The sequence below is a fragment of the Xyrauchen texanus genome, chromosome 42 (assembly GCF_025860055.1).
Source record: "Xyrauchen texanus isolate HMW12.3.18 chromosome 42, RBS_HiC_50CHRs, whole genome shotgun sequence".
NCBI classification, from domain to species: domain Eukaryota; kingdom Metazoa; phylum Chordata; class Actinopteri; order Cypriniformes; family Catostomidae; genus Xyrauchen; species Xyrauchen texanus.
This window is the reverse complement of record NC_068317.1, coordinates 23,843,213-23,950,572: the sequence shown is the minus strand read 5'-3', so window position 1 is coordinate 23,950,572 and position 107,360 is coordinate 23,843,213. Positions and strand designations below refer to the sequence as shown.

Below are 107,360 nucleotides of genomic sequence, written 5' to 3'. Positions count from 1 at the left end.
TAATGAACAGATACTGTGAGGTCAAAGGCCAAGAATGCTGACTGCTCACACTATGAGTTTCATATCTAAAGCACAGCAAACACTGGATTCATAATCTACACATTCCTGTAGCTTTTCAACTTTTATTTCAACAGTGGACAGGACATTAACATCACTTTCTGAAGTGTGTCCTGCAGTCATACACTCTAACAATGATTTGTTGGGTTACCTAAAAATGAGCTTGATGTTAAAACTTTATATACATTTGAAGTCAGAAGTTTAAATACATTTAGGTTGAAGTCATTAAAACTAATTTTAACCACTCCACAGATTTAATATTAGCAAACTATAGTTTTGGCAAGTTGTTTAGGACCTCTACTTTATGCATAGCTCGTGTAAATTGTTTACAGACAGATTTTTTTCGCTTTTAATGGACTATATCACAATTCCAGTGGGTCAGAAATTTACATACACTAAGTTAACGGTGCCTTTATGCAGCTTGGAAAATTCCAGAAAATTATGTCAAGCCTTTAGACAAATAGCCAACTAACATCTGATAGGAAGTGTACTGAATTGGAGGTGAACCTATGGATGTATTTTAGGCCTACCTTCAAACTCAGTTCCTCTTGCTTGATATCATGGGAAAATCAAAAGAAATCAGTCAAGAACTCAGAAAAATTTTTTGGACCTCCACAAGTCTCGTTCATCATTGGGAGCAATTTCCAAAGGTCTGAAGGTACCATGTTCATCTGTACAAACTATAGTAGGCAAGTATAAACACCATGGGACCACACAGTCATCATACTTCCTGTGTGATCATGTTGGAAATAAAATGTCTAAAAAATGGTTAAAACAGGACATATACTTGCCCATCACAAACTCCAATGGATGATTTCCCTCTTAAGCATCTAGTTTTGTCATGTTAAGTGCATACTTTTTATTTCAACAGCCCAAATGTAGAACGTTTGATTTTGCCAGCCCAAAGTCCCAGTATTTAAAGGAAAGTCAGTTTCTGTCCACTGCCCACATTTTTAGCAGCCTTAATCCAATCTTCCCTCTTCAATTTTTGAGAGATGTTGAAGGAAAGGAACTTGAAAATCCAGTTTATCACCAACCTTGAGAAGACAAAGGTCAGTGTCACAGACTAAGCGTCCCTTCTTTATCAAGTGTTTCAGCATGCTCCCACATCCCATGGGCTCTTGTGACAAACTGCATCTCCCATCATTGTATGTGTGAATAGTGACTGTCGCAACACATTTCCATCAATGCTGCCTTATGTCTCAAGATGGTCTTATCCCATAGTCCCATGGAGAATCGTGACATGGTTATGAAGTACACAAAAAATGTCCCTTTGCATGCCTGGATTCAGAATAATAGGGCAGAAAAATGCTGAGGCAAATCACCTTTCAAGGCACATCAATGAGAAATGGAAGATGGATATCAGATGAGCAGATTATCTGTAAGGAATAAAACAGAAGTCGATGGGACTTATTATAATTGGCTAAGGGTTTTGACTAGATATCCTGCTAAATATAATTCAACACCAACAGTGGCTTATTCATGGTTATACAGCAGCCAAAAAACAATAACGTTGAAGTGAAGACAGTGAAGGCAAACAAGCCCTGTAAACCATAGGTGTAGATTTAGGCAGGGATGATAGAGACAGGGAGCAGAAAATATTAGGCACGTGTCTAGTATGTGTGTGTTTCTATGACAACATAGGCATGTGTGAGAGAGTTGAGCAAGCTGCTTGTCAAAATGAGTCTGTCTAAGTCAGTGCAAGGACATTTGCATTTTCAGCAACTATTTTTTATATTTTCTGCACACAATGTATAGCATACATTTAGCCAAGTGATGTTTCATTTTGCACATTGGAGAAGAACACTGGGATAGATAGGAAAAGCATGTTTTATCTATAAAATTTGAAAAATAAAATTAGACCTTCATGATCAAAATAGTTCTTAAATCTAATATTTAATGTGGTGGGGCAGAGGAATGGAAAATTTGACTTATTAAATGAGGAAAAATTGTGCCTATAGACATTACTCTTTCTTGCATTGTTACTATCAACATTTTGAATAATGTCCTTCTTGCAATATGTCCCTGCCAATTTTCAAACCAAATCTACACCCTTGCTGTAAACAAACAAATGAACACAGTTTTGAAACAGTCAGTAGACTATATAGGCCTACTGTAGAGCGTTTGGTTTACCTATGTATGGGCTGTGTGTATAGATGCCAATCTACCTGCTATGACTAGCATTTACAAAGTACAGCTCTGTAAAACACACTGATATCAAGAGATGCAATGCCTTTGCTTCATTGGGAAGGCTTAAGCAGTGGCACCTGCAGCTATGTATCTGTACGCACAGTGCATACCATGAGCGTCTGACCTAACAAATATTTATTTATTTTTATTGGGAATATTTCAGTAATTATTGTGCGTATTGCGTATTTAAAATCAGAGCTAGCGCTACCAGATTCGCAAATGAATCATTCTTTTAAGTAATTTGTTTTCCTCCAGTGACTTTAATCAAATAGGTTTGCAAAATTGTATGAATAGATTTGCGATTTAGTCTGATTCGTTCAGACCACATATTCACTAAATTAGAGAGAACAAACAGATCACTGGATGAAGTGAATTTCCTAAAAACCACTTAAAATAAAAGGCATGTTTTTGAGAGGTAACTTTGAGATATTTCATCTAGTTTTGTGCCATGTCATGTGAATGAGAGAGCGTTCACACCTAATGCATTTTTGCATCCACCTGTGCTGTATTTCAATTGTTTTCCTGTGTTAACATGCACTAGATGGATGTTTTTGAGGACTAAACTGCATTTTGCTGTTTTTAGCATCTCTCACTGGCACAGCAGAATGCCTTACTGGGGAACCAGCACCCAACACACAAAACAGCAGTACAGGGCTGCATTTCCCAAAAGCATTGCAAGCTTAATTGATCATAGAGTCTATTGGCGCCAATGGTTTCTACGATCTACTTAGGCTCATGATGTTTTTGGGAAATGCAGCCCTGGTCTTTTCAGCAGTGTTACTTATGATTTGTGTGAAAAGTAATAAAACCAATTGTTGTTTTAGCGCCACTATAGTGTTTAATTCACTAGGAAACTGCCAAGATACGTACAACAAGGCATGTATAATAATTTAGCTAAAATGTAGGTATAGCAATGTGATTCTGTGAAAACAGGTGAGATCCCTGACCAGGCTGTGAGATCAGCAAACCAGCTTAGGATGTTTAATAAAAATAAGAACAGAGGAAAATTTGTATGTACCACCTTATTTGTCTTCCTCACGCTCTCTGGTTTTCCTCTTCCGCTTTTTCATCACACTGGGACTGATCCATTCAACGTGATATGAAATCCATCCCTCCAGTGTGCTATCTCCTGGGAGTCTCCAGTATATTGAATTTCCTCTGAGTGCAGCATGCTGCCCAAGGTCATAATAATGAAGTCTGATTAGATCATATGGGTGGACATGAGTGAGGTGAAGAGGCCTCAGGATCAGAAAGGGATTTGTTTTATATAGTCTTGAATGGCTTCTTCTCTCCCATTAGTCACACACACCCCAAACACATGCACACATGCACACATGACACATGAGCTTCACAGGTGTGCCTTCCTTTGTATTCCATCTAACATATAAACATAGGCTTCCTTGAATTTCTTGAAGAAATTGAAAGGTCAAGAGTCGTGGCTGACACAGAGATTTAGTCATGAGTCTGCGGCTATTATAAAAAATGTCCAATATTCTAGAGCTGTGGCTCTCAACTGGTGGGTCATGACCCAAAAATGGGTCGCAGGTTGGTTCTGAAATGGTCGTGGACAGCAGAGAAAAAACAATGCTTAATGCAGCTATATACACCATATTCATGCATGGTAAGATAGCAAAATAAAGAGGATTAATATTTGTCAGTTAGACAGATGTCAGCATAGACAGTTGATGTTGCATGCCCTCATTTTCAAAAACCATGAATCAGAAATTTGCAATGTTAAAAAATAAAAAATGTAATTACAATCTGACTTTCAGCAAGGATTCAAAGTTTGATTTTGAAGAGTATTTTGGTTTATTGTCATACTAAAATCAATTTTGGTACTATGTTAGGATGCCACTTGATGTCTGATGTGAAGCAAATCTAGTTGAGAACCAATGAAGTTGAGACAACATGAACCACAAATGAATGTTGTCCAGATAAAGAAAATCTGAAACATTACATTACAGAATTTTACTTCTTCAGATCTGTGGAACTAAATGGGAATCAGAAATATTTTTCAGTGTGAAAAAGGCAGAGCTCATGTCTTCGAGATTATGATTTGATTTTTCATATTGAGAATGACATTCCCCAAGATAGTTGTTCTTAACTGGTGTGTCATGACCCCAAAAATTGTTCTGTTCTAAATGAAAATTATAAAATGCAACTAACCATTACCATTGTGCATAGTTAAGGCAACAAAATAAATGGCAAAAAAAAAAAATAAATTAGATGATGCCAAAGGCCAAGCATCCAAAATTATGGTGAAAATTGATCAAGCTAGCCAAATTAAGCACAACATGCTAACATGAGCAGGTTGCATGATATGCCTTTATCCTCAAACAATGTGAATAAAACAAAGTAAAAGAAAATACTATGTCCCATGCCAAATTACATTTAAGTTCACTTGTAACAAAGAAAAAAAATGGTTTGTGCCGACCAGTGTTCAGTGCAGTGAATTATAGGCTGCCGGGAGCATGAAACCATTAAAATTCAAGAAACATTAAGCCACCAAACACTTTTGTTACTGTGTTGGGTCACCATTTGATGTCTAATGTAAAATCTGTGTCCTGAAGCAAAACCAGTTGAGAACCTTTATTCTAAGCCTAAAGCCTGATGTTGATAAAAAACATACTTATCTCTTCCATCCAGACACAGTAAATCACTTTCAGGTGCAAACCTTTAACAACACATGTAGGAGACTGAAGTTGTCAGTTCCCACTTTCCTTGGTGTTCTCCTGGGAATATAGGCCTGGACAGGAGGAGATGTGATTGAAGGAATAATGGTAAAAAGCAGCCTGGGAGGTCATGAGGCTGCAGTTTCCAACATTAATCATGCTCCTCTGAGCTATGGAACAAATACAACTACTGTGGTAGTGCCACTCCACTCCAAATCCACAGTGAACCAATAGCACAATGGCTGACACCTCCACTTTAGCCACTGTTTTACATCCTGTCTGTTTTTATAAAGTGTGAGCATCTTGTAAAGTGTTGTAGATTCAACATGTTGTGTATTCTTCAATGTGAATATACTTACATGTACTGAATGTATGCATGTGGAAAACGGGTTCTGGGATAATGTGTCCCTAGGGAAAGAAATCTGAAAGTAAAATTTTTGGACTCAAATAGGGTCTGACAAATGTCAGGATGACACTTGATATGTTGTTCTCTCGAATCTGTCTTGCAACGGTGCAAGAACTCATGCCTAATCACAATGTTCACAATGAGAATGTGGAAACACTTCTTCATTGTTATTGTGTGTGACAGACAATGTAATTAATCTATGTTTTAATATGTTTCCTTTAAAAAAAAAGGGGGTGGGGGACAAGTAAGCAAGCATTTGAGGAGAAAGTAATCATTGTTCAAAGAGCTATAAGCTCTAACACAATGAGGACAGAAGAATTTAATTATATTATTAACCTGAGGTGATATGAGACCCTTTATTTTTGTTTTGAGAAAAAAGCTTCTTTGTGCAGGGGGTGCCAAATAAGACAAACACTCTTGTAACAATTTCCTGTTTTTCAATAATGAGGAAGCGGTGAGCCAGATGAATTTCTACATTCTCCGTATTTTATTCAATTATTAAAATTTTCAGTGTTGACAAAAAACCACACACTCAAAGAATGTCACGTGTCACTCCTCTCCCTTCTGGCAGTCTGGACTGCCCTTATATCTCTCTCCAGCTCTCACTGCAACACATAACAGGTGTTAGAGATCATTTCCCCCAGGTTACAATCCTTACCAATTTGCTCTCCCGGCCTCGCTCTCCACAACACGCCGCTCGACCACACCCCCCATCTCCACATACCCCCATCACCTGACTCACCTGTCACCTACTCGCCCCCATTTCTATAGAGGAAGTCTGCGACAGCCATCTGCACCCCCGGCCTGTGGACCATCTTGAACTTAAAAGGCTGGAGAACCAGATACCAACAGATGATGCACACGTTGGCATCCTTCATGCGATGGAGCCACTGGAGTGGGGCATGATCCGAACAGAGGGTGAAAGCCTACCCCAACAGATAGTACCGGAGGGTGAGGACCACCCACTTGATGGCTAAACACTCCTTCTCAATTATGCTGTACCTAGTCTCTCTCAGTGAGAGCTTTTGAATAATGTACAGCATGGAGTGCTCCTCCCCCTCCATAATCTGGGACAATACAGCATCCAACCCACTGTCCGATGCGTCCGTCTGCAAGATAAAAGGTAGAGAGAAGGCAGGAGAGTGCAATAATGGCCTGCCCCAAAGTTCATGGAACATGGGAGTTAAGGGGATATGCCAGTATCCCTTCATCAAATCCAGAGTCGACTAAAAGCAAGCCGTGCCTAACCAATGCATCAAATTTAGACAACGCATTGACTTTTCTGTAATCCACATAGAACCAGACCGAGTCGTCACTCTTAGGAACCAGAACCTTCAATTCAATTCTTCCCATACTTCTTTTTTGTGTTTGGGTAATTGGTAGGGATGACTGCATACCACTACCCCTGGGGTCGTTTCATTATGGTGCTCTTTGAGATTCGTGCGACCGAGAAGAGGCGAGAACACGTCGGAGAACAGTCTTTGCAACCTGGCAACCTCCATGACTTGAGACGTACAAGTAATCGGGGTGACTCGATCAGTTGCTTTTACATTCACCTCCGGCCCGAGCTCCTCCCTCTCTGGAACCACCATCACCAAAGTCATGGGAACCATCTCTTCATGGTTTTTGGAGGTTGAGGTGGTAAATCTGATGTGCTAACACCTCTATCCATTCGTTTCACCTCATAATCGATTTCCGCAACTCACTGTGTGACCTCAAAGGGCCCTTGCCACTTGCCGAGTAATTTAGAGCTTGATGTAGGGAGCAATACAAGGAATTTATCTCCCAGTGTAAATTGCCGTAGTTGAGTGCCCCTATTATACAGCCGGGATTAACATTCTTGAGCCTGGAGCCAATTCTCCAGTGTTGGTTGCCCAAGTGTGTTTTGCTCTCAGGTCAAGAACGTATTGAATTTAGTTTTTGCCATTTGAAGGTCCCTCCTCTCAATTTTCCCATAAGAAGTTGAGCATGCCGCGCGGCCAGTAATTCTAATGGAGAAAACCCATTGGATGCTTGTGGGACCACTCAAACTGCAAATATTAGGTGCTCAAACCACTTGTCCCAATTCCGAGCGTCATCATGGTCGGACTTACATATCTTGAGAGTTTCATTAAATCGTTCAATCAAACCGTCTGCTTTGGGGGTGGTAGACACTGACCGATTTAATCCCCAACAATTTGTACAGTTCATGTAGGGTGCGTGACACAAAGATGGATTTCCTTCTGAAGATGCATCTGCAAAACTTCATGCTGAGATGTTGCGCAGAGTTACTGTTTCCAGATTTCACATTGCATAGTCCACCAGAACATCACAAAGCGATGTCCGTATGCTGTCCATTGCACTGGCCCATCGAGGTCCATGCAATTCTTTCGAAGGAGACCTCGATCAACGGAAGGGGCACAAAGGCACTTTTGGGAGGCTGCCCGATTCACCAGCTGATATTCACGGCATGCCGCACACCACCTGCGAACATCCCCATGATTGCCCGGCCAAAAGACACGGGCCATTAGACAGTTCAGTGTTTTTTCCTGCCCTAAGTGACCATCTGGAATAGCATTTCCCGACGGCTCTTCAGTACTAACAATTGGGTTGTATCTTCCTTTGTCTGAGTGTCCTGCATCACTCGATACAACCAATTCTTAATAATCGATATGGATATGAGAATATGTATATGAGAGTGCAATGTCCGGCTGGAGGTGTTGACCATCAATCACTTTCACCTGGTCGAAGGCATGCCTAAGGGTTTCGTCTCACATCTGCTCCAGAGGGAAATCCTCCACAGGGAATCCTCTAAGTGCTGGGAAAGCCGAGACTTCCCCCGCAGAGCTGATGTAGATGGCCCCGACACCACCTCCCCAGCCAGCAAATTGCAAACCACACACAGAGACATTTTGTTGCAGGACCCATCCACAAATATTCCCTAAATAAAGTTGTAAATGCCGGCCAATTCTTACCCAAAGTTAGTGGATGGGAGAGGCGAGGACTAACCACAGCCTCAACACTATGCTTTTGTCCCTGAAATTGAATGATGACCGTCACTAAAGTGTCATTTTGAATATTTCCATACACACACCTTATCTTCACCTGCTGGCTTGTACCCAAAGCCTCTGATTTAACCAAGCCTTGGTGAATGGATGTTTGGTTACAACCTGAATCCACTAAGGTTTGGAATGTATCCCTGTTAATACTCACAGGTATCCTGTATGCTCCAGCTCGATCAGGGGCAGCCTGTGGTACGTTAGGGATCCAGACCAATGTCCCCAACTCCATCATGGGGCACCGGCCCTGGAAGTGCCCAAGTTCCCCGCAGCTCCAGCAGACCGACCCAGACTTCTCATCCACCCCTCGGCAGGAGATTCACCAGCCTGGGTAGTAGAGTGGGGGAACCGGCAGGTTGAAAGGTTCTGGGAAACAATTCCCCATTTCCAGGGAATAGGAGCAGGAAAATAGGAAGAGGAGGGTGAGAGGAGATGGCTTGTCTGCCCCCAGATAAGCGCCAAATGGTCCCAAGCCAGCTGAATTGCCTCTGTCAGCAATGCCAGGTGGTGGCACTGGACCCACTCAGCCATTCTTTTCGGTAACCGGCAGATGGTCTGCTCCAGTACCACAAGGTTGATGACAGCTTTGCCAGTTGCCACCTCCGACAGGCATCACGGAGCTGTTGGGTGAAGGTAAACAGGCAACTGCATTCGTTGTACGGAAGTGTATGGAAGCGCTGCTGGTGTTGTTCAGAGTTAAGGCTGACCCGCTGCAAGATGGCCCACTTTAGGTCTGTGTATTCAATGACTTTAGCGACTGAAACTGTTGGGCCTTGAGCTGGGCTTCCCCAGACAGCAAAGGCAGCAATCGGGCTGCCCACTGGGTGTTACACCAGTCTCACGCTTCAGCTGCCTGCTCGAAGTGCTCGGTGAAGGACTCTGGATCATCTTGCGGCCCCATCTTTGCAAGTGTGATGTGAGGCAGGGCTATGGCTGCAGCCAGAGTCACAGCTCTTTATTGTGCGAGACATTCAAATGGACACAACTGCAGATTTGCAGTTGGTTGAAATGAGGAAAGAACTGTCCTTGACATGAACAGTGCTGCCATGACATGTTTATACTAAGAACAACAGGGCAGTCAGTGATTCTGACATAATGAATACACATTTTTCTTTCTGTCCAGCAGTTGACATCAATATAGGTACCTGCATGTTGGATCAGCCTTATTTTTCATATAGCAGAATTCATACAGTCATGAAAAACATGGAAATACCTGGCATGGAAAACACATAGAAATGAATACTAAAATATTAAGAGTCAATTAAATGTAATGGAAATTTGTATAGTGAACATCATTTTTTCTAGTTATACTCTGGGCTAAAATAGATAGATATTGATCTTGACTCTTGTGAGGAGTGAACAGTGATTTATTATGTCTGATTTGTGAGCAACATTGTTCTTGAATCGAAAATGAATCAAACCGGTTCACAAATTGATTCATTAGCAAATTGGTCTAAATTTGAATAATTTTGAATTGGTCTAGATAATGTTTTTAGAATGATTTTTTCATTATTAATTTTAAAGCTCTTAATCAGTTATCAGTGTTGAGTGTAATCTGATTACAAAATAATTAGTTACTGTAATTGAATTATCTTTATAGTCAAAAAGTACATTACATTTAAATTCTAGATTTCAGATTACAGTTATTGACTTTCAGGAAAGTTAATTACTTTTAAGTGCATTACTTGGACTACACATTTCTTAACGAGTAATAAACTCTTTTAGTTTACTCTTTTAGAGAGTAATTTAAAACGTAGTTAGTTGTCTGATTACTTTTTCGATGGCCTTATCAGTAAAGCAATCTGATTACAATTTACAGAAGTAATTGGCAATTTGTAGTGGACTACTTTTTTGAGTAACTTACCCAACACTGCAATTAGAGTTGCCTGACCTCTTCAGATTACTAGAGCCAAAACAACAAATATATTCTAATCAGCAATCTGTCTAATGACTGGAAAGTTCATGGAAATGTATTGGTTAAAAAATGTGGGAACCCTAATATAGGAAAATCAGTGAATATGACTGTGGCCCATTCCTTTACTCTGAAAAGACACAACACAACATTAATTTGTTATGTCTGATATGACACTGCCATATATCTGGCAAAGCAGATGGTGTGTGTACACTGTGAGAACAATGCACTCTGAGTGTTTTTTAGATGGATCAGATACTGAAACATCTTAGATCAATTTCTCTGTCGTTGAGTAGAACTTTTATCCTAAATGATTTGTAGTAAGTTTTACTTTTTCAGTCAGACAACATTAATAATATACTAAAAATATTTTACAATAATGTGACAGTGGTAGCCAAGGAGAAAATCCAATAATACTCAAATATGATGGTGCTGAGATATCTTCACACTTGCAGTTCAACAGACATAAAGGAGCAACATTCAAAAGCATACATGCATTTTCATTTAAAAAAAAAAAAAAAAAAAAAGCTTAAGTACACAGTTCAATAAATTAATATCTAATTTGCATCAAGAGTGGAGATGTCATACTGATTGTCCAGTCTATAATTGATGTACTGTTCATCAATTTGTCAGTGAGTTGACTTTGACCGCCTTTTCCCTGTAACCGACAAACAACAGATGACAGGCCGGAAGTCATTAATTTCCAATGGAGAGTTTTAGGGAAGTTGCATGAGGTTTCTGGCCGTCTGCAGATGCAGAATCTTTAGTTATGAATGTAGAAGTTAGAAATTTTCATTTATGTTGAAAATATTTCACAAAGGAATTAAATGTGTGATTAAATGTGAATATGTGTTATTTATTTCTGAGTATCCAAAAACATTTTGATTCGAGCCTTCTCCCTTGCAACAAACACAATACATAGCAAGCAAATTGGTCGTTCATGTTGACTGGCAATAGGGGGCGAAATGTGACAGTAAAATGCAAATGTCGGGGATGGTGAAAAGGCAATTGTAGGGGGCTGGTTGGACTGAACATGTATGTTCTTGTGCTAAAAAAAAAGAATGTTGGCCTAGCATTTTCGTACTTGGGTAGAGTATATGCCTGTCTCTGGCCTTCATTGTCTCAACAAACAATTCCTTTCCATTTAATTAGGTTTAGTGTTTGAAATCATTAGATTATGGTCTGTGTACTCCGACAGATAATAAACTCTAAAAGCTTAAAGTAGCCTGCCTTTCATATCTGATGTGACTAAAGAGCAGTCTGGCTTAATGTCTGCCAAGCGATTGTCCATTCCACACAGGTACCTGCAATTGAATGCAAATCTCACTTTTTAAAGGACATTAGAGTCTTTTTCCCAGTCAAGAAGAACAAACTTCTGTTCTGCTGGAATACCTTGCCTTCTTTTCCAAAGCCATTCATCATATTGTCAATTACTGTAGGAGAAAAGAGAAAGTACATACATAAATCACTATTATGAGTAGAGGCGAGAGAGGAAGGCAAGGTGAAGTGACACAGAATCACCAAAGTATGAGCTACAATACATCAACAAGTTCTGTTTTGCTCCAAACCTTTGCAACACGATCCTCTATGATGGAAGGTGTGGTAGAAATAATCTCCATTAAGCAGAACTGAACATGCTTCAAGGAATGTTCCAAGTTAATACAAGTTAAGCTCTATTGATAGCATTGGTTACATGCCGTCAATTACCAAACAAAATAATTTTGCCTCATCTCTCAGTTTCTAAACAAACATGGTTTTAAAAAGCATGTTTACAGTAATGCACTTAGAATGGAAGTCCAGGAGGCAAGGTATCCAACTGGAACAGACATTAAAATACAAAGTTTTAAATGTATACCAACAAGACAGGTCTCGTGTGATAAAATTGCTTACTAACCCTGTCTATGCAAGGTTTCCAATCTTTCAACTCATGTCATGACCATGTAAAGTCATGTAAAGCTAAAACAGTAGTCCAAGGTCTAACAGGAAGATTCACAGCTCCAATAACACATCTTTAATATACAGGAATCTGATATATGACCATAAATGAACATATATCCAAAATTATAGTTAATATGTTTGAGCATATATTATGATATTATGGTAAAATCAGTGAAATAGGATTTTGGCCTGAATGGCCAGTTTGAGCAGTAATAAAATTAATCATCAATTCGGCCTCAGGCAGAGGACCCCCACGCTGAACATACATCCCACCCTTACTGCAGAGCCCCAGTTACATGCCTACTTAGTCACCCCCTCAAGAACACTAATGCCTAATAATGACTTAGTAGGGAGGCAGGGAACAGGATGGACTTTCTGTATTAAGACTGTCCTCAGTGGTAATACAGAAAGTGGAGGTCAGAGAGAGAAAGAGTGTGAAACGTAGATTGGGTCGACTCAGTAGTCATTTTTCATGTTTAAAGGAGCCCCCTCTGTGCATGCTTTTCCAGGACCATAAACTTTGTTTAGTGATGCATCTGTGTTTATTTCCACAGCCCATTACAGGCATCTGTCTCCATTAAAGACCGGGAGGAGAGAAAATCCCCACAGAGAAAGAACAAGACACACAAGTTCGCTTGCGGAGTCAAATGAAGTACACTTTTAAAAAGGCTATAATTCAACTGTACGCAGATGCTTAGCAAAACAGAAGTATACTTTGGGCTTAGTACATTATTTAGTATGTTTATTCATTTGTTTTGCTCTTATTCTCCTTAAGCTGATTGGCACTTCTCTTTGGACATTGCACCCAGAAACTAGAGTTCACAAGTGCCCATGCATTCGAAAACACTTAGCTCTTTGGCCATTGGGGGCGGTGGTTCAAATTTTGGTCCTGCAAGCACAGATTGATTTTACCAGAAGAACATTTGACCTCTGATTATTTTAATAGAGAGCTAATAAAGTTTTCTCTCCTAAACCTATTCAAAATTCTAAACTTTTAGCATTTTTACATAAGGCATCGGTAAGTGTATTTATTAAGTCATTTTCATTGTGGTCCCCACTGACTTAAACCATTTTTATAGTTAGCTAATAATATTTTCTAACCTCAAACCCAACCTCTAGCCCTAAACCTTACCTTTACAAAAATATTTCTGCATTTATAGATTTTCATTATTAACTTCATTTGGAATTATGCTGTTTTCCTCGAGGGGATTGTTGGATCCCACAATGTAGGCAAAACCCCAAATCGACTGCTTTTATATTGAAGATAATTATAATTACTAACCTACTCCTAATTTATCAGGCAATTGCTGACACTGAAGATGTAAGAGGGATGTACGAGGGCAACAAGAATGTGAGGCCCCTCAAACACTAAGACCACCCCCTCAAGCCAAAGTCAGGCAAAGTCATCACAGCACTACCCCGAGCTGTACTCAACCCAAAATGTCATCACACACACACACTTTTTTTTGCCAAGGATCGCCTTCATTGATCTGACGAAGGCTTTTATCTGGTCAACAGGAGCAGACTCTTCAGGCTACTGCAGAAGATTGGCTGTCCTCCACTACTGCTACCCATCATCACCTCATTCCATGAGAACATGCACAGCATGGTCCGCTTTAACGGCGCAACATCAGAGGCCTTCCCAGTTGGCAGTGGAGTCAAGAAAGGTTCTGTCCTTGCGCCAACACTCCTCAGTTTTTCTTCTCCATGCTCCGCGTCAAGGACTACAGCGAGGGAGTCAACATTCACACCAGGGATGACGGCAAGCTGTTCAACATCTCCCATCTTCGCACTAAGACTAAAATCACAGAGGTATTCAATGATGCTACCTTGACATCACACACACGTCAGACCCCTCCCCCCCCCCCACCCCTCCACCATCATCATTGATGAGTTCAATCTGGAAGTTCTTGAGACCTTTACCTACCTCGGATCCACCATCTTCAGATCACTCTCCATTGATACAGAGGTGAATGGCAGGATCACCAAAGCAGCAGCAGCCATGGCCAGACTGAAACATAGAGTCTGGAACAACCCAAATCCAAGCAAAAGATCAAATGTCTACCAGGCCTGCCTGCTCAGTACACTCCTCTACAGCAGCGAGACATGGACCACTTATGTGAGAAATGAAAGGGAACTCAACCACTTCCACCTGAGGTACCTGCGGCACAGTCTGCCCATTCAGTGGCAGGACAAAGTACCCAACTCAGAAGTTCTAGAACGCGCCAGCATGAACAGCTTGTTCACCACTCTCAGCGAAAGGTGCCTTCGATGGCTTGGCCACGTCAGGAGAATGAAACAAGGCAGCATACCTAAGGACCTACTATACAGCGAGCCAATAGACGGCTCAAGACCGACTGGACGCCCACTTCTGTACTACAAAGACATCTGCAAGAAAGACACAAAGCTATCCAACATCAAAACATGGGAAAGTAGCACTCCACTTGGTGCCTTACTGTCATACAGGGAGAACAGAAAGCAGAGGAAGCCAGAAGCAAAAACCTTGCTGCAAAGAGAGCAAGGAGGAAGGAAAAACAATGGCAGCCTCAGCAGGCGTCGCCATCATTCATATGCAGCAAATGCAGCAGAGACTGTCATTCAAGAGTCAGACTTTTCAGCCACTCGCAAAGGTGCAGATAGAACATCACCCAACTGGAAGCTACACCATCATCTCCCAAAGACGGAAGGATGCTTAATACTCCTAAATTATTTTAGTACAATTTTTAGAATATTGAATAACAGAATTGTCTTTATTTATGAGTAATTTATCCATTCACAGATGCCCTAAATGTCCCAAAAGGGAGGTTTTGTTAGAATTAGCACACAGACAGCACAGTGGCTTATATACACATGTTGATCATTTATAATGGAAAATATAGCTTATATGGTGAGTTTTTGTCCATTTATATCAAAGGACGACTGGAACATACACAGGAGCATGCTTTTTCTCAACTCTCAGATTCATACTTCAGGATAGCTTAAGACCCTTTTCACACTTGTGATACACAGAATCACACTTACAAAAACACATTATTATTATTATGACATGAATTTTGAAAAGCCCTGTGGAAAAGGATGAGCAGAGCTGAAAAGGGAAGTACTTTAAATGTCACACCACACAACAAAGTGTACAATGAAGAAAACGTCTCGGGTTACATGTGTAACCCTTGTTCCCTGAAAAAGGCGGAACGAGATGTTGCGCTGCTAAGCGCTACGGGGAACAGCTTTCGCTGTGAGCCGAGCTGAATAATGTGTGGAACACGTCAATGGACATTGACCGGAATTTATAGCCTCGGCTGATGTAATCATTAGATGCACCAGAGGCCAGGCTATAAATGGATACGTCACCAGGTGTCGTCAGATACTTCTTTTTGAAGAGCAGTCCTGGGACGTCCCAGTGCGGCAAAGCAGCGCAACATCTCGCTCCGCCTTTTTCAGGGAACAAGGGTTACACATGTAACCCGAGACGTTCCCTTTACAAAAGGCTTCACTACGATGTTGCGCTGCTAAGCGCTACGGGGAACGCAATACCCACGCCGCCGCACTTGGGGCTGTCCGGACCCCTACGGTTGTGCAGTGTACTCACAAAAACGCGAGAGGTCTCAGACATGAGCTTGAGATGTCGACTCAAGGCCATAAGAGCCCGGAGTAGCATAAACATCTAAACCATTAATTTTTTGATGAATGTGTGAGGAGAGGACCAGTCTGCTGCATCACAAACCTGTTCAGGCATGAGCTGACATGTCGACTCAAGGGCATAAGAGCCCAGAGTAGCAAAGCATCTAACCCACAAAGTTCGATGAATGTGTGGAAAAGAACCCTATCGCAGCACAAACTTGTCATAAAAACTGATGAATGTGAGCGGAGAGGACCAGCCTGCCACATCACAAACTTGTTCAGGCATGAGCTGAGATGTCGACTCAAGGGCATAAGAGCCCAGAGTAGCAAAGCATCTAACCCATAAAGTTCGATGAGTGTGTGCGAAGAGAACCCTATCGCAACACAAACTTGTCATAAAAACTGATGAATGTGAGCGGAGAGGACCAGCCTGCCGCATCACAAAGTTGTTCAGGCATGAGCTGAGATGTCGACTCAAGGGCATAAGAGCCCAGAGTAGCAAAGCATCTAACCCACAAAGTTCGATGAATGTGTGCTGAAGAGAACCCTATCGCAACACAAACTTGTCATAAAAACTGATGAATGTGAGCGGAGAGGACCAGCCTGCCGCATCACAAACTTGTTCAGGCATGAGCTGAGATGTCGACTCAAGGGCATAAGAGCCCAGAGTAGCAAAGCATCTAACCCATAAAGTTCGATGAATGTGTGCGAAGGGAACCCTATCGCAACACAAACTTGTCATAAAAACTGATGAATGTGAGCGGAGAGGACCAGCCTGCCGCATCACAAACTTGTTTAGGCATGGGCTGAGATGTCGACTCAAGGACATAAGAGTTCGGAGTAGCAAAGCATCTAAACCATAAAATGTGATTAGTGTGTGCGGAGAGTGCCAACCTTCTGCACCACAAACTTGTTCGGTGTCAACTCAAGGGCGTAAGAGCCAAGAGTGGCAAGAACATCCAAACTATAAAAGTTTAATGAATGTGCGCGGAGAGGACCAACCTGCCGCACCACAAACTTGCTGAAGAGGGAGACCTCTAGCCAAGGCTTTAGAGGAGGAGAGCCATCTGGAAGAGTGCGCCCTAAAACCTACTGGCGAAGCTTGAACGTGCGCCTCGTAGGCCCGGGCAGTAAGGTCCCTCACCCAAAGTGACAACCCGGTCACGGCTTCAAAGTGAAGAACTGCTGCCCTGAATTTATGCCACTAGCAAATGCTGTGGACATAATTCTGAAGGGCACAGACTGGACAAAGTCTGAGTAGTCTTTAGCTGCTCCGGCATTACAAACGGCAGGGAGCAGAAGGCTTAGAGAATGACTGGCCAAGGGTCGAGAAAGGCACCTTGGGCAGGTAGTCAGGGTGAGGGTGCAAAGAATGCTCTTGGTCCTACCTGGGGCAACTCAAAACAGGCCGGCAAAAGAGACAGAGCCTGTAGGTACCCAAGTCTCCTTAGAGATGTAATTGCCATATGAAGAACCATCTTGAGAGTCAGAAGTCTACCAAACGCTGACTCTAGAGGTTTTAAAAAGGGGGGTCTTACCCTATGAAGAGGTCCTAGCAAGGATACCTCTTAGAGGGCACCCTGCCCACCAAGGCCTGGCAAGCCGAAGTGGGAGCCACATAGAACCTGGCAGTGGCGAGGCAAGTGCCCGCTGACAGTTCTTTCCACAGAAAATCCAGAACTGAAGCAAACTGGCAGTTAGCTGGTTCTGTAATTTGAACTTATTAGAAGGAAACGCATGCAGGAGCATTTGTGCCATGTATGCGCCACCACGATCAGCACCCCGAGGGGGACTGGGTGACTCGGGAGAAGTAGAGGAGACATTGCGCTATCAACAGAGGCGAAGAGGTCCTCTTCTGCCCTGTAAAATCTACCCAGATCAGTTCCAAGGGAGGGAGCCCTAGCACTTGAAATGGTCTCGATAACTTCAGGAGAAAGCCCTGTGAACCTCAGTTGGTACCCTACAGGGGCCAAGCATGAAAGGTTTCACAATTCGGGCCGGGGATGAATATGTCCCCCGAGCCTGAGAAAGAAGGTCCTACCTGTTCGGAATCGCCCAAGGCGAGCCGTCGAGGAGAGATATTAACTCCGAGAACCATATCCTGTTCAGCCAGCGCAGCGCCATTAATAGGAGGCAAGACCCTTGCTGGTGAACATTGCCAAGACTCCCGGGAGCAGAGAAACCGGGGAAAGAAACGCATACAGATGCATTCTGGGTCATGTATGTGTCTTAACGTCCAGACCCAAGGGGGCTGGGTGATTTCAGGGAGAAGTAGAGGAGACATTGCGCTATTCATAGAGGCGAAGAGGTCCTCTTCTGCCCTAAGATCTCACCCAAACTTGTTCCAAGTGGAAAAAGCCCGGCATTTAAAAAGGTCTCGATAACCTCAGGAGAGAGCCCTGTGTCCCTCAGTTGGTACCCTTAGGGGCCAAACATGAAAGATTCCACAATTTGGGGCAGGGATGAAATATTGCCCTGTGCCTGAGACAGAAGATCCTTCCTGTTCGGCATCGCCAAAGGCTTGCTCCGAGAACCAAGCCCTGTTCGGCCAGCGCGGTGCTATCAGTAAGAAGCAAAAACCCTTGCTGGTGAACTCTGGGCAACTACTACCTTAGGGTGGAGTTCTTAACTCCCCCGTTGGTATTTTCTGTCTGGACCGTAAATCTGCTCCCATATATGGGCATCCAGGGATATAACTGACCTGAGTGACAGGAGCTTGCCCTGGGCCCTAAGGAGAACCCAACGTGTCAGAAATACAGCTGACAAGAACGTGGGTCTCCTTGATGATATATGTAAGAGGCTACCGCTGCATTGTCCACCCGCACCAAGACATGGCAGCCTCAGGAGGAGGTATTTCAGGGCCAGAAATACAGCCATCAACCCGAGACAGTGACTGTGACAACCGAGCTGACGACCCTCCTATCCCCTTAAGCTGGACGACCACTTAATGCCGCTACCCCGCCCATTAGGGAGGCGTCTGTCGTTAGCAGCCTGCGACAACAAGACGCACCTAGAGTGGGACCCAAGGCAGAAAACCGGGGTCTGAACCACATAGAAAGGGAACGAAGCCTGAGGCAAGTAACCCTATTTAGCCTAGGGGTTTTGGCCCTTGGAAGAATCCCCTGGCTTTTGGCCACAACAAAAACGGTCTCATGAGCAGAAGGTCCAGAGGGATCACTGTGGACGCATTCGCCCTGAGACCTGAAATCATTGATACTGATAACAGTGCAACCTTGACCTAGCCTGACTTTGCTCAGGGTGATCTAAATGGACTCAATCCTAGCGGGAGACAGTTGTGCCCACATTGAGATTGAACTCCATACGATGCCCCGATAAACAGTGTTCTGAGTGGGAGAGAGGACGCTTTTCTTGGCGTTGAGCCTCAACCCCAGAGAAACAGATGAGCTAAGACGATGTCCATGTGCTGAACTGCCAGTTCCTGGAACTGCGCTAGGATCAGCCAGTCGTCTACATAATTCAGAATGCAGATGCCCCGGAGTCGCAAGGAGCCAGCGCTACATCATGCATTGTGAATGTGCGGGTAAAAATGGCTAGGCTGAATGAAAGAACCTGACCCTGGAAGACTTCGCCCCCAGAAGTGAACCTCAGGAACTTTCCATGTTGTGGCAGAACTTCTAAATGAAGTATAGAAGTGCGTCATAAGATCGATGGTGACCAGCCAAACGAGTTGTAGGGCTTGAGACACAACCGTCTTGACAGGCATCATCTTGGACTTGAACACCCACGGGTAGTTCAAGCTTTAAGATCTAAGCCAGACGCCACCCCTCACCCTCCATGGGTAACGGGAAGTATTTAGTGTAATAACCTAAATCTCTCTCTGGAAGGGGAACACATACCGTGGCCCCTTTAACCAGGAGAATGAGTTTTTGTTTTTACAAAAAAAGAGATCCGGTTTACGGTAGTGAGAACACGCCGTTGAAACACGGAAAAACGGCGAGTGAATTAAATCCTGACGCCCTTATAAGACCCAAAAAAAGACTATATCCGGCAGGAGTTTCCACGCTGCCAGGATCTCTGAGATGGGTATTATATTTTAACACTTCCTGTTGAGGGGTTGTCGGGTGCTTCGCGTCCTGAATAAGATGCAGGAACAGCGAAAACACCCAATTTTGATGGAAGCCTCTGCAACCCGAAACACCAAGAGGTGGCGGGAATGGGGGGCTTCGAGGGGGTACCGGGAGGGGTGAAGTGAAACACGCGCCCCGTCCCGAGGGGAGCTACCCCCTAATCTAGGTGCAAGACTGTCAGGGAAGAAATATATATATATATATATATATATATATATATATATATATATATATATATATATATATATATTTTTTTTTTTTAGGGGTTCTCCATGAGCGAAAAAGCTCTTAATGGAGGTTTATCAAAGAAGGGAAGGAACCCATGAGGCGTTCCCTTTCTTAGACTGGAAGATAAAATCTATCCCCTAATTTGGAGCGTTTGGGGGTCTCTTTTTCGCGTGGCCAGACCAATCTGGCAACCGCACGAGTAACAACATCGAGCAATTCCTCCGTAGATTTTTTATCGCGGACGGAAAGCTCGGAGGCGGGAAGAGAATAGCGATCCACCTCATGATCCGAGAAGCCTCGAGATCTTGTGAAGAAACAGCTGGGTTTGGGGAGAGAGTGAGAGAAAGGGATCAACCCGTCTCTTGCTCCTCAGAGCAGCGTGCTCCCAAACAAACAGCAAAAACTGATGTGTGTAGTCTTCAGCTGTAGAGCGAGAAGAGGGAAACACGCACCGTTTGCGGCTTTCAGTCATTCTCTCTTTTTTAGAAATATATATATATAATATTTTCTAAACAGAAGAGAAAAGAGAACAAAGAACAAAGTTCACTGCACACTGTTTAACTGATTCTAACTCCTAACAGAGGAAAGAAAGTTTTGACAGGGTGTGTGAAACACACAGAAACAGAATCGCTCTGAAAAAAGAGTTTCTGACGACACCTGGTGACGTATCCATTTATAGCCTGGCCTCAGGTGCATCTAATGATTACATCAGCCGAGGCTATAAATTCCGGTCAATGTCCATTGACGTGTTCCACACATTATTCAGCTCGGCTCACAGCGAAAGCTGTTCCCCGTAGCGCTTAGCAGCGCAACATCTTAGTGAAGCCTTTTGTAAAGGGAACAGACATGTTCAACCCCAGTCCCAGCCGAAGAGTTGTGCTTAACTAGAGGTGAAAAAATAAACAAAGACTGAAAATGATGAACATGTACATCACATATTTCAGAAGTTCACCTAATTTATTTTTCTAACTAACAGGTAACTAAGGCTCTTTGATGGGAGTTTTTGTATTGATTAGTCATCAAGGCATTAATTAATTTCCTGTGTGCTTCTCACCAAGGAGGGATGGGGGCACAGAGGTGTCATGACGGTGGGGAGTGTGTTTGGTGAACCACAGTTATCTGTCACTGTGAAAATGAATGTCTACAGCCTCGGTCTTATCTTAAGACGAGCCACCTGTACCCTCAGATTTGTCCTCGCAAACCCCCGCACACACTAACGTCTGACCGACACACATTAAAGTTCAAAGAAATGTCACAAAAAGCCCCCTCTCTCTCTCTAACCCTCAGACCTTTAAGAACTTAAAAAAGTTTACTAAAATATTTTCATATTTCAGAAGACTATTAAATCCATGAAGTGGTTCAATTTTATGACTTTATAAGACATATGCTGCTTATTAGTCCACTATATGCTATTCAGGCATCAACTTCTTTTTAAGTTCAGTTGGATCTTAATGGGTTAAATGCATAATTTATGTAGAAAATGATCATGGCACTCAATCTACAAATGTATACATTGAACAAACATTAAAAAGCCAATGCATATTTTCAACCAGTCTGCCGAAATACACTACATAGGCTGGCTCACATGTGATATATTAAGCCAATCAGCCTGCATGGTGTAAGCTTATTGGTCCTTTTACTTGTAATGGTGTAGACAATCAAATTTGCGGCTCTCTCTTTGTCTAACATTTAAATGGCTAAGTTTTGCATATAAGCCAGTTTCTCTGCAGCGTACTGCAAGAGTTTTTCTCTGAAAATACTTTTTGCTCAGGTGGTTTGCTGGAGCATTACCTCTATCAGCTTGCCCGTTAAGGTGTGCTTTTGGACATGACACATAGACGTGCATCATTAATAAGGTAAGCCTTAGCCAAATCTAGCTGGCACACATCGCTATCGTAGATCATTAGAATAAATACACACATAGCTATCCAAGTCACTAATCTCTGGGCTTTCCTGGCTCAGGTACATATTTTGAGTCAGGCCAAACAGACCCAGTCACACATCGAAATATAGATAATTAGTAGTATGAAATTTGACCTGTGGCCAAGGCACTCTAGCTAGCATACACTCGATACACATGGCTCTTCAGAGCAGCAGCAGTACACAAGTCTTGGCGACAGATGTGCTTAGTTAGGGGGTTGTGTTTTGTGTTATGAGTTTTTTTTGCAGCTTTCCTGCTTTGTTGGGGGACAATTTGTAATGTAACTTGGTGCAGCAGCATGTCATAAATGCTCGATGCAGCATGTTTTGTATAACCGTGCAGCAGCAGCAGCAGGTTCACATGCTAATTTATACACGTGCATGAATGTGTATTTTCTAGCAGTAGCAATTCTCCGTAATTGCTCTGCTGCAGCATAGCAAATCTAGTCTGTCAAGACCAATATCCTATTGCGAAGTCATTTCTGAGTTGTCATGACTGAAATATATTTAACTCAAAATATTTCTTTAAACAGAGAAATAGGTAACTTGTAGCCCAAAAACCCTTGTGTCACTTGGGTTTAACACCTTTGACTTGGGGTAGTCGCCTGAATGTGATGGGGATCGATATGCTCAAGTTCAGGAATGAGTCATGGAACTTTTAGGTCTCTGACACAGATCTTTAATGCTCTAGCATACAGGAGGCAATAGAATTGGGAATACAATCCCCCACCCCAATTGCAGACAGCACTTTCTCCTCTCTAGGTAATACAAAAACATTTATTACAGAGATACACCTTTTAGTTTACCCAACTATGTAATTTTCCTCCAGAGATTCAGTGGATGATGAAAATGCCTGTATATAAAAAAATGTAATAGTGCCAGTTGCCGTGAGATTCCAGGGAAACTAGCTGGACCATGGGAAGCACAGCAGCATAGTTCACAACAGGAGTGTTATCGATCTGACAGCTTTATATGATGTTTCTGTGATAGCGGACTGCAGAATCTGGACAGTGGCAAAAGTAAACAGACACAGATTAGACCTGTGACATCAATTCTTATTTCTAATCTCAGCAGGAACGTGAGTAATCGGTCATTACATGAATGAGGTGGAGCTTTTTTGCTAAGAGTTTAATTAAACTATATTTAAACTAATTAAACTACAAACCGACTGAGCTTCAAGCCTGACATGTCTGGAAGTTGTCGTAGTCTTATCTGAGGACAACAGGCATTTTATCCCACAAAAATCTGATCACAATGTAATAAATATAAACACTTGCTTTGGAATGCCATCATCCTCTACAGTACACATCTGGGTTGTTGCCTTGTTACATTTTGTTACAATATTTTCAATTTACATCATATGTAACCATTATTGTTTACAGTATGTACTGTACCATATGCATTCATTGTGTGTGTATGAGCAATTGCACTTTATCAACATAAAGCAGGATAGACTGCAAGGAAGAGGAACCAAACAATTAATCTGTATACTGGAGGCCAGTCAGAGAGGTCACAGAGGAGGAAGGAATAAGGGATCAGAGGGCGAAAGAGGGAACTGGTGAGTCCAATGACTTCTGAGCCATCAATTCAAGTCAAGTCACTTTTATTTGTATAGCACCTTTCAAAACACACATCGTTTCAAAGCAGCTTTACAGAAGATCAGGCATTAACAGAAGATAAAACTGTAATGTCTATAATGTCTATGAGTCATCATTGTGTAATTATTTAAAATACGATTGTGAATTGTGTTTAAAAATAAGTAATTAAATAATAATTGTATTTATAACCCCAGTGAGCAAGCCGAAGGCAACTGTGGCAAGGTACACAATCAATGTCAATGTCCACCATGTGTTACAATAAACAAAGGCCTAACTACTGTAATGCAATAAACAGGACTGTGACAAATTTGGGAGTCTCTCTCATTTTTAAGTCAATTTGGTTACCATTAAAGTGTCTGCTAAATGACAAAAGTAAATGTAATTTCTCACCCCAATCTGAATAGGTAAACTGTTAGTTCATTCATACTGTACTGTTAGAGTACGGTACAGTATGGTCTAGTAAATGACATTACAGTGTACATTACTGTATTTGTTACACAATTCTTACTGTATCATGTATTGACAACATACACTGTACAGTCCAGCATCATACTGTATCTTAACTGATCACATCTTTTGATTACACATTGGGTTGATGTTGTAGGCATTATGAATATACAGTAATGCCAATTTGGTCAGGCAATGTAAGTGTATTTCCTAATAGAGTTTACAATACTGTAAAAACAATTATTCAACATCTTTTAAAGTTCATTTGAAACATGTCTCTTACATTGTTTGCTAAAGATGAACAGATTGATAAAATGACTAAATTGAAAGAAGAACATTATGTTGTGTTTGGTTGATTAAACCAAATGTTCTCATTACACCTTACAATAATCTTGTGTTCTGAAACATGTACAACCCTGATGAAAGCATGTTAGGAGGTTTTGAAAGAATGATTTGATACAACTATACCTCCCAACACTCATCCGTGTGTTTTTTCATCCCTCCTCCCACTGTTCACCCAATAAAACTCATGATTTCCCTCACACTTTGCTCATGAGAATGTTTTAGACCTCCAGATAGGATTGCCACCCGTCCCGTAAAATACTTGATCGTCCCATATTTAAATATGAAATGATGTGTCCCATATTGAATTGGTATGTTGGGTAGTGTTCACTAAACCTGAAGATTTACCTTTTTTTTTTTTTTTTTTTAAGTATACCTTTCAACTGGATCAATTCTTGGAGTGCAGACTGACGTGAAATCTGTTAAGAGTGCAAGAACTCCTGCACACTAATCCCACATTTTTATGATTTTATCATTTGTCCACCTTTCCCTTTGAATTAATTTTTGCACCAACGAACATTAGTGTAGTGTAGGTCTTCAGCAGTCCCTTTTATTTTAACATCCCTTCTACCATGACACCAAAATGCTTTTTATGCTGTCAGAGTTCCTTAATCAAGTGACTTGTGTAAGCAAATTTATTTTTAAATAAATAATAATAATAAAAAGGATGTTGCTCGTTCTTGATATGAATGTGGTGCTGTGGTGTTTACTGCAATTCAGCAGTTACAAAATGCGTGAAGCACTTGGAATTCAGCAGAGCCAGACTGAACACTAAACATTTTAAAACACAAATCTTATATGCAGTTTGCATTAGTTTGCCGCCCATAATATTAATTAAACTTTGTAACCTGATGTTAGTGAGGAGTCCAGCAAGTTAGGGCCTCTATGACTATTAAGGCCTGGTATCCTTTTGTCTACGATTATTCTCAATGATCCACTGCCTCAAAATTGTATTGTGCGACAAATGTATGGGAATCTACTCTATAATAATTATGCATTTTGGGGATGTGGCTGTTGTAATTAATCAGATCAGGTGAAGCACACAATCTTTTTTCTAACAGGGTGATGTAGATGCCTACTGTTCAGCCTGCCACATGCAGTACCCTAATCTCAAAAGTGAGAGTGACATCTTCACAATGTTAAATCTGGTAAATTGCACCAATATAGCATTTTTACAAATGCAACTTCAACTTTGCACTTGATGTACTGTTAGCATGTAATGTTTAGTTCCATATCTCCAATTTTAGGTGCACTGTGATTCCTGCTCCAATTTTTTTTCTGATTTGAAGTAACAAATTAAAGTTTAAATGGGTTTTACATGGATACTTTTGATATCAAGGCTAATTCATTTATCAAATAAACTTGTTGGAAAATGAAAATAAAGAGCTTGACTTGATTTTGCTAAAGCATCCCTTTTTTAATTACATACTTTCACAAGTTCGCTTGCGCATATAATCTTTTGAGGGATAAAGGGTAAAAGTACTGTGTGTTGATTGCTATCCACAAAATGAGGGGCTCTAGGATGAGGCCCGACTCGAGCTCTAATTTACCCCCCTAATGGACTAATTACTATATGGAAGAAGCTATAGGGCAGGAACTCTTAAAAGATTGAGGTTGGAGATGGGGAGGTGGAGGAATGCCGGAAAGACTGTCACTAGAGTGAGTTAAGCGGCGGCTTACATGCTCTGCAGCCTGCAGGCTGATTGGCAGATTAGATGAACAAGCTCCACCTGAAACTTCATTTAAAAACTCAATTTATAGAGGTAGTAGTCAGTGCATTCTGGTCAGTATCTCAAGCTGACAAGATGTGCTTTCCCTGTGTTTACATCCTTTATTCAAGTGGTAGCCTATTGAATTCTGATAGGTATTTTGAGCCTGACATTTCATTAGATTGATCTGACAGCTTGAACTACTGGTAGGACAACCTGGGCAGGTCAGATTGGCAGAACACCACGACGTCACGTATTTTAGCCGAAATGTATACGTTCCGTATGCAAAACTTCCCATATTAAAGGCATTTTTGTCCCATATTGAAGCGGAAAAGTCAATAGTGCCCATATTGAAAGAGTTAAATAGAATAGAATAAGAGTTAAATAAGCATCCCGTATTCGCATTAAAAAAGTTGATAATGCTAGCATTTGCATACATGCGTATAGTATTGGCCTTAATTCTCACAGAAACATGTTGATATTTTAAGTAAAACATGATTTGGACTATTTATGAGCATTTCAAAAAGCTGAAATCTATCCTCACAATTTTGTTTTTGACATGTTTTACTACATTTTAGAGCAGTGCCTTTCATAACATTTAAGGTTGACGGCTGGACCTCCTGGTGGTCCTAAGCGGCGGATTATACACTTGTGCCAAGAAATGCCCCAGTTTGTGAGGACATTTTCAAAAATTTGGTTATAGCCATACCTGTACAAATGGGTGGGGACATCCACATTTTTTTTTAGCAAATGTATATATCTATCCCCTGGTTTGTAGGTAATGTTGCTATCTTGTTTTAAATATATTTTACTATCTATGTTTACCCCTTGGGTAAACCTGACCTAAAGAAACATTCAGTTATACATCCTCACACCAACACTTCCAGGACTGTGAAGGAGTTAGCTGCAGTCTCTAATTAAGAAACAAAATGGCATCTGCCCAAGTGTGAGAAATCACAAGGATAGCTGTGACACGTGACATCACATAGTCTCACATTCTCACTCTTTTCACACTCACTACACACACACACACACACACACACACACACACACACACACACACACACACACACACACACACACACACACACACACACACACACACACGTAGTGTTTCCATGTTTTATGGGGACTTTCCATAGACATAATGGTTTTTATACTGTACAAACTTTATATTCTATCCCCTAAACCTAACCCTACCCCTAAACCTAACCCTCACAGAAAACTTTCTGCATTTGTACATTTTCAAAAAACATATTTTAATATGATTTATAAGCTGTTTTCCTCACGGGGACTGACAAAATGTCCCCACAAGGTCAAAAATTTCGGGTTTTACTATCCTTATGGGGACATTTGGTCCCTACAAAGTGATAAATACATGCTCACACACACACAGAGAGAGAGAGAGAGAGAGAGAGAGAGAGAGAGAGAGAGAGAGAGAGAGAGAGAGAGAGAGAGAGAGAGAGAGAGAGTAATCTCTATTGGCATCATTATGATTAGCATCTCCATATCTACAGTAAATAAGACCACTGGAGGGTATAAAGAGATGCTTGTCTTAAAGGAGTGTTCTGAGTTATTTAAAACATAATGTCTATGGACTGCATTTGTGGCATGTTGTCGATTACAACAGAAAATAATCTCCATACACCCAGTTTGTAAAAAAGGAAAACACTTTTGCAGTAATGCACATACCATAATAAAATGGAATGTGGACCAATAGTAGTCAAAAGTCTATGGGTATATTATTCCTTTAAATAAATAACCAGGAATACTACTTACGGTAATTGAAATTTTGAATGGTAACACTATTTGCATTGTTTTCTCACTTGGATTATTTTTTTCTCATTTACAGTATTTAAATGTAATTAAACAAGAAAATCTCTGTACTGCTTTAGAGCAATACAAGAGAGTGTATTGTCAGAGCAGTAAACAGCATGTGGAAGTCTTTTATTTGCAACACTAAAGCATCATAGGCTTATACCTGTCAACAATAGGCCTATACCCTTAAACTACATGTTTTTATTTAGAACTAAAATACAATATATAAGAACAAAAGCTAGATGGTCTGTTGGTTTAGGAGTAGTGTGTTAACCATGCATACATATCTGGGTTAAATTCCATGTGGATTTTTGCATTTTTATTTAAATTGTTACAATAGCATCTTTTACTTTTCAAAGGTTTTGTGCATGACAGTGTCATATGTTTGACTACTGCCTATTACACTGCCAAAAGATGATCTTTCAGAACAGTGCAATATTTTTGGTGGAGAGCAAGTACAAATGTCAAATTGACCAGTGGGTAAGAATAAATGGTACTGTGAGGAAGCATGAGAAACTTCTTCAGAAACATAATGATTTTGTTTGTTATGCAAAATCTTAAGATTTTCAATCTTAAATCTTAAAATTGTTTGACCATTTTAAAAAGCCTGTAAACTTTAGAAAATGTAGTTCACGTATTTTTTTTCTTCTCAGTAATTCAACCATTCTCAGAACATAGTAGAGCATCCAGTAATTACTGGCTGTTACAATTTTGATTAATCTATTTAAAACAAAATATTGTGTCAGTGTATGTAATTTACAAAATTTTCAATAGACCTGTTAAAAATACATCATAATCTACAACAAAGCTTCAAGTATGTCTTAAATGATCAGGAAACCCAGGTAGCACTTTTCCACTGCACATTATGATTCGACTCACTTTACTTTTCTGAGCTTGCTTTTCCACATCTGTTTAGTGCCGCCTTAACGTGGGTGGGATTATAGGCTGATCGTCATAGTTGCTCCACCTCTACAGCCATGACATCAGCTTAAACACGACACAAAACAATAAACAATAACACAACCGCTATCTGTTAGCTAGCTCATTGTGCTGCATAAAGCAGTTGTTGCATGGTGATTTTACACAAGTATAACAGTTCAAACGGCCTGGTTGTTTTAGAAGCTGGTCAACTAAATAAAGTGAAGCTTTCAAGAAGAGTATTGAGTTATCGTAACAAAACGTATCATCCTCCATCGTGGACTCCAGCCGTGGCTGAGTCCAGGGCACTCTCCCTCCCATTGCTCCCCGTTCTAGATAGCGTCCATCTGGTTGAACCACTTCCAATTTTCCTTTATGGTTCTGTAGTCACTTAAGTTTTTTTTTCCCCTACACTGTTGGTAGGTCCAGTGGTAGCCCTGTGCGGACAACAGCTTAGGTTCTTCCTGAAATAATTTTTAAGTTAATTTGTCGCTAATGAGAGGAACGTCTGCACCTCATTTATTGACCACGGCATGGTTTTGCGCACGGCCATTTCTTTTTACAATTCGAAAGTCACTTGAACAAATGATACTGCTATCACTTTAGCTACATTTAAGACTAGCGGGTCCCGTGTAAAAAATCCAGTGATGCTGGTAGTGACGATTCTCTCTAGATCAAATCCAGTGATCTGCAGGATTTTTATGTCATATTTAGTATTGCTTGTAACCTCCTTGGGCTCAGTGAGTACTGGCCATTTAAAACATATCAAGTGATGTGCAGTATGCTGTGTTACTTTACAGTTAATTTTGTATTCGATTTTGATTTAATAATAACAGCCATAATTGCTCAGACTCATTTATTTCCATGAATTGATTAAATTGAATTGTCTGATATAGATTGAAGACATTTTATATTATTATGTTATGTTATATTACACATTAGGAAAAGTATGCCTTCATAAAGGTACAAAATACCTGTGAAAATAAACCTCCGGGGACAAATATTGCTGCAGGTCATCTCAGTTGTGCTAAATGAAGTATCAAATGTATGTGTCTGAGAAAAGTAAATATAGCATGTTATAAAAGAATGAAACCTCCATCACACCAGTTTTAAAGATTTTCTTCATTACAAAAATACAGATAAATAATTATACAATACACATTTATAAAGCTTTTTCAATAATTATAATAATAATATTAATTATTATTCTGCCAACCACTTCAGAAAGAGTAGAATGCAACCTACATGACGTGAGCACTGACACAGGCTATAATTCAAAAAATGTATTGCAACTAAATTTGCATAAATATACACAAAACCAGAAAGAACAACTGTAATACTGAGCAGCTAAACAAAGAAGCACATAAAATGACTAAGCACACAAACACAGAGCAGAAGTCTTAAAGTGCTGAGCCAGATGTCTGCGTGTGATTGATTCAAAGTTTGTGACATACAGTATATTAGAGAACTATAATTGACAAAGAGTAGCAAACTTTGAACTTAGAGAAGATTGAAGAACACAAAAAGCTGTAATTCATTTCTAGTCATTTATCAAATTTATGTAACAAACTATCTACTTTTCACACAAATACTAATTGCATTTCCTTTGATATGAACCTGAGCAAACCGCGAAGCGCGTAATGGAGTTTGGAGTATTCAGTGAGTCCAGTGTTCACTTATTAGGTAAACCCCATGTTCTTCATTCAAAATGGTAGCCTAAGCAGCAACAGTGTAAACCACAACCACCAAACAAATCGAATTACAAAACGTGACTGATGTCTTTGGTGGTCCTGTGATCAACCACATGAGAATGAAGAGGACCAACAAAACTAAGAACGAAATTAATTGTTGCCTAATAAATACGTGGCACATTAAAAAATATATTTATTCTAACACCACTCAAAAGACCACTAAGGATAAATACAATCTAGCTTTTGTTAAATTAGCGACAACAAAGTCTGTGAGTTGCATGCAACAAGTTAATAGGAGGACAAGAGAATAAGGGTCTATAAAATTAATCAAATCAAATGTTTCTCGTGCCAGTACAGTCATGGGCATAGCAACCACTATAACACTGGAGGGACATGTACCACCACTTTAAGATTTTTAAGCCCCTCCTCCCCCTCCCTTACCATTTCTCATGCCAGGGTTAGGGATTGGTATGCACCAGTTTGGCATATCCTACAATGACTAGTACCTACTTACCAATGTCTACCTTTCAGCAAAGCAGTTAGGCAAACATCATATAACATAATTAATATTCATGACAAAAACAGACAAGTTTTATATTGTACCTCCACAACACTTGAGATCATTCTTACACTCCTGAATAAAATATTCTGAAACATTTCACAGACTGAATGTAAATTCAAACTAGAGTGTATTGTAAAGTCACCTCAATAAAAACAGACATTTATCTAATTATTAAATGAAAAAACTTAATAAATAATCAGCAGGACATATAAAACAAAATCTGATGTACACTGTTCCTTAGTTTTCTGTGCACTATTGTTTTACATTGCACTATTGAAATTCAAGTACAGGTGAGTTTTGCATGATTTGTCTTGCATTAATTATAAACAGTAAAGCAATGAAAATTCAAATGACCTGCAACTACCTATGACTGGTCCAGAATCAGTGGGCTGCAGTTGACACTTAAATCTCATTGACTGCAATGGAATGGAGAACATCTTGGTTCACGCCTTCAGCTGTTAGAACCTGATGAAAAACAGAGAGAAATCAGTGTGATCTGCACTTGGATAGCCAGGAATATAAAAAATTAAAAATAATTAAATTTTACCTAGGTCTAGATGAACCATAGGAGTCTAACATTTGGGTACTGGCCTGCTCCAGATTCCAGCAACATCTCTCCAGAACTTCAAGACATTCGGGCCGAGCCTTCAGACCCAGTCGGAACAACTGCTCCACCTACATAAGTAATAAGTAAGTAGCATAGAGTAATCTACTGTATAGTGATAGACTGATTTTGCACGGCCAGCCGATTAACAGATTTGTCAATTTCAACTCTGCCAACAGAACTGTCAACAGATAATAAACATTTTTATGTTTTTAAATGTTTTAAAGCAACATTGAGTACATATTGTGTAAAATATGTAATGTTTACATATTTTATGTAAAATACATAAAAAACATTGAATCAATTTTGCATATGCCTCTTGTGACAAAACGCAAATAAAGCACCCAGACTCTAGTACCTTTAGGTATTTTATGGCCCCCTGAATGTTCCAGCTGTGAGTCTGAAGGGCTGTTTGACACTCCTCTACAGTCACTCCATGTACTGCCTCCTGCACCTACAGAGACAGAATCCAACCAATCAGCCATCTTGGAATACCACAACATCATAGAGCAGACAATGGTTATGTCGTTTAATTATCTTCCAAAATACGTTGCTGTAAACTCACTTGTTGTACTGTTTCTCGGTTGTACAGACTGGATTGCGTAGCTGTCTCAGCCTGCGAGGTGCTGTTCGGCCAAGCCAGACTATAGGAGCTCCCACTGTTACTGGTGTGCCCGGGGGAAACGCTGGGCTTGTTGACTTGCTGTTGAACCATAGGCCTCACAGTGGCCATATTTGTAGTTCTTTTCTCATCATTTCCCTCCTTGTCATTCAAGAACCTGTCATACCTGTCCAAGTAGGCAGGTTTCTCTGGTAGCAGGTAATAATGAGTACTGCTGGCCTTTACACCACCATACACGATAGGCAAGATGCAGGGACTCTTGGACTGGGTCTGCCCCACTTCAGTAGAGCCATACGGAGAACTACTCTTCAAACTGATGGTGGTGGATGTGGAAGTGGTCATGGAGGAGGTCGTGGAGGAGCTGGATGGTGCAGAAGAATATGATGATGGCGAGAGGCAGGATCCCAAAGACCCAACGCAGCAGAGATTAGATCTTTGTTGAGGGGAGCCTCCCTGCGGTACCATGGGACTCGGGGCCCGGGAGCTGGGCTGAGATAACGCATGATCCCTTGGGGGTATCTGAGGTGGACAACAGCTGTCATCTTCACGGTCTCCAAGGGACAGTCTGCTATTGTATATTCCTGCACGCCTTGAGGGCCGCATGGGTGGAATGGGGATTCTGGGGGGTATCTGAGGCTTGTCCTCATAGGAGGAGGGCAGGATTATCTGGCGGTGTGGGGTAAGGGCTGAAGGAATGGGTGAAGAGGGGAGGGAACGTCCTGTTGGAGGGACTCGAAGCTTCACCATAACCTCCCTCTGTAGATCTTTGAAGATGTCTGTAGATTGTGAAAATGAGTGGCTCTCCTCAGATTGTTTGGATGGTAGAAAGAGATTGTCCTCTATGCTGTGCTTACCATCGGTTTTGGTTTCTTCTTCTGATGGCTGTGTTTGTTCAGATCCAGTGTCTTCCTGCACCGTTGATGCGTTAATGGAGCTCACCTCTATGTCCTCCTGCTCCACACATTCAACAGCCACCTCGTCGTAAGTCGGAAGAGGAGGCAGGGGCCGTATGTCCCAATCCAGTACTGGAGTAGGGTGCATGGGGTTGGGCAGAGCACGATTGGGGCTCTGTGGTGGCACCATGTCCAGGAGGGATGTGGTGGAGGACAAGGGCGGTTTCGGCATGCTGGGATTGGGTGTCTCTGTAATGGGGGATGGTGAAGCAGAGCTGAAACTGTCGTCTCCAAAGTCAATGAGGGAGACTTCGCTAAGGCGGTCGCTCGGGCTGGTGCTTTCCCAAGGGCGGAGGCGCAAACCCAGGTATGTAGGTGTCTTAAGAGAAAACGTCTTCACACCAGTGACTATTAGATCATCGTCAAGCACAGAATCGTAGAATGGTTCTGGGAAAGAAAAGAAAAAGCAATCAGGCCAAATTGGCAAGACTTTAGGAAAAATGCAGAACCAGTGTCAGTTTGTGCAGTGACACTGAGAAGAAAAGACATGGAGCTTACTTTTAAGAAGAACTGCTGGCTTAGGAGGCCTAGGAGGAGGTTGTTCTGACACCACAGTTTAAACGAATAAGAAACGGAAAGGGGAAAAAAATGGAGAGTAAAGAGAGAATATGAGAAATATAAAGGAGAGCATAATTTTTTATAAAAAAATGCTTAAATATGCTTTTGTAATATTTGTTTATAATACACATGGTGATCAAGCACATTCTTTTCTTTCTACTCTTTTGTGTAAATACTGGATATAGTCATTCTTGCCATTTATTTCCTTTCATATATAATAATTCTGCATAGTAATTTATCATGAATTATAAAATATGTCCTTCCAATTGTAGGTCATAAGACTCTTGAGGCCAAAGTATACTCCGGGGGTGCGTGTTGCGGATTACTCATACAGTATGTGCGATGCAAATTCACCGCGTGCCGCCTAGATTTCCTTGACTCGCTCACGCAGTCCTTAGCTGTGCGATTCATCAGAAAAGTATCGGGGTCAGAAAAGTATTCTCAGAAAGGCAACACAGTCGGCCAGGCACAAGCTGATATTGCTGTATACTGATTGATATTAATTTATTTTAATGTTTGCATAACACCCGCCTCAATTCAGTGAGTTTTCACACCTGAATGTGTCTCATAGTACTCAAACTTACTTTAGTTAGGACATGCTGAGATTTAAATGAATATTCTATTATAATGGATATTCCGAATTAGGTTTTTACATGACACGGAATTCATATCAGAATATTAATCTGAGTTTTCATGTGCAGGTAAACACAGTCCTTGGTGACAACAAGAGTCCAGGTCAATATGATCAAGTGGTCACTTACTTTTTGCCCGGTTTGGTAATTTAGTGGGCTTCGCAGCACTTGAGTCCAGCCCAAGAACATCTGGGGGATCCATGGGATTTCCAAGGTACAAACTGAACATAGAACACATGGGCTGTTGTAAATAAGTTAGCCCACCTCCATATACTGTATGTTTTTCAAATAAGGTCTCATAAAATAATACTTTGCTGCTCTCTAGTGGTGAACAGAAGTAAAGTTGTCTCATTGTGATCAATAAGAAAAACCCACATATTCTATTAACAAAAGACCAGCCTTGCACAGTCGTAGTATCTTACTCATCGATCTTGTCAGGTGTGCCCCAGCTACGGTGTGGGTCTGTGTCCCCATGGCCTGTGTGGATGAAACTGTGTTTAAGGGGTCGGCTGATGTCGTGAGCAGACAAGCCAGCAACAGAGGTCACCACATTCCTAGGGAACTGTCCCACCTTCAGAGTCTGTCTGTTCTGACCCCTCCACCAGTAGTTCTCTGCTCTGCAGCACAGAGAAAATACTTTAATATTAACAGATTCAAAGAATCTGAATAAATATACACAGAGTAACAAAATGTATTTGATTTGTTACTAATAATACATTTTTCAGAAACATTGTGAGTGGTGCTTGCCCATGCAAAACTCGTTGCCATGATGCTAGGGTGTTGTGGGTGGTTGTAAGGGCATTGCTTTATGAAAGCAAGGGTGTTGTGAGTGGTTAATGACAAAAATACAAAGTTCTAGTTTGATTAAATTCTTACCTGCCCTCTATGATGGTGATGATGTCATTAGTATGAATTTTAAGTTTGTCTGGCTCGTCAAAGTCCTGCAGTGCCCTCATGTCTGTGGGCATTGTCTACAAGCAATTTTAAAACACCCTCATTAATTAAAACAACCTGTTATTATACTGACCTACCTGGTGTACATGCATTACTGTAATCCAAAGACTTGTACACAAGGAAAATGTATGTAATGAATACCCCTCTACTGTTCTACTGTCATCTAAGACCTTACCTCCACTAGGAAGTCCCTGAGGGACACAAATGTGGGTCTGTCCTCAGGTTTAGGTGACCAGCACTGCAGCACAACATTATAAATGTCCTGTGGACAGTCCTCTGGTTTGATAAGCCTCTCTCCCTCCCTATCGATCTTATGGAGAATCTATATAGAAGTAAACACACAAAAAAAAAATGTATGCCATCTTTCCTCATGTAGCTATTTAAAGTGTTTAGGCTCGGGTGTTTGTGTGTATACCTGGCTGCCATTGAGCCCAACCCATGGTTCCTGCCCGTGAGTGAACATTTCCCACAATGTTACTCCAAACATCCAAGTATCACTGGCATGAGAGAAGGTACGTGTCTTCAAGCTCTCGGGAGCGCACCTGCAAAACATTGAGGATATCAACATGGCCCAGTGGAGGGAAAGAAGCAAAAAGGAGTAATGAAAATCCAGTTCCTCACCAGGCAAAAGGGACTTTGTGGTGCTCCTGCATTACATAATGATCATCGTTCTTAGGCAGGGCCCTCATAAGGCCAAAGTCACCGATCTTGATAAGGTCATTGGAGGCTAAGAGGATGTTGCGTGCTGCCAGATCTCTGTGGATGAATCGTCTGGATTCGAGGTAAGCCATGCCACAGGCGATCTGAAACGCGTAGTGGCACAGCACTGATATCAAAATATGACCCTGCCGCTTCCTCAGGCGGTCCAACAGAGCACCCAATGGGGCAAGCTCTGTCACCTGAAATACAAATAAGGAAAAACAAACTATGTACAAAGAGCTGTAAGAATCTTTACACATTGAGTTCACACTGTCAAAGTGACCGGAAGTCATTCAATTTCAATGAGAGCTGGCGAGCTAAGGCATAATGAGCTTCAAGCAACAATATTGAGCAGTGTTCACCTTTATGCAAATGAATGCAGTCACTACCAATGGGAGTGCAGAAAATGGAGCTCATGTGATCCACATTTGTGACACTGTTGGATATCACAAAAAGGAAAGCCTACTAGTAACTCGCAGTACAGCGAGTTAATCAGTTAGCGTGATTAAATGCCCCTTATCCTCATAGATTCTCTTGTGGGAAAACATATATGGTACACTTAGAAGATCATTTTTTTAGTTTGGTAAGGGTTTGTTTCAATTTGATTTGGTTCAGCTTACTTCAGTTTCAATAGAGGTATATGAGAATAAAGTTATGTTAAAAAAAACAAATTGTGTGCCATTTTCAGTAATTCAATTCTCCTTTCTCACCATTTTCATGGGGTGTGTGAGGACCACACCATACAGACGAATGAGATTCTGGTGGTCCAGGGAGTGCATGGCGTTCACTTCCCTTATGAAGTCATCCAGACCTTCACCTTGCTCCAACAGATCTGACTTCAGGCACTTCACAGCCACATTGAGCTACAGCAAAGGAAGAAAAACTCTTATAATAATTTGTGAATATATAGCCATCATCATTTCTGGTCAATTTCTATTAACCCCTTACCACTCTTCCTGAGGGAGCCTGCCATTCTCCACGTTTCACCACTCCGAAGGAGCCATCTCCCAGTTTCTCGAACAGGGTGAGGTCTCTGTCGCTGATAAGGCAAGTGAGATCTGCTGGCTGGCCGTCTGGCTGGGTCGATGAGGGGGATGCACTGCGGAATGCCACTGGGGTCTGGGAATCTGAGTCAGGCCGCTTCCCAGTGAACACCTGCTGGCCCAAGCACAAAGACTACAGCTGAGGGTGATTTCACCTGCCTCTGCCTTAAACATACAATAGCTAATCATTCAGTATGTCATCCATATACCTGGCAGACATCTGTAAAATACTACACAGTATGAAACCTAAATGCATCAATGCCATTATTCAAAAATAGACAGTATTCATTTTCAAAACAGTCAAACTTTAATGAATGTTATTAACATTGTAGAAGTAAACTGACACCCATAAGAAAATAAACAAATCATTATTGATATCTCTTAAATATCTCAGCTGTTTCTCCTAGATGGCAATATAGTTAAATGGCTTTTTCTAAAGTCTTCAGATTTTCTCCAGAGAAAAAGACCTCAGTAATTTTATATGCCTCATTTATAGTTTCAGAAGAGATCTCAACAAGTCTGCAATCAAAAGTCAGAAATGTAAATATGCACTCAAACATAATCAAATTATCTAAGCTATGCAAACAACATTAATATCATAGCTTTATTTTCTTACTTAAAGGGATAGTTCACCCAAAAATGAAAATTCTCTCCTCATTTACTCACCCTCATGCTATCCCAGATATGCTTGACTTTCTTTCTTCATCAAAACACAAATTAAGATTTTTAGAAAAATATCTCGGCCCTGTTGGTCCATACAATGCAAGTGAATGGTGGCCAGAACACAGAAGGTCCAAAAATGAAATAAAGGATGCATAATATAATCCATATGACTCCAGTTGTTTAATCCATATCTTCTGAAGCTAAATGACAGGTGTGGTTGAGAAACAGATAAATATTTATAAATAAATATGATAAAAAAGTCCCTTTTACCATAAATCTCAAACTTTGACCAGCCCCAAGAAGATGGCTGAATGTGAAAGTAATTTCAACACCAGAATGGGGAACTGAAAGTGAAAGTGTAGATTTATAGTTAAAAAATGACTTTAATATTGATCTGTTTCTCACCCACTCCTATCATATCACTTCAGAAGACATGTATTTAACCACTGGAGTCATAAGGATTACTTTTATACTGCCTTTTGGAACTTCAAAGTTCTGGAAACCATTCACTTGCATTGTCAGGACCAACAGAGTTTAAATATTCTTTTGAAATTCTTTGTTTGAGTTTTCTGAAGAACATACACATGGGGTGGTATGAGGGTGAGTAAATGATGAGAGAATTTTTATTTTGGGGTGAACTAACCCTTTAATGCCAACTGTTGCGTCTATTTGTATTTTTCCATAGGAAGTTTAAGAGAAACATTGAGAAACTTGTTTCCATCACAGTCTCATGTTGTATGAATGAGCAACCTCTGAGCAATAAATCTTCTGCTTTGTGTAGACCTGCAGGATCCACATCATACCTTGCTCATCCATGACTTGCGTTTACACATGGCCCTTCTCCTTTTCACTGCCTCCCACAGCCGCCTCTGACCTGCAAAAGCAGAAACAGATGAGATCATCAGATCTGTCGAACAATTCAATGTAAATAAAAGTGGTCATGTGACGCCATGCGAGGTGCGGACGTGTAAAAGGTGAGCTCTCTGCACTTTTTTGTGTCATAAACTGGTGAGATTCGATACACCCTGCTACATATCTGTTCTTTGAAGTTAACATGGCAAAGAATTCTAAAATTCACTTACTTTTGACATGTTTTCTTTATTTCTGGCTCAATTAAGAGCAGAAATTCAGGGGCAAAGGTTGATTTTGGCTAATATTTATGCACTCAATCAATCAATCAATGTTTATTTATATAACACATTTAAAAACAACCGAAGTTGAACAAAGTGCTGCACAATATATAAAAAGACAACAAAACCAAGACATGTGATGACAATATACTTACAAAGAAAAATGTTCAACGACTGTAAAAAGCCAAGGAAAATAGATATGTTTTAAGTTTAGTTTAAAAGCCAAGATAGTTGAGGCAGTTCTAATATGTGTCGGAAGACTGTTTCATAGCTTAGGTCCAACAACAGCAAAGGCACGATCACCACTATTCTTAAGTGTAGACCAGGGAACACAAAGCAATTCAGATTCACCAGATCTAAGAGATCTCGATGAAGTGTAAGGGTGCAGCAAGTCCGATACATACTGTGGCGTCTGGTTATGGACATAATACAAACCAAATTTTTCTGGAAGCCAGTGCAATGAAATGAAGACTTGGGGATGGAGTTTTTTTTTATTTTTTTTTATTGATTTCAAAGAAAATAACACAACAGAGAAAAACACAGATTCACAACTAATCAACATTTAACTTTTAACCCTCACTAATATCCTCCCCAAACACCAACTCCAAAGAACACCACTGTGGTCACATAAAATAATACACACACAAAGAAATGTCAATAATTTTTTTATATATATAATAAACATGCATAATAAAACTAAACTTCTCTCTCCTCATCCCTTCACTGAGAGTCCCCCAAAACCGCCAAATACCTATCCCACATCCTGAAAAACAAGTCCCCCAAGCCCAGCAACCTACCATCTCCTCAAAAGCCACTACCCTCCCCATCTCCGCACACCACTCCGGAAATGGTGGTGCTCCCTCCGACTTCCAACCCCTTAAAATAATATGTCTGCCAATAATCATGCTAGACAGAACTCAATTATATATATATATTTTTGTCCCCCAAATTTATAACTGCCCCATCACCAAAATACAAAGTATGGGGGAAAGTAAAATTTGAGTGCCCAAAACGTCACACAAATAATTCTGAACCTTTAACCCAAGCTCTTGGATATTAACACATCCCCAAAAGACATGGGTTGTGTCTCCAACTTCTGATTTGCATTACCAGCAGGTGGGTGTGTCTTTAAGACCAAGTTTATATAATCTAGAGGGGGTCCAATAAAATCTATGTAAAATCTATGTAAAAATTGCATAAAGCGAACCCATGCATCTCTAGATGCAGACTTGAAATGTTTTAGAATCCTAGTCCACACTCCTTCCTCAAATACTGAGTTCAAATCTTTCTCCCATAATCTCTTGATAGAAGTTAAAGCTCCATCCCCCAGACTCTGAATTAAAAGGGAGTAATACACTGATGCCTCATGACCTTTTCCAAAAGCAGTAATCACTTCTCCCAAAATATCTGCCACTTTAGGGGTGTGTGTGCTACTCCCAAAAAACAGTACAGAGCATGTGGCACAGCTGTAAATACCTATAAACCGGAGATCTGGGAATCCCAATATGATGACCCAAATTTTCAAAAGATCTCAACACTCCACTCTCATACATGTATCAACAAGTCCCCTTTCTGTTGGTCAGAGTGTAGTAACCCCCTCACAATCCACTCTGACCAACAGAAAGGGGACTTGTTGATACATAATTTAAGGTCCAGCATATGCTTGAGGCAACATTTAAATAAATTATCAATTAATAATTCTGTGGAGGTAAGGCATAGATCTTGTGGGGTCAGAGACGATTAATAAAATATCATCTGGGTAAAGCAGCTTATGTGCCAGACCTCCCGCAATCACTCCTAGAAATGGTGCCCCTATCAAGAATAAAATAATCTGAAATGAATACATTTGTTTGTACCACCGCTACTGGATGTCTACAAAGTAACTTAATCCATTAAATAAAGGTATTCCCGAAACTGTATATTTCCAACATCATCAAAAGATAATCCCATTCTACCATATCAAATGCCTTTTCGGCATCAAGTGAGGTGGCAGCAACCGGAGACTGTTCATTCACCACTGACCACATGATATTAATAAGATGCCTGATGTTATCAGAAGAGCTATGGCCCCGAATAAATCCAACTTGATCTATATGTATATGAGATGTCATAACTTTACTTAATTGGCTAGCCAAAATTTGTGACAAAATTTGAACGTCTAGCTGGATCAGGAAAATTGGATGGTAACTCTTACACTCACTTGGATCTTTGTCTTTTTTAAGCATCAGACTGATCCGGGCAGGTGTCATGGTTGGTGGAAGTTTTCCATTCTTTAATGATTCCATATAAACTTCTAACAAAAATGGAGCCAGTTCTGTAGCATAAGATCTAAAAAATTCAGCGGCAAAGCCATCTGACCCCAGAGCCTTGCCTGTAGGCAGGGCCTTAATTAACTCGTCAAGCTCCTCCAAGTTTATCTCAGAATCAAGATAATTTTTACTCAGCCGTCAGTTTAGGAAGATCTAAGGGTTCCACAAAGTTCCTAATATCTTTATCATTAGATGAAGATGTGGAACTATAAAGATCAAGATAGAATTCTTTAAAAGCATTATTAATATAAATGGCAGAGGTAAATATTTCACCACCATCATATTTTACTAAGGGAATGGTACAAAAAGACTCTCTCTGGTTTATATATCTAGCCAAAAGCTTCCCTGCTTTGTCCTCTGACTCAAAGTATGACTGTCTAGCCCGGAATAGCCAAAACTCCACCTGCCATGACAAAATAGTATTATATCTGTATTTCAATCAGGTAAATTCTTTGAGGCCATCAGACTATATTCGGTGCTTCAGCACGAGTTCTCGTGCTTTGGATTTTTTGATTAATGAGGCATATTGCATAATCCGATGCCTAAGAACTGCCTTAAGTGCCTCTCAAGCCAGGTCTACAGAGGATACTGAGGACCAGTTGGTCTCCATATAAACTGTGATTTAAGCCTTTATCATTTGTTAGAAATCAAGATTTGGTAAAAGGGATACATTAAAGTGCCAACTATATGATTTATTTTTCTCCATATGTGGCAACATCTCTAAACTCACCAGGGTGTGATCTGAGACTAAAATGTTTGCAATTGAGCAGTCAACAACAGATGAAATGAGGGACTTGGATATAAAACAAAATCTATTCTAGAATAAATCTTATGGACAAAAAAAGAAAACATGCCAGATGGGTTCAAAAGTCTACAAATATCTGTAAGACCAAGATTGTTACACATCCTGTGAAGCATCAATGTTGCTCTAGGGGCTTGCACACTTTTGCTTCACTATGATCAAGGACTGAGACCATCAATAGATTAAAGTCTTCTCCATATATTATATCACGAGGGGTGCTAGCAGCTTGCAACATCCCTTCAAGATCTATAAAAAAAGCCCTGATCATCAACGTTAGGTGCGTAAATATTAGCCAAAATGAACCTTTGCCTCTGATTTTCAGATAAAACAATAATTACTCTTCCTAATTTATCTTTAATCTGTTTGAGACATTTGAATTGAAGATGCTTACTTATCAATGTAATGACTCCCCTGCTCTTACTTGAGCCAGCACTAAAGAAAACATGTCCACCCCAATTTTTCAGCTTCCTGTGGGGAAAGATACATTTCTTGAAGAAACACAATATCATATTTATTACGTTTAAGAAAAGAAATAACCTTCCTTCTTTTTACTGGGTGCCCCAACCCATTCACATTCCATATGGAGAGAGACAATCCACTCATATTAATCTTTTGACATATTAGAAAAAAATCAATTGTGTGTCAAAAATAAAATTATTAGTACAACAATCAAAATCCTGCGCATCAATCACTCCAAACTCATGTACGCCTGCGAGAGTCCCAGCGACAACTTTGCCGTCGGATTGGTCAAGTCCAGTGATTCTATACAAATTTTGTGAAACAGAATTACACAACAAAAGATAATCTATAGAACAAGTGCCAGCCAATACGCCGAATAAACACAAAATATGTGTAGATTCATACACAAAACTGTCTAGAAGGTGCGATCCTTCACAAAACAAACTCCAGCCTGTAGCAGAACCAGCACAAAAAAAAATATAATTATAATAAAGCTGTTCAGTTTCCTCAGAGAGTCAAATAAGTGTTCAGTGAGCCGGCTGATTTTTAAGTGCGGCAAATGACAATCATTCCAATGTCCTGCAAAAAAAAAATTCCACGAAACACACACCACCCAATAGGAGGCATAAGCACAAAGATTGAACAGATTCATCCATAACTGTCCAAAAAGAGTGTTCTACCACAAAACAAACTCCAGCCACTAGGCAGAATCATCACAAAAAGAAACAAAAAAGGCACCCAGCATCCTCGGATGGCCAATGGCATGTTCAGTGAGTCAGTCCATTTGGAGGCACCTGAAAAACATACCATGACTTCTTCCGACAATCTTGTAACCAACTCAGAGAATTTTGTTTCCATCGCCGTAATCGATCAATGTATTACAGCGAGATCCTCCAAGTCAGCAACAACTTTCGTCTGCATCACAGGCATGTTGGACAGTTGACACTGGATTTCTCCCACCGCACCGTCCAAACTCTCCCTGGTCCCTGGTCTACAGATCCATCAGAGGTTTCAGCTTGAGCATGTAAGTGTCGTCTTAATATTTACAGAGCCTGAGGATTTTGATTTCTTTGCCATGTTGGCATGGTTTATCAAATCTCACTGGATTATAACATACAAATAATCAAAAACTAGCAAAGTGCTCAGAGCTCGTTATTCACATGACCACTCCTCGCAAGTCATCACGTGACTCCTGGGGGATGGAGCTTTATCTTCTATCAAGAGATTATGGGAGAAAGATTTAAACTTGGTATTGGACGAGGGAGAGTGGGCTAGGATTCTAAAAAATATCAGGTCTGCATCTAGAGATGAAAGGGTGCACCTTATGCAATTCAAGATTTTACACAGATTTTATTGGACTCCCTCTAGACTGTATGGGCTTGGTCTTCAAGACACACCCACCATGCTGGCGATGCCAATCAGAGGATGGAGACATAACCCATGTCTTTTGGGGGTGTGTTAAGATCCAGGAGTTCTGGTTGAAAGTTCAGAGTCTTGTCTGTGATGTATTGGGCACTCGGCTTTCATTTTGCCCCAGACTCTGTATTTTAGGGGATGAGGCGTTCATCGACATTAAGAAAAGGCACATAAAGAGTTGGCCTTTGAAGAAAGGTTGTATAGAAGGCTGGGCAATCAGGGGTTATTTGATAGGAAATGGGGTAGATATTTGGCCTTTTTGGAAGGCTTTCGGGGAGGGGAGAGGGATCTCCAGTTTTAAACATGTGTGTGCAACTTTATTTTATTTTTTAAAGTATACTTTTTATGTTTTTGTTTAGTTTTTTTATGTGTTTTGTGTTTTTTTTATGTTTCTAAATATTTATGAGCACTGGGGTGAGTGTGTGTGTTGGGGGGGAAGTTCAGGGGAAAGGGTTTAATTTTATATAATTTGATTCATTTTCTGTTGTGTTTAATTAATTTGTTGAATGGAATCAATACAAATTTTTATAATAATAAAAAAATAAAAAAAAAAATAAAAAAAAGTGGCTAGAAATCTCTCTGATGCATTATTTCTAAGATTACTTCATCTGACTCAGTGAATATGCTAAACTGGTGGAAGAACTGTCTTTGTCAGGGTGACTCACCTTTGACATTTCTATTAAATCACCCATACAAACCCTTAACACAAACCATCTCTTTGTTAACACCTAAATCACACCGGACTCACCTGGACGGCCCATTCCAATTTTCTCAAGGTCCTCATTTTTGACGTAGTCGAAGTGTGAGAGGCGTGTGACATTGAGGTCATCACGGATACGCAGAAAGTACTGCTGGAGCTGCACGTCTGTCAGCAGCTCTACAAGCCACTCCGTACCCTCATCAGACTGCATTTTTCCTCCGTCTGGCTGCGTAAACACACACACACACACACACACACACACACACCACTCATTACAGCAAAAATAGACTACACATAAAATACACAGCTGTATAAGGCAATCAAAGCTCTAGAAAAAACAAAACAGTAAACCTTGCCTTTTACCTCGTCTTTCACATTATATTGTCGTTGGTAGTCTGAGACACCCGCCATTTCAACATAAAAAGCGATGCTTTCAGTAAGCGTGTGTACGAGTATACCGCACTCCCTTGGGGAGTGTCCTGTTTTCACAGTAAACTGTCGAGTCTCTCCTCTAACATGTGAGATATTTTGGTTTGGTTTTTCCTCCCATCAGCAACTAGAAGAAACACTCTTTTGTAAGCTAAAGTTACAGAGAGAAGAAAGTGTGTAATTGAATTCCCCGGCCACACAAAAGTAGCAGTCTCATGTGAAACTGTGTGTCTTCTGTTGTTAAATCTCTGCCCAGCCATCAGAGAATTAGTGTGAAACATTATTCCCACCCTTTTGAATGAATGAATCGGTATACAGACTGTGCCTTAAATCCAGTTAATTGCAGTCCTCTACTGTCTTTCAGACAAAGTATGTCTACATACATCCTGTCTTCATCTCCTCAAGTCTTCAGTGGTTTGCTTCGCTTGCAAAGTCATTGTGAGCTGCAGTACGTGTGCGGCAATCCTCTCTCTCATTCAGGATCTATCTGGAATCCTCTGTTACAACAATATGTGTAAAAACTGAATCTGCACCAAGCACTCAACATCCCATTGTGAACGGACAGACAGACAGACAGACAGAAACCATAAAGTATGGGCAACAATTTACATTTATAATGAGTCTAAAAACACCATTGATTCTTTTTAAGAAATGTATGTTCGCTCTCTCACACACACACACACACACACACACTCTCTCTCTCTCTCACACACACACACACACACACACACACAAAGTTCTAAATAAGCACATGCTGACCCATTCGTTACTAATTAATTATGCAGCCTCCCATGTGAGTAAGACAGAAACAGACAGCTACAGAGCGAGAGAGAGAGAGAAAGTGGTGTGGAGAGAATGTGCTTATGTAAGTTTTCCAGACACCCTGAATAAAAACAGTTTTCCCACAGACACTTTAAAAACACTCAAATCAACAGAAACTCCTTGCCGAGTTTGATATGGGAGCATAGTGTAGCCATGACAATGACGCAGTTACCCTTGGCAACTGGAGCATGACTAAGAGAAACAGACAGTATGTTATCTCTTTACATCCTAGATTCCCTTAAGCACAGACTGGCATTAGGACTGTGACCGCAGAAAGCAGGGTGGGTGAAAAATATGTAAACGTTGAAACTCATAAGTTTCTACAGGCAAGAAATGCAACAAGACTGATATTAATCATGTAAGATAAAACAGAAAAATTACACACACCGATCAGCCACAACATTAAAACGACATGCCTAATATCGTGTAGATCCCCCACGTGCCACCAAAAGATCGCCAACCCACATCTCAAAATAGCATTCTGAGATGCTGTTCTTCTCAACACAATTGTACAGAGCAGTTATCTGAGTTACTATAGACTTTGTCAGTTCAAACTAGTCTGACCATTCTGTGTTGAATTCTCTCAGCAACAAGGTGTTTCCATGCACAGAGCTGCCACTCACTGGATGTTTTTTGTTTTTGCCACAAAGTAAACTCCCAGGAGATCAGCAGTTACAGAAATACTCAAACCAGCCCATCTGGCACCGACATTCATCCATGCAATTACCAGATGGGCTGGATTGAGTATTTCTGTAACTGCTGATCTCCTGACCTTCTTCACTGTGCATGAAGAAGGTCAGGAAACGCCTTGTTGATGAGAGAGGTCAACAGAGAATGCCCAGACTGGTTCTGTAGGAGCCATTTTATGGTAATGGTCCATACACCATTAGAACTCTACTGGGGTGGGTTGTTAATGGACCCTTGGAAGGAAACAGTGACCGCAGGTTTGAAGCTGGTAGCCCCTGTGTCACATTAACAGGATCTCTGTTGAAAAGCTAGAGAAATTGCTCCATAGTCAGTACAATCAGGATTTCAGTGAAAACACTTCCGATAAGGGAAAAATGTCCAGAGAAAAGCTTTGGTTTATGCAAATAATGAACAACTCCACTCAAACATTACAGTTTGAAGCTACCATTTCAAGCTAATGAAATCACACTGCTAAACACTGATCATCTTATCACTTATTTCTCTGGAAAAGATTGAAATTGCAGTTGCTTGGATTTTTAAGTTGAAGAAGATATTAAGTAAGCTATGTCTTAAAAGGAAGGAGATATTGGCTTTGGAAATGAATTGCAACTTTACCAAGTCTACCATGGATACACAAATGAATTCGTTCAAAGCAACTCTGGGTGGACAACATTTGTCTTTAGAAGACCTCTCTGAGGTGGAGAAGGTCATTGTTTGTCTCAGTCAACAACAACAGTTTCAAGATGAGATTGATGAACTTAAGCATGGTACTTGTGGAATTAAGAAGGAGAGCAGCCTATACAGATTGGACTTGCGGATAGAAGAAGACTCAGGAAGGCCACCATGCCTTTTGAAACCAAATATCCCATTATATAGTTCAAGGATCAGCATGTTTCACATCTCATACACTGTCATATTCATGAACAGTTGGGTCATTGTGGCAGGAATCATATACTTTCTAAACTCTGACAAACATACTGGATAACAAATTTCAAAACTGTTGAGGATAATATACACAAAAAAGCTAAAGGCTTATTTCCATTGTGGTCTTCTATGTTTCCAAAATAAATGTTTCCATTTATGGAGAGAAATAACCATCAAGTTCAGCATCAAACACTACATCAACTTTAAATTAATGATAAAAAAGCTTTTTTTTTAACATCCTTTCTAACTTCTTTCTGCTTTATACTTAAATTCTTAAAAAATAAATATTCCCCATTAAACTCTTAAATTACAAGGATAAATATCAGTACTTCCCTTGTAGAATGACTATTCACATCTCTCACAAGTATATAATACTCTGTCGGGTACCTTGGAACACTTTACTTTATTATTTTAAATGCCAACACCAGTTTAAGAAAAGTTCCCTAAAATGTTAATCGTTCAGATGCAACTGTGGATGTACTTTACATATAACCCTGCATAACTTATTCTGAGCAGTCTGCAATTTATTTTTTATTTGTTTTGTACTACCACTAAACCAAAATGTTGCAGCTTAATCATAGTGTGACTGCACTAATGCTCCAGCTAACATTTTTAATGTTTTTCTAATCATTTTAACCTATTACATATTTTTTTCTGTCAATTTATTATCTAATACACATCCCAGGTACTTAACTACTTGTTTAGGTGTAATGATCATATCTCCAACCTTTACCTCTAATCTGGTGCTTTTTTCAATTTAGCAGCTGAACCAAATAATATAGCTTCAGTTTTCCCCAAGTGTAAAGAAAGCTTATTATGAATAAACCATTTGGAGATCCTTTCATTCCCTCTACTTAACTCAGTTTCAATATTGTCTTTCCTATCATGAGAAAAAAATATTGCTGCATCATCTGCATATAAAAAATGTATTAGAACAGACTTTTTTGAATTTTTAAATCATTAATATACAAAATAAATAAATAAATTATAATGGACCTAAAACAATCCCCTGCGGAACTCCTCATGAAATGGGCAAACCATCAGAAAACATCCCATTTAAATCCACTATTTGAAACCTAATTACAAGGTAAGACTTGATCCATTCACACGCCTTATCACTTAACCCTAAAGCTTTTCATTTTTGAAGCAAAATTCTGTGATCAATTGTGTCGAATGCCTTTTGCAAATCCAGCAACACCATCCTGCTTAATTTACATTTATCCGTTTCTTTTCTTATATGATATGTTAGAAACAATATTGTTGTCTCTGTAGCGTGTATCCTCCTAAAACTGGACTGTAACTCATACAATATATTAAAATTAGAGATATAGACTTCAACCTACATCACTTTTGATAAAGCACTCAGTATTGAAACCTGACTATAATTATTACACTCTAACCTAATACCTTTCTTGAAAATGGGAATAACTCTTGCTTGTTTAAACCCCCGGAACCTTACCTTGTGTAATTTGGTTTATTATATGGTAATTTTACGAAACCCTGTCACTTTACTACTTTTGATTTCTCTTAACTTCTTATAAACATTACTCTCATTTACTTCAGTAAATGAAAAACCACCAGGAATAACACCAAATTTTGCATAATACTCCTTAACTAATTCATCATTAAAAATCCCAGTTTGTGGTGGCAGCTCGTTAACCAGTTGTTCAGCAACAGTAGTAAAAAAAAAACTATTAAAATAATCTACTTCCTTCTTCTGATAAGACACCAATCTTCCATCTTTGAGACTTATTCTACAACCTTTAACCTTGGTCTTTTTCCTTTACACTAAATCACTCAAAACTCTCCATAGTTTTTGAGTATCCCATTTCATTTCACTAATCTTTAAAAAAAAAGTCCTTAAAAAGTTTCCTTAGCCTCTTTTATGCTCTTACCTAATTTCTTTTAGATTTACATTGCTCAAATTTGTAATCATTTCTTTCCCTTTTAAATACCGTAAAACTATAATTACGTTCCTTAATTACCTTAAAAATATCTGTCACGATCCAAGTTTCAGTCCTTTGCTTGATTCTTATCTCTTTATAGGGTGCCACTTTATTCAATACTTTAAAAAAATGTCTCTTAAACCCATCCCAGTCCATCTTCACACTGCATCACCTCAGTCCAGTTGAGTTCTTAAATAAACACTTCTGGACTTATAATAAGAGATCTTATTTTTGCTGTATTATGATGCCTTATAGACTCTGTCCTTAATTTTCTAATTCAATAAACTATACAGTGATCACTAATACCTCCAAGCCTCCAAGACACCACTTCTACATATCTTAGAAGTATCCGATACAACATAACCTCAATAAAAGTTTTGGTTTTAAGAGTGATCCTAGTTGGGTCGAAAATGATCTCATTCAGTGTCTATGATTACAAAAATAACTTAAATCTTTACAAATATTTTTTTTTATTAAGTATTATTTTTTTGCATATTAGTATTTTGATCCACAAGAACTATTGACTCTTGACTTGTATTATAATTTGAACCCTTTAAAGGAGGGTTCCTCAATTCGTTTTCACCAAGGGCCAAATTCTGCCAACAATACAACGCCAAGGGCCACCGACCACAATGTTATGACCACAATGTTTGCTCTGCTATTATTATTATTATTATTATTGTTGTTGTTTTTGTTTTGTTAAAAGAGTCACAATATATATATTCTTGATTTTTTTAAACGTTTCAGTAGTCTTTTATTCAAACAATTATAAACATTTTTGTATTCAGATACAGAAAACTAAAGAACTAAAAGAAGAATATTAAAAACAAATGAACAAACAAAAACTCTGGATCTCCATGTCTGCCATGCGAGTCAACTGCTCCTGCTCACCTCCAGAGTGGATCTTTTCACTTTCCTTAATTGAAGATTCAATTATTAGCATTAATATTTTTATTGTTCTTACATAGATTTTATGGGGATCAAACCGTAACAGTATTAACTGACATGTACTCACCATTCAATGATAGAAGTGACAGTCTGAAGCAATAACTCTGATGTTGGGGCTATATTCTGTTGTAGTAATCCTGAGACACTGATCAAGATGCACACTGGATATTCTGTTTCTATCCTGGTTCTTAATGATATTCATTATAGAAAACGATGACTCACAGATGTAAGTGGAGGGGAAAATTGAAAGTATTGGTATTGAATTTAGCTTGAGAAACCAATTTTGTCCAAAAGTCGATCACACTAGCCTTCTTGTGTTACTCTCTGAGCAAATCAGACTTTGACATTTCCAAAATATCCAGCTTCAAAGATGCTTCATCTAAGGATAAAACCAGGAGTTTGGCCTCAGCAGTCCATTGACCATCTGCTGGGACAGAAAATGGCTGTCTTAGAAAGAGAAGTAGTTCAGTATTAACTGGCATGGAGTGGTGGTGGTGTAGTGGTCTAAAGCACATAACTGGTAATCTGGTAACTGGTAACCAGAAGGTCGCTGGTTCGATCCCCACAGCCACCACCATTGTGTCCTTGAGCAAGGCACTTAACTCCAGGTTGCTCCCGGGGGGATTGTCCCTGTAATAAGGGCTCTGTAAGTCGCTTTGGATAAAAGCATCTGCCAAATGCATAAATGTAAATGTAAATGTAAAGTTCACTTGACAGGTTAAAGCTCTCATATCACTACTTGAAATTCTCTGCCAGTCTCGTCACAAAGTCACACTTTAGCGGGTCCTCTCGCATCTGGTGTTTCCCGCAATTCTGTTGCAAATGCGGAAAGTGTAGCTTTCTCCCTTGAAGATCCCATTCAAAAAGTGTCAGCTTTAAATGAAAAGCTTCAACAGCTTCATACATGTCTGCAATGGTGTGGTTATTGCCTTGCATTTGCAAATTAAGCTGATTTAGGTGAGACATGGTATCGCAGAAAAAAATGCACGTATGCCATCTCTGTGCTGTCTTTAAAAATCTCTCTGCCTTTTGGCTTTGAAGGCTGCTTAAAAATGAACAAAGTTTCTCACACTCTCTCCAGCACACGGCCCTTGCTCAGCCATCGGACATCATTGTGCAGCAAAAGATCATGCCATTCTGCGGACATTTTCTCCAGCAAGGCTCGGAAAAGTTGCAATGTTGCAGACCAGAACTCACACAAATAAAGTTTACCAGCCTCATCACAGTATCCATTGTCTCTTTCATTTTTCCAGACAGTTTAGCGCATAACACAGATTTATGAATGTAAAGGGGTTAAGATGAGCAAGGAGGAGATGAGAACCGGCTTGACAATATAAATAATATTTACTGAAGAACTGAACCAAAAAGACACAAACACCACAGGTGTCGGATAGGTGCCCGTTAATCTCTCTCTCTGTCGCACTGCCGTCTCCGGTCAGCCTTTATCCCTCTCGGAGGCTTAATTAGCCTGATAAGGCTAATCCGCCCTCCACCCTTCCACACTGAATTATGCAGCGAAATGCTATGAGTGTTGGGTTAACAGCAGCTAGCCTGCTTATCAGGCCTCTGTGATGTCCAACCATTGACAGAGCCCTATCAGTGACAACTGACACAACTTTGCTTAAATCCAATCCATTCTTTTCAAAGAACTGCATCAGTTCATTAAAAATGATTTCTCCGCTTGTGTGCCCCTGTATGGACAGCAAACAAAGCAGCTCTTCACGGACGAACACTGACAGCTGTTCAATGTCGGTTCAGTCGCAAGATGAGTCTATCGCAAATTACTTGACATTTGGTTGTTTTTTGTCATCGTGATTTAAAACTTCCTCCACCATTTCAATTGCACAGGTTTTAATTAATTCTGCATCCGTGAATGCTTTGTGGCCTTTGCCAGGTTCAAAGCCACACGTAAGGATGCTGCGGTGGCATTCTCCTATTATGGATGTGATTTTGTGAATAACAGCAACTGATTGCTTGTAAGCTGCCACCAATTGTGTTACCTTCTGTTTGCGGCTCTCAGAATGTTCTGGATAATTGCAGTTAAAATTGCTGTGCAATGCATTGAAATGGTGTTTGATGTTATCAGCTTTACAGACCGCCACGGCCTGGGTGCATAACAAACACGTTGGCTTTGCGTTGTGGTGGTCAGGCAAAATAAAACAAAATTGTTCAGTCCATTCACATTTGCATCATCTATTTTCCATGTCCACTTTTCTTTTCTTCACACTCGTCATGTTTTCGCTGTCAGACGTTGATGTTACCTTGACAACACTATTTGAAAGTGGGGCCAAACATTTTTCTCTCGTGGGCTGGATGTGGCCCGCGGGCAGCCTATTGAGGAACACTGCTTTAAAGGTTCTCTTTTAAAGAAACCATTTAAAGTGCAAGAAAAATAATTTCCAAATGTGCTCTCTAAAGATGCAATAGAGGGAAGACAGGTGAGCAAAAGATGTCAGACCTTCCTCTTGAAAGGATTACACCTGATCATCCACCTTTTGCAAATGTTGGAGTGGATTACTTTGGTCCTATCGAAGTTAAAAGAGGATGTGGTACCGTAAAACGATATGGACTGATTTTGACTTGTATGGCAAGTAGAGCAGTGCACTTGGAAGTAGCTTACTCCTTAGACATGATGGATGTATAAATGTTTAAAGAAGGTTCATTTCCTGAAGAGATCAAGTAGTTTACATTTGATCAGACAATGGAACAAATTTCATTGTCGCCAATAGGGAGTTGAAAGTGGCGTTTTAATCCACCTGCCATTATGGAGGTGCATGGGAACGCATCTTTTGCATGTTGAGAAACATTCTTTGTTCTGTACTTTGCCAACAAATTTTGGATGATGAATCATTCCATACCATTCTGTGTGAAGTTGAATCCATTTTAAATGACCATCCCATTACAAAGCTATGCAATGATCCCGAGTCCCTTACTCCTAATAATCTTCTTCTCATGAAAGGCAAGCCTGCTTCACCACCTGGTCTTTTTAAAAACACAGATTTATACGTGAAAAGGAGATAGAAGCAAGTCCAATTTATTACCCATCTCTTTTGGAAAACGTGGGTGTGAAAGTATCTACCCCTTCTACAAAAAGTTTTATTCCTGGGGACACTGTACTTTTACAGGATCATACTGCACCTCGTAGCTCATGGCAACTAGGTTGAGTACTGGAAACTTTTCCAGATGATTAAGTAAAAGCAGTGTTCTGAAACGGCCTGTAGGAAAGCTTTGTCTCTTGTTCGAGGCCACAGAATAATATGGATTGTTGTCTAATCTTTAAGAATGCAACAGTAACAATGATTATGGATTTTGGGACCAAATGCATAATGTTGTTTTAATATAAGCACAATTTGTCATGGCTCTTTATGTATATGTTTCTTGTAATTGTTATGTCATTCTGTCATAATCAGTAGCGGTTTTAACCACTACGCAAACCATTTCGGACATCGGGGGGGGCTCCTCAAAAAATGCTTGAGGGGTGACATTTTGTTCTGGGTACATGCGTGAATACGCTGTTGTCAGCTCTCTTGGAGCGTTTCACGTTAGAAGCCACTGGGGTCGGGACAGTTGAGACATTATTAAGAAGTAAATAATTGTTGGGTTATAAAATAAATAAATAACAGATTCCAAAATGTTACTGGGTGAAGTAGTAGGTTTTGCACACCCTGTTCAAAACATTTTTTGAATAAATGTATGTAGGTAAATATTGCTTTTTTTTATTACTGTATTGTGGAAAAACTGGAAAACGTGAATTAATTATCTTGAACTAGATTTTTATTTCATTAAACATTTGAATATACTTGGCTACAATGGTTGATAGGATGAATTTAAAATTATGATTTAAAATTAGTTGTATGTAATTTAAGCAAAGATTTTCAAAATGGGGCCCCAGCTTGGTCAGTTGCTTGGGCCTCAGAAATCGTAAACCCGCACTTGGTCATAATCAATTAAGGGGCTGTGTGTACAATAGGTGCAATTTTACTGATATATTTCAATTGGAATTTTTTTGTTGTCCACTGGGTAGCATTGTAGATAAATGGTAGCACTTGGGTAATGATATTCAGATGTGTTGGTGGTACACAGAGAAGCATAACGTTTTTGACCATGAAGCTTGAGTGTATAACGGGAACTTGAACGTGCAATGTGCACCTTATAATATGATTATGTTCGAATCTACTATGTCTGCAACATGTCGATGGTATGTGTACGTTATGTTTCATCGACATGGAATATGGAAATGAGGAAATTAAACAGAGATGATGTTTTATCCCTTTGGAATATAATAAAGAAAGACATTGTTTTATAGTTATACTCTGGATGCATGGACATCACAGTGTGACATCACAATGTGGAGGAAGTATAGAGAACAGTAGTTCTGGCAGCTTAGTATCAACAAATGCTCTTTTTGCAGAGAGGAAGAAGGTTTTCAGTTATGAAACTTACAGTATATTTTCATAGTACAGTGACCACTTATATGTCAAAAGGACAATTTGACTCCTCATGTCATGACCCTTTTAATTCAGCGCATCCTATGTTTAACCCTTGTGCATCCTTGGCTTTTTCAGTTTTGTTTTTTTGATAACTTTGTGTTAATGCTAACTGCATAAAATTTTCCACAGGTGTGAATTTTTATTGGAATTTTAATATTTCACCCTATTTTCTTGAAAAAAATATTTTTTGCACTAGTTACACAAAATACTCCCTCTTAGCGTCGTTTTGGACAAAAATGGCACATTGAAACCCATTAAAACTGCGATTTTTAATCCCAGTGCCATTTAACTATAAAATTATGCAATCTTGTTTAACATGCTTTCATTATGTTGGCAAGGCTTCAAAATTTACATTTTAAATATTTTTTATCAGATCGTGCCATTTTTTCAGGTTTGGCATATCATCGCTTTTGTTGTTGTTTTCTGCTGTTTTTGGCTTATGCATATTATAGAGCCAATTAGATACATTATGAATATATAATTGTGTGAGTGTGTTGGTATGGATTTCAGAGTGTGGTTTGTATGTGTCTGAGGCTCTAATAATAAAAATAAAAAAAATTCTGTTTAGCATTTATTAAATTGAAAATAATTATAATTATTATATTTTTTATAAAAAAACAACAGTGGCATTATGTAAACAAACCGGCGTTTAAAGTGTTAAAATTCTGAAAATAAATGAATGTTTGGTAACTATGATTAGAACTGATTCTGGTTAAAATATAAGTCAGTGAAAGTAGAAAAAAATATTATTTTATAATATTTTTATAATACTTTTTTGCCATGGCCATTTTTGTCCATTATGGACCTAAGTGGTAGCTTTTTTTTAAATCTGATACTGCATAAGCATCAAAATGAATGTTGTTGTTAAAGTGTTAAAATTCTGAAAATAAATGAATGTTTGGTAACTATGATTAGAACTGATTCTGGTTAAAATATAAGTCAGTGAAAGTAGAAAAAAATATTATTCTATAATATGTTTATGACACTTTTTTGCCATGGCCATTTTTGTCCATTATGGACCTAAGTGGTAGCTTTTTTTTAAAATCTGATACTGCATAAAAAATATGAAAGCATCAAAATGAATGTTGTTGTTAATCATTGACATATCCGAGGCTCTAATAATCAAAGAAAAAAAATTCTGCTTAGCATCTATTAAATTGAAAATAATTACTATTTTTAATTTTTTCCTAAAAAAAACAACAGTGGCATTATGTAAACAAACCAGCGTTTAAAGGGTTAAAAAATGAATGAATGTTTGGTCATTATGATTACAGCTGATGCTGGTTAAAAAAATTATGTCAGTGAAAGTGGAAAAAAATATAAATCTATAATATTTTTATGACAGTTTTTGGACATGGCCATTTTTGTCCATAATGAACCTATGTGTAACTTTTTTTAATTGATGCACAAGGGTTAACCATCCTAGAGTCCACCCAGCCAGGCATTTACTGTACTAATTCAAGGATTCATGGTGTAGTTGTTTATGACGAGTTTACACTACACGATTTTAGGCCTGATTTTCACTCGCCGACAATTTTGTGGAGATCGCCGACAAAAGACCGATATCATAGGCAAATCAGAGCTCACTCCCGAGAGCAATGATCGCAATGTATGAATAATCAAAGACACGATCTGAGAGAAGCGCAGACGCATCGCCGATATCAGCGAGATATCTAGCATTTTAAATATCTGGGGACCTGTCTGCGACTCCAAATCGCGCAATGTGAAATGAGTTTTGACTGAATACAACTGCAGCATTGATCTACAGCCAATGAGAGAGCAAGAAACGAGGCACGGAAAGTTTCAGTGGGAGGAGTCCTGATGTACCTGCAACAGAACATTAACTAGCATGGCTGCAGTATAAAGAAAATATCATTGGACTGAAGAAAAGGAGGAAAAATTAGTGGAACATCGGCAGGAGCTATTCTGAAATGCATAACATATGATCACACATTTGTTTTCATATGTCGTATCACTTCTCGTGTATACTCTGTTGTGAAACGTAATTTGGAGTCTAGGCAGAGTCGTCTGGGATTCGTCAATAGTGAAATTATTTGTAATGTGTTCACCCGTCACCGATTCCTCGTCTAATTTGAAAACTCTTCAACTTCCATGACAAGACAGACAGTTGTGTAATATGAATGGTACCACAATCCGACGTCTTTGAAAGTCATGTAGTGTGTAGGAGGCATAAGTGACAGGTTGTGATGATACCTAGAGGTAGTCTTACCAAGCTTTGGGGTCAGTCCTGAGGTCTGCAGAAATTGCCCACTGAATTCAAGCTGTCAGGGACGGTCCACCAATGTCCAGAGTTTGACAGCTCCATGACAGGCAAATATGAGGCAAATCAAGGCTCCTTCTGTCTAATAAGCAAACAGATTTAGGTTACAAAAACAAAGATGAGATAGGTCACAAAGGGTTTGTGCGCTTTTAAAGTACTGTTTCAGTGTGTCGTGACAATACAAAAATATTCTATATGCAAAATATAGGCTAAATTATTTTTAGCAAAACAGGACCATGACATGAAAGGTTTCGTCACCTTAATGATTTATTATAAAGTGATTTCGGAATATTTCGCTTGATTCACAGAGGGAAAATACCAACAGAATTTTTTTTAAACGAAGTGAGCCTAACTAGAATGCAAAAGCGTGTTCCGAGTCACCTCATGCCCACAAATACTGTCTAGGTAGGCAACGCACTAGGATTTGAGGCACGGCCACTACATAATATTCAGATACAGAAAGTCGAATTTGAATAACAAGTAAGCGACATCAAAATACAGTTAAGCGGTTAAGCAAATAGGAATTAAAGGCCTGCGTTATCCATAGTGATTACTGGTCGTGATGCAGTCTTTAGGGTGGACAATACAGCGCAGCGCGGACGTTACCTGCATTGATTCCAACCATCTAGTGCAGTGGTCCGATCTCACAATCATGTAGTTTCTGGTCATATATATTTAAAAGCAAACAAGACTCTAAAACGAGTCACTTGGAAGTCATATGGCTGTTTTAAACAAAGAGAATGAGCTGATAAGAGGCCGTTCAGGCTCAGCGTAGGATTGATCTATTTCTTAAAGCGACAACACTTTGTTTTACGCACACGCAAGCGTCTTATGTCATGACGGGGCCGTGTTAATATGCTAAATCTTTGAATTAAGCAAATGCTATTTCTATAAGCTTACCCTCTCATTTCGGTATTTTGCATGTGTAACATCTCATTTGACATTATTGGTTGTTGTTACCTGTTTCCCTCATATGATGTTGGTCCCCTCAATGTAGGCTTTACACAAACATTCACTCGTACTTGCACTTCTATCCACTTTTAGGCCTATACTGTATGTAAACAGTTCTGATGTACTTCATTACAATTGCCATTACAACAATCATCTTACGGAGTTTGGTGTTCCTTGCCACCGTCGCCTTTGGCTTGATCACTGGGGTTAAAATAAACGAATGATATTCTTCTGCTTTTATTAAAGGAATAATTTACAATATATTTTTTAATCAATTGCACAATGCTGATTTAGCCTACAGCTTAATTTTCTGTAAAGCGGTTTTGAAAAGTGCTATACAAATATATATGAATAGTTCACCCAAAAATGAAAATTCTCTTTAATTTACTCACCCTCATGCCATCCCAGATGTGTTACATTTTTTCTTCTCCTGAACCCAAACTAAGATTTTTTTAGAAGAATATGTGTGCTCTGTAGGTCCATTCGACAGGGGACAAAATTTTAAAGCCCCAAACAAGCACATAAAGTCAGCATAAAAGTAACCAGTGGTTAAATCGTTTCCAGAAGCAATATAATAAGCGTGGATGAGAAACAGATCTATATTTAAGTACCTTTTTAAAAAACGAAATCTCCACTTTCAAACAGCCCTACTAAGAACTGGTCTCTTCTGGGAGATCTTGTTTTGTTTTTGGCAATTTACATTCTTCATGCATATCACCACCTACTGGGCAGGGAGAATGATATATATATATATAGATATATATAAATAATTTAAATACTGATTAGTTTCTCATCACACCTATCATATTCATTCTGAAGACATGAATTTAATGGATTAATTTTATGCTGCCTTTATGTGCTTCAAAGTATTGGACTCTGTTAAACGGCATTGTCTGGACCTACAGAGCTAAGATATTTTTCTAAAAAGCTACGTTTGTTTTCAGCAGAAGAAAATCATACACTTCTGTAATGGCATGATGTTGAGTAAATTAATAATTTTTTTTATTATTATTTTTAGCTATTTCACATGACTGGAAATTACTTAAAGCAGTTTGTAAAGTTTTGCAATTAAAACACTTGCAAAGCCACAGTACACTTTAAGTTTATTAAAGAGCACATTAATTTTGACAGTTTTTGGACACAAAAATTAGTTCTTACAACAACAATTGTGTGCCTGAAACTCCTACAAGTTGATGCAAATCAATATTTTGCCATCAAACACAGCTGATGCATAAAGATCATTTGCTGTTTTTTTTTTTTTTTAATACACTGCAATGTTAAGCTCTTTTTCATGCAATGAATAACCAAACAAGTGCCAAAAGAAAGAGAAAAGACAGATATAGACAAGGGGGGTTGCAGTGTGAAGCATTTACTCGTTTCCATTAATCATAGTATAAATACTTGTTTTGATTAATGGGGGGGTTATATCTACACCCCTGGATATAGATACTGACAGAAACCAACCAGTATGCAACACGTCTACCAAACTTTGTCAGAAATCCAATCATACATGAAACTATTGTACCATCAGCAATATGCAAATCACTCGTACAAAACATTCTACTGTAGTTATGCAAAATGAACACATCCTCTTTTCAAACACCTGCCTTGGAAAACAGAATAGAAACATACACAGAATAGCATACAGAGATCAAATATCTTAACAAGCCTTTGTGTAAACTAAAAATAAATGTATGATTTCTTGAAAGAGACCAAAACGAACCAGGCTAGTACAGAAAAGTAAAAAAGACAAGACTCATATATTGGAGAAACACTTAAAAGTAACCTAAGCCCCCAAAATGAAATAACACCAGCATATCTTGATAGAACCCACAACATTCTTCATCTAACAGTAGTTGCCAAGTGTATAGTAGGAAGTATAGCGGAAAACAAAGCCGTGAAAAACAAATATATACATAAATTTATGGGAAACACTGTTCCCGATAATTTGATCCACCCTATAGTGAAATATGAGGGACACTGCCCTCGATACATACACAATGGTAGGCAAAAACTACCGTCAAACACTCCACATTATGGAAGACACTGCTCCCGATAATGGTTTTATAATAGAAATATAAATGTTACAAAGAAATGCTTTGCCACAGAAATGCTTGGGCCTAAATTGAGTCAAAATGGAAACATTTCTTATCAATTTAATATTTGAACAAGAGGATATTAGAAAACATTATTGAAAATCTCAGCTCAACAGCCTAAATCTAATAAATACCATGATTTTTTGGTATCAGCTTTGTCAAATTAGGATTTTTGTTTCTTCTAGGGGGGGAAAACAAATACAAATTGTAAAGAGGAACTGCTTCACAAGGATTAAAATAAGTGATTTTTGTACGTTTTTCATCAAGCACCTGTAACAATAGTCATTTCTGTTGAAAGTTGTTGGTAACAAGTATTTCTGTAAGCAGATGCTGCTTTTAACATATGACAGTATAACCGTCACAATTATGGAAGGCACTGCTTCCGATAATTAAAAAAAGAAAAGAAATTAGACTCTTTTATAGTGAACACTGTCACTGATAAATAAATAAGAAATAAATATGGTCCTCAGTCAGTGCTAAATGGGTACAAAAGGCAGACATATCTCCTGCAAAAATGTTGGGTTTACATGAAGTGCAACAGGGACTTTATCTTCACATTAGCAGCCAAGGACATGGTTTTCTCCATATGTATTTAAGCATCAGCGGCTAACCTGATTAATCAATCAGAATATCACCAACTTTAAGATATAACTGGGATGACAAATTGAATCCGAAATTTACCTGAAATGCAAAGTTTGTCAAATATATTTCCTTAATACAGCAATATGTCATAATATTATATATATATGTATCATCTATATTATTTATTATTAATTCCTCATAGGATTAAAGACCTTTGTAATTACTCATAACCAGATCTATGTATGTTCATGTATGTTGAAGTCGCATGATTTCTTTTTTTTTTTTTTTATAGCTGTCAAATACTTAATTCTGTAGGTATGCATGATCAGATTCCATTAGAGCTTTTCACAATTTTGAAATCAAATCAATCTACTATGTATTGGTGGATATATGGTTTGTTCTGATATTTAACTTTTACTTTTAATCAAAACTCAGAGGCCAGGTCTGTTGATGTAATCCTGAAAAACCCTATATCTCATTGTCCAAGGACCAGATATCTCCAGCCAGGTCATTTGCGCAACCCTGGATGGTCCAGGTGAGCAGAGCAAACTGGTTTAGGACTTGGTCCAAGTCGAAGGTTGCATTTTTTTGTGCCACAATTTTCAGGTAGTTTTCCAGATCCGTGGTGGTTTGCCACCCAACGCCAAAGAAAATGTGTCGGAACGGGGCATCTCTTATAGAGACGTAAGGAGAAAGAAAATTATGCTCCACCTTAAAAGAGGAAGAAAATGACAAAAAACATGAGAACTTAGCCACTATCTATCAGTGCCATTAAAAACAAAATCAAACAATTGTACAAATATTCTATAGAATGATTTTGATTTCATGTTGACAAGGCATGTTTCAAGATAACTACATCAGGGATGGGATGCCGACCAGACGTTTCCCAACTCTGCTCTACTTAATAAGCATAGAAAGGCTAAGCGAATGACTTCACCTTCATTATGCGGTTATTGATGATGCGGCACATCTCTAGGTCTTCTAGATCACTTTTACTGATGTATTCATCCAAGGCCTTTGCAGCTTGAACAAAAGAACTTTTTGCCCTGTTCAGCCACAATGTTGACAGAGACTCACTTTTATCGACCTGTAATGGATTGAAAGAATAATGAGAAACAAGTGATTGTTCGCCCAAAAATAAAAATTCTGTCATAATTTACACACCTTCATATCATTCCAAAAGACCTTTTGTTTCTTGGAAGAAAAATAAATAATTTAGCAGAATGACCATGCTGCTCTTTTCCACACAAGAAAGTGAATAGTGACCACAGCGGTCTATGGACCCCCATTCACTTTCATTATATGGAAAAAGAGCAACCTGGACATTCTGCTAAATATCACCTTCTGAGTTCTACAAACGAAAGTCAGTCATGCAGGTTAGGGAATGTATGAAGTTGAGTAAATGTGAAGTTTCATTTTGGGCAAGTATTCCATTACTGTCTTGGTGCCAAAATGTAACACATAAGACAAAAGTCATCACCTTTGCATGTCTGAGTTCCACAACCCGATTGATGATGGTTTTCACATGGTTTGAGATTGTCTCTGCATACTTGGTGACATCCAGTTTGAGGATGTGGTCGTGAACGAGACGGAGGGCGATCTGACCAGCAACCTGGGCAGCAGCCACAGACATATCACCCACTTTCTGACCGGTGACAGTGCCCAGACTTTCTTTATTATCCAGAACAGTTCCAAAATACTCGTAATCAGCAGAGGCCTGGTGGATAAAAATGATCAAATCAGAATGCATACTTGGGTGAACACCATCTGCAGTCTTTGCATACGAAGTCCATTTACTGTACATACAGAGCAACATAGAGGTATTCATTAGATCACTTCATGTGATTTTACTGATCGGATCACTTTATAATCATGAAAAAACAAGTGTAAATGCCCTCCAAGATGCTTTCGGGACAGATAGGAAACCCTCAGGAGGTGGTTTAAGACACATACAAGATGTCAAATGTGATTTGGACAAATGTAAATAACTCTTGATCAGGCCACATGCGAAAGCGTTGCTCCCTCCCCTTGCCACCCTCCCAGGTCCGAAGAGATGGGGCACCCTCCCGGATGTACGTCATGCCGGGGCTCCCCGGCCTGAAGGAAAGGAGGGAGGAGTGTGGCAGGGAAGAGGATGGGGCACTGCAACCACAGCCCCTAATCAAGCCTCAGAGAGGGATAAAGGCGGCTGGAGGTGGCAGTTCGAGTGGGTGTGTGTGATGGGCAGCTGCCCTGTATGAGTTTGTGTCTTTTTGTTTAAGTTTATTAACTATTAATTATAGCATCAAGCCGGTTCTCGCCTTCTCCTTTCCCCTTTAGCTTGTAACATAGACCCAAGTCTGAAAAAAAGAGAGATAAGACCAAACTCTTACCCCAGCAGGAACAAAACTGAAAGAGATAGAGGGAATTCCAGCGAGAGCCAGGAAAGGATATGCACTATCATCCATCATCATGGGCCTCAGACTGAGCACAAATGACAATAACAGAAGATGAAATCATTAAAGAGCATGTACATATCAACACAAACATTTATGTTGATATTTTTATCAATCATGACAAAAATCAATTCAGATTTACTCACAGATTTTCAAGATTACCGCCATAACTCTGGAAAAGGTTTTGACGTAATTTAACTGGAACTGAATCAATTGGATTTATTACCTTTCATAGAGAGAGGGAAAACAGATTATTTAAATATAATACACACACACACGTTGTTCATGTAAACATGTTTTAATGCCCTCAACTTATTTGATTTTCTGTCAAGTAATAAACTAGGGCTGCCTCCTGATAGTCGACCAAACATTATTCGATGAGAAGAGTCTTGGTTGACCAAGTATTGATTGGTCAGTTGGTAGCAGAAAAAAAACTCCACAGGAAACTGACAAACACAGGTATTACCGCTGGTTGGAAGCTAGGTGGTACTATGGGGTAATTTTCATTAAGCAGGGTAAGAGTTAAGCCTACACAATTAAAGCAAGACACCCTGTTTTCAAACTTTTACCTCTATTTTTTATTTATTTTAACTAAAAATTTTAATGAAATTAAAATTATATATATATATATATATATATATACACACACACACACCTTTCCATTTACATTCAGGCAAGTATTCGTCAAAAGGCGAAAAATTACTTACACAAACGAAGACATAAAAACTATTTTAAATGTAAAAATAATAATTATAATAATAATCACTGAAATATAAACCATGGTTTGAGGTGAATGGATTTTTTAATTATTTTATATATTTTCTATTATTTTACAGGCTGCAGAGTTGCGGCCACAATAAACTGCTCTGTGGAAATTATAAAATGGTCATACATTTTCAACAAAACATTCATAGAAAAAAAAATGTAAAATGCATGCAAAGAGTATGCGTTTGAGTGTACCTTCTGCATGGTCTTCTGCAGAAGCTTGTGCAACAAAGGGCTTGCAGAAGCTCTGAAGGAACCCACACCTACAGATTAAACAAAGACAAGAACATCTAGGTTTTGCTTGGGGAAAATGCAAACTGGCTTTTTAAAAAAGGAATAATTCACCCAAAAAGTTTAATTCTCCCTCACGATATCCCAGGTGTGTATGACTTACTTTCTACACCAGAACAAATTTGAAGAAAAATTTAAAATTATCTTTGCTTAGTAGGTCCTTAAATGCAAGTGAATGGAGATTTCTCTTTGAAACTCAAAAATCATCCAGAATAAGCTCACCAACCATTGTGAGTAAAGAAACAGATGAATACAGATCAAAACAAAACAAGCTACTGTACAGCGTTCCTGCTCTTCCGGCTGTGACGCACATGCCGCAGTTCCCGTTTTTCAAATGTCAATGCGATTAAGTCATATGCGCGTACTGCTGCTGACTGAATTGCCATGAATCAGTTAAAAAAAATATTAATATCGATCTATTTCGCACCAAAAGAGATCGTGCCGCTTTAGAAGTAATTAATTTAAGAGCTGATGACGTGTGGATGATGTTTATGATCACTATCCATGATTTTTGGAACTAAAAAAAAAAAAAATCCATTCACTTGAAATTTAAGGACCTACTGAGCAAAGATATTTTTCTAGTTTTCTTCAAATGTGTTCTGGCAAAGAAAGAAAGTCATACACACATGGGAGATCATAAGGGCGAGTAAATAATGAGAGAATTTTCAGTTTTGTGTGAACTATCCATTTAAATGTAGCCATTCAGCCCCATTTTGACAAACTTGTGTCGTTTTTCAGAAGTCTGTCAATATTTACTCACCCTTATGTCTCTCCAAACCTGCATGACTTTCTTCCATGGAACGCAAAAGGAGAAATGTTTAATTATGTTCATGGTGCTCTTTTCAATACTTCCATGGTCACTTTATACTTGTTGTATTGCAAAAAAGCAGCATGAACATTTTAATGTCTTTTGTGTTCCATGGAAAAAAGGGTTTAGAGCAACATAGAGGTGAGTAAATTATTTTTGGGTGAACTATCCCTTTAGATGTTCCTCAGAGACAAATGTAGACTTTGTAAACTCACCAGTTACAACTCCATCCAAACTGATATAGGTGAAGGCTTTTTTGTCCAAGGATGCCCAATAGCCCTGATAAAAGGCAGAGCACCAAACACATTAACATGAACCTCAAATGTATTTCAAAACAACATACATGTAGTTATTCTAGCAAAGTAATATCACAATACAAACCTCAAGCCATTCAGTAACTCCGACGTTACCGAAATCCCCTGCGCTCCAGCTGGCAAACACAATGCTTCTTCTGGGTTTGAAACCATCTGTGGTGAACAAGTAATAATTGCATGCCATTACACTACATGCTACATGAAAATTTTAACATGAAAACACTACATGCTAAATAAAAATTCTATCATCATTTACCCTTATGCTGTTTTTAACCCATATTACATTCTTTATTTGGTGGAGGACAAAAAGAGATGGAATGAGAGCCTTAGTAACCATTCACTTACATTGTATGGGGAAAAAAAGTTGCAATAAAATAAAAAAAATAAAAAAAACATTTAGGTTACTGCCTAAATCACATGGGTTTGGAACAAGTTGGAGGGTGAGTAAATGTTACATTTTAGGGTCAATGCCTATGCCTTGAACTATACCTTTCTTCATTTCAGTGAAAATTCTTGCAAGCTCCGTCAGAAGAGTAGTACCGACTGCAGACTTGGCATAGCCTGAGCTGAGAGAGTCCCTCTGCGCTCCAATCACAACATATTTATCTGGGGGATTAAAGACACCTTAGTGAGACCCCCCCAAGTCTACAAAAGGTCAGATGTACAGACATTTATTCAATCAAAATGCATTCACAATGACAATTCAACTAAGTCATTCGTTTTGATATGGCGATTTCTGGTGGCATGAGCAACCGTTAATGGGCGTGTCCAGCAACTTAAAGTGGAGTAAAGTTTAACTTATGCAAATGAACAGCAATGTGATACAGCGATTAGCAATGGGAGTGAAGACAATTGAGCATGTGTAATCATCTCTTGAGATACTGTGGTCGAGTGACAGCAAGACGGATAAGAATTTAATGCTATTGTGAGTATTTTTCCTGTTCTATATGATTAGTTTCTGCACATATGCAGAATGAGTTTGATTCCTGCATCGATAATCGCTCATCCTGTTTATGATCTGATCCATGTTAGGAATGCACAAGGGTGGTCGTCCAACAACTGACCAGTCGATTAGTGGGGTCGACTACTAACATGAATATTTTGCAATTCTCTAATTAATTGAGAGAGACAACTTCTTGGACAGCGTTTTTGCGAGAAGATAGCTTGTCGTGCTTAAAAAAGAATAACAGTCAGCATGATAAAACCTTCGGTCATACTTTATATTAGGTGTCTTTAACAATTTGTACTAACATTACAATATCTACAATATAATACAATATATTTATTGTGCAACAAGTTGTACTGAAAAATTCAAGATTCATATGTGCTGCTACTGAGTTTGAAGTATGGTTAGGTTTTAGGGTACGGGTTGGGTTAGGGTTAAGGTTAACAGTGTAATTTCAAATGTAATTAAATGCAGGTACTTTAAATGCAAGTATAAAGCAACAACATTGATGTACAGGTAACACTTTACACTTTGTTCACTTTCTTCTGGATGAAACTCACCTGCATCCACAAACCCTTTGATAACTCCAAACACGTTATGGATCTTGGTATCAACAAGATTGTTGTTAACTTCTACAGTGACTATGTCAGTCTCTCTACCCAATTTGTAACTGGAGAAGAGACCAATGAAATTCGAGCGGGCATCCCTTCCTCCCATTTTCCTGTGGGAAATTTCAGATTACCAAATTAAACTTGATGTTCCAACACAGGAACTAAAAAAACTGCTCAAGTTAAAACTGAGCTTTAAACTTACACCAATATTTTGCGTGCCATGTTTGCAGTGATCGTCTGAGCGAGTATATTTGGAAGACCAGACGACTTGGTAGGAGGAAACTGGGTGTGATTGAAGGATGGGAAACCTGGGGTGTAAGGATCACCTGATCCCAAATGTACCTACAATGACAAAAACAAAATTAGAACAACTAAAAAAAAAAAAAAAAAAAAAAAAATCAACAAAAGTAGTTAAAGAAAATTAAGAGCCAGTGTTTCCTCACCGATATTCAGGGGCTATTCTTAGCTTAATCTGCAGCACCCTTGGCAAAAGTGTTTTAATTTAAATTAAATTAATCAATCAAATCAGACTGGATCTATACCAGGAGTCATCGTTCTCAATCCTGGACTGAATCAGTCATACAACGTAATGTACAGTGCATCTGGAAAATCACTTTTTCCACATTTTGTTATGTTACAGCCTTATTCTAAAATTTATTAAATTCGTTATTTTCCTCAATTTTACAAACAATACCCCATAATGACAATTGTGAAAGAATTTTGTTTGAAATCTTTGCAAACTTATATATAAATGTTTAATTTTTTTTTTAAATCACATGTACATAAGTATACACAGCCTTTGCCATGACACTCAAAATTGAGCTCAGGTGCATCCTGTTTTCACTGATCATTCCTTGAGATGTTTCTACAACTTTATTGGAGTCCACCTGTGGTAAATTCAGTTGATTGGACATGATTTGTAAAGGCACACACCTGTCTATATAAGGTCCCACAGTTAACAGTGCATGTCAGAGCACAAACCAAGCCATGAAGTCTAAGGAATTGTCCGTAGACCTCCGAGACAGGATTGTATCAAGGCACAGATCTGGGGAAGGGTACAGAAACATTTCTGCAGCATTGAATGTCCCAATGAGCACAGTGCCCTCCATCCGTAAATGGAAGTTTGGAACCTGAGCGTTCGAGGGAGTAGGGCCTTAGCCAGGGAGGTGACCAAGAACCTAATGGCCACTCTGACAGAGCTCCAGTGTTTCTCTGTGTAGAGAGGAGAACCTTCCAGAAGAACAACCATCTCTGCAGCACTCCACCAAACAGGCCTGAATGTTAGAGTGGCCAGACAGAAGCCACTCCTCAGTAAAAGGCACATGACAGCCCACCTGGAGTTTGCCAAAAAGGCACCGGAATGACTCTGACCATGAGAAACAAAATTCTCTGGTCTGATTGATCTCTTTGGCCTGAATGGCAAGTGTCATGTCTGGAGGTAACAGGCACCGCTCATCACCTGGCCAATACCATACCTACAGTAAAGCATGGTGGTGGCAGCATCATGCTGTGGGGATGTTTTTCAGCGGAAGGAAATGGGAGACTAGTCAGGATCGAGGGAATGATGAATGCAGCAATGTACAGAGACCTACTTGATGAAAACTTGGTCCAGAGTGCTCTAGACCTCAGATTGGGGCAAAGGTTCACCTTCCAACAGGAAGGTGAACTTTCAAGCAAACAGCCAAGATAAAAAAATCGACCCCAAGCACACAGCCAAGATAAAAAAGGAGTGGCTACGGGACAACTCTGTGAATGTCCTCGAGTGTCCCAGCCAGAGCCCAGACTTGAACCCGATTAAACATCTCTGGAAAGATCTGAAAAAAGCTGTGCACCGATGCTCCCCATCCAACCTGATGGAGCTTGAGAGGTCCGGCAAAAAGAATGGGAGAAACTGCCCAAAAATAGTTGTGCCAAGCTCGTAGCATCATACACAGAAAGACTTGAGGCTGTAATTGGTGCCAAAGGTGCTTCAACATAGTATTGAGCAAAGGCTGCGAATACTTATGTACATCGTTTTTTATTTTTAATAAATTTGCAAAGATTTCAAACAAACTTCTTTCACATTGTCATTATGGGGTATTGTTTGTAGAATTTTTAGGAAAATAATGAATTTAATCGATTTTGGAATAAGGCTGAAACATAACAAAATGTGGAAAAAGTGAAGCGCTGTGAATACATTCCGGATGCACTGTATGATATATATTATATCACGTGATTGGTTCTAAAAAGGACAGCACATTGCGCCGACTATGAATCATTTTTTTTTTTACCATGGAACATTATTCTTTGGCATAACTTACGTGACCATAGAGTTCAGTATCTGAAGACAATGTTTCATAGTCGGCTGGGTCCGGGTAGATCAGAGCTGCTATGGCACCCTGCTCAGCAGCATTCCCAACCTACAGCAGAGAATACATTTAGATTGACACTAGCAACAAAATTATAGATCAATTACTATCAGTTACTCCCAATGAGCTACCTTCTGAGCCATGCTGATTTTTCCAGCTCTCAGCAGTATGACAGACCCATTTAGATTCACTCCACTGTCTTTCACATCTTTCAGGTCCTCTAGTAAACCATAGTTGGCGTACACCACTCTGCCCTGTGAGAGAATTTATAATATTATTAGGTTTGGAAATGTGACAACCAATGTTAAAAAGGACAGTTCACCCAAAGATTTAACATTTTGTCAAGATTGACTCAATTGGAACAATATTTGGTTTGGTACCATTGGGTGAGTAAAAGCTGTCAGAATATAAATTTTTGGGTGAACTATCCCTTTAAATGTGCTTTTAAGCTACTGTATCGAAAAGTTATGCAAGTTAAATGACAAAACCAGCAAAAAAGTGTTTCCAGCAGAGGAAAGGGAAGAAATATATAGCTCACCGTTTTACGTCCTGTCGCACTGTAAGCCAGGAACCCCTTTGGACTTCCAATCTCCTCTGAACCAAACAACACTTTGTTTGGATTAGAGCTGTTTGGGTTAAAAACAGTTGATTTAGCAAATAACAATTATCGCAACAAAAAAAAAGGTGGAAAAACTGAGGATTTGTAAAATGTGGCAATGGTAATCCAAAAATGGAGAATGTTAATTAAGACTATCATTTTACATTTCCTACAGAAAATAAGTGGTGCTTGCTTGTGCAAATTGTGTCGCAACAATGCTATGGGTTCCATGTTTGTCTATAGCAGAGATCGACCACCTTTTTGACATGGTGTGATTTTTTTTATTGTCCTGGCAACTGAACAAAGTTGGTTCATAATTCGGTATCATGGCAAGTTTTGCTGCAGGGCATATTTTCCACATTACATTTAATGTTGTTGTGAGATGGTTTATCATATTCTGTTTCTAATGCCACCAAATGTACAAAAACCAAATGGTGTTTTTTTTCTAACACTAGATGAAGTGGTTGTGTGTGTGGTTAAGAGAACTTCCTCCAGATCAACAGTCAACAGAGACAACAAAAAGTTTAGCAATAATGAAATGTCATGTAAAACAGATAATATTCATCAACTAGAACTTACTGGAAATAACAACACCTGAAGGCCTATAAATTAACCTGGAAATAACATTTATAAATAAAAAAGCCTACTTAATCTAACCTTCACTTTATTTTAGGTGACATGGACACCATTGAAGGAATAGTTCACCCAAAAACAATGTACTCACCCTAATACCATCCTAGATGTGCGCGATTTTCTTTATCCTGCAGAACACAGATTTTCAGAAGAATATCTCAGCTCTGTAGGTCCATACAAGGAAGGTGAATGGTGACAAAAAAAGTTAAGCTCCAAAAAGAACATATAAGCAACACATAAAAGTAATCCATAAGACTCCAGTGTCTTCATATTCAGTTCTGAAGTGATTTTGGGTGAGAACAGACCAAAATGTAACTTCCATTTCACAGTAAATTTTGCCATCTAGGCACAATCATGATTTTAAATGGATTACACTTTCCAGTACTTTATGCATGCAGAGTGCTAGATGGTGCTAAGAAGTGTAATCGAGCTAGAAATCCTGATCGCCAAAGAGACTGCTGATGTCAAGATGTACAGTGAAATAGGAGTTATATTGTGGTCTGTTCTCACCCAAAATTTCAGAAGACATGGATTAAACCACTTGATTCATATGGATTACTTTTGTGCTGCATTTACATCCTTTTCTGGAGCTTCAAAAATCAAGTTTTGGTCACCATTCACTTGCATTGGTTGGACCTACAGAGCTGAGATATTATTCTAAATATCTTTGTGTTCTGCAGAAGTCATACACATCTAAGAAGTCATGATGGTGAGTAATTGAGAGAATTTTCTATAATTTGGGTGAACTATTTCTTCAAGATGTGCGTTCTCAACCATGAAAGACTTGAACTATGAACTCAGATCATTCCTCTCAATTCAATGACTGAACAAAAAAAACCACACGTGACAAACAAGAATGTTGCAAAATCAAGCAAAACACCCCAACATATGGTGAATGGAAATCGAGGATTAATAGTGGTGTTTCCTTATTACATGACGTTCTGAAAGAAAAAGAAACAAATGAAACACGGAATGTAGGCTGCGCCTGACCGAAGCAAAGCAGCGGGCGTGTTTACTCGTGCAAATAACCGAAAGTGCTGACAGCTCATGATGTGGGAATGGTTTGCACGTGCAGCACGAGTCTCATCACACTTGAATCGTTTTTAGCCTCTCATTCAGCTGATGAATACAAGCTGCGTGATCATGAGAAAAGATTACACCAAGATGTAGACTGGAATGCAGGTGTGGAATTTATATAAATAAAATAGTCTACTCCTCTCTCGCCATTGCTGGCGTGCCAGTGACTACCCCTCCATAGTTTGCCGACCCCTGGTCTATAGTAATAGAGATTTCCCTTAAAAAAAGAAATACATTTTTACTCACCCTCATGCCATCATAGATGTGTATGACTGTTTTTCCTGTGCTGAACACAAAGAACACGTGATATACACAACGAAAGTGAATGGGTACCAAAATTTTGAAGCTCAAAAAGCTTATAAAGGTAGCATAAAAGTAATCCATAAGACTCCAGTGTTTAAATCCATGTCCTCATAAGTGATATGATAGGTGTGGATGAGCAACAGATCAATATTTAAGTCCTTTTTTACTATAAATTCTCCTCCCAGACAGTAGGTGGCATAATGCACATAGAATGCAAATAGCCAAACACAAAAGGAGAATGTGAAAGTGGAGATTGATAGTTCAAAAGGACTTAAATATTGATCAGTTTCTCACCCACACCAATCATATCATTTCTGAAGATATGGATTAAACCACTGTAGTCTAATGGATTATTTTTAGGCTGCCTTTGTGCTTTCTGGAGCTTCAACATTTTGGTACCAATTCACTCGCATCATATGGACCTATAGAGCTGAAATATTCTTCTAAAAATATTTGTTTGTGTTCAGCAGGGGTGAGTACATTTGGGATGTGTACGAGTAATAAAGAACTCGTTCTGCACCAGCTACTAGAGTATAAAAAATCACAACTCGAATATTTCAAATTAATTTTCCTTTCCACAATTTCCTGCTGTGTGCAGCGCTGAATAACAATGTTTTTCCTACCAAAGCTTGCAGTTACAACGGAGTCCACTGGGGGGCACTGTGGATAAATGTGGTATTGGAAGAGAGAAGTAGATATATCATGGCATCTGTGCTTTAAAGCAAAGTCAAGTTATATTTGACAATACTTGTAATATTTTCATTCTTATTGAATTCTACTCTATTTGTATTCGGAGTGTATTCTTGTTGGAGTCATGCAAACCAACAGACGAGGTTCTGATTTTATGGTGGAAGAAATGCAAAGCGAACTTGGAAGCTGATCAGACCAGTATGTGTGTAGGAGCGTCAAGTCTCTTAACACAGGTAGAGTACATTTTATAAAAGCAATACATCATATTGCGAGTACTGACCTGCTAGGATACTGTAGCATCACATAGTGCTCATCAACCCAGGGCTCCATTTTAAGTTTCATGAAAGTGTCATGGATTTTGTTGGCTAACATGTTATCTCCAGATGATCCTGCCTGGCGGTCAACCTTGGAATACTCACTTAATGGAAGACAAACAGCAAAAGCCAAAATATTATAGTAGAAGAGTGCAATAACAAATGCAGAATTTAGGTCAGGGTCTACCATTTTACTTAATGAATGAAACCTTTGTCTTAAAATTAAAATGGACTATCATAACAATGGCGCAACGTTCATGGAAAATAATATTCTCTGGATAACAAATACCTTAATTTATCCTGAATGGCATTTGACGACAGTTTCTCATTCATAACCTTGATAATATCACTCCAATCCATAGTAGGAGCAGGAACATCATAACTTGGTTGAACTTCAGAATTATTGTCCTCGTCCAAACTGTCAGGCGAAGGGCAGGAAGGTGGTTCAGACTTACGGTGGGTAGCATAGCCAATAAGTATACCTGACAAAAAGAGTGCAAGGAAAACCATGAAAAAGCTGAGAATAGTACAGGGGTGGATTCTCTTCAGTAGTAAAATAAATTGCAGTAGTAAATAATAAAAACAATTACCCAAACACAAGAAGAGCAGTACTATGATCACTGAACAAATTATCTTCCCCTTGTTCAATGGCACTGGAGGACTGGGTCTTGTGTACGTCTCATGTTGCACATGTCCATGCTCAACACCATCAATCTCTTCTTCACCGTCCACAGACAGCTTCACCACCACACGACTGCTCTCACCATCAGGATTCTGAGACTGATTGAATCGGGTGTACGAGCGACTGTTTACCTACAAAAAGGGAGAAACCATTGCACTCTTTGGGCTAAAATGAAAATAAACTTTAGATTTGTACTGCAACTATTAACTTCCTATTTCTGAGAAACATTTACAAAGTTTGAATTTAAAGAAGAATCTTCCATCAAAAAAGTAAACTCACAATTCTGGAAAACTTCTTTTTTGCTTCATCAATTGTCCCCGCCATCGAATCTAAAATGGAAGAGATATTGACTTCACTTAGAATCTCTTTAGCAACAGAAAGGCTTTTACAAGCTTCTGCTCTGATCAGCCCTTTTTGAAGTCTCTGGGAATTCATAAACAACCCTCCATGTTCAAAGTCCAAAAGTGTTTTTATATATATATATATATAAAAATAAAAAAAATAAAAAAGTACTTGTTGATGATTCGCTGAACTTCATCCAAAATCCTGAGCCACCCTCTACAGAGGCTCCAAAGCTAGTTAAAGGCTGATAAACTCTGATAGAAATCAATGTGGAGATTGTATAATGTTGACATTTTTACAAAGAAATGTGTGTACAGACCACAAACATTTCCTAATACCGTGTCCTCTAAAGTTAGTGGCCCACAGTCACAACCCAAACCATCATTTGACCTTTGTAAAACTACTCAAAAATAATCGTTGGTGCAAAATTCGGTATCATGGCAAGTTTTGCTGCAGGGCATATTTTCCACATTACATTTAATGTTGTTGTGAGATGGTTTATCATATTCTGTTTCTAATGCCACCAAATGTACAAAAACCAAATGGTGTTTTTTTCTTACACTAGATGAAGTGGTTGTGTGTGTGGTTAAGAGAACTTCCTCCAGATCAACAGTCAACAGAGACAACAAAAAGTTTAGCAATGCTGAAATGTCATGTAAAACAGATAATATTCATCAACTAGAACTTACTGGAAATAACAACACCTGAAGGCCTATAAATTAACCTTGAAAGAACATTTATAAATAAAAAAGCCTACTTAATCTAACCTTCACTTTATTTTAGGTGACATGGACACCACTGAAGGAATAGTTCACCCAAAAACAATGTACTCACCCTAATACCATCCTAGATGTGCGCAATTTTCTTTATCCTGCAGAACACAGATTTTCAGAAGAATATATCAGCTCTGTAGGTCCATACAAGGAAGGTGAATGGTGACAAAAAAAGTTAAGCTCCAAAAAGAACATATAAGCAACACATAAAAGTAATCCATAAGACTCCAGTGTCTTCATATTCAGTTCTGAAGTGATTTTGGGTGAGAACAGACCAAAATGTAACTTCCATTTCACAGTAAATTTTGCCATCTAGGCACAATCATGATTTTAAATGGATTACACTTTCCAGTACTTTATGCATGCAGAGTGCTAGATGGTGCTAAGAAGTGTAACCGAGCTAGAAATCCTGATCGCCAAAGAGACTGCTGATGTCAAGGTGTACAGTGAAATAGGAGTTATATTTTGGTCTGTTCTCACCCAAAATTTCAGAAGACATGGATTAAACCACTTGATTCATATGGATTACTTTTGTGCAGCATTTACATCCTTTTCTGGAGCTTCAAAAATCAAGTTTTGGTCACCATTCACTTGCATTGGTTGGACCTACAGAGCTGAGATATTATTCTAAATATCTTTGTGTTCTGCAGAAGTCATACACATCTAAGAAGTCATGATGGTGAGTAATTGAGAGAACTTTCTATAATTTGGGTTAACTATTTCTTCAAGATGTGTGTTCTCAACTATGAAAGACTTTAACTATAAACTCAGAAGATCATTCCTCTCAATTCAATGACTGAACAAAAAACAAACGTGACAAACAAGAAAGCTGCAAAATCAAGCAAAACACCCCAACATTCCTATTTACTGCAGAAATGTTTTCCTAGTATGGTTTATGGAAATAAATAAGGCATAAATAAGGGACATTACAAGCACAGAGAATGTTCAAACTCAATTAGACATGGGTGCATGGAGATCTTATCCCAAAGAACATGATCAAAAGGCCAGAGAGTAGAGGAGAATATGGTGTGACAACCAGAATATATGCTTCACTCCTGATTAAGAACATGTGAGGGTCACAACCAGCATGAGGACCTGAATTAGACATTCATAAGGAGGCTGATCATAATGATTCCCATTGTAATTACAAACCACTTATTACGTTGCACCAAATATATAAAACCACGTTTACAAATGCCTCTAAAGAGAGCTGTTTAAATGTCATTTGAATTAAATATATAAATATATACGAGTGCAATGGTTCAAATCTCTCATAGTTTGGATCACAGTTTAAGGGTCACGGTTTTGGTATGGTTCGATATTTGCAATGTACAGAAATATATATAAAAAAATATTCAGATAATTAAAATGCATTACATTCTTGTGGCAGAAGAGTTTATCATTAATAAGGCAATACAAAAAGCGGCCTGAATACAATGTATTGTTTACTACCATATTATTGATCACGTTTTATATATATATATATAAATATATATATAAATATATATATTTAAAGAAAACTATGTATCATTATTTCATCATTATATATTGAATTATATTTATATGAGGGGCTTTCTCAGCAAATATTTGTATATGCGATTAATCACGATTACTTAATCGGGACACCATGTAATTAATTAGATTAAATTATTAGAAAAATTTTATCGATTGATAGCCCTAATATATATATATATATATATATACACAATTATTGCCAAATCCAAAGTAAGAATACTCTATTTGGTAACAAACACTTCAACAGGTTTGCCCTGAATGAAAATGATTCTCTTAAAGTAACCATAGTTTAACTATGGTATTTGTAGTAAAAACATAGTAACCATAAAATATAGTCATGGTTACTACATGGAAATTACAGTATTACAGTTGCAAAACCATGGTTATTTGTATCAAAACCATGATTTCTGCAAAGAAAACGTCTGTTACGCACGTAACCTCGGTTCCAATATTGGCTATGGTGTTTGAGCCTCATCTATTTTGGCACGAAAAACAGGTGCACAGACACAATTTCCTCAATTTCTGACTAAGAACAAGGAGCTCTTTGCTCATGCCTCAAGAACTAGGAGTCTTGTAGTGCGGCTAGCATTCACAATGTCTTGTTCCCTTTGCTTAATTTGTTCACTTGACATTGCGTAGCTACGCATATGGAGTACAGAATCCCATCACGCCGCACTACACAACATAACTTCTCAGAGAGGAAACATGACGGCGCAGTCTTGTGGGACAGCGACTGACATGAGTATGCCACAGTGAGTGCTGGCCAGGAGGAGAGCACTCATAACGAATATATTAACTGCCTGATTGCAGGCGGTTGTGCAAATGATGGGAAGATGTTACATAAAGGGAAGGGCATATATATATATATATATATATATATATATATATATATATATATATATATTGGCCAATGAATAGCAAGTGCTCTAAACAGAGAGGACTTGTGAAGAAAGAGACTACACTTCTAAGTTGTAAAACCATCCTGGCGCAAAACATATGTCTGGTAAAGACACACCATTCGTCCATGCCCAGGAGGCGGCCGTGCCTCTAGTTGTGTGTGCATTAAAACACCAATTGGGCAAGTATGAAGCCTGGGTAACTGCATCGACAATCCAGTGAGAGCACCTTTGCTTGGAGATGGACATTGCTTTTGTGCTTCCTCCATAGCATATAAAGACCTGATCAGACAGTCTGAACTGGCAAGTACACTCAACGTAGTTACGCACCGGGCATAACAAATGCAATGAGTGTTCCTCATCCGAATTAAATGGAGGGGGGAAGAAGGCCTGAAGATGAACCACCTGCGCTTTGAAGGCAATGGTTAGGACCTTGCCTTTCCTATGTTTGACAATGGTTCTTGAAAGACCGGGGCCAGACTTGAATTGTCGACTGATATTGCATGCACGTCACCTACACATTTTACTGAGACTAGAGCCAGCAGCAGTGCGGTCTTAACGGAGATCATGTGCAAATCAACAGCGTACAAATGATCGAAGGGTGGCCATGCCAGAGCTTTTAGGACTCAAGTTAAGTCCCAACTCCCAAGTCAGGACTGTAGCCGGACGAGGTGGGTTTAATCGTTTTGCTCCTTTAAGGAACTTTATGATTAATCATGCTTGCCTATAGAGGCACCATGTGCGTGATACGCAGATATAGATGCCACATACACTTTGAGCATTAATGGAGCGAGTCCTGTTCCTAATCGCTAATGAAGAAATATTAGAATTTCATGTATGGGGCAGTTTACCGGGTCCTTGCCATATAAAAGACACCAGATCAGTGAACATATCCTGAGAGGATATCCCTCCTCATTGGTACTGGTCACAGTCAAAGGCAAATGGCTGGTTGGGCCATTTCGGCGCAACTAATAGAACCATTTCCTTGTCCTCTGGGACTTTGCATATGACAGAGTGAATCAGGCATACCAAGGCGGCCATTTGTGTGCCATTGTGTCCGTTCCCAGCGGGCTTGGGACTTTGAATACCAGAGGAGACCAGACAGTATGCATTCTCCACTGAGGCAAATAGATTGATTTCTGCTTTGCCGAATATTTCCTAAATCCTCAATACAGTTTGTGGATGAGGTCCCCATTTGGCCGGTATTACCCCTTGGCGTGACAGTAGGTCCACGCAGTAATTCAGGCGGCCTGGGACCAGGGCTCCAAATCAACTTTTTTAATTGGTAGCAATAGTGCTCCAAACATCAAAGAGTTAAAAGCACCAGCAAAGAAAATTAAGGAGCACCACAACTTCAATTTATATATATATTTTTTTTTAAACAGATTTCTTTTATTTAAAAACAAAACCACCACTGGGGCTTTACACATCCTGCTATCACGCCGATAATGTTGGCACATGACTTGTCATTTGCATATATAATGTTGATCTCAATGCCGTTCATTTTCATGAGGTGCAACATGGCTTTAAATTTAGTGAAGGTGAGCTCTTATATGGCAAAGGTGTAGGCGGTGTTAAATTTCATGTTCAGCTCTGTCAATTGAGCAGAACATCCGGCAGCATCCTGACGCTTGAAAGCTTCAACAAATCGAACCCGATCCTGAATTCTTTGCCACATGCTTGTCCCGGCATTTCTTGTGCTTGGCGCTCTCCCAGTGTTTAAGCTCTTGCGCTTAAAATGTGTGGATTTAGTGGCGAACGCAGCGTTACCTGCAATCTCTGTCCCACAGGCTTTACTGTTAATCAGTGCATTGAACCATTTTCATAGTGGAGCCACTCTGTCTTTCAGCCACTCTCTCCAAAAACTGTAAGCCTTCTTTTCCACTGGTGGATCCACATTAACCACATGATCGCCATCACCAACTCCAGCAGTTACATTATCTGGAACTTTAGGCGGCTTACAAAAGAAATCTCTCAGTGTTCTTTTCATCTTCTCTCTTCAGCTCTTTACATTTCGCACGCTAGTTAGCTCCCTGTCCCGTGACAACGGAGCGTGCTGAAAGGGAGTGATTGACGGTTAATATTAACCAATCTAAAATCTGCATTTAAGAATGTAAAGATGAAGTTTAATTGGTTATGTAATGTTGAATAGAACGGTGGACCGGTCAATGTATCAGCTCACAGCAGGCACATAGTGCTGTAATTGGCGAACGTTTTGTAGAGAAATGAAAACACCACAACAGTTATATGCACTTGCACAAATGCTCCCAAATATATTTTGAAGTTGGCCAGATAAAATTTCGGGAGCATATGCGACCAAAATGGTCGCAATTTCGAGCCTTGACTGGGACATATGTCGCTCTCAGGGAGAGGAGATGATGCTTGCCCCAAAAGGAGGTGACGCGTCAGTCTCAGAGGTGGTGAATGAATTCCACCTTGGCCCACAACTGTTTTGTTGTCTGATCAAACCAGGACGTGACAGCTCGCTATTTCTGACTGAAAAGCCTTTAATGCTAGAATCCCAGCCAACAGCTCTAGGTCGTTGATGTGCCACGCCCTCCTCGCACCTGTTCAGGTGCTGAAAGTTGGGCATCAATCACACAACATAGCATTCGTAGTCACAACTTTCCACCTGACAACTTGCCCAATTACGACACCTCGCTGGTAAAACGCAGGAGCTGTCCATGGTGCTAAAGCAGCTATACAGTGGTGGGATATAGTGATGTGTATGTGCCCTGAGGTCGATGTGTAAGAGACCTAATGGGATGAAGGCGCCACTAAAAATCCCAATGCTTTCTGAAACAGCTTCAGAGTAAGTGTTCTCCCCAGTTTGAACAGAGACAAGACACTGTAGAATGGCCTGAACGTGGCCTGGCTCATGAGGCAAACTCCCCCGCACGTGAAGTCGAGGCAGACTCCCAAAAGGGATATTTTTTGGCTGGGGGAGAGCATACTCTTCGCCAAGTTTACATTGAGGCCCAAGCTGTTTAGATGCTGAAGCAGTAAGTCTCTGTGCTGGCATAACAGATCCTCTGATTGCGCCAGTAACAGCCAATCGTCGAGGTAGGTCAAGATGCATATGCAGCAGATTCATCCACTGACCACTCGCCTGATGCAGTGAGACATGACTTCGTCATTATCATGCACTTCGGAGAGATTGCCGCAATAAGGACCATCTCAAAGTCATCCTGATCGATCTTGTGGCCCTGCCGTGCCTCCTAGTGTGAATCCTCGGGTGGGAGGGTGCATGAGGCTGAATCGTCCCTCAGAATGAGGGTGCTTCATAGCATCTTGAGACTCATGCCCTCACAGTGAGGACAGTCTGTCTCCATGAAATCTGACTCTGCATCGGCGCAGCCCAGACAATAAACACAGCTCTTATGCTGATCTGACGGCGGGATGTTCACAAGGAACACTTATGGAACGACATCTTCAAAAAGACACGAACATGTAAATTACTATTTTAGATATACAAGTTTATAAATTAATATATATATTACACAATATACAATTCCTTTGTAAGGATACACAAACCCTGCCGAAGTGCTGCGGGGAATCAGGATGCTGAGGCCCGTTCACCAGCGAAGTGTTAATCGGTGAGGTTGTGTGATGTTCGCCGGAGTACTGCAGGTGAGCGGAAAGTCTTCCCATGAAAATTCCGGCTGCTGACTCGTGAATTCCGATGGCGAAGGTAGAGGGCTTCTAGACAAGAGATGATCACTGTCTTGAAGGAAGAAATTCTGAGGAAACGTTTTCTGTGCACCTGTTTTTATAGCGGACAGTTTCACACCAAAACAGGCGGGGCTCAAATACCATAGCCAATATTAGAATATTGGCATTATTGTAGAGAGGTTTCAACTAGGTTGTGTAAGAAGGCACTCCCCATATGCAATGTCATGTGTACCGAGTCGTAATGGAACCATGGTGAAAGCCGTCATAGTTACTACAATATTACTATTGTAAAAGCATGGTTAATTTTCACTGGGTATTTAACCACAAACCTTTTCACTAATTATTAAATCAAAATTTTAACGTAATACCTGCACTATTACTCTACATGCATTGACATAAAATGCATTTCAAACTCTACTGCACATATTCAATATCCAGAAGATGTACATCACTATAGAAGGAATGTTGGTATTAAAATGGATACGAAGGATGTCATGATGAGTCTCGAGTGTTTTAATCATACATAAAAATCACACATCATCAGCAGAGTAGGGAAACATATAGTTGGCAATGAGCACCCCAATCACTTTAGTTATTGTTTTAAGCCTGTCCGAATTAGCAAGGAGTGCTTGCATAGAGGAGCGGGTTAAAAATTTATGAGACCCCAAGCAACTAACCAACCCGAGGCCCCCCCCAAAAAATGTGCCAGTCCTGCGTGAGACACTGAAGAAACAGCGAGACACGGTGCAGGAGTCAAGGATGTTCGTCCTGCGTGTGTTTCAAAGGAAAACAGAGCAGACGCACGCAAAAACACTTTCGGTGTGAACGACCCCTAACTCATCAGTTCGCGCGTATCTGTGCGAGTTAAGGTGCGTACACACTGCCAACGACTTTGTCGCTGCAAGTCGCCAGTGGTTGTCGGTGAAGTCGTTAGTGGGTGTTCCCACTACTGGTTGCCTAGTAACGTTTATAAATGACATTCACGGATGCCATTCCATTGCTGTTGACAGCGAATCTCTTTTCTTGCCACTAAAAACAAAGAAATTGGAGGGAAAAGACTAAATATAAATGGAATCAGTACATAAAATACTTTATATCAAAGGTTAATGAGAAACCAGGCGTGCTGTTTGCCAGAGCGGCTGTTTATATGCGGCGAAAATGCAAATGCCGGTCTGTCTGGGTCCATAAAATCCCCGCGATCTCAGATACACCTTTCCACGCAGTATTTTTCTTAAAAATGTCCTTGTACGTGGGAAGAGACATATAAAGCACTGGAAAATTTCTAACAGCAAGAATTAGCCTTTCATCCACCTTTCCGTTACTGCAGGAGCTGAAAGAGAAAGGATCACGTGAGCTCTCCCGTCTTCTCTCCTATTGGCTGTCGCTTCCGTTAGTCGCTCCAAAGTTGAACTTTTCTCAAATTTGTCGCGTCGCTGGACACGCCCGCATCTAGCGCCAACGGTCGCGACAGCTTGTGTCGCCGGAAGTCGCTGTGCTCGCATAGAAAATGAATGGTATTGAGTCACTGTCGCGCGCGATGTCGCTGGCAGCGTGTACACACCTAAAGGTGCGTACACACTGCCAGCGACTTTATCGCTGCAGGTTGCCAGTGGCTGGCGGTGAAGTCGCTAATGGGTGTTCCCACTACTGGTTGCCTAGTAACGTTTATAAATGACATTCACGGATGCCATTCCATTGCTGTTGACAGCGAATCTCTTTTCTTGCCACTAAAAACAAACATTTTGGAGGGAAAAGACTAAATATAAATGGAATCAGTACATAAAATGCTTTATATCAAAGATGAATGAGAAACCAGGCGTGCTGTTTGCCATAGCGGCTGTTTATCTGCGGCGAAAATGCAAATGCCGGTCTGTCTGGATCCATAAAATCCCCGCGATCGCAGATACACCTTTCCACGCAGTATTTTTCTTAAAAATTTCCTTGTACATGGGAAGAGACATATCATAGAGCACTGGAAAATTTCTAACAGCAAGAATTAGCCTTTCATCCATCTTTGCGTTACTGCAGGAGCTGAGAGAGAGAGAGAGAGAGAGAGAGAGAGAAGGATCACGTGAGCTCTCCCGTCGTCTCTCCTATTGGCTGTCGCTTCCGTTAGTCGCTCCAAAGTTGAACTTTTCTCAACTTTGTCGCGTCGCTGGACACGCCCACATCTAGCGCCAACGGTCGCGACAGCTCGTGTCGCCGGAAGTCGCTGTGCTCGCATTGAAAATGAATGGTATTGAGTCGCTGTCGCGCGCGATGTCGCTGGCAGTGTGTACGCACCTTAAAGGGTGTGTGTGCAGTTTCGGCTCATCTGCGGATCTTCACCGGTGATTTCGGCGTAAATTATCATATATCGATGTATTTACCAGTATAAAGAACTCGTGTCGAGCGATGTCTGAAAACAGTGCCTAATAAACGTTTTTTTGAACCATCGCTTTGTACTTGACTGCAAAAGGAAAATGTTTCCATATATATATATATATATATATATATATATATATATATATATATATATAATTGGATATATATATACATACATGTCTGCGTGTGTGTAATGGAAGTACGTTACACCACGTGTAACTTCTAAAAATTACTGATAATCTCTAGAACTCATGGAGCAATAGACGGATTGTTAAAATAGAAACTAAAATAAAAGTATTACAAGACGTCGTTTATTACGCAAGTGTAAGGGTGCTTTTAGAAGAACATCTGAAGGTCAAATACCACACTTCCTGTTCACGTACACGTGCATGAAACAGGAAGAAATCTGAAATGTATTCTGTGCAAAGAAAACTATCAGACGAATAAAACCTTAAATCGCAGATACTATTCATGTCAGATAACTCAGTTTAGGTATGCCTTAATATGATTATTACCCATGATACTGCACTTATGTTTTTTACTCAATGTGCCCAATGTGATTGAAGAACTGTCTAGTTTTAACCACATTAAAAATGAGCATGCTTAACAATTTCATGACCTGATCTCTTAAAAATACATAAAACACTATTTTTTTAAAGCAATTGTTACGTTTACCAAATCTTAACACAAATAAATTGACAGTGGTTGACATTCGAATTCAGCTTTAACATAAAACACCAGCTTGCAATTTTATAGAAAACAAGATCTATGGCGCATTAAAGAGCAAATTACTTACTTTTTAAACGTGTGAACTATTCCTTTTAAATTATTATTTCTCTTGTGTGTGTTTAATTGTCGGCAATTATAAAAGCAACGTTAGAGAGCTCTATGATCTACACCATGTAGCCGTTCATGACACTAGTGAAACTCTGCACGCACGCATGCATACGTCACTTCCAGTTAGGAAGGTCCTCCGGAGGTCGCATTTTGCGGCCGCATACGTCTCGTTCAATTTTTAATTTTATTTACATTTTTTATTGGGAATTCAAAAAGTTCATATACATAAAAGTAATTGAAAATAGATAAATTAAATTAAATAAATAAAAAATGAAACCAGACAGCCTCGATGACGTAGCCTATGAGACCGACTAAACGCGACCTCCGTAGGACGCATCCTTCCTAGTGATATTTCTGAGACAATATATGTTAAAGACAGCACGATATCCTTAAACACCATTGTACGAATAAACATATTAGAAATATTATAATAGGTGAAACGGCTACTCATAAAAGTTAATTGTGGAACAATGTATTTAGAAATATAAACTGGACTAAAGCTTTGTGGAAAAATATTGTTTAAATAATAAAGTAAAAGAGGTTACATTCAAAGTTTTACATGGTATATATCCAGCTAAAGGTGTATTATAGAGATTTCTTTTGGATATTGATTATTCCTGTGATTTTTGCTCAACAGAAAAATAATCTGTTGTCCATCGTTTTTGTAATTATGTAGGCCTATTCTAAGATTTTTTGGGTGGATATGGAACATTTGATTAGAAGCTAAATGCTAAATAATTTTTAAAAGCTAAATAATTTTTAAAAGCTAAATAATTTTTATATATGTATATATTATTCCAATGAAAATAATAATAATAATTAAATTTTTCTTGTACAACATTTTATTATTTTGGGGAAGTTCCACATATAGTTAGGGTCCAAGCCAAATTTCATTCATTTTCTCCAAGAGATCAAGAACTACAGTACAGCACCTGTTTGGAGAATATTATCAACAAAAAAGCAAAAAAGACTTGCAGTATTTTTCGTGGTTACTTTTTTGATTAAGGAATTCATATTCTGTACACTCTGGAATATTTCTGTACATTTCTGTATACGGTTGTATATTATGTTTTGTTAATAAAAAAAAAAATTAAAAAAGAGGTCCCATCCTTCCAAACAAGACATCACCACCAGCTTCCGGAGCATTACTGCCTCCAACTATTGGAGTGTGATGCATCAATTGGAAGGTAATTAAATTCTCCTGTCTAACCCTCTCATTTTAAGATATCTTAATATTACACTATATTTTTCCATTTGTTCTGCAGATTCTTAAAGCAGTGTTTGTGGATAAAATGTTTCTTCACCTGTGTCTCTTACTACTTTAATAAGCTCTGACCTTTCTTTATGGAGGCCCAAACCTGCATAAACTATAAATAAATAAATGTAATAATAAAAAATAAATAAAGGAATAAATGTCTTGATAAAACAAATATAATTAATTTTTAATTAAATGTATTCCTGAATGTATTATTGTATGACTTTATTCCTTTATTATTTTCTATATTTATTTTTAACTTTATTTTTATTCTTTTTAACTTTACATTTTTTATTTATGTGTTAATTTATATTTATTTATTCCCACATATATTTATTTCCATATTTATATATTCCCATATATATTTATTTATTTATACATGTATTAATTTTTACTTTTCTGTGTGCAACATGGAAATGAGTGAGGCGGTCCTTGCGTAGCTCCAGTGCATCATTGGTTAAGAGCTCAACTTATCAGAAGCAGATGGACGTCCCAACTTAGCACCCTATGACTCGCACAGATTTTGAATATGCAGGGACGTTTTGCAGAGAGTTTAACAATCCAGGATGCGCTTCGACATTCATACCGGCCTACAGCTCTCCTAAAACATCAATAAGCACCTCTACTCTAAATCAACATAGTCATTTGATGTGTGGTTATCGACTTCATTCGCAAGTTGCACAACTATCTAGATATATGTGAAGCGTCAGCTATAGTTTATTTTATTTTATTTGTTTTATTGCAGAACTTATATATACATACATACATAAACGATCAGGGAAATGAAGCATGGTTGTATCATTTACAATGAACAATCACAACAACAGAAATCAATAGTATGGATTTGCATACATCAAAATATGTTGTTATATACACAGAAGAAAAAAAAAAGAAAATCATAAGGTTAAATCATATCATTTATGAAACTTGCTCATTTTGTGCATTTGTTGAAGAAACAGCTCCCCATTTATTTTGTGATTTTAGTATAACCAATAAATCTTGGATTGACTTAAGCTCTTATGTTTTTATAATAGCTATAGTTTACACAATATGGCTATGACCTAACTTCACATCAAAACAAGTCAAGAGGAATCGAGCACACCCTTCAATCTACAATAAGCCAATGGTAAGCAGGACCCGCCCACATAATTATCATACAAGAGACAGAAATGTAAGAATAAATACAAAAATAAATAAATGTGGGAATAAATATATATAACAATAAATGAATGCATAAATAAATAATAATAAAATAGAATAAAAAAAGTTTGAAAGAATACAAATAAAAAGACAAAATAATAAATAAAAAGAGAAAATAATAAATAAAGGAAAAAAGTCATACAAAAATAAATTCAGGAATAACTTTAATACATTTTTGTTAATGTATTTATTTATTATTTTTGCATGTTTTGTCCCCCATAAATCGTTCATTATGTAAAATAGGGAAACAGGACAGTGTAATAAATGTGGTCAAGCAGAGATAATAGAGCATGTAATAACATTTACAAAGTATGTAAAAGCTTGACCACAATTATTACCTGTTTCCCTATTTTACGTAATGAACGATTCAGCCCATGACCTATTTGGATGCTAGTGATAACTGAATCTTCCTTCCTGTTATTTTAAACTATTCTAACTAAAATATTGCCTACTTGTCGCTGAATATTATATAAATGTCTGCCCTTAGATTCACTGTTCCATGCTTCTTGCCATTCATTATTAACATATACTTTCACCTTTCCTTTAATCTCTTCCATAATGAGTGTTACTTGTCTGTCCATATCCGTTTGCTTTAGTGCTTTTTTAGCTAGTTTATCAAAAAATCATTACCCTACACTCCCACATGAGCTGCTACCCACAAAAACGTTATTACGCTTATATTTGTATTCTTAAAGGTGCAGTAAAGATTCAGAAACCCTTGTTATTAATGACACCTCCAAGCGTTTAGTGAACTGCAGCTATACCTGTTGCTCGTGAGAATAAGTCGCATTCATATATAGCTACTTTGTGTGTTATTGAATAATTTAAATCTGCCATGAGCTATTCTTGTTCTCTGGGTGAAATGTTAGAGAATGAATAAAGCACTAGAGGGAGAAGGAAGTATGTCTAGACAATAAAATCCTCTTTATTTTATTTCCTCTATTATTTATTAAAAGCGCTCATATCGACTTGTGAGCCTGGACCTTACTTGTAAAAACAGCTCATAAATTGGCAATATTGTGTTAAGCACAAATTTACACCCTCTTAAAGATTTCCTCTAGTTTAATCTTTTATTCAGTCTGTTAATGAAGGGCCTTTGTTACAAAATACAACAACAAAACATATTAACAAAATGTAATAGAAAACAAAAATAATTGATCAATGTAATTGTATTAAATAGGTATTCAATTTTATGTAGAGGGAAAAATACAAGCTTGTGTGTCATAGCTTGAACAGAAGAGGGCAGCACTGACCATAGTTCCTCAAGAGAGATTACAAAAAACGTTTTATTTAAACTTACAGAGTACAATCATATTTATTATATCATTTTTTATAATTTAATATTTTCTAGATCTAAATATTTTGATATTTTAATTAGTACACATCAGTGAACTGAATTGTAGTAAAACATTGATAAAAACTCTCTGAAAATTAACTGTAAAATATTTTATTATGTAAAAAAATATATATAGCACACAAAGAGATGCCTTTTTAAATGTTTTTTCTTGCAAATATTCTGCAAGAATAAGGATAAAAATCTCTTATTTGCAATTTGCAATAGCCTGTTCTTTATTGATAAATATTAAAGAGTTTATCATATAAAAATAAAATATAAAAATAATTTGCAGGCTTCATTTTTGTGTTCTCAGCCACTTCCAGTCTTCACATATTCTGCTTTTATCCTAAGGGAATAGAACATTGTGTTTCCATCAAAGTTTTTAAAGAGCACAAAATGTGGTAAGAATTAATTCCTTCAAGTCAATAATTGATAAGTTACTTTCACATACTTCAGGCAGATGATTCTGTTTTGCGTCCAACGTTGTGCTGGATCAGCACAGATTGATTTTCCTTTCTCCGTGTGAAAGCTGTAATGACAGAATACAATGAACTCTGTCTAGCAGTAGAGAGACAGCAGTATCAGTAACCTTAGCTCTATTACATTAAGGTCATGTTTACAAATCAGCTCTGTTTATCCGTGTGTCTGCCTTAGGTGGGCCAAAACTAAATTGTCCCATTTCCCAACACACAAACTCATTTTTTGCTATTATTTTGTCCATTTTAAAATTATAGTAAAGTCATCAAAACTATTAAACAACAGAAATGGAAGTATGGAATGTATGAAATGACAAAAATAAAAAAAAATCTTATAGGGGAGACCAGATGAGCTTGTTATCACACTTTTTAGTCCAGTGAAGATTTTTCAAGGTACATTTATTTTTGTAAATAGGCACATACCTTAAAGTACTAGCTAACAAAACAAACAAACACACACACACACACACACACACACACACACACATGTTGTGTTTCCATGTTTTATGGGGACTTTCCATAGACATAATGGTTTTTATACTGTACAAACTTTATATTCTATCCCCTAAACCTAACCCTTCTAAACCTAACCCTCACAGAAAACTTTCTGCATTTTTACATTTTCAAAAAACATAATTTAGTATGATTTATAAGCTGTTTTCCTCATGGGGACCGACAAAATGTCCCCACAAGGTCAAACATTTCGGGTTTTACTATCCTTATGGGGACATTTGGTCCCCACAAAGTGATAAATACACGCTACACACACACACACACACACACACACACACACACACACACACACACATGTTGTGTTTCCATGTTTTATGGGGACTTTCCATAGACATAATGGTTTTTATACTGTACAAACTTTATATTCTATCCCCTAAACCTAACCCTACCCCTAAACCTAACCCTCACAGAAAACTTTCTGCATTTTTACATTTTCAAAAAACATAATTTAGTATGATTTATAAGCTGTTTTCCTCATGGGGACCGACAAAATGTCCCCACAAGGTCAAACATTTCGGGTTTTACTATCCTTATGGGGACATTTGGTCCCCACAAAGTGATAAATACACGCACACACACACACACACACACACACACACACACACACACACACACACACACATTTTCACTGCTATGGCCCAGGAAAAAGATACACTTCATTGTCACACTTTATGGGGTAAGTTGTCACAATAGCCCATACATCATTAAACTGTCTATGACAGGGTTTTCCATAAAAAATAAGCAGTAAAACAATTCTGAAACAAATATATTCATGAAAAAGCCGAAGTCTAAAAGGTTACATGCAGTGGAAAAAAGAGAGAGTAAAATCCATTTATGCAAATAAAGAGGTTAGTGATGACAGATTTTGAGGACTGGCAGGGAATTTTGCTTTATTCTTTGTTTAGACAGAGGACACATAGCAGAGGCAAAAATGGGGTGGGGGGTTGCACTTGCTTGTTTTGATTATTGTGGGCGTATGTATATATAAATAATAACTGGCATCTGCAAACTCATGCTGCTAGAGGTTTTCTCAGAACAATTTGACACTTTTGCTATGCCTTCGTTCCAGCAGGTGTAGTTCATCACATTAACTACAGACATATTATAATATATTTACTGAATACTGCCATGTTTTTGCATGTAATCTCTGTTAAAAACAATGTTTTGACAGAAAAAGTAATTCAGTATATAACTTTATGCCCATTAACCAACACATGTGGTAAATGGCAACTTGCCGACATACCCTTGTGTAAACCTATCGGTTAAAATCTAGCTTCAGTAGATAATCGACTCTTGTCTCAATGTATGCTAGTGTGGATTTATTGTGTGTGCTTTTTTATTTTACAGCTATAGCAAAGATATATGAAATTATGCATATTAACCTTTTGGTTTGGAGGATAGAATTCACAAAATATATTCTAATTTAGGAGGGTTTTAAATAAGTTGTTTGAAACCAACATACAAAACAACTGCTAGAGAAAACAAAACATTTGTTCATTTGCACTTTTCACTCAAAACATTTTAGTAACTGAGATATAGCCATTGTGACAACTTCACATGTGCAACTACAGTTGGCAACTAGCACTGTTTCCCATATATTGTACTGTGCATAAGGTTCTGCACACTTTGTGCATTCTCTCAATGGAGGTTTTTGTAGACTCATGAGTGAAAGTTGCATTTGACATGTACACTACATTCCTAACTTGTTTGAAGAGGTAAGGAAAACGTGAAAGATGTGAATAGAACATACATACATAATTGCTGGGATGTCACAGCTGCGAGTGATGCCTTGGATGCCGTAGCCTATCAGAATTCCACAACGTATTGGCCGTTTAGTGTACCTGAGGCAGCAACTCACTGTGCAATAGGAGGGAAAGGATTATTCAGACGTTCTATAGATCAATAGACTGTGACAAACTCTCCACTATAGTCTCTGATATTAATGGCAATGAGCCACAGTATACACAATAACTGCATCGGAAGGTCTTAATGATATTTATGACAAGTTTAAGCTATATTAGGAGTGGCGGTGGCCTAACAGTTGAGAATCTGGGTTGTTTACACAAGGGTTGCTGGTTTAAATTCAGCCTTTGGTGTGGCCCATTAAGCGGAGATCTTCTAGAGTGTTATTATTGAGCCCTTAAGCAAAAAACATAATCATAATTTGATACTTGTCCATGCAAATAGCATACTTATGTCACAATAAAAATGTATTTTTAAAGCAGTTGCTCAATTTCAACAGCCAAGTATAGTAGACAATACACGTGCCAAATTAACAGCAATATGCAGACATATCATTTGTGCTTTCAGTAGAATAATGCGGTAAAATGTCTATTCTAAAGCTGAATAAATGCACTTGTCTCACCTGATTCTGTCTCGATGATGAAGGCACCCATTATGAGGAAGCACAAAGTGCAGATTTTAACATTGATCATCTTTGACTTTTCAAAAAACTCCAGTATCTCATAAAGTCTTGTTAAAAGAGAGGGAGAGATAATCCACAGAGAATGTTCAAAGAGATTCTGTTTTTCACTGTGAATTTCCTCAAATTTAAGCACTTCTCGCGGGATTTTCCCCAACTCAAGATGGAATGATTTATTTAGCCTTTGCACTCCTTTGAGATTCTAATTATGTGTACAGTGACTGTGACGCCCTCAGAGCAGGTGTGTCATAAAGCTGAACAAAATGTACTTCCTACATTCCTCTGGCATGCGATATCTTGTGTAAGTATTTAGAATATATCAGAATGTTTAAAGATTTAATGTTGAGACTTAAATATTTCATATAGTTTAGAATTTTGGAATAATTTGGAAATGCATAAATGTAATTAAAAACTGCAGGAGAAAAAAGAAAGAAAAAAATATTTTATTATCTTGTATAGAAGATTATCCTTTAAAACAATGCAATCTTTGATTCATTAACAAAATTACTTGATTTTTCTCTGATATTTTTTGCTCCTCTTTAAGGTGAACTCAGAATCCTTTTGTTTGTGTCATCTTGGACTTGTGGCATCATTCAAAATCACTAGTTTTCAGTTACAGATGTCATTGTAGAAATTCACTATTTACAATCAGCCATAATTCATTTAATACAAGAGTGAATGTGTCCAATAACAAGATGGATGACATTAGATAATTGTCATTTTTGGGGAACTATCCCTTTAATTCAGGAACACCACTAAATAACTGAGCATTTTGCACGAAACATCAGATTTGTTATCAAAATTATGTATTAAGTATAATTGGGTGAAGCGGTGTGCCGATTTTTGCACACGTTTTCTGTTTTGTGCTTTATCAAAATGCAGTAACACACTGACATAGTATGCAGCCATAAAAGCATTGACCCCATTTTAAATGCATATTACAACCAGATGTAAACAAGGATGTGTCACAGATCTTAATACCAAGTGTAAACAAGATTTAGAGAATATTGGGCAGCTGAAAAGGACAGGACAAAATGAACAAAGTAATGAGGGCAGCAGAATGGAGAGGTTTGGGTGAGCAGTCATGATTTTATACGTATGTTTCAAAATTAAAATTAATTTATTTTGGAGTAAACATTTTTAATGTGGAAAAAATGACTGAGTGCACCTTTAAAAGTTAAAAGCCATTTTAGATGCTCAGTGGTAGAGATTATTCTGCATGATTTCTATTACACTTACAAATTTATGTGAGACAAATGGGAGAGAAAGTTTTATAGGTTGATTTTTATGGCTCAGCTCATTAGTTTAAAGCCCCAGTCAATCGAAACTAAGATAAATTTATAAGAATTTACAGCTAGTTGCACATTATTGTGATGTCATTATACTGCAGTTTATTTTGCATCTCTGTAAATAGACACTTCCTTCAAAAGATGGAATTTTGTTTACAGATAATTTACCGACATGTACAGATAGACAAGATTGTTGTCTTAATAACTCAACATTCTCCTGAATGATTCACCTGTGGATTTATCTTGATTGTTGAATTAAAGAAAAACACACTTAAAGATGTTTGCTGCTTCGTCAGTTTTCTTAAAATATTATCAATAAAATATTACAGATCTTGAAAGAAATTTAATTGTTGCTGGTATAAATGCAGCATTGTTGAAATTGACTGGATGGGGAGAGTTAATGTTGAAATAAATTGTAATTTTTTAAGTAAATAGTTTTTTAGAAAGATGAGAAAATGTTGAGACCTTTAATGTGCAATTATGTTGCTTTTATGATGGATTTCGGCAGTTACTAGTGACCCGGGCATGTGCAGTTGAAGAAGGGTTTAACAGTAATTTATTTGCAAATGAAGTACCTATTTCCAGAGTATTCAACCGTTCTGCATGGTGAAATATATAGAATGCGATCATGTACTATTGTTTGTTCAGCTCAATTAGGTTTTTGCCACTCAAGGCACTTAAGCAGTTTACAGTTTAATTTCATATTAAGACCCATATAAGACCCATTATTTCAGCAATTGGAACCACTGTCTGCAAATGAATTAAGCTCAGCAAAGAGTCACTTTTTTAGCATGTAGCTCATGAAACATATGAGTATATTCCCCCTTATAGTAACCCTTTAATTAGTTAATCAAGCTGGCTCAGAAACTACACCTTCCAAACTTTGTGAGGAGTCTGGTTTTGTGAGTTGCTGATGCTTTCTGCTCTTTTATTCCTCTTTTAATCCTTTTCAGCCTGATTTACTCTCAATGGGTCTGTTTCAAATATCACAAGCATACCTGCTAATTTTGGACATACACTTGTTTTTTCATGGTGGCTATTTTTGGACTTGGACTAAACAATACTTCAACTCTTATACGCAATTTGTATATATCTAAAAATAGACATGGTGCTAAATTTAGGTGTCCTTCAGAACTAAAAATAACACCCAGAAAAATATTGGAATGATTTTCTGTGTTCCCTTTCCCTTATCTGTTCCAGCTAACAGTGTGCAGCACATGTAAAAATAAGCACATTGTGCATTTTAATTTGGTAGGAACTAAGAGACATGAGAAAAATAAATTAGTTTGTGCTTAAAGCAAGTGAAAAAAAAAAAAGGGAAACATTGTTTGTTTAGGACAATTTTTCATTTTTATCAAGTTCTGACTTTTTGTGTAGTTATTTGATTTTTGCACTTCATTGTCAGAAAGGATGAGACAAAATATCAAAGTGCGGAGGCAAGGGACAGTTTATTTATTAAACACAGCAAGAGCTGGTGAAGTATCAGGGGTACCCAGCACCAGCTGCAGCATGGAGGAGGAGAGTGCGTTCATAGTGGAAGTGTAGAGTGCAGATCCATGAAGAATCCTCTGGAGAGTGGTGTGTTCGTAGGTCTGTGAGTGTCGTGGTAGTGTGAGAAGCAAAATGTAAACACAAACAGAGGCATTTCCAGCATTGAAGGACATCCGGGTGTGGCAGGGCGGAGGGTGGGGCCGGGTCGTGATCATACACACCCGGTCCTGTATTAAGGTGCGTACACACTGCCAGCGACTTTATCGCTGCAGGTCGCCAGTGACTGGCGGTGAAGTCGCTAGTGGGTGTTCCCACTACTGGTTGCATAGTAACGTTTATAAATGACATTCACGGATGCCATTCCATTGCTGTTGACAGCGAATCTCTTTTCTTGCCATTAAAAACAAACATTTTGGAGGGAAAAGACTAAATATAAATGGAATCAGTACATAAAATGCTTTATATCGAAGATGAATAAGAAACAAGGCGTGCTGTTTGCCAGAGCGGCTGTTTATCTGCGGCGAAAATGCAAATGCCGGTCTGTCTGGGTCCATAAAATCCCCGCGATCTCAGATACACCTTTCCACGCAGTATTTTTCTTAAAAATGTCCTTGTACGTGGGAAGAGACATATAAAGCACTGGAAAATTTCTAACAGCAAGAATTAGCCTTTCATCCACCTTTCCGTTACTGCAGGAGCTGAGAGAGAGAGAAAGGATCACGTGAGCTCTCCCGTCTTCTCTCCCATTGGCTGTCGCTTCCGTTAGTCGCTCCAAAGTTGAACTTTTCTCAACTTTGTGGCGTCGCTGGACACGCCCACATCTAGCGCCAACGGTCGCGACAGCTCGTGTCGCCGGAAGTCGCTGTGCTCGCATTGAAAATGAATGGTATTGAGTCGCTGTTGCGCGCGATGTCGCTGGCAGTGTGTACGCACCTTTAGGCTAATCAAGCCTCCGAGGTATAAAGGTTGACTGCAGGGTGTCGTGCGGGAGAGAGAGATTGTTAGCGGACATATCCGTCATGTGTGTTTATGTTGTCTTTTAAGTTTACCATTAAACTATTATTTATAATGTCAAGCCGGTTCTCGCCTCCTCCTTGCCCATCCTTTAACTGTGTTATACCGGGACTTAGCCCAGACAATTTTATTTTCACACTAGCAACCACTTCCCTGTGGTCCAAAGCTGGTGAGAGGGTATTCTTTGAGTTTTGCTCTGGCTGGGCCTGTTTCTACAGTTCCTAAATCTTCCACTCTAGTACTATCCTCAACATCCTCTCTCCTCCCTGAATCATCTGTGATGCAAAAGAACAGATACAGCACATAACTTATTGCAAATCAGCTTCAAACAACTAATTCATCAAGTGCTACATATGTCAAATTGTGGACCAATACCATTGAAGAAAATGTATTAGGAAGAGCAGATCAGTGGGATTGCCCTAAGATCTATCATGACTCTTGAATTTTCATGTACATTAACATAAAGTCATCACAAAAGAGTTATATTATAGTGAGTAAAGTGAGGTAAAAAAAAATATTGAATATAAATTTATATTTTTTGACATAAATAGTCAAAATGATGTATAAGATCCTAAATTAAAGCAATACATGAATGACTTTAGTCTAAGTTCATTGACACACTATGGCATCGAACTGTATATAATTCTCAATGTTCATCAGTCAAAATCCTTTCATTAGGATCATTAGGATAAACAATGTTTCACTTTTAACTTTCTCTAAAGTAAAGTGACTTATTAATTGTTACCAGTTTCCATGCCTGATTGGCACAGCTGCGACGGCTGGCTCCTCAATCTGTTGCTCATCTTTGCTACACTCTACAAAACCATTTAATCAAATCAAAGTGTATATTTACTACAAACTAATATCGCAAAACAAGTCAATCATACATTTTATGTTAATGCTCATTGGTTATCCTTAGAGAAAACAACATCTGATAAATAAGGAAAGTACGCTCCGCACGGGACCAACGTCTCCAGCATGGGATGTGGGTGCGCTAACAAGGAGGCTAGAGGCTACAACCTGTAATGTTATGTCTTGAGGTCAGGAGAGTGAGGTTTAGCTTACTGTGGGTGAAAGCCAGACAGATGATGATCTTCAGACTTTAAGTCAAAAACAAATGTGAATTATTACCCACTGACTTCTTTCGGGAAAAACCCCCAAAGCCTCATTTGCTTCATTTTTGCTGTCTTTCCTGCTAACTGCTGTTAACTCGCCACTAAGTAACGTTAGTTGATGTCAACGACTGTGCTAGCTCCTCCCCTACCTGCTGCATATTCAACAGAGAGGAAGAAATGGAGTAGTCCATAGGCTACCGACAGCAAAGGAACTTATTCTATAGGCTAGATTATGCCTATGTCTATTTTTACAGGCTGTATGCAGTATGTGCAAAGCCAAAGCACAATGAAACAAGGCAACTTATGATTTCGGGGGTTTACATAGGCTATTGTCCGGTTTCATATTTATCAGTCAACTTTTCAAAATACATTCGGGGCTACACTCAAAACCTTCGGGGCTGAAGCCCCGGCAAAATCGGCTGACGCCGCATCTGAACACAAACTGGAACAAACCAGTGGACTTACTGACACTGACACTTTACTGTAAATAGTAGCCTCAAATTTTAAAAAAATTAATTTGTACTATTCTTACTAGTTTTAATTATGTTACCGTTACTCTCTAAATTCTAAAGTTGTCATTCACAAAAAAAAAAAACATTTAAGTAGTCCTTACTTGAAATGTCACATTTTAGAATCATAACTCAAATATTTATGTTCTTCAGACTTTGGCTTTGAGTATTACAAACTCAGAATAATCAAGTACATACTTGCAGCTATGTGGAATACCCATAAACCCTTGCTCTTGAATAATTGATGTATGTTTGGTCAAAACAAATAACTTATGTAGAAAAAAAATGTTTTTATTTGGAAATGTATATAGTTATATTTCTTATCACTATTGTTGTTTTATTGTTGTAGATGGTTTATAATTTAGATTTTTGTGAAGTCACCATGAGGGTGATTAGTGTTACCTCTGGTGAAATTACAGCCTGTTAAGTTAAATTAAGTTGAATTAATTCTTCTTTACTCAACTGAAATTTACAAAAGTGCAGATTTATGTGCACTAAGCAGTACAGAGTCAAATCCAATATGGCTAACCTAGAGTCCAGTCATGTTATAACCCAATTTAAATAATTAAATGAAAACAATGATACTTTAATAACAGATGAGTTAAGTTACTTGTAACTAGTCAACGGTACTTACAAAATTAAGTTTAGTTTACTTGCCAAATAAGTACATTAACTTAGGAAAAGCATGCAAACCGATTGCCTTGGAAAATCTAAGTAAGGTAAAATAATTCGATTTTACAGTGTTGAATGCAAATATGCATGAGATGGGCTAGATTTTTGGTTAAATCATCACTTGGAAAATGCAAACAAAAAAGATTTGAGAATTAATAAAGCTGGGCATTTTAAAGATGTGTTTATGGTACGTAAACTTAATTGCAAGATTTATGGAATCCGCTGATCACTCAATATTAGCTTACACATTTTAAATAAAATAATTCTTTTTTATTTCTTGTTAAATACAATACAGTTTAAACAAAAAGTTGATTTTTATTATTAATTCTTACTATTATTTTTCAAACCAAAGATTTTTTTTTAATGTTTTTTTTATGCAGTGCACTGCACGCAAACTTCACTAAATACTGTAATACATTGCCAAATTGTCCTTTAATTATATAGAATTATATTAAACTTGCAGCAACCTTAATTGAGTTGCAGTGGGGAGTAAACAGCACTCAAGAATTAGGCCCTAAAGTTCCTGGTCAACTAAATATTAACACAGACATTCCTTTCTCACCTCAATGTTTCACAGCATGAGATCAGAGTTTATATATATCTGGGTCTTCTGTGGCTGACCAGACAAATTATTTTAAACTGCAAGTGCCAAGAGCAAACAAGTCCATAGTACCACACATAATTCACAACGACAAACCATTTATCTTTATAAGCTCATCTTTTGCTCAAATAACATGAATACCAAAGATGTTTTTTCCATGACAGTTGTTTGAATATCAAAGACATTGTTGCAACATGTCACTCAGCTACTCTTCAACTGATAAGTTCTGCTTGGTTTCCTTCTCATTTAATAAATTACTTTTAAAAAGTTCACCAGGGACTCTAAATGACAATCACACGAGGCAACACTCCCGCAATGGTCTATGCCGTAACAAGTGACGTGTTAATGTAATGCTTTTATGTCTGTATGTTGTTAAAATGAGTATTTTTTTTAAAAGCAACAAAACAACTACAGTTGTTTTGAATGAAGATAACCATGACATTTTCAATTTGTGCACATTGCTTCTTGACAGTGCCATATTTCAGAAGCATGCTCATATTTGCCATTTAGTTTCTAAAAAGCAATGACGTTTGTGCAAATTTCTATTAAAGGAAATAAAAGGAGAAGAAAATGAGATTCCAGAGATCATGTTACCTTTTAGCAATGGAGGCAAAGTCATAAAACAGAATAACATTGAGCGGCGCCTGAGCGGAGAGCACCTTTTTGAAAATCAGAATGAATCAACCCAGAATGCGCTTCATGATATGGTTTGGGAATCTGCAAAATAAGCAATAAGCCTGAGGTTATGGAGCTCTAACATTGTTTTACTGAAGTTGCAAACCTTATAACTTAAATAAATGCAAAGTATAAATGAAAGCCAAGAATGAGGAAATCGAAAGGGAGTGTGGAGAAACCATGAGAATTAGCAAATATTCCTTTTAGAATCGTACGTGTCACATTGCCAGAGAGCATGAGGTTGTGCTACGCGATGGTAGTGCAGCAAAAGGTGAGCTAGTAGACTACACTACTATTCGACAATACATTAATAGATAAGTAATGTATCTTGTTGTTTTGCCATCATGTCAGTCAGGCACGGATTTAGAAAGCAGAGGCCCCTGGGCACAAAATCTTGGAGCAGAAATATGCTCGTGGAGACAGAGACGTCTGATAGCTCACCCTTTTTATTTTCTTTATTTTACAAAAGCACGGTTTTGTTGTTATTGTGAGTGTACACAAATAAAAGTAGACCCTTTATAGTCTCTAATGATGTCTTACACTTATCTGTATGCCCCATAATGAAGGAGAATTTTATGTAGTTTCCGCTGTAATCACAACGGCACGTCCGTCGACCGTTAATTTTAAATAAATTATTATTATTTTTTTTTAAAAAGGATGAGGCCACACAGTTAGTGGGGTCTTGGAGGCCCCCTACAGGTCGGATTCCCCCTGGCACCGGCCCAATCGACTCGGTGGTAAATCCGGCCTTGATGTCAGTGCAGCTGCCAGATAGATGCGAGTCCGGTTCTGCAATCTTCTAATCTTCAATCTTCTAATCTTCTCGGTTGCGAAGATTAGAGCACCCTCAGAATATGTACGCTTAATAATACTGTATATTGGCAAAGCATTTTTCCTTGAATCCCGGCGAACACACACAAAAAATCCCTACATTAAAACCTATAAACATGTGTGATCTTGCAGATCAGTGTGTCCTAATTGGCAGGCGCAGCATTCTGATTTCATTCCTTCATTGTACAATTGAGCATTTGATTGGTAAATATTTCAGCTCTTGCACAGAGATTTTAAAAGCGGAATTATCTCACTTAATCGACCGCCTGTTGCTTTCGATTTCTGGTCAGTTTCCCAAAACCAAATAAACACTTTAACAAGTTCAAAAAAAATGATTCTAGATTAGTAGTTGCAGATAACAACTTTGACATTCCTTGCTGCATTCATGTGCAGAGAAAACAAAAGGCATAAATAACTGTACATTTGAAAAAAAAAAAAAAAACAAATGTGGCAATTTAGGCAGTGTAATTTGTGAATTAAATCATTTTTATATGTTTTAGAATCATTAAACATGATTTCATCGAATATATATATTGGAAAAAATCTCACTTTATGCAGGGCAAATATGTTTTATTTGTTAAATCCATTGTTACAACTTGCTGTACATATAAAGAGCGCATGCACAAGACATGACCGTTTGATGTATATAAAGTCCAGATTCACTTTACAATGCTTTAAAAAGGAAAAACAAAGGGGGCACATGGTGTCATGTCTAGATGTGTTTTTGTTCATGTTTTGTTTTCATGTCTTTTATTTTGGAATTCTAGTTCCTGTTTCATGTCATGTGGTTCCCTTGTCATGTAATTTCATGTTTCCCTCGATGTTCATGTGTCTTGTTTTCATTGGTTTATTGTCTTATCAGTTCTAGTTTGTCATTGGTTTAAGTTTATTAGTCTTGTTTTCTTGTTTATAGTTCTGTCTGTTTAATGGTTTTCTTGTTATTGTTTTACCCAATGTCTGTGTATTTAAGCCCTCATGTTTGCATTGTCTCTTGTCAAGTATGTTGTTTTGTTCATGCCATGTCAAGTCCAGTTTTAGTTCAAGTCAAGTTCATGTTTATTTCACGTTTATAGTTAGGTTTTTCGATTTCACATTTTGTTTAATAAACTGCACTTGGGTCCCTCTCTCCATCGTCATCGTCTTTATCACTGTCCATGCCAGCATCGTTACACATGGTATCTACTAATATAATAATTATTATACACATAACCACAGTCCTTTATATTGCATTTGATTCATACTTATAAAATGTAGGAAATATGAATATAGCGGCTGAGCGGAGCGCACACGCATGGAGTGGGTTATTGAGCAGAGTGTCACACCGCTCCGCTCACATGCTCTGATCGCACACACACACACACACACACACACACACACACACACACACACACACACACACACACACACACACACACACACACACACGTTAGGTTTCCATGTTTTATGGGGACTTTCCATAGACATAAAGTTTTTTTATACTAAACAAACTTTATATTCTATCCCCTAACCCTACGCCTAAACCTAAACCTCACAGCAAACTTTCTGCATTTTTACGTTTTCAAAAAACATAATTTAGTATGAATAAACTGTTTTCCTCATGGGGACTGACAAAGTGTCCCCACAACACCAAAAATGTGTGTTTTACTATCCTTATAGGTCCCCACAGAGTGATAAATACATGCTCACACACACACACACACACACACACACACACACACACACACACACACACACACACAGTTATACCGATATATCTCAGAATAAAACAAAACTCTTTGGATACAATTTCTGGTTTTCCATCTCCATATGTGATGAACTACACTTTGTTGTTACTCTGCTGGAAATAAGGTTTTGCAAAAATGTCTCAGAAATGTGCCTCTGCAGTGTGAACTAGTCAATTCAAGTCAAGTGGTTTTTATTGTCATTCAACCATATACAGTACAGTGCACAGCGAAATGAGACAACTTTCCTCCAGGACCATGGTGCTACATAAAACAACATAGGACAAACACAGAACCACATGAGACTACACAGACTAAATAACATTCCTTACACAATTGCAGTACAATAATCACTAAAAATTAAATGAAAAAAATCCAACGATTACTAGTATTACTCAAAAGGAGCCCCCTCTGTCCAAAGAATGATACAAATTCCCTGCCAGTCCCCTAAAAACTTTACTAACCTCTTTATTTGCGTAAATGGATATGACCTCATACGTAGGCAAACACAATGTGATTTAATTTCACAATTAGATTCTGAAAAGGTTTTGTCCAGAAATTATGCATTGGTCAATCTTTATAAAAGCATTTTTATTATTTGCACATGCTTAAAATAATGTATACTCATATTCATATGACAACAGCAATTCACGTTTTGCATTTCTGACAAGATTTGGAATGACAGGAGTAAAGAAATCCATATATTATATTAATTGTAACCACAGTCCATTGAGTCCCAATTTATTAGTGTGTAGTCTACATGTCTAACACCAGTGCTTCTCAGGTGGTTGTGGCACTTATTATAATTTTTTCTTCTTCATTAAAATCAGTCTGACCAAGAACTGAAACACCATTTTGAGATAATTATACAAATTTGTTTAGTTTTCAAAACATGACAAGTTTTCAAAGAGCAAAAAATCTAACAGTCTGACCAAGAGCTGAAAGACCTTTTTGAGATAAATGTAAAAAAATGTTTTTAGTTTTCCAAAACATGACGAGTTTCCAAAGAGCACATGAGGCAACATTTAAAAAATATGCAAATGTTTGTGTCTGAGTTGGTCTATTCCAGTGGTGTGGCAGCGCTTCCCTGTTGATTACTTCTCACCTGCCTCTCATCATTTCATCACCAGTCTGCTCTACTTAAACCCTAGGTTCTCAGTCTACTAGAGCGGTACTAAAGCTGATTAGAATCAAGTTACTCTGCAATTCTTTATTAGTACTTGTGTTGTCCTGTGCTTCAGATCCACTATCAAACCAGCCAACCTGTGCTCAATCGCTTACCTCTTCAGTCATCTGCTTCAATCATCAAATTACCAGTCTGTTACAATAAACTGTTTCAATGAACTCTGTCTCTCCCTAAGACTGTGTTCAGATTTTTGGTTCAAGCATTGTTTGGCATAATAGAACAAACTGGCTCCTATGGACCCAACTGACACAGATTCAGTTCATAAAGCTCTCTCTGGGCAAGTAGTGCTTCTGGGACAGCACAAAAGACAGCTAAGTGATCTCATAGACAGCAACTAAGCCATGACAGGTCAGATCTCACAGATTTGTGAAAGATTTAATGAAATTTCTGTTCTACTCACTCAGTGGTCTACGAGTCCGACTTCCAGTCAGCCCTCTCCCACAGTGCCACCTCCTCCTCGGAGCATTCATTCTTTACCTGAGGCTCATCCCGGATCCTGAACCATACTCCAGAAATTTAAGAAAATGTAAGTCCTTTCTTCTTCAGTGTTCTCTAGTTTTTGGCCAGTGGGGGGACAGGTGAAGATGGACCCAGAAAAAAGCTGAATTGCCTAAACCTACCTCCCTTAAAGAACTCCAGAGCTTTCTGGGTTTTGCTCATGTTTATCTTCGATTCATCATAAATTATTGTCGTGTGTCCGCACCTCTCACCAAGCTCTCATCATCTTCCACCCCTTTCATTGGACTGTTGAAGCAGATCAAGCCTTTGCTAAACTTAAAGATTTCTTCACGTCGGCCCCGGTGTTGATCCAGCCTGACCTATCTCACTAATTAATTGTGGGGTTGGATTCTTCTGACTCTGGTGTAGGAGTGATTCTGTCCCAACATTCCGCCTCTGATGGGAACTGACTGGTGCTGAACCTAACTATGATGTCAGGAACCATGAATTACTGGCAGTCAAGTTATCTCTGGAAGAGTGGAGACACTGGCTTGAGGGAACTGAACAACCGTTTTTGGTATGGACTGACCATAAAAACCTGGCGTACACGTAGACTGCCATATGATTGAATTCACGGCAAGACTGCTGGGCTTTATTTTTGGACTTTTCAATTTCTACTTGAAATTTCACTCTCACTCCAAGCTCCTGGCTCCAAGAACAGCAAGCCAGAAGTCCTCTCCTGTCAGTTTGTCTCGGAGAACCATTCTAGCCATAAAACCATCCTTCCTCCTCCCTGTGTGGTGGGGCTGTTACTTGGGAGATCGAGCCAGTGGTCAGGGAAGCTCAGGGAAGCTCAACACGATTCTGGTAATGGACCTCCTGGATGTTTATATGTTCCTGATGCTGTGTGTTCTCAAGTTCTCCTGTGGGCACAATCCTCACCATTCACTTGTCACCCCGGTTGTAGCCTAGACTTTCAGCAAACTTCTGGTGGCCTACCATGGATGCGGATACTCAATCCTTGCTGTATTACCATGGATTCGGATACTCTCTGCCTGTTCTGTATGTGCTCGTGGGAAGGATTCACATTGTCTTCCGGCTGGACTGCTTTGCCATTTGCCTATTCCCAGTCGCCCCTGGTCGCACCTCACCCTCAATTTAGTGACAGGATTGCCTCCCTCACAAGGTAAAACCACAATTCTTACCATTGTTGACCGCTTATCCAAGACAGCACATTTCGTAGCTCTCCCCAAACTCCAGAGAGTTCCTGAGACCACTTCTTCTCTCTTCGATTGTGGACCGCAGTTCACCTCTCAGGTCTAGAGAGCCTTCTGCTGGGCTCTTGGAGAATCTGTGAGTTTATCTTTTGGCTTCCACCCTCAATCCAATGGGCAAGTGGAGAGACTCAATCAGCAGTTAGAGGCAGCATTACGATGTGTTACAGCCCATAAGCCCTTGTCCTTGTGTGCCCACCTTTCTTGGATTGAATACGCTCACAACACCCTCAGCTAAGGGGCATGTCTCCTTTTGAGTGTTCCTTGGGATATCAGCCTCCATTGTTTCTGGTCCAGGAGAACGACATTGCAGTCTCATCCAACAAAGTTCACCACAATCACTGACGTAAGATTTGGAGAGTTTGCTCTTCCCTCCTCCGTTCGGCTGACAACAACCGTTGCTGACCACCATCGGACTCCTACCAGCCAGGTCAGAAGGTATGGTTGTCATCAAGGAACATTCCATTTAGAAACGAGTCCAGAAAACTCTGTTTTCTCAGTCTTCCCTTTACCTTGGTCCCTTTGTCTTTGAAAAAAATCATCAACCCCTCTGACGTTAAGCTCAAACTGCCCAGGTCCATGAAGATCCCCCCTTCATTCCATGTTTCTCAGTTAAAACTGGTGCTGGACAGAGTTGAAGGATAAATGAGGTTTATGCTTGGTTAAAGAGATGAGTCTTTAGTCTAGACTTAAACTGAGTGAGTGTGTCTGCATCTCAAACAGTGTTAGGGAAACTATTCCATAGTTTAGGAGCCAAATATGAAAAGGATCTACGTCCTTTTGTGGATTTTGATATTCTAGGTACTAGAATTTTGTGATCGTAATGAACGTGATGGAATATAGCATAGTAGAAGGTCACTTATGTACTGCAGAGCTTGACCATTCAAAGCTTTGTATGTAGTTAACAGAATTTAAAAATGAATACGAAATTTAACAGGTAGCCAATGTAACGATGATAAAATGGGGCTAATATTATCATATTTATTGGTTCTCGTCAGCACTGGCTGCTGCATTTTGAACAAATTGAAGTTTATTTATTGAACCTGCAGTAATGCATTACAATAATCTAGTCTTGAGGTCATGAATGTATGAATTTGTTTTTCGGTATCAGCAACAAAGATCATGTGTCGTAATTTAGCAATATGTTCTTCTAAGGAAGAATGTCATTCTACAAACATTGGTAATTTGATTTTCAAAGGACAGATCGGTATCAAATATAACATCTAAGTTCTTTGCTGTTGAAGATGATGTAACTACATCCATCAAGTGTCAAATTATATTTTAGCGACTTAATTTTAGAGGTTTTTGGTCCAAGAATTAGTACCTCTGTTTTGTCTGAATTGAGTAAAAGGACATTTCTGGCCATCCAATCTTTTATTTCATTGATACACACTGCTAATTTGGAGAATTGTGAAATCTCATCAGGTTTTGAAGAATTATAAAGTTGAGTATCGTCGGCATAACAGTGGAAACTTATTCTAAAATTCCTGATAATATCTCCCAGGGGAAGCATATACAAGGAGAAAAGAAGAGGCCCTAAAACTGATCCCTGTGGCACTCCATAGTTTAATTTGTTTGTTTTTACAGTTCCTCATTTACATAGACAAAGTGGTAGCGGTCTGCTAAATAGGACCTAAACCATGCTAATGCAACTCCACAAATGGCAACATAATTCTCTAGCCTATTCAAGAGAATGTTGTGATCTATCGTGTCGACTGCAGCGCTAAGATCTAAAAGCAATAGAAGTGAAATGCAGCCGCGATCAGATGATAAGAGCAAGTCATTTGTAACTCTGATAAGTGCAGTCTCTGTACTGTGATGAGGCCTAAATCCTGACTGAAATTATTTGTATATACTATTCCTCTGTAGAAATGAACATGTTTGGGAGGATACTACCTTTTCTAGTATTTTCAACATAAACGGGAGATTTGAAATCGGTCTATAATTAGCCAGTTCTCCAGGATCAAGTTGTGGCTTCTTAATTAGCGGTTTGATAACTGCCATTTTAAAGTTTCTTGGGACATGTCCTAAGGATAGCGAGGAGTTAATGATATTAAGAAAGGTATTGAGATTACAGGGAATACCTCTTTTAAGAGCTTGGTTGGTATTGGATCTAACAAACATGTTGTGATATGTTTTGTTAGCTCTTCGTGACCTATGATGGTGAAGGATTGAAGATGCACATGAGGAAAATTACGAGACACATAATTGAGAGATGATTGCATAATTCCAATTTTATTTCAGATTATTTCAATTTTATCAGTAAAGAAATTCATGAAGTCATTACTCTTGCGCTGCGACAGAATATCTGGTTCTGTTGAGGCTTTATTCCTAACCAATTTAGCCACAGTACTGAATAAACATCTAGGATTGCTGTGGTTATTTTCTATGAGTTTGCTAAAATATACTGACCTGGCAGCTGTAAGTGGCTGTCTGCAGCTACAGGCACTATCCTTCCATGCACCTAAAAATACCTCTAATTTTTTGTTCTTCCACTTGCACTCCATTTTCCGAGCTGCTCTCTTGAGAGCATGAGTGTGATCACTGTACTATGGTGCAGGACTTTTATCTTGCGACACTTTCAAGAGTGCTAGAGATGACTGTATTTATATTTTCTGTTATTTCATCAAGTTCTTCTAGGCTTTGGGGTTTACTGAGTGTATAAAATAGATCTTGAAGATTATTAGTGAAGCTATCTTTAGTGGTCGAAAGAAAAGTTCTACCTGAACAATAGCGTGTTGTAGATTGAGTAACATTAGCTGAGCGAGGTTATGATCCAAGATGTCATCGCTCTGTGGCAGAATTTCTATATTATCAACAACTCCATATGACAGAATTAAATCTAGTGAATGATTATGGTTATGAGTTGGTCCTGTTACATTTTGTCTGACTCCAAGAGAGTTGAGAATATCGATAAATGCTAATCCCAATGTATCATTTTCATTATCTTTGTGAATGTTGAAGTCAACAACAATTAAAGCTCTATCTTCAGTAACTACAAGATCTGATAAAAAATTTACAAATTCACAAAGGAAATCAGAATAAGGCCTGGGTGATCTATATACTGTAGCAAGGGTAAAAGACAAGAGTTTTTTTTATTTATATCTGATGGTGTCACATTAAGCATTATTAGTTCAAAAGACTTGAAGACTGTCCTCTGAATAACACCAAAAAATTAACTGTAAATTGTAGCAACACCTCCTCCTCAACCCTTCAGACGAGGCTCATGTTTATAACAATAACCTGGGGGAGTAGATTAACTTAAACTAATATATT

At 38.7% G+C, this 107,360-nt stretch overlaps 3 protein-coding genes across 4 annotated transcripts; all 3 read right to left on the bottom strand.

Moving 5' to 3' along the window:
• Positions 1 to 30,024: 30,024 nt before the first annotated feature.
• LOC127634969 (activated CDC42 kinase 1-like) lies at positions 30,025 to 57,986 on the bottom strand. Its single transcript, XM_052114750.1, has 17 exons — positions 57,830 to 57,986; positions 57,173 to 57,305; positions 44,745 to 44,922; positions 38,684 to 38,754; positions 37,123 to 37,350; positions 36,885 to 37,037; positions 36,097 to 36,374; positions 35,891 to 36,017; positions 35,651 to 35,797; positions 35,398 to 35,492; positions 34,944 to 35,138; positions 34,651 to 34,742; positions 33,830 to 33,874; positions 32,322 to 33,718; positions 32,115 to 32,210; positions 31,700 to 31,827; positions 30,025 to 31,617 (listed from the first exon to the last, which is right to left on the bottom strand). The coding sequence occupies exons 3-17, from the start codon at positions 44,905 to 44,907 to the stop codon at positions 31,611 to 31,613; spliced, it is 3,222 nt and encodes a 1,073-aa protein (XP_051970710.1). The 5' UTR covers positions 44,908 to 44,922; positions 57,173 to 57,305; positions 57,830 to 57,986; the 3' UTR covers positions 30,025 to 31,610.
• A 1,274-nt stretch (positions 57,987 to 59,260) lies between these two features.
• LOC127634944 (transferrin receptor protein 1-like) lies at positions 59,261 to 84,173 on the bottom strand. Of its 2 annotated transcripts, none has more exons than XM_052114714.1 (19): positions 84,026 to 84,173; positions 73,947 to 73,996; positions 73,576 to 73,798; positions 73,275 to 73,467; positions 72,952 to 73,089; positions 69,909 to 69,996; positions 69,502 to 69,624; positions 69,323 to 69,421; positions 67,225 to 67,364; positions 66,972 to 67,132; positions 65,955 to 66,071; positions 65,533 to 65,618; positions 65,367 to 65,430; positions 64,248 to 64,315; positions 63,434 to 63,513; positions 63,225 to 63,315; positions 62,333 to 62,569; positions 61,790 to 61,939; positions 59,261 to 61,563 (listed from the first exon to the last, which is right to left on the bottom strand). In XM_052114714.1, exons 2-19 carry the CDS (start codon positions 73,989 to 73,991, stop codon positions 61,321 to 61,323), a joined length of 2,346 nt encoding a protein of 781 aa, XP_051970674.1. In that variant the 5' UTR covers positions 73,992 to 73,996; positions 84,026 to 84,173; the 3' UTR covers positions 59,261 to 61,320. The 2 variants fall into 2 exon arrangements, with proteins under 2 accessions (XP_051970674.1, XP_051970675.1); XM_052114715.1 differs by lacking the exon at positions 84,026 to 84,173 and adding an exon at positions 80,728 to 80,819.
• A 1,741-nt stretch (positions 84,174 to 85,914) lies between these two features.
• On the bottom strand, positions 85,915 to 91,505 carry LOC127635091 (C-C motif chemokine 20-like). Its single transcript, XM_052114872.1, has 4 exons — positions 91,212 to 91,505; positions 90,601 to 90,703; positions 88,309 to 88,386; positions 85,915 to 88,203 (listed from the first exon to the last, which is right to left on the bottom strand). The coding sequence occupies exons 1-4, from the start codon at positions 91,279 to 91,281 to the stop codon at positions 88,167 to 88,169; spliced, it is 288 nt and encodes a 95-aa protein (XP_051970832.1). The 5' UTR covers positions 91,282 to 91,505; the 3' UTR covers positions 85,915 to 88,166.
• Positions 91,506 to 107,360: the final 15,855 nt, after the last annotated feature.

Excerpts from the sequence above, each read along its gene's own strand:
- LOC127634969 (XM_052114750.1), bottom strand. The coding sequence starts at position 44,907 with ATGCAGTCTGATGAGGGTACGGAGTGGCTTGTAGAGCTGCTGACAGAC. Across the intron at positions 36,018-36,096 it reads CACAAAGTCCCTTTTGCCTG|GTGCGCTCCCGAGAGCTTGA; the intron begins GTGAGGAACTGG and ends AATGTTTTGCAG. Across the intron at positions 35,493-35,650 it reads TCAGGGACTTCCTAGTGGAG|ACAATGCCCACAGACATGAG; the intron begins GTAAGGTCTTAG and ends AATTGCTTGTAG.
- LOC127634944 (XM_052114714.1), bottom strand. The coding sequence starts at position 73,991 with ATGGCGGGGACAATTGATGAAGCAAAAAAGAAGTTTTCCAGAATT. Across the intron at positions 73,090-73,274 it reads GCCATTCAGGATAAATTAAG|TGAGTATTCCAAGGTTGACC; the intron begins GTATTTGTTATC and ends TCTTCCATTAAG. Across the intron at positions 63,316-63,433 it reads GGCGGTAATCTTGAAAATCT|TCTGAGGCCCATGATGATGG; the intron begins GTGAGTAAATCT and ends ATTTGTGCTCAG.
- LOC127635091 (XM_052114872.1), bottom strand. The coding sequence starts at position 91,281 with ATGATCAATGTTAAAATCTGCACTTTGTGCTTCCTCATAATGGGTGCC. Across the intron at positions 90,704-91,211 it reads CATCATCGAGACAGAATCAG|TGAGTTGCTGCCTCAGGTAC; the intron begins GTGAGACAAGTG and ends CCTATTGCACAG. Across the intron at positions 88,387-90,600 it reads TGTGACATCCCAGCAATTAT|CTTTCACACGGAGAAAGGAA; the intron begins GTATGTATGTTC and ends CTGTCATTACAG.